This window comes from Oncorhynchus gorbuscha, linkage group LG04, assembly GCF_021184085.1.
Source record: "Oncorhynchus gorbuscha isolate QuinsamMale2020 ecotype Even-year linkage group LG04, OgorEven_v1.0, whole genome shotgun sequence".
Taxonomy (NCBI): domain Eukaryota; kingdom Metazoa; phylum Chordata; class Actinopteri; order Salmoniformes; family Salmonidae; genus Oncorhynchus; species Oncorhynchus gorbuscha.
Window position 1 is genome coordinate 50,686,678 of NC_060176.1, and position 112,144 is coordinate 50,798,821.

General features: G+C 42.3%; 4 protein-coding genes across 8 annotated transcripts in view; 3 read left to right on the top strand and 1 right to left on the bottom strand.

Moving 5' to 3' along the window:
- Nucleotides 1–2,001, top strand: part of LOC124034223 (endoplasmic reticulum-Golgi intermediate compartment protein 2-like) — a 17,381-nt gene extending 15,380 nt beyond the window's left edge. For all 4 annotated transcript variants that reach the window (XM_046347112.1, XM_046347113.1, XM_046347110.1 and 1 more), the window contains exon 14: nt 1,440–2,001. In XM_046347112.1, the coding sequence (XP_046203068.1) occupies nt 1,440–1,517 (78 nt within the window). In that variant the 3' untranslated portion in view covers nt 1,518–2,001. The remainder of the gene's footprint in view (nt 1–1,439) is intronic.
- Nucleotides 2,002–13,028: 11,027 nt separating this feature from the next.
- Nucleotides 13,029–17,551, top strand: LOC124033265. The gene is made up of 6 exons (XM_046345248.1): nt 13,029–13,291; nt 14,659–14,801; nt 15,012–15,076; nt 15,594–15,704; nt 16,163–16,264; nt 16,982–17,551. Exons 1-6 carry the CDS (start codon nt 13,181–13,183, stop codon nt 17,269–17,271), a joined length of 822 nt encoding a protein of 273 aa, XP_046201204.1. The 5' UTR covers nt 13,029–13,180; the 3' UTR covers nt 17,272–17,551.
- A 6,915-nt stretch (nt 17,552–24,466) lies between these two features.
- On the bottom strand, nt 24,467–105,146 carry iqgap2 (IQ motif containing GTPase activating protein 2). 2 transcript variants are annotated; one of them, XM_046347115.1, is made up of 38 exons: nt 104,806–105,146; nt 95,006–95,105; nt 67,147–67,303; nt 66,493–66,570; nt 65,518–65,594; nt 60,160–60,227; nt 59,232–59,345; nt 58,798–58,976; nt 56,780–56,867; nt 56,277–56,440; nt 55,407–55,494; nt 55,105–55,268; nt 54,711–54,871; nt 49,308–49,432; nt 48,701–48,864; nt 43,004–43,094; nt 42,676–42,843; nt 41,877–42,019; nt 41,310–41,480; nt 41,078–41,161; nt 40,838–40,909; nt 40,636–40,705; nt 40,311–40,519; nt 39,968–40,108; nt 39,718–39,881; nt 39,151–39,375; nt 37,862–38,002; nt 37,193–37,277; nt 36,729–36,961; nt 35,789–35,921; nt 30,591–30,693; nt 30,284–30,425; nt 27,886–27,973; nt 27,477–27,689; nt 27,215–27,375; nt 26,812–26,955; nt 25,310–25,418; nt 24,467–25,069 (listed from the first exon to the last, which is right to left on the bottom strand). In XM_046347115.1, exons 1-38 carry the CDS (start codon nt 104,849–104,851, stop codon nt 24,956–24,958), a joined length of 4,977 nt encoding a protein of 1,658 aa, XP_046203071.1. In that variant the 5' UTR covers nt 104,852–105,146; the 3' UTR covers nt 24,467–24,955. The 2 variants fall into 2 exon arrangements, with proteins under 2 accessions (XP_046203071.1, XP_046203070.1); XM_046347114.1 differs by having other exon boundaries at nt 41,877–42,022.
- Nucleotides 44,382–46,311, top strand: LOC124034225 (proteinase-activated receptor 3-like). The gene is made up of 2 exons (XM_046347116.1): nt 44,382–44,681; nt 45,091–46,311. The coding sequence occupies exons 1-2, from the start codon at nt 44,594–44,596 to the stop codon at nt 46,158–46,160; spliced, it is 1,158 nt and encodes a 385-aa protein (XP_046203072.1). The 5' UTR covers nt 44,382–44,593; the 3' UTR covers nt 46,161–46,311.
- Nucleotides 105,147–112,144: the final 6,998 nt, after the last annotated feature.

Below are 112,144 nucleotides of genomic sequence, written 5' to 3' on the forward strand. Positions count from 1 at the left end.
TAACAACGGCAGCTCAGAACCTCCGCATCCAGTTTCTTCACCTGTGGAATCATCTGAGACCAGACACCTGCTTGCTTGTCGTACTCATTGGGGTCTTGACCGGACTGCAGTTCTACGTCGTAACCGACTTCAGTGGGCAAATGCTTACCTTTGATGGCCACTGGCACGAAAGAGAAGTCTGCTCTTCGCGGATTAATCCTGTACCTGGCAGACAGCTTGAATGGCATTGTGTGGGTGAGTGCATCATGGTGGGGTTATGGTATAGGCAGGAATAAGCTACGGACAATGAACACAATTGCATTTTATTGATGGCTATTTTAATGCACAGTGATACCGTGATAAGATCCTGAGGCCCATTGTCGTGCCATTCCTCCGCCGCCATGACCCTCAGGTTTCAGCATGATAATGCACGGCCCCATTTTGCAAGGATCGGTACACAATTCCCGGAAGCTGAAATTGTCCCAGTTCTTCCATGGCCTGCATACTCACCAGACATGTCACCCATTGAGCATGATTGGGATGCTCTGGATAGAAGTATGACGGTGTGTTACAGTTCCCATCTTCGCACAGCCATTGAAGAGATGTGGGACAACATTCCACAGGCCACAATCGACAGCCTGATCAACTCGAAGATGTCGAGTTGCATGATGCAAAGGGTGGTCTCTTTTTAACACGTTTAAATGTCTTACTCACCTCGGCTGCAGTGAAGGAGAGACCGCATGTTTTAGTTGCATGCCGTGTCAGTGGCACTGTATTGTCCTCAAAGCGGGCAAAAAAATGTATTTAGTCTGCCTGGGAGCAAGACATCCTGGTCCGTGACTGGGCTGGGTTTCTTCTTGTAGTCCGTGATTGACTGTAGACCCTGCCACATGCCTCTTGTGTCTGAGCCATTGAATTGAGATTCCACTTTGTCTCTGTACTGACGCTTAGCTTGTTTAATAGCCTTGCAGAGGGAATAGCTGCATTGTTTATATTCTGTCATGTTTCCGGTCACCTTGCCCTGATTAAAAGCAGTGGTTCGCGCTTTCATTTTCACGCGAATGCTGCCATCAATCCACGGTTTCTGGTTAGGGAATGTTATCGTTGCTATGGGAACGACATCTTCGACGCACGTTCTAATGAACTCGCACACCGAATCAGCGTATTCGTCAATATTTTTATCTGACGCAATACGAAACATGTCCCAGTCCACGTGATGGAAGCAGTCTTGGAGTGTGGAGTCAGCTTGGTCTGACCAGCGTTGGACAGACCTCAGCGTGGGAGCCTCTTGTTTTAGTTTCTGCCTGTAGGCAGGGATCAGCAAAATGGAGTCGTGGTCAGCTTTTCCGAAAAAGCTGACCACGAATGAACTGTAATTCAGTAAAATCTTTGAAATTGTTATATGTTGCATTTATAGTTTAGTTCAGTGTACTTTAATGTTTTCCCTCTCTCATTCTCAGATGGGCCTGCTGGACGACCATGTAAAAAACGAAGCCCCTGCCCCACCCCTGGAAGCTACAGAAAACCACACCCACTGACAGGACTCCCTAGGGCAGGGATCATCAACTAGATCAGGGCTCTCCAACCCTGTTCCTTGAGAGCTATCCATCTGTAGGTTTTCGCTCCAACCCCAGTTAACTGATCTGGTAATAACTCATTATTAAGAATCCGGTGCGCTAGATTAAGGTTGGGGCAAAAATCTACAGGAAGGTTTTTCTTTTTCTTGAGCGGATGGTCAGGGGGCGGGAACATAATTGTAAATTGACCTGAATAATAATCATTTTAAACCTCGCTTACGATCACATATCTCTCTATAATGCGTGGGAATACTTTGGAACTTATTTTTTTCAAAATTAAAATGACTTGAAGCTGATTTTCTGGTGTTTTTACAGTCATTTTGTCCAACAAAATATTGGGGGAGGGGGACAAATAAAATCCCTCGTGTGAATTGGATCCCAATTCATGGTTGCCAAGAAAGCCAGGCTTCCCCCACCAAAAAAAAACAATAAAAAAATTAATAAATTTTGCCTCAGTGTTTCATCATTTTCCGAAACAGCGCCCCTCTGTCTCTAAGTGTAGGCCGTCTATCTGATACTGTCTGGTCCAAACGAGTATGACATTGTAGCCGCCCGTAGCATTGAAGGCAAGGGAAGCCGGTGAGCATTTGCCAATCAGCGTTGAGCTAAACACTGAATGGTCCTGGCACACCAAAAAAAAGTGTCAAGGGAAGCCAGCTTCAATTTTGGCAATTCTCCCAATGAGAGCGTACGTCCCTGACAGAAACTTAAATTGTTGCATCTCGTTGTTGTCCTCTGATAGCTAGCTAGCTAAAATGGGCCCTTCCTTAAATTAGCCATGGATGGAGATGTGGTTTTACTTAGGAAAAACTATGGAGAATGAGTTGAGTGTGGCCTGATCTGATGAATTCTCAGCAAGAAGGGCGCACTGGCGTGCTGCCTTGTGCCTTAGGGACTACTAAGTATATTTTAAACCTCCCTCTTTGGGCTGGATGTGTCAATTTGTAGTTCATACATGCAAAATTACTGTCTTACCTCAATTAGCCACGAAATCCCTAGTTTGAAAGCAACTTTTTCGGGAAGCTGTGCTGTGCTATTTTCCCTCACATGGGCCTGCCCCTTACCAATGTAAGTTCAGCCAATGAGCTTCAGCCCCTCACCATATGAGTGACAGCTAGCAAGAGGTGCATCATGCACACACAGCAGAGAGCGAGAGCAATGACGTGATGCACATACAGTGAGGAGAACAAGTATTTGATACACTGTCGATTTTGCATTTTATCCTACTAAAAGTATGTAGAGGTCTGTAATTTATCATAGGTACACTTCAACTGTGAGAGACAGAATCTAAAACAAAAATAGTAATAAAAAATAAAGTAATTAATTTGCATTTTATTGCATGACGTAAGTATTTGATCACCTACCAACCAGTAAGAATTCCAGCTCTCACAGACCTGTTAGTTTTTCTTTAAGAATCCCTCCTGTTTGCCACTCATTACCTGTATTAACTGCACCTGTTTGAACTCGTTACCTCTATAAAAGACACCTGTCCACACACTCAATCAAACAGACTCCAACCTCTCCACAATGGCCAAGACCAGAGAGCTGTGTAAGGACATCAGGGATAAAATTGTAGACCTGCACAAGGCTGGGATGGGCTATAGGACAATAGGCAAGCAGCTTGGTGAGAAGGCAACAACTGTTGGCGCAATTATTAGAAAATGGAAGAAGTTCAAGATGACGGTCAATCACCCTTGGATTGGGGCTCCATGCAAGATCTCACCTCGTGGGGCATCAATGATCATGAGGAAGGTGAGGAATCAGCCCAGAACTACACAGCAGGACCTGGTCAATGACCTGAAGAGAGCTGGGACCACAGTCTCAAAGAACCATTAGTAACACACTACGCCGTCATGGATTAAAATCCTGCAGCGCATGCAAGGTCCCCCTGCTCAAGCCAGCGCATGTCCAGGGCCGTCTGAAGTTTGACAATGACCATCTGGATGATCCAGAGGAGGAATGGGAGAAGGTCATGTGGTCTGATGAGACAAAAATAGAGCCTTTTAGTCTAAACTCCACTTGCTGTGTTTGGAGGAAGAAGAAGGATGAGTACAACCCCGAGAACACCATCCCAACATGGACTTTCAACTCCCTCCAAAGATTTTCTATGGGGTTGAGATCTGGAGACTGGCTAGGCCACTCCAGGACCTTGAAATGCTTCTTACGCAGCCACTCCTTCATTGCCCGGGCGGTGTGTTTCAAATCAAATGTATTTATATAGCCCTTCGTACATCAGCTGATATCTCAGTGCTGTACAGAAACCCAGCCTAAAACTCTAAACAGCAAGCAATGCAGTTGTAGAAGCACTGTGGCTAGGAATAACTCCCTAGAAAGGCCAAAACCTAGGAAGAAACAGGCTATGTGGGGAGGCCAGTCCTCTTCTGGCTGTGCCTGGTGGAGATTATAACAGAACATGGCCAAGATGTTCAAATGTTCATAAATGACCAGCATGGTCGAATAATAATAAGGCAGAACAGTTGAAACTGGAGCAGCAGCACAGCCAGGTGGACTGGGGACAGCAAGGAGTCATCATGTCAGGTAGTCCTGGGGCATGGTCCTAGGGCTCAGGTCCTCCGAGAAAGGAGAGAATTAGAGAACGCACACTTAGATTCACACAGGACACCGAATAGGACAGGAGAAGTACTCCAGATATAACAAACTGACCCTAGCCCCTCGACACAAACTACTGCAGAATAAATACTGGAGGCTGAGACAGGAGGGGTCAGGAGACACTGTGGCCCCATCTGAGGACACCCCCGGACAGGGCCAAACAGGAAGGATATAACCCCACCCACTTTGCCGAAGCACAGCCCCCACCCCACTAGAGGGATATCTTCAACCGCCAACTTACCATCCTGAGACAAGGCTGAGTATAGCCCACAAAGTTCTCCGCCACGGCACAATCCAAGGGGGGGGATGAACACATCAGTGAATCAACCCACTCAGGTGACGCACCCCTTGGGTGTTTGGGATCATTGTCATGCTGAAAGACCCAGCCACGTTTAATCTTCAATGCCCTTGCTGATGGAAGGAGGTTTTCACTCAATCTCACGATACATGGCCCCATTCATTCTTTCCTTTACACAGATCAGTCATCCTGGTCCCTTTGCAGAAAAACAGCCCCAAAGCATGATGTTTCCACCCCCATGCTTCACAGTAGGTATGGTGTTCTTTGGATGCAACTCAGCATTCTTTGTCCTCCAAACACGACGAGTTGAGTTTTTACCAAAAAGTTATATTTTGGTTTCATCTGACCATATGACATTCTCCCAATCTTCTTCTGGATCATCCAAACTTCAGACGGGCCTGGACATGTACTGGCTTAAGCAGGGGGTCACGTCTGTTACTGCAGGATTTGAGTCCCTGGCGGCGTAGTGTGTTACTGATGGTAGGCTTTGTTACTTTGGTCCCAGCTCTCTGCAGGTCATTCACTAGCTCCCCCCATGTGGTTCTGGGATCATTTTGACCCCACGGGGTGAGATCTTGCGTGGAGCTCCAGATCGAGGGAGATTATCAGTGGTCTTTTATGTCTTCCATTTCCTAATAATTGCTCCCACAGTTGATTTCTTCAAACCAAGCTTGCTTACCTATTGCAGATTCAGTCTTCCCAGCCTTGTGCAGGTCTACAATTTTGTTTCTGGTGTCCTTTGACAGCTCTTTGGTCTTGACCATAGTGGAGTTTGGAGTGTGACTGTTTGAGGTTGTGGACAGGTGTCTTTTATACTGATAACAATTTCAAACAGGTGCCATTAATACAGATAATGAGTGGAGGACAGAGGAGCCTCTTAAAGAAGTTACAGGTCTGTGAGAGCCAGAAATCTTGCTTGTTTGTAGGTGACCAATTACTTGTTTTCCACCATAATTTGCAAATAAATTCATAAAAAATCCTACAATGTGATTTTCTGGATATTTTTTCTCATTTTGTCTGTCATACTTGAAGTGTAACTATGATGAAAATTACAGTCCTCTCTCATCTTTTTAAGTTGGAGAACTTGCACAATTGGTAGCTGACAAAATACTTTTTTGCCCCACTGTATGTGACCTAGTACACAATTTCCAGGGACCACTTTAAGAACTACTGGCTAAAAAGTATTGGATAATCTCTTTATGTACGTAACTACACTGATATACACTGTGGACAACTGCTTGTCAAACATCTCATTCCAAAATCATGGGTATTCATTTGGAGTTGCGCCCCCCCCCCCCCCCCCCCCTTTGCTGATATAACAGCCTCCACTCATCTGGAAAGCTTTCCACTAGATGTTAGAACATTGCTGCAAGGACTTGCTTCCATTCAACCACAAGAGCATTAGTGATGTTGGGCGATTAGGCCTGGCTCACAGTCGGCATTCCAATTAATCCCGAAGGTGTTTGATGGGGTTGAGGTCAGGACTCTGTGCAGGCCAGTTAAGTTCTTCCACACCGATCTTGACAAATCATTTCTGTAAGGACCTCACTTTGTGCACATGGCATTGTCATGCTAAAACAGGAAAGGGCCTTCCCCAAGCTGTTGCCACAAAGTTGGAAGCACAGATTCGTCTAGAATGTAATTTGTGCTGTAGTTTAAAGATTTCCCTTTACTGGAACTAAGGGGCCTAGCCCGAACCATGAAAAACAGCCCCAGACCATTATTCCTACTCCGACAAACTTTACAGTTGCCACTGTGCATTCGAGCAGGTAGAGTTTTCCTGGCATTGGACAAATCTGGGTTGGGCAGTCGGACTACTAAATGGTGAAGCGTTTCCACTGCTCCGGAGTCCAATGGCGGCGAGTTTTACACCACTCCAGCCGACACTTGGCATTGTGCATGGTGATCTTAGGCTTGTGTGTTGCTGCTCAGCCATGGAAACCCATTTCATGAAGCTCCCAACGAACAGTTATTATGCTGATGTTGCTTCCAGAGGCAGTTTGAAACTCTGTAGTGAGTGTTGCAACCTTGCTATGCGCTTTAGCACTCGGCGGTCCCATTCTGTGAGCTTGTGTGGCCTACCAATTCACAGCTAAGCCGTTGTTGCTCCTAGATGTTTCCACTTCAAAATAACTGCACTTACAGTTGACCGGGGCAGCTCTAACAGGGCAGACATTGTTGGAAAGGTTGCATCCTATGACGGTGCCACGTTGAAAGTCACTGAGCTGTTCAGTAAGACTATTCAACTGCCAATTTTTGTCTATGGAGATGTATGGCTGTGTGCTCGATTTTATACACCTGTCAGCAACAGGTATGGCTGAAAAGACGCCTCAAGTCCTCAACTGGCAGCTTCATTAAATAGTACCTGCAAAACACCAGTCTCAACAACAGTGAAGAGGCGACTCCGGGATGCTGGCCTTCCTCTGTCCATCCAGCATCTGTATTCTTTTGACCATCTTAAACTTTTCTTTTTATTGGCCAGTCTGAGATATGGCTTTTTCTTTGCAACTCTGCCAAGAAGTCCAGCATCCTGGAGTCGCCTCTTCACTGTTGACGTCGAGACTGGTTTTGCAGGTACTATTTAATGAAGCTGCCAGTTGAGGACTTGTGAGACGTCTGTTTCTCATGGTGCCATGCCAAACTATACACTCTAATGTACTTGTCTTCTTGCTCAGTTGTACATCGGGGCCTCCCACTGTTTCTATTCTGGTTAGAGACAGTAGTACACAGCGTTTTACGAGATCTTCAGTTTCTTGGCTATTTCTCACATGGAATAGCCTTCATTTCCCAGAACAAGAACAGATTGACAAGTTTCAGAAGAAAGTGCTTTGTTTCTGTCCATTTTGATCCTGTAACCGAACCCACAAATGCTGATGCTCCAGATACTCGACTAGTCTAAAGAAGGCCAGTTTTATTGCTTATTTAATCAGCACCACAGTTTTCAGCTGTGCTAGTATCATTGCGAAAGGGATTTCTAATGATCAATTAGCCTTATAAAATTATAAACTTGGATTACCTAACACAACGTGCCATTGGAACACAGGAGTGATACACATATATATATATCACATTTTCAATTACATTTACGAAGTTAAATGATCTTCTTGGCCTTCCTTTGATACAGAGTTCTGGAGGGCAGATAGCGTGTCCCCGATGATGCGTTGGGCTGACAGCACCACCCTCTGGAGAGCCGTGCAGTTGAGGGCAGTGCAGTTGCCGTACCTGACGGTAATGCAACCCAACAGAATGCACTCAATGGTGCATCTGTAGAACTTTGAGGGTCTTAGGGGCCATGCCAAATTTCTTCAGGCACCTGGGCTTGTAGAGGAGCTGTTTCACCTTCACCACAGTGTCGGTGTGATGAGACCATTTCAGGTTCTCAGTGAAGTGTATGCAGTGGAACTTTTGACCGTATCTACTGCGGCCCTGTAGATGAGGATGGGGGCATGTTCCCTCGGGCTCCTGTAGTCCACAATCAGCTCCTTTTGTTGATGTTAAGGGAGAGGTTATTTTCCTGGCACCACTCCACCAGGGCTATGACTTCCCTGTAGTCTGTTTTGTCATAGTTGGTAATCAGGCCTGCCGCTGTCGTGTCACCAGCAAACTTGATGATTGAGTTGAAGTCCTCTGTGGCCAAGCAGTCATGGGTGAACAGGGAGTACAGGAAGGGGCTGAGCGCACACACCCCTGGGCGGCTCCCGTGTTGAGGATTTGCATGGCGGATGTGTTGTTTCCTTCCCTCAGCACCTGTGTTCGTCTCGTCAGTAAATCTAGGCCCCAGTTGCACAGGGAAGAGTTCAGATCCAAGGCCTCGAGCTTAGTGATGAGCTTGGAGGGCACTAGGGTGTTAAAAGCTGAGCTATAGTCGATGAACAACATTCACACATACAGCGCATTTGGAAAGTATACAGATCCCTTGACTTTTTCCACATTGTTATGTTACAGCCTTATTCTAAAATTGATTACATTTTTATCAATCTACACAATAACCCATAATGGGTTAAACAGTTTTTTTAGAAATGTTTGCAAATGTATTACATTTAAAAAAAAACATATCCCTTTACTCAGTACTTTGTCGAAGCACCTTTTGCAGCGATTGCAGCCTCAAGTCTTCTTGGGCATGACGCTACAAGCTTGGCACACCTGTATTTGGGGAGTTTCTCCCATTCTTCTCTGCAGATCCTCTCAAGCTCCGTCAGGTCTCTCTAGAGATTTTCGATCGGGCTCTGGCTGGGCAACTCAAGGACTTGTCCCGAAGCCACTCCTGCGTTGTTTTGGCTGTGTGCTTAGGGCCGTTGTCCTGTTGGAAGTTGAACCTTCGACCCAGTGGCTATTGTTTTCCTTGAAGCGGGGAAAAAGGTCTTTAGCTTGTCTGGGAGTGAAGTGTCGTGTCCGCGACCTGGCTGCTTTTCCTTTTATAATCGTTGATTGTAAAAGTCCCTGCCAAATATGTCTCATGTTGTGGCTCCTCTTTGTCCCTGTACTGTCTTTTTGCCTCAGGTGGTCTGTTTATACTCATCCAGACCTTGCCACGGGTGCTTCCTGTTTTAATTCCTGCCTATAGTCAGGGAGGTGGTCTGTGCATATTTTAAACAACGGCTGGTGCACAAAATCTAAGAAAGTCTCTAGATTTTGCTCGCCTGAAGTAGAGTAAGTTATGATAAACTGTAGACCACACTATTTGCCAAGAGTTTTTATCCACACTTTTCGTGGCTGTTAATTTACCACCACAGACAGATGCTGGCACTAAGCCCTCGCTCAATCAGCTGTATCAGGAAACCGCTCACCTAGAGGCGTCACTCCTAGTGGCCGGGGGATTTTAATGCAGGGAAACATCAGTTTTACCTAATTTCTATCAACAAGTTGATGTGCAACCAGAGGGAAAAAAATACTAGATCACCTGTACTTCACATACAAAGCTCTCCCTTGCACTCCATTTGGTAAATCTGACCACAATTCTATCCTCCTGATTCCTGCTTACATGCACAAATTAAAGCAGGAAGCACCAGTGGCTCGGTCTGTAAAAAAAAGTTGTCAGATGAAGCAGATGCAAAACTACTGTTTTGTCAGCACAGACTGGAACATGTTCCGGGATTCTTCCGATGGCATTGAGTACATGACATCAGTCACTGGCTTTATCAATAAGTGCATCGAGGATGTCGTCCCCACAGTGACTGTATGAACATACCCCAACCAGAAACCATGGATTACAGACGACATTCACACTGAGCTAATGGGTAGAGCTGCCATTTTCAAGGTGCAGGACTCTAACCCGGAAGCTTATAAGAAATCCTGCAATGCCCGCCAACGAACCATCAAACAGGCAAAGCACCAATACAGGGCTAATCGTACTACACCGGCTCCGACGCACGTCTTATGTGGCAGAGGTTTCAAACTATTACAGACTACAAAGGGAAGCACAGCCACGAGCTGCCCAGTGACATGAGCCTACCAGACCATTAAATCGCGTCGAGGCAAGCAACACTAAGGCATGCATGAGAGCATCAGCTGTTCCGGACGACTGTTATCACACTCTCCGTAGTCAACATGAGTAAGACCTTTAAACAAGTCAACATTCACAACATATCCCTAATTGAGTCTGTAATACCAACATGTTTCAAGCAGACCACCAGTCCGTGTGCCCATGAATGACTACAGACCCGTAGCACTCTTGTCGGTAGCCATGAATTGCTTTGAAAGGCTGGTAATGGCTCACATTAACACCATTATCCCAGAAACCCTAGACCCATTCCAATTTGAATACCGCCCAAACAGATCCACAGATGATGAAATCTGTATTGCACTCCACACTGCCCTTTCCCACCTGGACGAAAGGAACACCTACGTGAGAATGCTATTCATTGACTAGAGCTCAGCGTTCAACACCATAGTACCCTCAAAGCTCATCACTAAGCTAAGGATCCTGAGACTAAACACTTCCATCTGCAACTGGATCCTGGACTTCCTGACGGGCCACCCCCCAGTAGGTAGCAACACATCCAACACTTTTCACCCATGACTGCATGGCCAAGCATGACTCCAACACCATCATTAAGTTTTCCGACGACACAACAGTGGTAGGCTTGATCACTGACAACGACGAGACAGCCTATAGGGAGGAGGTCAGAGACTTGGCCAGGTAGTGCCAGAATAACAGCCTATCGCTCAACATAATCAAGATTAAGGAGATGATTGAACTACAGGAAAAGGAGGACCGAGCACACCCCCATTCTCATTGAAGGGGCTGTAGAAGGAGCAGGTTGAGAGCTTCAAGTTCCTTGGTGTCCACATCACCAACAAAATAGAATGGTATAAACACACCAAGACAGTTGTGAAGAGGGTGCGACAAGGCCTATTCCCCCTCAGGAAAATTAAAAAATTTGGCATGGGTCCTCAGATCCTCAAAAGGTTCTACAGCTGCAACATCGAGAGCACTGGTTGTATCACTGCCTGGTACGGCAACTGCTCGGCCTCTGACCGCAAGGCACTACAGAGGGTAGTGCGTACGGCCTAGTACATCACTGGGGCTAAGCTGCCTGCCATCCAAGGACCTCTACTCCAGGCAGTGTCAGAGAAAGACCTCAGCCAACCCCAGTCATAGAATGTTCTCTCTACTACCGCATGGCAAGCTGTACCGGAGCGCCAAGTCTAGGACCAAAAGACTTCTCAACAGTTTTTACTCCCAAGCCATAAGACTCCTGAACAAGTAATCAAATGGCTACCCAGACTATTTGCATTGTCCTGCCCTCCCAAACCCTGCTGCTACTCTGTTTATCCTATTTGCATAGTCACTTTAACCATACCTACATATACATACTACCTCAATTAGTGTTAGCTATTTTTCACTTAATAACTATTTTTTACTTAATTGCACTGTTGGTTAGGGCCGGTAAGTAAGCATTTCACTGTAAGGTGTACACCTGTTCGGCGCACGTGACAAACTTTGATTTGATCATGATGGTAAGGACCCTGAAACCTGCCGTGACTGCCTCCTGTGACCAGACTCTACTGTCGTGCCGACCTCTGAGGGAGAGACCAGTAGCCGAAACAGCATTCTCTTCAGTAAGTCAAATGATTAAAGTCATTTGCTTTGTCCGTGTTTTTATAGTATCATCATCACCCGTACCAATCCCACCATCAATCTCTCCAGACACAAAAAACCCACCCTCTCTTTCTCTCAGCAAGGACTAGGAGGAGATTAGAAGCCTCATAACTGGAGACCTTTAAGAAACATGCAGTGTCTCAACTTCCTCCCACAATACCACTTTGGGGACCTGGGTATGATACAGTTCATGTACTTCTCTCACCTTTTACCATCTAATGAAACATAACTCTCTTAAAACGGAATTAGTTATTTCGTACTGGGAGAGCATTCACTCCTGTAAATATCTTCTCTGTTTCTGTTTCAGATCTGTGTCCTGATGAGTGAAGGAAATGACAGACAACAGGCTTAAGTCTAAGCCACCTGATCAACAGAATGACCCATCACTGGGACTGTTCTAACCTTCTTAACGTGTTGAATTGTGTTACAGTACATTCAATTATTTTACTGTACACTGCATTTAGTTGCTTGATACTTATTATTACTACTAAACAAACATTGTTACTGTATGTAATTTTGCTTTTAAAAAGTTATACGATTAATTCAAGTCTTAAACAGTAACTTCTATGTGTTTCATTGCAACTGTTTATGGTGAATGAGAGACACCACCAAAATATGACCCTTCAGAGGTCCATGTAGCCTACCGATCAGAAGGAACACGCTCCGCTCACCAAAAGTCAAGCTATGGTCAAGGGGCAGCATTTCTGCCACTCCCCAGTGACACAGAAATCATGTACTTCCTGCTTAACTGTTCAACTTAATGGACAGACATATCAAGGTCGATTTGTCTTATTGAAATGGGAAATACATTGAAATGGGAGGAAATAGATATCTGTTTACTTGCTACCTGTTTCAGTATTTTATTCAAAGTTTCCATGTAGCCCTCACCCTGAATTAGTTTATTGGTTCCTAGTGGTCAGCACATTTGTCTCATTTGGCATAAAAATGTGACAAAGCTAGGGCACAACAAAACATTTAAAAGAGAAGCTCTTTTGTTTTGGGACCAAGGCAGTTGGTTGCCAGGTAACTCAAGAGAAAGTGTAAGACCCCCTCATGTGCACAGAAACCAAACCAAGGGCTGCATCCCTCTTCATCCTGCAACGTTGTTTTTACTGTAGTCCCATTCCAGACCAGACACAATGTACATGCTATTGATCATTTAAGTCATTATTTAGCTTGTTGCTACATGTAACAAAAGGTCCTTCAAACAAAAGCAATTGAAGCCCTTTTCACCATAATGTGGATGTTATCATTTAGCTGGTATCCAGGCTGTCCGTTTGAATTCATTCAAGGACAATAGTCCCAAACAGAAGCTTCTATTTAGAGTGCTCTGGTCCCTAGCTAATAGATGGTGTCTCCTCAGTCAGGGAGGGGACATCCATTCAGAGTTATATAAGACAAGTCTGGAAATGAATGCTGATTTAGCCCTCCATTTACCCATTCAAGCATTGAAGCATGTTGAAAGCCTCCCCTCTTCCTCCTCCACATTGCCCCTTATGCAACAGTGCTTTTGTCTAAGCCTCCGGGAGGCATATGCCCCAGCAGTAGAGGTGTTCTGCTCTATCTGTACGATCGTCCTCAGTGTCTCTGCTCCATCTCTCTCTACCTCTCTCTATGGCTGTTCAGCTGGTTGTAGCTCTCCTGGCTCTAGCCTCTCTGAGTGCTGCATCTGCACCGGACTGTAAAGAACTGGTCAAACCCCTGGTACTGGAGGACCATACCGAGGTAAGTTGTGATCATAATACTAAATATATTTTGGACCTAATGAATACGTCTCAGATGACACTCTACTCCCTATCCGGCTAACCTACTATGGACAGTGACAGATGCTGTGCAGTATTTATTAGGATCTGCAATTTACTCTTCCTGGGGTTTCCAAAACAGGAAGCGCAAATAAAATAAATAATATATAGCACATTTACATTACAATTTAACCATTCAGCAGACGCTCCCAACCAGAGCAACCCACAGCTAGTTCATTCATATTAAGATGGTGAGACAAGTACATACCACAGTCATATCTCAATCACTTAACACATACATAATGCAAAATACAATACAAAATGCATATAAATGTCTGTCTTTTCACAGTTCCCGTCATGCTGTAAGGTGTTCTTCTATCTGTTCTTTGAGTCTGGTTTTATTGTTAGCTTGAGTTACCTGCTGTGGCAGAGTTCCATGTAGTCATGGCTCTATTTAATACTGTGTTTCCCAGCCTCTGTTCTAGACCTGGGTACTGTGAAGAGACCTCTGGTTGGATGTCTTGTGTTGTAACTATGAGTGTCCGAACTGTGTGCCAACTGCTTCAACAGACAGTTTGGTACCTTCAACACCTCGAACAAAGACCAATAGTGATGCAGTCAATCTCTCCTCAACTTTGAGCCTAATTCCTTCTTTGCTGCACCTGACCACAACTGGACAGTATTGGAGGTGTGACAAAACTAGGGTCTGGTTGACTGAGATAGAGAAAGCAGAGAAATCCGTTATCATAGACAGACCTCATCCCATTTTAGTAACCGTTAAGTCATAATTATGTTTTGACCATCAAAGCTTGCCATCTAGGTTGACACCCAGCAGTTGTCTCCTCAACTTGCTCAATAGCCACATTCAATAATAGATCCAGATGAGGATTAGGGTTGTGAGTGATTTGTCCCAAAAATTATGCTTTTAGTTTGAGATGTTTAGCACCAGCTTATTGCTAGTTACCTTAAACTTAAGTTATTTTACTGTTGCAGCCGACGTGTATACTGTTGAGTCGTCAGAGTACATAGACACATAGGCTTTATTCAAGGAAAGTCATTAGTAAACACCAAAAACAATAAATGGTCCAAGCCGGCTGCCCTGTGGTACTCCACACTCAACCGAATTTGCATTAGAAAGGCTTCCATTAAAGAAAACATTGTGTCTTCTATTGGATAGGTAACTGTACATCCATGATAAGGCAAGGGATGTTAATCCATAACACCTACACATTTTCTTTTTACTATACTACCCTTGTGTTCCTTCCAACTTCAAAATAGTCCATATTGGTATAGGATGAGGCAATTAGATGGTATGAAACTTATGTGTTTTTCCTTGTCTGTGACTGGCAGCTCTATGGCAAATGGGTGTATGTGATGGGGTCTGCAGATCATTTATTCTTCCAAAATGCTTTGGGGACTCTGAAAAGCTCCTGGATAGACCTGTCGGCTACATCGGACCATAAAGTAGTCACCCTAAGATGGGGTGACCGCATGTAAGTCTGGCTATATTGTGGATATGAATGCAGACTTTAGTGAATGTCATTCATAGTAGTTTGGAAAGGGCTTTATTAAATATCAGGAAAGTATGTGCAATGGTAGACATTTAATTTGACCTTTCTCTGAAAGCAAAGACAATGTTTCAAATTGGCACCTAAGCAATGAATCATACAACATGCTAACACGTTTTTCAAAATGTCCATCAGTGATGGCAAATGCATCGTGGGTACAACACATGCTACCATCTCCGGCACCACTTCCACAGTACACAGTAAGTGACCAGTGCTCTACTAGCCTGGTTGCCATATCTGTCTGTGCTTTAGCCAACACCCTCCCCTGGCGTTGTTATGCCAAATAGGACAACGGCAAAGGAGCAAGTTGGCTGAAGCAGAAACAATCTGGCAACCTGGCTAGTGCTCCACATCTGAGGGATGAAAACATTTAGCTGCTCAATAAGAGAGGGCCTTTATCCACTTAACTATTAATGTGTATATTGCCATGTTATGTCTTCACTGTATGTCATCGTATGCCTGTAAAGATAAATAATAAATAAAATGTATTTTTTACTTGGAAATTACATGGTAATCATAGTAATAATAATTACATTTTATTTTCTTTGGTATTCACTGAAACAAGCACCAAAAAGTAACCTGCCATTTGGTACAAGGTACTTACCAAGTGTGTTGAATTTGTTTACTGTAACAGCTGAAGCAGGACAGAAAAAAACCCGTTACCAAATGTCCTAATCATAATGGATAAGGCATGGATTTTATTTTGTGGATCCACAGTTCATTTGTCTGAACACAAAGGCCAGTACCTGGAGACCTGCCCTGACTGCCTGCTTTGGTCAGACACATCTCGTAATGGAGATGTCACTGGCAGATACCTGCTCCTGTTCAGTAAGTCCGATCAATTATCAATTGATTTGAGGAAGTCCCCATCCCCAAAATTGTCGGACCCATCTGGATGTGCTTTAACCAATTCCTAACTGCTGGTTCAGTGTCATGACAAATGTATGGCATGACAACGATGGTCAGAGGAGTTGGCTTAAGCACATACAGATCTGGGATCAGGCTAACCCCACTTATTGACATTGATAAATAGTAGCAGTTTAGGCATGCTATACTCCAGACAAAGCATTGTGAAAGCCTGGAGTTGACCCTACATCGATAAGGTGTTAAAATGCTATCTTTATGTCAAAGGGATCAGTCATTATTTCAGAACCAGCGAGATATATTCAATGCTTTGAAAGACTTAATGGGAGATGAGCCTTTTGTTGTCTGTTACCAGCCCTTAAAGATTACACCAGCAGTACTGTAGGTCAGCTCACCAGCCTCTCTCGCTCTCCCTCTCTCAGCAAGGACAGGGAAAATGGATCACACATACCTGGACACCTATAAGAAACAGGCAGAGTGTCTGAACTTCCCAGAGAAACACCAGACCTACGATGGAAAAACAGGTCAGGGGTTCTCTTTGCTCCTCATCTTTTCATTATCTTTTATAGATGGTAAAAAAAATCTACAAAATGTGAAACTTTAAATGTATATTGTGCAGACAGAGAAAGCAATGCCATTCCATTGTCAGGATTGACAGCATGGCCAATGTATTCAACCTTCTCTGACCCATGGTGTTGAATGTTTATCCTTTTAAGCTTGGAAAAGAGATCCTTAAATCTAGACTTCAGTCCAATAAAGCTACGGCAGATATGTGATTTGATGTCAGTTGATCTGTGGCCAATGATCTGGAGCCTTCTTGGAAGGGCACTTCTAATGTAACTTTATGGCACCACTCAAGGGGCTTGAATTTTAGAGCTCTCCCTGTAGATGTCGCGGCGACGTAGCGTCCCCATGAGTGACAGAACACTGCGCAAATAGATTACATTACCAAACCTTGCGCTCCGTATATTCCCCTGGATGCCCCACCACCACTGAAAGCACTGAGCTAGGTTGAAACACCTGCATTTTGGAGCTGACTTACTTAACAAGTTTGTATGAGGCTTTATTAACTGAATGATATCTTTAAAAAAAAACATTATTTGCAAACTGATGTGTGACACGTATTCATGCCCAAATAACATGCAAAACAATTAGACCATTTTTTGCTAAACAGGTGGGGCGCCACCTGCCCTGAATGACGGGTCGCCACTGAATAACCTCACACTTTCTCTGTATTTCAGAGCTGTGCCCTGATGACAAGGAGGAGAAGAAGGTGGTGGAGGAGAAGGTGGTGGTGGAGGAGGAGGAGATTATGGAGGAGATTATGGAGGAGAAGGCTACAGAGGAGGAGAAGGCTACAGCGGAGGAGAAGGCTACAGAGGAGGAGAAGGCTACAGCGGAGGAGGAGAAGGCTACAGAGGAGGAGAAGGCTACAGAGGAGGAGAAGGCTACAGAGGAGGAGAAGGCTACAGAGGAGGAGAAGGCTACAGAGGAGGAGAAGGCTACAGAGGAGAAGAAGACAACAAAGTGAATAAGAGAACCAGATCCTCACCGTGTTGCCCAACAAAACCTCCCTTTAGTGGAACTTTGATCCCATAACCACTAACCAAATACCACTTGTACTTCCATGCATTTTAAACCATGTCTTACATACTCATGACACGTTCTAGGTGCTGTATTGTTAAAAAATGCTAAAGTTTTTACCTTGAACTGTGTCTTTTTACTGTTTATTTGATAACAGTTCAAGGTATCTTAAATAACAAAATATGACTGTTCAAACAAAGACATTTAAATAAACACATTCAACCTTGTAACTTTTTTCCTTTGAAGTTATGAGATCTGAATATAATGTAACACTGGGTGTACAATGTAAAACTTCCTGTACATATCTAGGTTACTTGGGCTATATTGAGAAGTGAGTTAAAGGAAAATTACACTCAAAAATGTGTTTCATTAGTCCACTGTTGATACTGTCCCAAAATGTTTTGCATGTCAGCAATCAAGTTTTCAAAATGCGCATCATACTGTGACTCTTTCTGTATTTTGAAAGTTCTATATCCTGAAAACTTGATTGTTTGAGTGCTTCCGAGTGGCACAGCGTTCTAAGGCACTGTATCTCAGTGCAAGAGGCATCACTACAGTCCCTGGTTCGCTTCCAGGCTGAATCACATCTGGCCGTGAGTCCCATAGGGCAGCGCACAGTGTCGTCCGGGTTTGGCCATCTTTGTAAATAATAATTTGTTCTTAACTGACTTGCCTAATTAAATGTAAAAAATTGCTGACATGCAAAACATTTTAGGACTGAATCAACAGTGGACTAATTAAACAAACACTAAAAGTTTGACTGGTATTATCCTTTTAAAAAATCAGACAACCGCCAACTACTTCTATACCGAACTTGAAATGTGTAGAGATTTACTGTGCATGTTAATACTGTGGTTTTGAAACACAGCATGACAATATGGACCATTTCTTCAAATGTGGAGTACATAGTAATAGACATTGTCATATACACCGAGTGTACAAAACATGCCCTTTCCATAAGATAGACTGACCAGGTGAAAGCTATGAACCCTTATTGAGGTCACCTGTTAAATCCACTTCAATCAGTATAGATGAAGGGGATTTTTCAGCCTAAATTCAGAGGGTGAATGGGCAAGACAAGACATTGAAGTATCTTTGAACGGGGTATGGTAGTAGGTGACAGACACACCGGTTTGAGTGTGTTAAGAACTGCAACACTGCTGGATTTTTCAAGCTCAACAGTTTCCTGTGTGTATCAAGAATGGTCCACCACCCAAAGGACATCCAACCAACGGCAAGCCAGTGTTGAAAAACAGGTAATTGATGAGAGGACAAAGGAGGCTGACACAAATTGTGATCCATAAAATAATGCACAACTCATCGTACCTTGATACGAATGGGGTACGGCAGCCGACGACCTTCTTTCAGCAAAATACTGCATTTGCAGTGGGCTAAGGATCAAAAACACTGGATTGCCAGGTCTGATGAATCCCGGTTCCTGCTGTTTTACGCTGATGGGAGGACTAGGGTATAGTGAAAACCACTTCGTACATGCATACATCATACCGTGTGTCAACATTGCAGGCTGGTGGTGATGGTGTGTTTTCATGGAACACATTGGTCCCCTTGATAAAAGTGGAGCAACGTTTGAATGCCACAGGATATCTGAACACATTGGTCCCCTTGATAAAAGTGGAGCAACGTTTGAATGCCACAGGATATCTGAACACATTGGTCCCCTTGATAAAAGTGGAGCAACGTTTGAAGCCACAGGATATCTGAACACATTGGTCCCCTTGATAAAAGTGGAGCAACATTTGAAAGCCACAGTATATCTGAACACATTGGTCCCCTTGATAAAAGTGGAGCAACATTTGAAAGCCACAGGATATCTGAACACATTGGTCCCCTTGATAAAAGTGGAGCAACATTTGAAAGCCACAGGATATCTGAACACATTGGTCCCCTTGATAAAAGTGGAGCAACATTTGAAAGCCACAGTATATCTGAACACATTGGTCCCCTTGATAAAAGTGGAGCAACATTTGAAAGCCACAGGATATCTGAACACATTGGTCCCCTTGATAAAAGTGGAGCAACATTTGAAAGCCACAGGATATCTGAACACATTGGTCCCCTTGATAAAAGTGGAGCAACATTTGAAAGCCACAGGATATCTGAACACATTGGTCCCCTTGATAAAAGTGGAGCAACATTTGAAAGCCACAGGATATCTGAACACATTGGTCCCCTTGATAAAAGTGGAGCAACATTTGAATGCCACAGGATATCTGAACACATTGCCAAATCAGGTGCATCCCTTCATGGCAGCAGTGTATCCATCTGTGAATAGTTTTATTTTCACTGCAGAATAATGCCACAAGGCTGTGATTGTCTAGGAATGGTTCCACAAACATGACTGTGAATCCAGCTGATCTCAATCCAATTGAGCATCTGTGGGATGAGATGGAACAAGCTCTTCGGATTAGAGATCCACTACCAGCCAACTTGACACAGCTGTGGGAAGCATTGGAGTCAACATGGGCCAGCATCCCTGTGGAACACTTTTGACACCTTGTAGAGTCCATGCCCGACAAATTGAGTCTGTTCTGAGGACAAAGGAATTGCAACTCAATATTAGGAATGTGTTCTTAATGTTTTGTAGAATCAGTCCATGTAGAGTGCATACTAACAACATTACTCAATATACAGTTGCAGCAACAAAGCATCTGCAGCAACAAAGCATTTGTAGAATTGTACTTATCAGTAGACTAGCATTTAAGAACAGGTCATCATTTCATCGAGTTTGTGAAGGAAAAAAAAACATGGAAAAAGTGATAAGCAAGTTAGGTCCCCAAAACAGATTTTTACAAAGTCAAATGAATGTGTTAGAGGTTTCATAATGCTTGTATCTAACCTAAAGTAGATCATTTAAGATTGTTTATACATCAGTTGGGCTCTCTATAAGCTACAACATGAGGTCTTAAACCTAGCAAAAGTGCTTCCTTGCAGTTGTGTTGGGTAACAGTCAAAATGTTTGCCAAGGGGTAAGTTGAGCCAATGGCCACTATACAAAGGATGATCACATTTAGTCTGTTTTATGTCTGACGTGCATAGCATTTTTGCACTGTATGCATATGAACTCAATTTTGTTCATTTTTTAATGATACTGAGAAGACATGTCCCGTCCCGTGTATACAAACGTAAAACAAGCAGGGGTCTAGCCCCCCCCCCTGAGATTATTCAAAGAGCAGCCAAGGAAGTGAGAGAAGGAAGACGTCAAATCACCTTCACTTGCCTACGAATTGGCAGATCGAAACGACAACTGGTCAAGAAATGGAGGGTAAGTGATATTGAACAGAATCTATATTTGAATGTAGGCATACAATACACCACACCCCAATTCTATTAATTTAACCAACCAGCACCATCACCTACTGCCACAGGACACCATTACCCACTTAGCCCAAGGCAGCGCAGCTTACCCTGCCAAACCCAGATCCGTCTGGTGGGGTGCCAGATGGTGAAGCGTGATTCATCACTCCAGAGAACGCATTTCCACTAGCAGCAAGCTTTACGCAACTCTAGCCAACGCTTGGCATTGCGCATGGTAATCTTAGGCTTGTGCGGCTGCTCAGCCATGGACACTCACTTCAAGAAACAGTTATTGTGTTGACATTGCTTCGAGGCAATTTGGAACTCGGTCATGAGTGTTTCAACCATGGACAGACAATTTTTATGCGCTTCAGCACTCGGCTGTCCATTCTGTGCGCTTGTGTGGCCCGCCACTTCGCATTGACCGGGGCAGCTCTGGCAGGGCAGACATTTTATTGACCGACTTGTTGGAAAAGTGCCATCGTATGACCGTGCCACGTTGAAAGTCACTGACCTCTTCAGTAAGGCCATTCTACTGCTAGTGTTCGTCTATGGCGATTGCAAGGCTGTGTGCTTGATTTTAAACTTCTGTCAGCAACAGGTGTGGCTGAAATAGCTAAATCCACTATCACTCTTGGCCATGTAGTGTATTTTTTTACATGAATTCTGATTATTTCTAGGGACACACAACAGCCTGAGATATATGTAGATCTCTTTGTTAGAAAGAATACTATGCATTTATTGACATTGTGATGCTGAAGGTAAAACAAATTACTCAACTTACCCTTCTCTCCCTAAATTTGCTCCGTGTGCTGTCCTACCAGGTTCAAGGTATATTAATATACTGCGCACAAAAAAAGTTTGTCATAATCAGTTGTGGAAAAATGGCCCAATACTTGAGGAAAAGTAAAGATACCTTAATAGAAAATGACTCAAACGTCACCCAGTAAAATACTTAATATATACAATTATATATTAGACTTAAGTATTAAAAGTAAATGTAATTGCAAAAATATACTGTAATATAAAAAGTAAAAGTATAAATAATTTCAAATTTCTTATATTAAGCAAACTGACAGCACAATTGTATTATTTTAGTGTATGGATATCCAGGGGCATATTCCAACGTTTTCTTTAGGAATGTAGTGAATTAAAAGTTGCCAAAAATATAAATAGTACAGTACAGATGACCAAAAATGACTTAAGTGGTACTTAAATACACTTCAAGTACTTTACACAACTGGTCATAACTCATTGACGGCCGCTGTCTATGCGTCCTCTGCGGGAAAACCCGTGGATATTGCTCTGCAAGTAGCAGTTTGAGTCCGAGGGTTAGTTCATATGTTGACAATATACAAACACATTTCCTCAAAATTCTGTACATGGATGCGACAAATGAAATCAGCTTTTTTGTATCATAATTTCAATGTTAAACTGCTAAAATAAACACAGAAGCAAAACAACTAAAGACATATTACTTACCATTGTGTGGCACATAGGCTGAAGTTTGGAGAGCAAAAAAAGTCGCGAATAACCAATAAACCATGGTTGTAAATCACTGTTCCCCTGAAATTAACTATACAGGCAAGCGCGAGGGAAACTGCAGACAGCCATCTGTCAGCGCTTAGAGCCAATTAAAATACATGTTGGATTTGAAAAGACTGACTCCATCAACAGAGGGTTCGTAAAAAGCCTCGTCTACTATCAAGTGATTAATATATAGGATTTATTAGATAATTTCTATTCAGTGACGTAAACTACTATCTTGGACAAGGTGTCTCGAACATGCTGTGTTGCACAGCTGGGGTGACACTAAGGACAGGTAAAAAACAAATCAGGCTTTATTATTTATTTGATGACCACACAATTCTTTTAAAATCATTTTCTTATAGCACTGTGATTGTTATAAAAACTGTGATTGTTATAAAAACTAACAAGAAAAATCTGTTATTTTGATTTAACCTCATTAAAACATTTGAAATTATTTTAATTTATACTTGACAGTATAATCTTTTTAAAAAGCAGTGAAACTAGGAAGAATAACTTCATTAATAGTCTTTAAAAGATACACAGCTTCCCAATTTACTGTATGTAGATTAAAAAGGCACTGGTTAACTACTGTACTTCATTCCATGCTGGCTATAGCTGGATAGGAATGATGCGGTCCAATCTCCCATTCTGACCATTAGGCAATAGTGCATTGTACACATCTAATTCCAAACACTTTTTCTTTTGACAATAACAATGTGTTTACTTACAATGCATTTGGAATGTATTCAGACCCCTGGACTTTTTCCACATTTTGTTATGTTACAGCCTTATTCTAAAATGGATAAAATGTATTGTTTTCCTCGTCAATCTACACACAATACCCAATAATGACAAAGTGAAAACAGGTTTGAAGAAAACAGAAATACCTTATTTACATAAGTATCCAGACCCTTTGCTATGAGACTCGAAATTGAGCTCAGGTGCATCCTGTTTCAATTGATCATTCTTGAGATGTTTCTACAACTTGGAGTCCACCTGTGGTAAATTCAATTGATTGGACATGCTTTGGAAAGGCACACACCTGTCTATATAAAGGTCCCACAGTTGACAGTGCATGTCAGAGCAAAAACCAAGCAATGAGGTCGACGAAATTGTCTGTGGAGCACCGAGGGGATTGGGTCGAGGCACAGATCTGGGGAAGGGTACCAAAAACGGTCTGCAGCATTGATGGTCCCGAAGAACAGTGGCCTCCATCATTCTTAAATGGAAGAGGTTTTGCAACCACCAAGACTCTTCCTAGAGCTGGCCACCCAGCCAAACTGAGTAATAGGTGGAGAAAGGCCTTTGTCAGGGAGGTGACCAAGAATAATAATAATAATAATATATGCCATTTAGCAGACGCTTTTATCCAAAGCGACTTACAGTCATGTGTGCATACATTCTACGTATGGGTGGTCCCGGGGATCGAACCCACTACCCTGGCGTTACAAGCGCCATGCTCTACCAACTGAGCTACAGAAGGACCACCCATACAGAAGAACTCGATGGTCACTCTGACAGAGCTCTAGAGTGCATCTGTGGAGATGAGAGAACATTCCAGAAAGACAACCATCTCTGCAGCACTCCACCAATCAGGGCTTTATAGTAGAGTGGCCAGACGGAAGCCACTCCTCAGTAAAATGTACGACAGCCCGCTTAGAGTTATGAAAAGGCACTTAGACTCTCTGACCATGAGAAACAAGATTCTCTGGTCTGATGACATCACGATTGAGCTCTATGCCTGAATGCCAAGTGTCACATCTCGAGGAAACCTGGCAACCATCCCTATGGTCAAGCATGGTGGTGGCAGCATCATGTGGTGGGGGTGGTTTTCAGCAGCAGGGACAGAGAGACTATTCAGGATCGAGGGAAAGATTAACAGAGCAAAGTACAGAGAGATCATTGATGAAAGCCTGCTCCAGCACTTTCAGGACCTCCGACTGGGGTCAAGGGTCAAGCACACAGCCAAGACATCGCAGGAGTGGCTTCGGGACAAGTCTCTTAAAGTTCTTGAGTGGCCCAGCCAGAGCCCGGACTTGAACCCAATCGAAAATCTTTGGAGAGACCTGAAAATAGCTGTGCAGTGACGCTCCCCATCCAACCTGAGAGCTTGAGAGGATTTGCAGAGAAGAATGGCAGAAACTCCCTAAATACATGTGCGCCAAGCTTGTAGCATTATACCCAAGATCGAGGCTGTAATCGCTGCCAAAGGTGCTTCAACAAAGTACTGAGTAAAGGGTTCAAATACTTTAGTAAATGTATTATTTCAGTTTTTTCTTTTTAATAAATTGGCAAAAATGTCTAAAAACCTGTTTTTGCTTTGTCATTATGTGGTATTTAATACATTTTACAATAAGGCTGTAAAGTAACAAAATGTGGAAAAAGTCAAAGGGTCTGAATACTTTCCGAATGCACTGTATATAACTTCTACATATAAAATGTAAATGCCATTATAATATACTTTTGAAAAATATATTCAATGTACAATTAATTACCCAGTGGAAAACTGAACATGAAAAAAAATACAATAATTAAGCAACAGATATAACATGACAATAAAAGCAACAAACCCATTTCAATGTGAGCTTCATTTTGGTATAAAGTGATTAATAAAATGTGTGTGTGTGTGTGGCTCACCAGCCTGTGGGTGGCCAGTCAGACGAACATAACACGTTAACCACCATTCAAACATCCTACCTCAATTCATGCTTTGTCATAAGGCACACAATCCTTTCATACCTATGCCCACTCAATCTTTTCCCCTCCATCTTTGGTTCAATAATCCCTCATTTTCCATAGAACTTCTTGTTGAGGAGGAAGATGAGCAGGTTGACGTTGACTTTGGCTTTGTCAAACATCTTCATCACCGCCACTCCCTCGTACTGCAGCTGGAGCAGATCCTAGATAGGGACAGTGACAGACAGTGACAACAGTCAACTATGGTTCTACGATCATAAAATAAAATATATATTTTAAACAACTATGGAACTACGGCTGGAGGAGGTCCTACACGGAACAGAGTCAACAGACAGAAACATGTCCTAGTCAACAGACAGGGACACGGAACTATCAGTCTGTCAGCATGACAGAGAGGAGCCGTGACAACCATGAGTCGTCTTCATTTGGAATAAAAGCATCACCTGGAAATGGAGTTGGACCTTTTCCATCTCAACTCCCATGAACTTGGCCTTCACCTCAAAGTCCCCAACTTCCTCACTGGGAGAGATGTCAAACATTACATTTTTGAACCTGAGAGAAAAGACAAATACATGCAATTGAATTAATCAAATGAAAAGACAGGATACAGACACAGATAAGACAATAGCAGGACTAGAGTTGGTTAAGGTCACAATGTCAGACAGACTTGTTTTGGCATAACATTTAATGTCAATTGTGAGAAATAGTATGATCAGAATTATAAGCTTAGATATCCAATTTTCTCAAAAAGTTTGTGTAGTGTAGTGTGTTTAACTGGGCCATAGTGTAGTGTGTTTAACTGGCGATGCCTTCTAGATACTAGCTCTCAGTTTCCACTTTGACATGACCTGGAACTCCCACAGAGCAGTGAGGAGCCGACTGGCTCTCCTCAGCGCCACTCTAGCTAGAATAGCCTGACCAAAACATGAAGGACAGGAGCGAGTGTTCGGAGAGCGAGAGGGAGAGTGAGAGAAAGGGAAGGAGCGAAAGTGGGGGAGAGCAAAAAAAACAGAGACCGAGAGAAACAAGAGCGAAAGAGCGAGACAGAACACGGTGGGCTTCTGTATGGACAATGTCCCTTAATGAGGTAGTTCCTCCCACCCCATCTAACACAGAGCTAATACAGCTCACTCCTCCCATCAAAGTCATGCCCTTGTCCCCGTCCAAATACTTTACCAACGCATCCTTCCGTTCTCCCTTTATTTCATGTTATCACTGATCTGATTGGTGAAAGCTATGACAGACTCATGCATTTATGAAAGTGTTGGAGAATGTTCCCTTGACTACCACAATACCCAAGACCCAGTATGGTACAAACTCACTTCAGGATTCAATACCATGTTCACATTTGGTGTCCATAGGCGGGTTGTCTGACAACGTCACGAAAATGCTGCGCATGCATCACAGGGGTAGAAGGCCATCTGCTGTTATGATTCTGAACAGTCAGATCGCTAGCAACAATGACAAGAAGCTGCCATGTGGGGAATCATAGGTCGCTTGTTCTTGATACCATGCCTTGTATTGAGGTGTTTTGACTGATGTCATGTCTATGATAATATGGCAACAATTTGCTAACTAGCTAGCTAACAACTGTAACAATGTATTCAAGAGACAAATGCATGTTTTCAATAAACATTTGCAGACGAAATATAGTTTACATGTTGTCAATCATATGATTCTAAGCCAACCTCCGTTTCACCCCGAAGATGAGCACGCATCAGTTTTGTTAAACAACACACCCACCTATACTCCAAGTCAACCACACACTACCTCTGAATCACAAAACCCTGGCTATTCGTTGTAAAAAGTTTGTCCGTTGCATAACATTTTGCTGTGGTTTGAAATTGTGTGTACAAATGAATACTACTCCGGTTTCGGGAAGCTGATGTCACTGCACAATGCTAAGCTAGCTAGAACCAGCTGTCCTCAGTCTTGCTCCACTCACTGGTTGGTCTGCAGCCCCTCTATCTCCAGGATCACTCCCTTCTCGTGCAGTCGGGCAGCCGTATACTTCAGAGACTGATGCTTCCACTTCTTACTGCCCTTCTCCTCCACCTTCCTTTCTAGCTTGATGGACCGCCGCGTGTTCCTGTGGACACACAGACACGCGCCAGATAAGACACACGCATGGAAGTCACACAAACACATACTTAACACATCAAGTTTTGAATGGGACCAAGAGCAATGACAATGTATTTCAACACTAGCCCATATGGCCCAATTCCAAACCAATCCATCCTCTCCATCTCTAGATCTTTGTTGCAAGGCCCTGTACAGTGTTTGTGAAGGTCAGGTGAACTTCGACTTATGGTTAGTGGCGAGGGATGGGTTTTGTAGGGAACACTCACTTCCTGTTGAGGTTGTCGAGGCACGTCTTGATGTAAGTGTCGTAGTAGTTGGTCTGGTCCTGATAGAAGGCTGTCTTGGAGTTGAGCGCGCTCAGTGCCTGCTGGAGCTTCACCAGCTCCGCCCTCCTCCTCTGTCTGTAGCGTCTCTGGTAACGAATGTCCTGTCAATCACACGCAGAAGGGACATGATTGGTCATCTACAACACAAACGCTGAAGGCCATCAGTGTGCTTGTGTCTCTGTGTGTTTGTGCGCATGTGTACCTTGGCAATGTCGTTGATGAGGTCCTGGTACTTGTTGCTAGCGGTGACCAGGCCAGCCTGCTCCAGGGTTCGGAGGTTGCGGAGGATCTTCCTCTTCTTCTGCTCCAGAGGCAGCTGTCTGTCCTCCAGCACCGCCTGGCTGCTCTTCAGCCCCTCTGGGGTCTGGGCGTCCTGCACCGCACGCAGCGCCACCACCTTAGAATGCTCACATTCCTACAGGACAGCACAGGTAGGAAGAGGCAGACACACAAAAACAGAAAAACAGACTAGCATGTCTAGTCAGTCCACTCTTTCCCACTCCGGCATGACATAAAGGGAAAAGCATACAAATAAAACCACTGATAGAGAAGTAGGCTATTTGAAGTGTGTGGTTGGCTGGGCTGTGTAGGTTTCATCATTATGACATCACCTGGAGGGCAGAGGCCGGGGTCTCAAGGGTCTCTGGGAGAGTGTCTCCTGGCTGGATCCTGATCACATCTACTATCAGCTTCTTAGTCCTGAGAGAGAGAGAGGTAGATGGAGACGGATTAAAAAGGATTATGTCATTTCAACTAAACAGTGTAGCTCCCCTCAAACATTTAAGTCTTGTTGATTTGGTAGTGTGTTGAGCTCTGGCCTCTGCTTTGCACTGGGCTCAGGGGGAGAGCAAACATCTTGCTATGTTAACACACACACAATGGACATGTCACTGTCCCGTTGGAGTTTCCATGACCCTGCAGTAGGGCATGATGCCACTCAAACACATTTCCTTTTTTCTGACCCAGTGCATGGTGGACCAACACTTACCAGGACCACAGTGACACTCTGTATGCCTCCCAAACGGCAGCCTATTCCCTTGATAGGGCCCTGGTCAAAAGTAGAGCACTATAAAGAGTAGGGGTGCCATTTGGGACACAGAGCCTGAGAAAGCAGAGCTGGAGGGTTGACATCCTGAACATCTCAACTACTGTAGGTCAGATGAACAGAGTTGTCTAGAGATACCATTTATAGTATCATAGGTCGCACCAGGTCCTTCTGTAGCTCAGTTGGTAGAGCATGGCGCTTGTAACGCCAGGGTAGTGGGTTCGATTCCCGGGACCACCCATACGTAGAATGTATGCACACATGACTGTAAGTCGCTTTGGATAAAAGCGTCTGCTAAATGGCATATATTATTATTATTATAGGAGGTTTTCCTGACCACATGATTAGTCGTGATTATTGGTGCTCATGTCGCAGGAAACATGATGTAAACATTCACATCAGCAGAACAGAGGCCGTCTTTTAAACACAGCTTTCTCAAGGAAGAGCAAGAAATGGGCTAAAAATGTCAGGACAGGAAGTGGTAGTGGAGCAGGAAAGAGCACGTAGAGCGGTCACTGAGCAATACCCACTGTGGTTATTTATGTATGTACCTACTGGAACGTCATAACACAGCATTGAAACAGTGTTTCTTCTGGCTTCTTCCAAGTTAGCTTGGTCAGTACAAAACAGCTCACTGTGTAGTCTCCAGGGTTGGGTAGGTTACTTTCCAAATGTAATCCATTAGTTACTAGTTACCTGTCCAAAATTGTAATCAGTAACGTAACTTTTGGATTACCCAAATTTAGTAACGTAATCTGATTACATTCAGTTACCTTTAGATGACTATCCCCTTAAGAGGCATTAGAAGAAGACAAAATTGTATGTTACCAATTGAATGACATCAATGTCAATCAATGTTAAAGTTTACATAGCTGGCCATATATGGATGTTAAATGTAACTTTATGGGTTGGTTATGTAGGCTTCTTCTAACCCATCGCTTTCTACTACATATAATACATATAATATGATTAAATTACATCTTTACATTAATATATCTAACTTATAAGTCCAAAAATGGATCTTGCAACTACAGATTGCCCCTTTAAGTCTATCAAAAGCGTGTGAGTTGAGAGCACGTGTCCATTAGGCCTATGGATTTTTTTTTTTAAATGAGTTTGAATTAGATTGAGCAATAAAAGCCCCACTTTTATTCTACAGGCTGGGATCCGCACTATGCAGCGGTTGCAAAATCGCAATTTTCACTGGCTGACCACTGGTTTCAAAAACAATGGTTGATAGGCAGCTTAAACTTCTTGAATTCAACCATTATTGGGTTCAAATACACATTTAGATTTGTGAACAGCCATCCACAACAACCACAATCCGTAAGGCACAAATAGCTAAATGAGAGAGCAGCGTTGTGATTCACATACATGCGCTATGTAGATAGCAATAATAAGTTATATCCATATCTCCGCAGACTACACCACTGCTTTCATACTTGAATAAATGCTTGGAGTTAAGTTGGATCATCTTTGGATGCGGACAGCAGTCGTACCATTGGAAAACATAGCTTGGACTGTAGCCTACAAAAGCCTATTCCTGCTCTTTTCCCACAATCCATCAAACACATTTGGTGTGTCATCATAGTGGTCTCTGACTTGTGGTCAGACTCACTCAGGTAGAACAAACTTGCAATGCTGATTTGAATGTCATTGAGAAAACAGTGTGATATATTTTTATGCGCAAACATCCTTTCTGAATTGATAAGTAATCCTCAAATGAATAATCTAGTATTTCAAGTATCTGTAATCTGATTACAATATTGTAGCTGGTAACAATGGATTAGTTACCCTTTTTGTGTAATCCCTTACATGTAACGGATTACATGTAATCCGTTACTCCCCAACCCTGGCAGTCTCTGTGTGTGGATGGAGATTCTAGTAGGTCACCATAATGGAGAGTCAATAAGAGATCTACTATATAGGGAATAGGGTGCCATTGGGGACTCATCCAGGCTTACTTCATCATCAGGCCCTTCGTGTCCTTGTCATCTCCCTCCAGAAGCTCAAACTTGCTGGTGAGTGTGAGGGAGATCTCCGTTTTAGCCAGCTGACTCAGGGTGCTCTCCTTGTTGGGATGGTTAGGATCCACGGCTCCTTCACCTGGAGAAAAGACAAACATGCTTAGCTCTCCCTGCAGGCAGCTTCCTGACTCATTCTGAGACTGTGTACATGCTTATCACAAATTAGGATTCTGTCCTGTAAATGGATCTTCTAATGTCTGGGAGGAAGTGTGGCGTGTAAGAGGCATGGTGGTGTGTGTGGTACCCAGCAGTGCCTCCACATCAGGCGCGCCCCCCAGGTCCTCCAGCAGCTCATGCAGCAGGTCGTTGTGGTCGGGGGAGATGGCCTCCAGGTGCTCCAACACCAGCTAGGACACACACACGGTTAAATCACAGTAGCTAGGACACACACACACACACGGTTAACCACAGTAGCTAGGACACACACGGTTAATCACAGTAGCTAGGACACACACGGTTAATCACAGTAGCTAGGACACACACACACACGGTTAATCACAGTAGCTAGGAATCACAGTAGTTAGGACACAGTTAACCACAGTAGTTAGGACACGGACACACACACAGTTAACCACAGTAGTTAGGACACGGACACACACACAGTTAATCACAGTAGCTAGGACACACACACGGTTAATCACAGTAGCTAGGACACACACACGGTTAATCACAGTAGCTAGGACACACACACGGTTAATCACATTAGCTAGGACACACACACGGTTAATCACATTAGCTAGGACACACACACGGTTAATCACATTAGCTAGGACACACACACACGGTTAATCACAGTAGTTAGGACACACACACACGGTTAATCACAGTAGTTAGGACACACACACACGGTTAATCACAGTAGCTAGGACACACACACACACACACACACGGTTAACCACAGTAGCTAGGACACACACGGTTAATCACAGTAGCTAGGACACACACACACACACGGTTAACCACAGTAGCTAGGACACACACGGTTAATCACAGTAGCTAGGACACACACACACACGGTTAATCACAGTAGCTAGGACACACACACACACGGTTAATCACAGTAGCTAGGAATCACAGTAGTTAGGACACAGTTAACCACAGTAGTTAGGACACGGACACACACACAGTTAATCACAGTAGCTAGGACACACACACGGTTAATCACAGTAGCTAGGACACACACACGGTTAATCACAGTAGCTAGGACACACACACGGTTAATCACATTAGCTAGGACACACACACGGTTAATCACATTAGCTAGGACACACACACGGTTAATCACATTAGCTAGGACACACACACACGGTTAATCACAGTAGTTAGGACACACACACACGGTTAATCACAGTAGTTAGGACACACACACAGTTAATCACAGTAGTTAGGACACGGACACACACACAGTTAACCACAGTAGTTAGGACACGGACACACACACAGTTAATCACAGTAGCGAGGACACACACACGGTTAATCACAGTAGCTAGGACACACACACGGTTAATCACATTAGCTAGGACACACACACGGTTAATCACATTAGCTAGGACACACACACGGTTAATCACATTAGCTAGGACACACACACGGTTAATCACATTAGCTAGGACACACACACACGGTTAATCACAGTAGTTAGGACACACACACAGTTAATCACAGTAGTTAGGACACAGTTAATCACAGTAGTTAGGACACAGTTAATCACAGTAGTTAGGACACAGTTAATCACAGTAGTTAGGACACAGTTAAACACACGGTTAATCACAGTAGTTAGGACACACACACAGTTAATCACAGTAGTTAGGACACGGACACACACACAGTTAACCACAGTAGTTAGGACACGGACACACACACAGTTAATCACAGTAGCTAGGACACACACACGGTTAATCACAGTAGCTAGGACACACACACGGTTAATCACATTAGCTAGGACACACACACGGTTAATCACATTAGCTAGGACACACACACGGTTAATCACATTAGCTAGGACACACACACGGTTAATCACATTAGCTAGGACACACACACACGGTTAATCACAGTAGTTAGGACACACACACAGTTAATCACAGTAGTTAGGACACAGTTAATCACAGTAGTTAGGACACAGTTAATCACAGTAGTTAGGACACAGTTAATCACAGTAGTTAGGACACACACACAGTTAATCACAGTAGTTAGGACACAGTTAATCACAGTAGTTAGGACACAGTTAATCACAGTAGTTAGGACACAGTTAATCACAGTAGTTAGGACACAGTTAATCACAGTAGTTAGGACAGTTAATCACAGTAGTTAGGACAGTTAATCACAGTAGTTAGGACAGTTAATCACAGTAGTTAGGACACGGACACACACACAGTTAATCACAGTAGCTAGGACACACACACGGTTAATCACATTAGCTAGGACACACACACACGGTTAATCACAGTAGCTAGGACACACACACAGTTAATCACAGTAGTTAGGACACAGTTAATCACAGTAGTTAGGACACACACAGAGTTAATCACAGTAGTTAGGACACACACAGTTAATCACAGTAGTTAGGACACACACAGTTAATCACAGTAGTTAGGACACAGTTAATCACAGTAGTTAGGACACAGTTAATCACAGTAGTTAGGACACAGTTAATCACAGTAGCTAGGACACACACACACGGTTAATCACAGTAGCTAGGACACACACACGGTTAATCACATTAGCTAGGACACACACACGGTTAATCACATTAGCTAGGACACACACACGGTTAATCACATTAGCTAGGACACACACACACGGTTAATCACAGTAGTTAGGACACACACACACGGTTAATCACAGTAGTTAGGACACACACACAGTTAATCACAGTAGTTAGGACACAGTTAATCACAGTAGTTAGGACAGTTAATCACAGTAGTTAGGACAGTTAATCACAGTAGTTAGGACAGTTAATCACAGTAGTTAGGACACGGACACACACACAGTTAATCACAGTAGCTAGGACACACACACGGTTAATCACAGTAGTTAGGACACAGTTAATCACAGTAGTTAGGACACAGTTAATCACAGTAGTTAGGACACAGTTAATCACAGTAGTTAGGACACAGTTAATCACAGTAGCTAGGACACACACACACGGTTAATCACAGTAGCTAGGACACACACACAGTTAATCACAGTAGTTAGGACACACACAGTTAATCACAGTAGTTAGGACACACACAGTTAATCACAGTAGTTAGGACACACACAGTTAATCACAGTAGTTAGGACACACACAGTTAATCACAGTAGTTAGGACACAGTTAATCACAGTAGTTAGGACACAGTTAATCACAGTATTTAGGACACAGTTAATCACAGTAGTTAGGACACAGTTAATCACAGTAGCTAGGACACACACACACGGTTAATCACAGTAGCTAGGACACACTCTCGGTTAATCACAGTAGCTAGGACACACTCTCGGTTAATCACAGTAGCTAGGACACACACTCTCGGTTAATCACAGTAGCTAGGACACACACTCTCGGTTAATCACACTAGCTAGGACACACTCTCGGTTAATCACACTAGCTAGGACACACACACACGGTTAACACTAGCTAGGACACACACACGGTTAACACTAGCGAGAACACACACATGGTTAACACTAGCTAGGACACACACACACGGTTAACACTAGCTAGGACACACACACACGGTTAACACTAGCTAGGACACACACACACGGTTAACACTAGCTAGGACACACACACACGGTTAACACTAGCTAGGACACACACACACGGTTAACACTAGCTAGGACACACACACGATTAACACTAGCTAGGGCACACACACACACACGGTTAACACTAGCTAGGGCACACACGGTTAACACTAGCTAGGACACACACGGTTAACACTAGCTAGAACACACACGGTTAACACTAGCTAGGACACACACGGTTAACACTAGCTAGGACACACACACATGGTTAACACTAGCTAGGACACACACACACACGATTAACACTAGCTAGGGCACACACACACACACGGTTAACACTAACAAGGACACACACGGTTAACACTAGCTAGAACACACACTGTTAACACTAGCAAGGACACACACGGTTAACACTAGCTAGAACACACACTGTTAACACTAGCAAGGACACACACGGTTAACACTAGCTAGGACACACACGGTTAACACTAGCTAGGACACACACGGTTAACACTAGCTAGGACACACACGGTTAACACTAGCTAGGACACACACGGTTAACACTAGCTAGGACACACACGGTTAACACTAGCTAGGACACACACGGTTAACACTAGCTAGGACACACACGGTTAACACTAGCTAGGACACACACAGTTAACACTAGCGAGCACACACACAGTTAACACTAGCGAGCACACACACACGGTTAACACTAGCGAGCACACACACACGGTTAACACTAGCAAGGACACACACGGTTAACACTAGCAAGGACACACACGGTTAACACTAGCAAGGACACACACGGTTAACACTAGCAAGGACACACACGGTTAACACTAGCAAGGACACACACGGTTAACACTAGCAAGGACACACACGGTTAACACTAGCAAGGACACACACGGTTAACACTAGCAAGGACACACACGGTTAACACTAGCAAGGACACACACGGTTAACACTAGCAAGGACACACACGGTTAACACTAGCAAGGACACACACGGTTAACACTAGCAAGGACACACACGGTTAACACTAGCAAGGACACACACGGTTAACACTAGCAAGGACACACACGGTTAACACTAGCAAGGACACACACGGTTAACACTAGCAAGGACACACACGGTTAACACTAGCAAGGACACACACGGTTAACACTAGCAAGGACACACACGGTTAACACTAGCAAGGACACACACGGTTAACACTAGCTAGGACACACACGGTTAACACTAGCTAGGACACACACGGTTAACACTAGCTAGGACACACACGGTTAACACTAGCTAGACACTAGACACACTTTTCTCCAACCCTAGGCCTCTCCAGCTCAAGATGTATGCAAGCTCTGTGTGAGAGTTCATGAGGTCAGCCCTGTTCTTCTAGAGTCCGTCAAATCAATCTCAGCCCTTCATCCGTCTCTCATCTGAGAAGTCTAGAACCTGTGATGTCCTGCGTTATATACAAGAGGTCTGTCACCATTACCACTCCCTTACCCAGGGGATGGAGATAAGAGAAGGGGGGCAGTAGGTTCCATAGAGGGGCAGTAGAGTCCTAGGTCAAGTCCCAAACGGAACCTTATTCCCTAAATAGTGCACTACCTTTGACCAGGGCCCATAGAGCTCAGGTCAAAGCCCTGGTCAAAGTTAGTGCACTATATAGGAAACGGGGTGCCATTTGGGATGCACCCATAGCCTGGGCTTACCGAGTGTGTGTTGATGATCTCATCTATAGAGATGTAGATGACAGGCTTGCTCAGAGTCACCATGTCAGAGTACTCATCCACGTTAAACTTCTCCTCTGGCTCAGGGACATCACACGCAGCCTGGAAAAACACCCTGCCAGACAGGATCAAAGCATTCGGGTTGATTACTACCACACCAGGAAGATGACATTTTTTTTTATTGATTTAACGAGGTAAGTAAGTTAAGAACAAATTCTTATTTTCAATGACTGCCTACACCGGCCAAACCCGGACGACGCTGGGCCAATTGTGCGCCGCCCTATGGGACTCCCAATCACGGCTGGTTGTGATACAGCCTGGATTCGAACCAGGGTGTCTGTAGTGATGGCTGTAGTGCCTTAGACCACTGTGCCACTCGGGAGACCCACATAACTGGACACATTTGTAATAGTAATATTATCAGTTTACAAGGAACCATATATTTCTGATATCCACCCCAAAATAAACAAAACAACAAATAACATTGAAATCAGCTTAAACAGCTTAAAGACAAAACATATCCTGTTGAATCAGGGTGACAGTTGTGGTTTTCAGTGACTCTAGTTCAAATTGATTTCCAAAAAAGACAAGTCAACTGTTTGGAGGGAGGGGCAGAGAACTCTGGGAACACAACTGTATCCCTTTCTCTTGCTGTGTGTGTGTGTCTAGTGTTTGAGTGAAGACACACTACTCCACTTTCCTTGCCGGAATTCTGCACTTTCACACAGACACTTCCTCTTTCTCCCGGCTCATCTTTGGCTCACGTCAACTTAACCCTGTTCTGACTTGACCTCTACAGCCCGCTCTGTCTTAAATGATTCCCTTCTGCTTCATGAGATGGAACATTTCTCTGAGCAGTTTTATACAGAGTGAAAGTGAACTTTATCCAATAGTCTTGGGAGTTGTAGTTCTTTACTCTCACCTGAACTTCTGGTAGGTCTGGGAGATGTAGTTATTCATGGAGATCATGTGGGCATTGTCTGCCTCGAACAGCTTGTTGGCGGCGGCATGCTGCAGCATCTTGGCCACGGAGCCCAGGTTACGACGCTGGTCAGAGTGGAGCTGACCTCCGGCTGACATGTCGATGATGTCAAAGCCGTCTGGAGCCACTATGGCTGGGTTCATGTAGCGGTAGTACAGCAGGTTCCCTACAATCTGACAGCCGACACACACACACACACCCTCTGTTAAACGTAGCTGCATAGCTTCCCAAAGGGCTGTTATATCTAAGGACCTGTATTAATCAGTGCGAGCTGGATGACTACCGTGTCAGTGAACACTAGAGGAACCATAACAATACCCATAACAATATCAGCAACATACATGGAAGGTATACGAACGGCAAAGGAACGATCTAATATCACATGTAATACTCCGGTCTTATACCTTCAACAACTCATCCTCTGTAGCGTCAGGGAACTTTTCATGAAGGGAATGCTTTAGGACCTTTGCAATGTATCTCATGCCATAGCTACATGCAAAACAAAACATGGAGATCGTGTGAAATTGACAGGCATTACATAGATACACAACACAGTGATTTGATGCACAAATGATAGGAAGCAATAACATATAAATGCAGGGGGCTGTGAACATTTCAGAATGAGGGGTGTATTTTGGGCAGTTGTATAAAATAATACCATGGTTGCCCCTGCAGAGTATGGAGTCAACAGTTGTCTAAACCAGTAACATGGATGGTTTCTAACCCTCTATAAGCACTGTTTTGTTTACCCTTCCATAAACACACCACAGGGTTGCCTCCCAAATGGGACTCTCTTCCCTTTCTAGTGCACAGGGGGTCATTTGGGGCGCAGCCTGGCAGTTTGGGTTTCTGCCCTGACAGGATGTTGTCCTGTCCTGTTCCCATACAGCTTCACCTTTCAAAATGCATCCTTCCATCCTCCCTTGGAGTGATCGCTGATCTATCGCTATTGGAGTTCTGCTACAAGGCTTTGACAGAACCACTCATGTCAGATCAGTGATTGCATCAAGAAATAAAAAAGGAAAGAAAGACGGCTGCATTTTTAAAGAATTCCAAAAGGGCCTGAGACATACGGAATGTTATCCAGTGATGACACAATGGAGTTGAGCACTTTGTCTGTGGCCGTCCGCAGTGCCTGACTGGAGGACTCCAGCTTGGCGCGCACCTCCTTGTGCGACATGGCCTGGTCCGGGGTCACCTCGTAGGGCAGTTTACTAAGAGAGGGGGGACAACAGTTAGGTCAATGTGTATATGTGCAGGTCAGACCTGGTTCAAATACATGTGCATTTGATTGTATTTGATATACTTATTTTCTGTGTATTTGAGTATTGTCTAATAATGGGTCCCGACTGTTGGAAAGTATTTTCAAATACTTATTTCAAATGCCTAGGTTAAATGAGAGTGTATTTGAGTCGGTGTATTTTCAAATAAATCATATCTAAATACTTACTTCCAAAGGTCTTTGAACATGATTGAAATACCCTAAATAGTATTTGAACCCAGGCCTAACAATAAATGCATTTTGTGGGTTCAATGCTGTAACAACACAGAATAAAACAATTGATGGTAATGACTGCCCATTACTATCACTTATAAGGCATCATTTATTGACATTGCTTTACCAAATAAAAATATTTGGGTTGTGTATATTACATATGTTTTTAGTATGATGATGAATTTACTATTATATTTATAAAACCACAAGGATGGTAGTGACTGCTCATTACTGCATAGCACTTATTAATAAACCATCCTTTAAACATATTACTTTAATAAAATATTGATAAACAAAATATTTGATGACTTATTCTATTCTTAGTCATAATCTCATGTCTGCTCAGGCAGTAGCAACCTGCCAGCCATCTATCCCTGTGCTCCCAAAAGAGTCATCCTCCAGGCTAGTAGGCTAGCCTAGCTGGCTAGCTGCCTGTGGTCTGACGAAATCACTATTTCAGTAGTTCTTCTAAGTAGATAAGGCATACTTTTAAAACTGCCAAACAACAACTATCAATCAATTAGCTGTATTGTCGGGTAGAGAGACATCTAAGCAACCGCTCTCTATCCCTCTCTTATAATTAGAACAGGTCTGCCAGCCCCCACAGGCTTGCCAGGCAAGAACCAATGAGAACAGGCAGCTTTCGGTGCAATGGATTCTGGTCATTGTAGTTAATTGCAACATTGTCTGCACTTAACTATGATGAGTTAACGTCTCACAGAGTAATCTCTACAGAGAAACGGCACGTTGAGTGCACAGAAAAACTAAAAGGAATTCAAATAATTGAACCATCAGTCAACTAGTTATTTCAAAAACGAAAATAAACTGAAAGGTTGGTTAATCGCTTAGCACTAGTGTGTGTCCCACCTGGCCTCTCCAGTATTGGTCTCCAGCTGGTTGACCCAGGCCTTGTACACATCCACAGGGTTGGTGTTGATGCCCAGGCCCTTGTCCTCGATGATCTCCTTGACAACAGGTGCCAGCAGCTGCCTCAGCATGTTGTGACCACGGGCTCCACGGTTGAAGCTCACCACCATCTTGATGACCGTGGGGTTCCCGGTCACGATGTCCTGGATCTGGTCCACTTTGGACCTGAGGAGGGGTGGGGAAGAGAGATCATTTTTATCATACAACTTTATTATTCCTTTATATTCAATCAGGAAATATCAGACAACAATATAAGAACAAATGATATATAATACTGTATATGACTGGAGAGGGTCCTTGAGTTATGAACAAGGGAGACAGTGGATTCCCTAGTAGCCTGGTTGACTGACTGTTGCAATAAACAGTGCTACTGTACATCGTTGCCTTATCTGACCAATGAGCTAGCAAACATGAGCTGAGAGAAACAAAGGCACCCAGGTGAAACCATCTATATTTACTGTATAAGGTGTGTGTACGATTTGGGGACAGGTGGACAGTTCCACTCACTTGATCTCCTCCTCCAGAGCGGTCTTAAAGAGTTTGAGCAGCAGGTACTCCTCTCTCTGGTTGGAAGCGTAGTTATACAGCGTGAAGATCACTGTGTCCATGAACTTAGTGGACTTGTTCTGTGGCATCTGGAAGATCAGCTTGGCAAGGTATGAAGGGTTGGTCTGTGGAGCAGGAGAGGACATAGGGGTAAAAGAGTTTGCATGTATGTGTGTGTGTGCATGTTTAAGCGTGTGTGTTTTGAACTCACCTGTAGCAGGTAGAAGAGGTGCTGGTAGGCCTCTAGTTTCTTCCGTTTGCCTTTGCTGAGGCCCTTGATGCCCTGCCTGTCCCCTGCAGCCAGCTCCTCTTTACTCTTCTTCTTCAGCTTCTTACTGTGGGACACCACATCCTGGGAAGACAGACAGTAAAAACAGATGCAGCAGCATGGAAAAGGCCCTTCTCACCTATCCAGTTGTGTTTGATCAGTGATAGCTTTAAGGAAGACAGGGATGCATTATCAAAGTATCTGAGCAGCAGGCGTATGACTATTGTAGACAATAAAGTGTTGTCTCCAGAAGCAGTTGTTATCAGCAGCATAAGACAAATGTCACCTGTAGGGTGATCCTGTTCTTGACCAGTAAGCCGATCTTAATGTCCATCAGGTTCAGGTCTTTCTCCATCTGCTGATTGGAGCGGATTTTCGTGACCACTTCCTCCCTAAGCCGTGTCACTTCCTGTTCCTCCAGCAGGTCCAGGCTGCTTTGTTCCAGCAGGTGGACAAACTTACGCACCACCGAAAGAGGAGGGTCCTGGGCCCCGGCTACAGGGTAGAGAAAGAGAGAGAGAGAGACACACACACTTCAGGTAGTTCCATCTCTCTTCGAAATCGTAACTTCTTTGAAACCGTGTGACGTATTAAATGTTGTCTAAACTCACTGAGTGTTCTGTAGTCGTCTCTGGCTCTGTTAGCCTTGAGGAAAGCTTGGATCTTCACTATTTCTTTCTCCTGAACATACAAACAAGACAGAAGGGAATCAATCTCCCGTAAATGTCACTGAGGAATAATAGGAGTCATATTGTATGACTCCATCTCAATGACATAAACCCTCATTTTTTATGTAGGTGTTGTGTTACTCACATGGTCTATGAAATACTGCAGTCTTTGAGTGTATTTACGTTTAGCTCTCCACATCTTAACAAATGACTGAAGCTGGACCGAGAGGAAAACAACAACGTTAACAACTCGTAGCTGTGTGTTTCTGTTGAGGTTAAACTGTGTGACTTCTCTCCTGATTATTGACACTCTTTATTTCTCACTGTTTCAAACTAATGTTCTCGCTTTCAAATAAGGCTCACAGTCCCAAGTCTAACTTGTTACCTTGACGACAGTCCCCACGTTGCTTTGCAACACGTTGAGTCTGTCTTTGTATACCCTCCTCTGTTTGTAGCCCTTCCAGGAGGCCTAGACACAGACAACAAGACATTAAAATCATCCGTGTGTGAGTAAACTACAAAAGCAGTACGTGAATTTTAACTGTAAATATTCAATTCTAGTTTAACTTTAAAACATCAAATAATTAAACTGTAGAACAAATGACACAGTATAGTACCTGTAGTCGGACCACGTGTGGCTGTTGTTGTAGTAGGTAGTCCAGTCTCTGGGCATGAGCTCTTCTCACCAGGTAACCTCTGATCCTGGCCTGTAGCTGGGTTACCAGGGTCTCGTTGGCCAACCATAACTGTTCCCTGTTATACTCCGCTGTCACACCTCCAACCACACTCTGACCAGAGGACACATACAACACTAGATTAGTTCATGTGTAATGCATTATAAATGACTCAGAACATGTGTGTGGTCTCTGGTGGTGTTCTTTGTGCTATGTATGGAGAAGGTTATTCTGTTAACTGATATTTTGTGGTCTGTGTCACGCAACAAGAATAATACATCATGTCTTAGGGGGCGGCAGGTAGCCTAGTGGTTAGAGCATTGGGCCATTAACTGAAAGGTTGCAATGTTGCAAGATCGAATCCCCGAGCTGACAAGGTAAAAATCTGTTGTTCTGTCATTGAAAATAATAATTTGTTCTTAACGGACTTGCCTAGTTAAATAATGGTGAAATGTAGAAAGAATAATACATCATTTCTTATGTAGAATCCAACATAAATATGATAGGGACCTGTATTTCCTCTCTGCGGAGCTGTGTGCTGTTGTGTGTGAAGTCCTCTGGCTCCTCCCAGGTCCCCTCTCTGTTCTCCAGGTTGTAGTAGTAGTCATAACTGTCCTTGATACGGTGTTTCACCCACAAACACTCACTGCTGCCTGCTAGAGGAAACAACACCTGGACATCACACACACTCACTGCTGCCTGCTAGAGGAAACAACACCTGGACATCACACACACTCACTGCTGCCTGCTAGAGGAAACAACACCTGGACATCACACACACTCACTGCTGCCTGCTAGAGGAAACAACACCTGGACATCACACACACTCTCACTGCTGCCTGCTAGAGGAAACAACACCTGGACATAACACACTCTCACTGCTGCATGCTAGAGGAAACAACACCTGGACATCACACACACTCTCACTGCTGCCTTCTACAGAGGAAACAACACCTGGATATCACACACACTCTCACTGCTGCCTGCTAGAGGAAACAACACCTGGACATCACACACACTCACTGCTGCATGCTAGAGGAAACAACACCTGGACATCACACACACTCACTGCTGCCTGCTAGAGGAAACAGCTGAACATCACTCACTAACCTCCAATTGCATGATTTACACAATAGTTGACTGTAATATGTGGCTGTCGTACCTAGCTAACTTAAGGCAAATGCACTAAGTTGCGCTGCATAAGAGCTAAAGAGATAAATGACTGAAATATAAATGACACGCTAGAAGTTGGGAAGGTAATGTACTGAGAACAAACATCCATAAATAAGCTGATTGTATGCCAGGTTACCAGTGGTAGTGTTGAGGTCCTGGCGCTGGGCCAGCTGTGTCTGGTAGGTGTCTGCACACTCAGACAGAACCCCTCTCAACCCTGCCAGGGGAGACTGGAGGGCACGTAGGGTGGTCTGGGAGTCCCCCTCCGCCACCTCCCTGTTGATGTCTGCCACAGCTCCTGCCACTGCCACAGACAAAACGCACACAGGATCAGTTATGACATTTAACATTTTGGTCATGTTGCTCTTATCCAGTGGTTGGAGAATTGTGATGTGAAAAACTACTAAGAAATTATTTGTTCATGGTTTTGAGTGAATGGTTGGGAGTGAGCATGGTGTGCCTACATGCGAGAGCCTCCTCTTCATCTTGGTTGGCTGTGTGTATCCCTTCTTGAATCTGGTCGAGCCACAGCACAGCAGACTCATCCCCTGAGCTCTAGAGTCACAGACACACAGAGTCAACCTCTGCTTTTCAGAGTGGTAGACCACACAAACATTGACAATCCACACAATGCAATGCATAATTCTAGCTTGAGATGTGCACGCACATATCATTTCAACTTTCTGGTAAAATCAAATGTTTGAGATACAACCACAGATCTCAAGTTAGGCTTGAGCCCTAACTGAATGTTCTTCTAAGCACTAACCAAGACAGCACATGTAAAATCAAAAACAACAAAAATGTGGGAGTGGGAGTGTGTGTGATGTCCCCCCCCGCCCCCCCCCCTCCAAATACTTTGCATTTTGTGGTATTTTCTATTGGTTTATTAAGCCAGACATGCTCAAACTGGCAGAGATAATGTTTTTGTAAATATTTTAAGTATTTGAAGCCCAGGTATGAAGCACATTAACAGCTAAAGACAGCGCCAGCATGAATATTAAGTTGTACCATTTCCTCTGTGCCCAGAGGTAAGACCCGACGGAAAATGTCAAAACACATTGTTAGTTAATGGACAAAACAGCCTCAGCTCAGTCCACACCATTGGTCATGGGTCCATGGCTCAAACACAAATACCACTTAAAATAGCAGAGAAACCACACTGAATGTTTATTCAGCCTTCCTGACCAACATTTTCCTTCTCAGACTAATTGTGGAGACCTTTGGGAGCAGAGAGGTTGTCTCCCCAATGACACAAAAGGCAGGAAGGAAGCCAAGAGAAAAAAGGCCCCCTTAGTATGTCAGGAAGTGGATCTGCTTTTGAACAGTGAATTCCCCACTGACCAAACAGTATATAAATATCTTTAGGACGTGCAGAAGATAAGCAAGGACTCATACAAGCACAAACATAACATACAGACTAAAGCTAAATAGGAACTTGTTACCATATTTTCTAACTTGAAAATTGTATTCCGATCACATGGAATTTAAATGTGTGTGACTCATGGGGAATACTGAAGGTCAAAGCAGGTTCATGGAAACTGTTCCAGGAAGCTTGGTTTTGAAATCATCCTACTGTATGTTTGATGTTACCCAAGCTGATAATCTTGTTACTTAGTATAACCGGAGTTAATCTTTTTACTCTAATATTAGTAATTTTACATTAGACAAGCCATATTTTCAGTCACAGAAAACTGAAAGACTTGAGAAACATGTTCACAAAAAAACAAAACTATTTGAGGAATGACAAACAGTAAACTATTAGGACCGTCTCCTCCCACTCGGATGAATCAGTAGATAGTGTCTGACGCAGAGCAGGAATTCAGTTTCAAGCCTGGACAGGAAACACACACACAGTATACACACACCCTATGCACACAGCCTCACGGTCCACTGCTCACACCAGTGTAGAATGGACTTCCAGTACAGTAGCCTGCTTGATCATGTGAACCAGCTATGTAGATGGCTAGTTAATCCTGATAATGAACAACTAGCCTATAGCAAGTCTATAGAAACACTAGTGGACTTTGAGTTATACAGGGATAATAATAACAACAATGTGGAGGAGACAGGAGAAAGACCGGACCAATACACTGGCTGGGATTCTCTTCTGTCTGACGGTAGGACTGTCTCTCCAGGACAATGGTAAGTCACATTCTTTTTCCATTTTTCCATAGGATTTTAGAGAGGACATCATTCTTAAGCCTTTCATATTACAATTGGGGACTTTGCATCCACTTGGTCAAGCTGCATTTTGGTAGGGCTTCACCAGTTCTGTTTCCCCTCCATCAACAACATGCTTGTTATGCCTAAATGTTTGCCAGTAAATCAGCTTCACAATCACTAGTGTACGGTTGTCACACATCTTGTATGAATTGTGTAACATCATGCATGTTTTAAACAGCATTTTGAGCCAATTAACTTAAAAAATATATATATTATTATAATGACATTTCCATTCAATACAGTGTGTCAAAGGGGAATAGTTGCATTCAAAATAGAAAACCTCACATCGGAATTAAAATCTATGTTCTTCACCCCCATTTCACCACAGAGGAGAAAGTCAACAAGACAAAAATAACCGCCGTAGCTGTGTTGGACCCAAGGACGTTCAATGGCAGGAGAGTTCAGACCAACTGTACGGCTGAGACTGGGCCCCCCAGCTTGGTCTACCTGTCCCCTGGGGCCCCTGGGCTGGATGTGAGGCTGGAGGACCCTGCATTAGCCTACACCACAGGGCTCCTCAGCACCCGGCTCATCCCCTCAGCCTACCTCCTGGCCATGGCAGTGGGCATCCCCTCCAACGCTTATATCCTGGCCTTCCTGAGGCTCCGGGCCAGGTCTTTCTCCACGGCTGTCCTCTACCTTAGCTTGGCCCTCTCTGACCTACTCCTCCTGCTCTCCCTGGCCCTCCGAGTCCACTACCACCTAAACGGAAACAACTGGGTGTTCGGCGAAGCTGCCTGCCGTGTCGTCACCGCCTGTTTCTATGGCAATGTCTACTGCTCTGCCCACACCATCGCTTGTGTCAGCCTCAAGCGCTACCTGGCTGTGGTGAGGCCCTTCCTGTACAGGCGGCTGCCCAAGACGGCCTGGGCGCTGGGGGCAAGCCTGGGGGTGTGGGGCCTGTTTGGGGTGGCTGTGATACCTGAGCTCCTGGTGAGACAGAGCTTCCTGCTGCCTCGTCTGGGATTCACCACCTGCCATGACATACTGCCCCTGGAGGACTCCCCCCACGCACTGCTGGTGCCCTACAGGTTGGCACTGGTCTGTTTAGGGTTACTCGTGCCCTTTGTGGTCTGTGCCTGGACCCATGTGGCGGTGGTGCAGCATTTGGGTCGCTCGGGCCTTGACTGGACACCCTTCATCAGGGTCAGTACACTGGTCTTCCTCATCTTCACTGTGTGTTTCGCTCCCAGCGGCGTCCTCCATATCGCCCATTACGTGAGACTGTCCACCAGTGGAGAGGACGGGCTGTATGTGTACTCCAGCGCTACAGTGTGTCTGTGCTGCTTCCACAGCTGTCTGGACCCCTTCCTGTGTATTCTCATGTCCAGGACAACCGCCTCCAAACTGCGCTTCGCCTCTCTCAGGAGGACACAGCAGACACCTGTTCTGGTGTAGAGACTGTGTGTATAATGTGCCCACTGTATTGAAAAATATATATATATTTCAGCTTTATTTAACCAGGTAAGCTAGTTGAGAACAAGTTCTCATTTACAACTGCGACCTGGTCAAGATAACGCAAAGCAGTGCGACACAAAACAGAGTTACACATGGAATAAACAAGCGTACAGTCAATAACACAATAGAAAGAAGAAAAAAAGGTGTGTGCAAATGGCGAGAGGTGGTAAGGCAATAAATAGGCCATAGTAGCGAAGTAATTAGAGTTTAGCAAATTAACAATGGAGTGATAGATGTGCAGATGATGATGTGCAAGTAGGAATACTGGTGTGCAAAAGAGCAGAAAAGTAAACCAAAACAATATGGAGATGAGGTAGGTAGATTGGGTGGGCTATTTACTGATGGGATACAGCTGTACAGTATCTTCCATTGTCAGAGCACAGTGGGGGAGCCCAGAGCATGAACAAGCAAACTACTGAAAATGAAGAGGCAGGAAAGCCGTCTGGAACTACACGCTGTAAACAAGTGAACAGGAAACAGCTCTGCTTGAAATCAGACCACAATATTATGCTATGCGTTCTCCCCTGTGGGATACTATCAGACCTACTAAGTTGACTGTTTAGCAAATGTTTTCATTTGTGTACAGTATCAGTAAGGATGTCCTGAAAAACCAGCCGACGGCAACAGTGACGACAAAAACAATTCTCCCAGAGACAATGTTGAGAAACCAGACTGTTTCGGCATGTCCAGCCCACTCATTATCTCAGCCAAGGAAGGACATGCTTACTTCAAAGTTATCATTATGTACTGTTTTGATTTGTTCACAAGGACAATTTGTAAATATAAAACCCTTGCAATACAAATGAGGTATTACCATGCATTCATGTATTAGTTCATTCCCATTTTAATTCTGTATATTCTATTGTCCACATTGAAAGGTGTAGACTGCACACGCCTTTCATTTTAGTCATTTAGCAAACACTCTTATCCAAAACAACTTAGAGTTAAAGTCAGTGCATTCATCTTAAAATAGCTAGGTGGGAAACTACATACTAAGACTGAGAAACTACATATCTCAGTCTTAGTAAGTACACTTTACCTCAATTTTAGTAGCAGTAGTAGAAAAGTCAGTGCTAGTAAGAGGGAAAAAAAGTCAAGTGAGAGTGTTCGTTCACGACAGGCTATTTTTAAATGTGAAGGCCAGCATCCCGGAGTCTCCTCTTCACTGTTGACGTTGAGACTGGTGATTTGCAGGTACTATTTAATGAAGCTGCCAGTTGAGGACTTGTGAGGCATCTGTTTCTCAAACTTGACACTAATGTACTTGTCCACTTGCTCAGTTGTACACCGGGGCCTCCCACTCCCCTTTCTATTCTGGTTAGAGCCAGTTTACGCTGTTCTGTGAAGGGAGTAGTACACAGCGTTGTACAAGATATTCAGTTTTTTTCTTCTTTAATTTTCTTTTATTTGACCCCTTTTTCACCCCAATTTCGTAGTATCCAATTGTTAGTAGCTACTATCTTGTCTCATCGCTACAACTCCCGTACGGGCTCGGGAGAAACGAAGGTTGAAAGTCATGCGTCCTCCGATACACAACCCAACCAAGCCGCACTGCTTCTTAACACAGCGCGCATCCAACCCGGAAGCCAGCCGCACCAATGTGTCGGAGGAAACACAGTGCATCTGGCAACCTTGGTTAGCGCCCCTGCCCGCCACAGGAGTCGCTGGTGCGCGATGAGACAAGGTTATCCCTACCAGCCAAACCCTCCCTAACCCGGACGATGCCAAACCAATTGTGCGTCGCCCCATGGACCTCCCGGTCGCGGCCGGCCGAGACAGAGCCTGGGCTCGAACCCAGAATCTCTGGTGGCACTGTGATGCAGTGCCTTAAAAACAAGGACAGTTCAAAGGGACCCCAAACTTTTGAACGTTAATACATATTATATACACACACACACTATTTATTTATTTGATTAAATGTTTAGGTGGGGGAGCTGTGGGATTATTTAAGATAGTCTGAAGAGGTAGGGTTTCAGGTGTTTTCGGTAGATGGGCAGGGACTCCTCTGTCCTAGCTTCAGGGAGAAGCTGATTCCACCATTGGGGTGGATACAGTACATGTCACAGAATAAGCAGAGGTTTAAATAAAGGTGAGTGCAGGTTCATTCCGATAAGACAGACCCTTGAACATGCTCCCATTAATCACTGAACATCTCATTCATCTCTCAGTCACTGTCCCTAGCCTTCTCAACTAAACGCCTTATTAGGTCTAGGTTACAGATCTACAGTCATTCCAAGTGGCATATATATCGCACTACTTTTGACAAGAACACTGGGCGCTAGACAAAAGTAATGCACTATATTCGAAATATGGCAACCTAGATCTGTAGCCTGGATCTGTAACCTAGATCTGATCAACAGCTGTGATCCCCAGCCTCTGGGTACTAATGCCTTCTCTGTACATGAGATGTATTAAGATGGAGGCTTCTCTGCTCGAGGGAAGATATCTATAGGATCTCATAATAGCTGACAGTCCAGTACCTTACAGATGAGTAGCTTGGTGTTCTGCAGGACGTCATGGTAGTGTTTCGCTGTTGCTGGGTTTACCCCCTGCAGTTTGGCCGTGGGCAGGAGCAGAGCAGAGAGGGTCTGTTCAGGATCCCCAGAGCTCAGCGCCTCGTTGATCTCAGCTATAGCAATAATACCTGGAGGGGAGTTGAGACAGACAGCACGTGTAATGACACAGTCAGGGGGAGTTGAACCACACCAAGCAGCAGGGAAACAGCCCTAATGATACTGATCTCAGGACTACTTCATCGATGAGCCCTTGAATAACGTACTTAATTCTAATTGGCTCCAGGGGCGCCGTGCTACTACTACTGTATGGCTAACCCTGTAAAACAACACATCTTCTGCACCTATCCGGTGTACGTGACAATAAAACATTGTATTATTATTTAGACTGTATTTATTTCACTGCTAACTTGGTTTGACGGGAGACATTGTCTACATTCCAAATGGCACCCTATTCCCTAATTAGTGCACTACTTTGGCCAGAGCGCTATGGGCCCTGCTCAAAAGTAGTTAACTAAATAGGGTGAAATTTGGGATGTAGTCAGTGTCGAGACCGTTCGAGGACTTGACTTACGCTCGTGTTCTTCATGGACCTGTAGGTTGACAGCGTCGATGGTCTTCTGAACATCGTTCCAGGTGAGGAACTCCAGGCCTTGGGACAGGCTCTCGGCTCGGAGACTGATTAGAGTGTCTGCATACCTGAGTGGGGGAAGGGGCAGGGCCAGGCTAGGTTACACATTACATTTACATTTAAGTCATTTAGCAGACGCTCTTATCCAGAGCGACATTAGGCAGACAGACGTTTCTTCTTCCAGTTGTTACCTGTGTGTGTGTGTGTGTGTGTGTGTGTGTGTGTGTGTGTGTGTGTGTGTGTGTGTGTGTGTGTGTGTGTGTGTGTGTGTAACTGGAGTTCTCTCTCTGGAGCAGGGGACTCCAACAGGTCAATCGAGAGTTACCAGTAGTTGACCAAACATTTCTGAAAGTACATGCTTTTTTCATGAGTTCCGCCGCAAACTTTCATGAACAAATCTCACAAGTACCAGACACCACAAGCTTCCAGCTACTATCAAATAGTAAAGCCATCTTGACATTATCCCACCCCTGGTTAGCCACTATTGGCTTAAAAAGCCAAGCGTAACATCTGCCAATTAATTTCAAGCAATATTGCCACTTTAGCAAACTCAGCATGTGCAACAGTACAGAAACATTACTAGACCGACACATTGCTCTCTCTCTAGATCCACAATTAAAAGGGGAATTACACTCAAAAATGTGTTCGCTTTTTTCCAGGCCTTAAATTTTTTCTTTTGATGCGATTTAAGCATTGACATAGACTCAGATCATCCAATTTCATTGGTTCTCCAATAATTATTTATATTTTGTTTGTGAAAAATAAAAAAACAATCCAAAACTCGGAAAAATTCAGCAGCAAAAACAACATTTGGGAAAATACTAAACAGATTTTATAGGGTTAAAGTTGTCTATTTCTTTCAGGAAACTAGGCCTTCTGGAACATGTGAAATTTCATGTGCCTTAATAACAAATGTGTATGCAATCTGTAAATACGAATACAATTACTCAATTACAAGCCTAGTTGGTTTAGCCACAGAAAAATGTAGCAACCTTGCTGCTAGCCATGATTGGCTGAGATAATGAGTGGGCTGGACATGCCGCGAGATGAGTTCGGATCGGTCTGCCATGTAGCAGGCTTCTGTCTATTTGAGCTGGTCAGTATGTTTAGGTAATCCTGTCTAACGTGACTTTAAATATATATATAGATTGTAGTAGAATTGCATTAGTGTTGCTCTCCACTTTCTGGAGGACCGTGGTTTGAAATCAGTGGAATTAGAGTATGATAAATAAGGAGATGGAGAAAACACCTGTCTCCGGATTACATCTTCAAACTAAGGGCAACCATGGCATGTGTGAGAGAGGAAGAAGCATTCATCCATGTAACAGTCTAGCAAGCAACATTTTCAGATATTGCACGTTTCAAATTTTGTCAGATGAGGGGAGAGGGGGAGCTGCTGGATGGTCGACCCTTCACACTTTGTTGTAAAGTACAAGACGGATACTCTCTTTTAGTATCAACTAAAGGAATGCCTTTGTTCAGACACTTTTGCCCACCCAAAACTAACATCCAAAAAGTGATAATGGAACAATATTCAACTAGGGTTGCAAAGGATCGGAAACTTTCCTGGATATTTTCCATTGGAAGTTAAGCCAAGGAATTTGGGGGATTTCACTTAAATTCATCAGAATAGTTAGCTTATAACAGTTAACATTTTTTTGTGGGATACACATAAAACAATTCTAGGTCTTGTGGCATATTTTGGTTAAACTATCCCCAAGTCAATGGAATTGCAACCCTCTACATGCACAGTACATGTACATTCTTCAATCACATGTGCAGTGCACTCCCATCACATTGCCCTCCATTACATTTTCAATTGCACGATAATGAGATGCTATTGAGCCCACACTACTACACCGTCTAAGCCAAGGGTTACATGCCTTCTGGTAAGTTTTGATTACAATACTGGGTGTGGTGAATATATTTTACATGACATACATGATCATTTTTTAACTAGTAAATAGTAGCCTACAGCAAAGTGTGTTTAAATCATTTAGTTTTTAGTTTTTTTAAGTTTTTGCTACCATGTCTCTCCTAGACATGGCAATATCACAGTCTGCCAATATGGACAGCCCCATCAAGAGGATCCTCCTGGATTATATATTTTGGGAGAGAGTGGTAAGCAGCCTGAAACCTATAGCAGTAGCCATTGCACGGATTGAGGGAGACAATGCCATCCTGTCTGATGTTCAAACTCTGCTTGCAGATCTAAGAGAAGAAATGCGTGCTGCCCTGTCCACGTCACTGTTGCTCGAAGCAGAGGAAACTGCAGTTCTGAAATACATTAAAAAGCATGAAAACTTGTGCCTGAAGCCCATACACGCCACAGCGTACATGTTGGACACCAGGTATGCTGGCAAGAGCGTCCTGCCTATTGCAGAGATCAACAAGGCCTATGGTGTCATCACTAACGTGTCTCGCCACCTTGGCCTGGATGAGGGCAAGGTTCTTGGCAGTCTGGTGAAGTACACTACCCAGCAAGGGCTTTGGGATGGAGATGCAATATGGCAGTCGTGCCAACATATCTCATCATCCACCTGGTGGAAGGGACTTTGTGGATCTGAGGCTCTTTCCTTTGTTGCCTCCATCCCGCAAATCCCACCAACATCAGCTGCCTCAGAGTGCAACTGGTCCTTGTATGGGAACACACACCAAAGCACGTAACAGGCTGACCAATACAAGGGTTGGAAAATTGGTGGCCATCCGGGAAGAAAAATTGGGCTTTTTGAGCCTGACAAGGAGCCATCCTCCTCAACAAGGTTGGAAAGTGACAGTGAAGATGAGGCCTCAGAGTATGATGTTCAAGAGGTGGGCATTGAGGAGGTCCAGAGAGAAGACATGGAAGCCTGAGAGGAAGACAACCAAAGCTCTAGTTTCTAGACTATCATTTTCCAGATATATATTGAATATTTTGGGGGGAGATACGAAGGATCATTGGGGATCACTCAATATTCCCTTTCCTTTGTTGTTCAGTGAAGTCAACTAATTAAAGTTCAATTAGTAACTAAATTGTTTTTTTTTGTGTGTTTTTTCCCCACATTTCCATTGGAAGGATTTAATCATTTGCAATTATATCTACTTATGATAAGGTAAAAGGTTTATGTTTGTCTCCATATGATATGGTAAATATATCCAATGCAAAAAACAACTTATGTATGAATTTGCATATATATTCCCATTAATTCCCACAGAGAGTTTCCACCTCTGAATAGTCCCAAAAATGTGCAACCATATATTTAACATAATGTGGGAAGTGGTCAGTGGGGAACTATGGAAAACTAATGTCACATTGTTTTTTATTTTGTGATGTTATTAAAAACTGTAAGGACCAAATACTGTAACATGGAAAGGATACCCCCTTTATCTGTCAAGTTTGTATCCAATATGTTGTGAATACAATATGAAAAGTATTGAAGCTGTGTGTTTAGGAATGTGATTTTAGTTTTCTAATGATAGTTTTTGATATGTTTTGCACATTAAATAGCCAGGCCCCGTCAGAGAGCTTGTCAGTATGACAGAACGCCCCTTTTGACCAAGAGTGCATAAAGGCATGGAAGAGGAATCAACCCTTAAACCAGGAAACGTGAGGCTGGTATCTTCATGTTGGAAATGGTTGAAACTTTGAACCTCAACACGAGGTGAAGAAATTAACACCATCCTTTGGACCAGAGAGACAAAAAGCTGCAGCTCATGTCAATCGTGGTCCGAATCCTGAATGCCAACACGATAAGGAAGAGGCGAGAAGCTCACCTTAGACAATCACTTGTACAGCTGATTAGCTGTCTTAAGTCAGATCACAAAAAGCGAATCTAAGTGAGACTATCCTACGACGCTCATCACCAATCGGAACCGTCGGCTAGCTTTCTTCCAGAGTGAACAACAGTAGAAGACAGGAAAGGGGAGACCCCTTGCAGACAATCAGTGCCATACAGCTGGAAGGCCAACAACTTCCCGAGAAGGCTTGTTCCCACCGAGAGATATGACGAACGAAGGCATTTCACACATAAAATTATTAACGATCTCTTATTCCAAACGAGCTGTGGTTTGTGTGCAAAGTTTGAGGTTTATGGGAGAATAGTTATAGAATGTGTTCCTTTTTCTCTGTCTCCCTCTTTATCCCCCTCTCCATCTGTGTAATAAGCAGTCATATTTTGTCCGTCCATTAGGGACCTTACACCCTTTACATGAGACTATGTTTATTCTGTGTTATAATTTATTTAGCTAGTAAATAAATAATGAACACAATTTGTGTAGTACTGAATAATGAGCTAGACTGGGGTTTTTGCAGATCCAAGAAGGTTACGAGTGGTCAGAATGATGATTTGATAAGAGGTAATGATTAATAAGATGACTGTTTATCGATGAAATAGATAAAGACCTGAGAGTTTAATTCGGGAGATGGTAACTCTAAACAAAGTCTTCTGTGGTGCCCCAAATACTAATGTTAATTGTACATGACTAATTTAAAATTGGGTAACAATTAAACAAAGTTAATGGATTAAATAAATAAGTCATCAGATTAATGGAAGTAAAGTCACAAAACTATCTAATCCGATTTCAGAGCACTCTCACCTGAGTGTGCCAGAGCGCATGAATTTGATGAATTTACAAATGCTCAACACCCGTTGAATACGGCCGGTGTTAGTAAACGTTGGAAAAAAAGAGTGTAAATTGTTGTTGGAAGCACAATTGCAGTCATCAATGCTCTGGATAACATAAAAACAGCCTAACTAGGTCAGGTCAGATGAATTGAGAAGAAAAAGTCTTATGACATACACACACATGAGACAGGGCCATGACTACACCAATGAAAGGAACCACTTAAGTTCATGCCGAGCAAGAGATGTATTGGCTGTCTAGATGTGCAAGGAGTTGACTCTGCCCAGTAGCGGGTATAAATATATGTACTTGTGGAAACATGTCTGTCTTTTCAGTTGTTTAACCCAGTGGGTGAATAAACTTGTTTTGAGCTTTTTCTAGTTTATCAGAACCTAATAACACCAAGGACCTGTAAAGTGTTGCAGGGGAGAAGATAAGCAAGCTAGAAAAACAATTAGTAACTTCAGATGAGTTACATTTCATTTAAGTAGCTCTCATGCAAGAAAAGGTTGGAGACCCCTGCTCTAGAGGAACAAAAGGGTAGATAGTTGTGGTGTTACCTGTGATATGTCAGATAGTTGTGGTGTTGGCTACCTGTGCAGGTTGTGGTGTTGGCTACCTGTGCAGGTTGTGGTGTTGGCTACCTGTGCAGGTTGTGGTGTTGGCTACCTGTGCAGGTTGTGGTGTTGGCTACCTGTGCAGGTTGTGGTGTTGGCTACCTGTGCAGGTTGTGGTGTTGGCTACCTGTGCAGGTTGTCCTGATCCATGTTGCTGAAGCCCAGAGGAGAGTCCGTCAGCTGTTCAGTAACAGCCTGGGGGTCCTTGGTGTCCAGGACCTCGTTGAGCACGGCCACCGCAGACAGCATCTCTACTGCCACACACAGCTCTTCATGCCCCAGTCCTACCTCCTCAATGCAATCAGACGGAAGGATCAGTGACCATATACACCTGGACAGACACACAACTTTCTGCACACTGGCGAACCAAGCTTGAGAAATCTATTACTACTTTGTTGTGCCAACTAGCACCAGCTCACAACTGTACAAGTTAATATGATAGCTTAAAATAGAAAAGTGTAATTTCAACTCAAATGTGTGTGTGTGTGTTAGTGTGTGAATGCCTGCATGCGTTCGTCAACCTTTGCCCCCTGTATCTGCAGGCTGAACAGTTCGGTCTGGTAGAGGTTGGCAGCTGTCTGGTAGACAATAGGAAGCTGGGCCTCTGGGTTCATCAGCTCCTCCACCGTCTCTGCTGCTATGCCATGACGAATGGCTGCGTTGATCGCTACAATGGCCTCCAGTTCTGAACAGGAAACCCATCATACTCATCAATCTTCTTATAATGCAGATGGCAAAAGATTTACAACCTATAAATACACAGACACATTTATTCTGATGTAATTCATATAAATTACTGGAATGATACATATAAATGACTTACTTCGTTTCTCTGCCTCAGCAAAGTCATTAGTGGAGCTGACCACCCTCTGAATCTCCTCCCTCTGCAGCATCATTGCACCTCCAGCATCCTGAGGTCCAAGGAGAAAGTGTTTGGGTGACAAGTTCAATTTAATAGAAAAACCCTGGTTCTGTAACACTAACACAACTTTAATCAACAAATAAAGTCTGGGGCTGTTGAAGGCAAAAACACATCCACACAGTGTGTTAGTATTCTCCTTTCCTTTGACAGGACACCTTATATCCCAACACCTGTAAAAACCTACTAGACATGCATCCACTACTTTGACCACTGGCCTTACCAGTGGTGTAAAGTACTTCAGTAAAAATAGTTTAAAGTACTACTAAGTCATTTTTTGGGGTATGTATTTTACTATTTATATTTTTGGCAACATTTACTTCACTACATTCCTAAAGAAAATGACGTACTTTTTACTCTATACATTGTCCCTGACATCCAAAAGTACTCATTACATTTTGACAGGAAAATGGTCCAATTCACACACTTATCAAGAGAACATCCCTGGTGTCTGATCTGGCAGATTCACTAAACATAAAAACACTCCATTTGTAAATGATGTCTGAGTGTTGGAGTGTGCCCTGGCTATCCTTAAATTAAAAAAAATCAAAATACAATTGTGCCGTCTGGTTTGCTTTAATGTAAGGAACTTGAAATATTTTATACTTTTACTTTTGATACTTGAGTAAAAGTTTTAAAAAGTATTTGGTTTTAAATATACTTAAGTAGTATTTTACTGGGTGAATTTCACTTGAGTCATTTTATATCAAGGTATCTTTACTTCTACTCAAGTATGACAATTGAGTACTTTTTTCACCACTGGGCCTTACTAACCAGAGCCTTGACTTCGCAGTAGGAGGTTAAGTGCTCCAGGTACCAGTGGGAGTTTTCCTCCTGGACCCCTAGCATTCCCAGAGCGGGCATCCTGAGCCCAGCCAGCAGAGCAGCCTCGTCCTGGGCAGAGATGGCCTGGTTCACCTGCTGCACCGCCACCTGGGCTGGAGAGACAGACAGGAGGGAGCAGGGGTTGGATGGAGACACTATCCAAACACCCCCACCCCCCCGGATACTACCTATAGACCATGTGTGGAGGCCCGAGAGTCTGCGGATTTTAACTCCTCCCTTGTACTTGATGAAGGTCATTGATTAGTTAGAAACTCCTCTCACCCAGTTGTCTAAGTCTCTAATGCAGCTCTAATTGGACAAAAATTGAGAAGAAATAAGAAAAAGCAGCAGACACACGCCCCTACAGAATTTGAGTTTCACACCCCTGCTCAAGGCCTATCCTAGAGATGTTCATTATAGAGCTGAGGTCATAAGACAGGAACTGTAGTTACTGTTAACAAGGTCAATGCAGCTCTGGATCTCCTGCTGGGTCAGCAGCTCCTCATAAACATCTCTCTCCTCTGTGGCTACAGATGAGCGCTGAGCAGGGAGACAAGAGAAAAGCATCGTCTTAGACGGACTATAAACGTGCATTTTTAAAAGGATAACACGAGATTCTGGCAACCAAGCCGTTTTCTACTTAACCAGAGTCAGATGAACTCATGGATACCATTTTTTTTGCATGCTAGCTATATCGGTAGACATCCAGTCATTGCTCAAATACTAGTTAGCATTGGCTCACAACACTACTTTCAACTTCCTTCAAACTGCAAAGATATACAAATGGTATCCATGAGTTCATCTGGCTCTGGTCAAGTAGAAAGAATATTGCACTATTCCTTCAAGCTTTTTTAAATGTTGTGCATATTGAAACTAAATCTGTCATGCTAAAATAGTTGATAATCTGGACATCATATTAACTTCAGATTTCATATCTTTGCAGAAGAAATGTGTAATTTAACACAGTGGGTTAAATGTTTACACAGAGTTAGTGAGGAGTATGGGAGGAGAGATGCCAGTTGGTGTGGGAAGACTAGTGTTGTAGTGGGAGTTCAGCTGATGATGCAGTCACTGGAATGTCATGGCAAGTGTTTCAGGTGGTTTAGAACTTTTGCTTCCATGTCATTTTGATGTTGATAAAATCCCAGTAAAGTTTGCCAAATTCCATAAGCAGGCAATTTTAGCTTGGATGTTAGCGTATAAACACCATTTTTACCCTCACAGATACTTTATATGGAACAACAAAGATATACGATTAAAAAATAAGTCTCTTTTTCGTAACTGGTTTGAGAATAAAATGATTTTGGTTGGTCAGTTACTGAATGAGGATGGATATCTACTCATATATGGGGAATTTCTTGATAAATTTAAAATTCCAATAACCCCAAAAGAATATGCAATTGTTTTTGATGCGATTCCAAGGGGGGTTGTATCATTTAAATGTATCTGTTGTTGATGTAAGTAACATAGATTTATATGAAAATATATGAAATCGGTAATATTAACCTCAAAGACAAATGTAGTAATAAACAGATTAGGAATATTGTTTGTGATACTACAATTCCATCAGCAAGATTATTTTGGTCAAATATCTATGGTGATATACAGTGGGGGAAAGCATGGAAAATTACTAACAAATATTATATCAGTAATAAAGTAAAGGAAGTTTCATTTAAAATGTTACATAGAATTTATCCTGTGAAACATGTTTTGGAAAGATTCAAGCTAAATATCGACTATAACTGATTTCTGTGGAATGAAGAAGACCATTTTGCATTTGTTTTTTGCCTGTGTTTATAGTTTAATTTTTGGGATTGACATACAGAATTTGTTACAAAAAAAAAGAGGACAGGTTGTACTATTTAATGGTTTTGATATGATTCATTTCAGAAATTCTGACATAGATAACGATATAGTATATTTAATTCCAACTGCAAATAACACTAGGTAAATTTCATATTCACAAATGCAAATGGTCTAATTCAAAACCAAACTTTTTTCACTTTATAAATTAACAGTATGGCACTACTTTAACTAAAATGAAAAACAAAAAGGCAATTAAAACTTGTATTATTAATGAATATTATTTGTTTGTTTAGGATTCCTGGCAATGTAAATAGTTTGTATGTATGCTTGTTGCATGTGACTATTCCTCTTTTGTTTGTTGATATTTGATAATAAAAACAATTTAAAAAACAAAGTGTTTCAGGTGGTAGTCACTGCAGACAAGACTCATATACTACAAATTCTCACTACCTCTCTGCCTGGTCTAAGAGGTTTCTGTTCAGAACAGGATCAAGTTGCTGATCAAAGATCAGTTTTGAAAATTCTACCAGAATCAGGGCCCATAGATCTCTGGTCAAAGGCAGTAATCTTGAAAGAGAATGTGATGCCATTTGGGATGCAAACTTTTTTTTACTGACTCTTGTGTGGAAAGGACAACAACAGGGAGGCTCTCAGAATTCCTCACCCTGCCTGAGGCCTGGTCCTCCTTGCTAGCCTTGGCCCGGCTCAGTGTAACCTGGTAGTCCTGGGCCAGCTCTTCCACAGTGTTCCTCAGCATGGCGTTGGGGTTCTTCAACGCCCCCATGGTCACGGTCGCCTCACCCTTATCCACCGCCTCGTTGATGGCAAACACAGCAGCGTGCACTGGGGACAGAGGCAAGAATAAGTACCACTCAGCAGCAAACATGTCTCTCTATAGGAGGTCAGACTTTTGTTAAAGCCCAGCACTAACACAACAGATTCAATTTATCATCAAGGCCTGGATTATCTCAATCGGATGTTTTTGTGCTGTGCTGGAACCAACCCTGCACACCCTATGGGTCTATTCAGGAGCAGGATAGAAGACCAGTGGTCTCCAGAGGAAATCCAGTGGACGGAACAGTGTACTGTACTACTTACAGGCTGCCTCGTCCACTGAGAGCTCATTGGCCAGGATGCCTCCTATCTTACTGAAGGTTGGCATCTGGATGCCGTACTTCTCCAGCTCACTCCGCATGTTACTGATCTCCTCCTCTGTAGGACAGACAGGATCACATTACAAACAGGTCAGCCAAACTGGCACAGCAGGAAACCTCTATACCCCGGAGCAAATGAGGTTGGTGACCTTAATTGGGGAGGACGGGCTCATGGTAATGACTGGAGCGGAATCAGTGGAATGGTATCAAGTACATCAAACACATGGTTTCCAGGTGTTTGATGCCATTCCGTTTGCTCTGTTCCGACCATTATGATGAGCCGTTCTGTGCCTAGAAGAGGGACTGCTCATTCACTAGCAACCTATATAACATCAAGACGCACTGGAGATTTTAAACAGAACGGTAAAGAGACGTGTTTGGTATTTCACACTTCACTCATATCAACCACGTTACAAATCATCTCCACAGTGCTTATCGAATTGAACACGCAGCTGGGAGCGAGTGATGACATTCTGTTTCGATCAAAACCAAACATGAGCGCCAATTATGTGTCATTACTGCACGCACGTGCGCCAGCCGAGGCAATTTAAATGAGTCTTCAGAAGACGCCGAGGCTCATGTTTTCCTTTAGTTTTAAAGGGAGGTAGTAATCACTAGAGTGGTTCTTCCTTCACGACAACCGTGTATGTTATGTCAGCGTTCATTCTGGAGCAGTTAGCTACATGCTCATTACACCGTCGTACAACTACACAGCAACTGTTGTTACAGGTTCAAGGACCCAGCCTCCAGTTCAAACCTGGCAGAGAAGAATGCTATGGGTTGACGTTAGAGTACAGGAGGAACTCCAGCTATGGCTCTTATGATACCTCAAACTATCATGATGTAGAAGAGCTGGTATAGCCTGGTCTTACCTGTGAAGGCCACTTTCCCCAGCAGGTCCTGGATCTGTGGTGCAATGCCCAGTTTGAACAGGTATAAGCTGTGGGGGGGGGATGGAAAGGAATGAAGCTCCAAATGTCAATTCATTAACTGATCTAGATTTAACAGTTAGGAATAAAGGGTAGCAAGCTGAAGCTAAGATGTGGCTGTTTACTCAATAACTCAGAGGCAGGGGAAACCTACATTTACAAACATCTATACATCTGCATCCATCCACACTTCAGCTGCGCTTCAATACTTTAGAAATGAATCCTTCCTCTTGCCTTGGGTTAGCAAGGAATCCACCATATTCCTTTTACCTATGAAAGCATGTCAATCCAATCAGTGATGACTTGAAGGAAATGAAGGAAGGAAGGATGCATCCCAACAGGACCTTGAAACATCCATCTGCTCCAGACCGAACTAGGAGAGCGTCAGCCAAACGGCAATGTCCCCTTCTCCCCACAGGGGGGCATTGTGTGCTCAGAGAAAGCAGCAGTAACAATCCTGACATGCAAACTGCACGGTCCTGAGTCCCATCAGCCTGAAACTAACCTAAGACGGCAGGCGTGGAGTGACACCTGAGCGGAGTCCACATTTCCGTTTTTCAGGGGAAATGGAAGTTGAAAATACTGTATCCCTGAAAACCAGAAATATCCGCTTTCTGCCAATGGCGCTAACTAAGGGTGGCCTGAAACAAACAGGTGGCTGGAAACTGAATTAAACTTTCATCTGCCAGCAGGTTCCTGATAAGTTGGCATTCATTATATTGGGCTAGTGCCTGTAACTGTGTGTATGAGGAGGCTATGATAGTGCTATGTTAGCCTCTAAAATCAGTGTGTGTGTGTGTGTGTGTGTGTGTGTGTGTGTGTGTGTGTGTGTGTGTGTGTGTGTGTGTGTGTGTGTGTGTGTGTGTGTGTGTGTGTGTGTGTGTGTGTGTGTGTGTGTGTGTGTATGTATGCGAGTGTAAACAGGGACACAGGTCTCTTCTTTAGGGCTGTAGAGTCTGTGGAGACAGAGGTAAGGCCAAATGTTTAATAGATTGTTAACCCATGGGTGGCTGGCAGACTCAGCCCTGCTGTGAGATAAACAGCTGACTGAGACTGAGGATAATGATGGATGCTTCGTTAGATCATCCTGCTGACTTGGCCAATAAGCACGTAGGAAGGACACGGAACAACATCCTCCTCCACACAAACACACACTCTCCCCCCTCTTCACACACACGCATACACAAAACGTGGCACCGTCACCACACACACGCATGCTCAACCAATCCCATCAGATCCGGAGTGAATATTTATGTTCAGTTTCCATTCTATTGTGGTGCCTTTCAATTTTTCCACTGTACTGAATTCTCAACAAAGACCCATTAGCCCAGTGTGTCTACTTCTCCTCAGAGCTAGTGTATTCCCTGGCTCCCAGTGGGGGTTAGACCAGCCTGCCAGGAAGGAAGATCACGTGTGTGTGTGTGTGTGTGTGTGTGTGTGTGTGTGTGTGTGTGTGTGTGTGTGTGTGTGTGTGTGTGTGTGTGTGTGTGCACACACAGGGAGGGAAGGAAGCTGATCCTCATGGGCCCTGACCAAACAGCAAAAAAAATGAAAGGAAACAAGCCAACTCGCTAACACGTTCACTCCAATTCTCTGCCACATTCAGATGCGAGCCACCCTTTTCTGTACACATTACAGTGTACATGACATAACTGAATACATGACAGTCAGTGTGGGCACAGAAAGCAGAGCCTCCCACTAGTAGTGACATCACACAATGACTAAGTGTCACTACAGAGCTGTTACTTCTACTAGCACCACTACTACCACACTATGACAGCAGCTCTCAGGTGAGACTGGAGACGGTCTCAAATGGCACCCATTAAATAGTGCACTATTAAAATTATTATATTTAAAAAATAAAAATAAAAAGTCCACAATTTCGTGGCATCCAATTGGTAGTTACAGTCTTGTCCCATCGCTGCAACTCCCGTCCGGACTCTTTAAACCGATAGTGCTCTGGTCTAAAGTAGTGCGCTAAATAGGAAAAAGGTTGCCATTTGGGATGCAGCCTGAGTGTAGTCTTGACTGTTTCTTTTCTGGAGATGTTAACAGGGGTGTGTCTACTACAGTATGCAGTGATATCAGTTATTCAGTGTTGAAAAGGATGAGCCAGTCAGCCGTTACAGTACATTGCTGGACCTTAGCACTCTCAAGCCTGTGTGACGAGTATGAATGCACAGTTCATAATCAGGACATGATCTTCAACACACTTTTATTTGACTAATAAAGTTATTCAACAGTTATGCCTCGAAGTATAATAATCAGAGGCCAGCTCGCATCAAATAGGTGTGAACCTGCCATAACATTATGTTATAGAACATTATACTATGTAATGTGTGTATGCTGCATATGCAGTGCATTCAGAAAGTATTCAGACCCCTTGACTTTCCACATTTTGTTACGCATAGCCTTATTCTAAAACGTATTTAATAGTTTTTTACACAAATTAATCTACACATAATACCCCATAATGACAAAGCAAAAACTGTTTATTTTTTCTTTAGCAAATGTATAACAAAGAATTACACTGAAATTACTTAAGAATTCAGACCCTTCACTCACTACTATTCAGAACCTTTACTCACTAATCACTACCTTTGGCAGTGATTACAGCCTCGAGTCTTCTTGGGTATGATGCTACAAGCTTGGCACACCTGTATTGGGAGGAGTTTCTCCCATTCTTCTCTGCCGATCCCCTCAAGCGCAGTCAGGTTGGATGAGGAGCGTCGCTACACAGCTATTTTCAGGTCTCTCCAGAGATGTTCGATCGGGTTCAAGTCCAGGCTCTGGCTGAGCCACTCAAGGACATTCAGAGATTTGTCCCAAAGCCACTCCTGCGTTGTCTTGGTTGTGTGCTTATGGTCTTGTCCTGTTGGAAGGTGAACTTTTGCCCCAGTCTGAGATCCTGAGTGCTTTGGAACAGGTTTTCATCAAGGATCTCTGTACTTTGCTCCGTTCAGCTTTCTCTCAATCCTGACTAGTCTCCCAGTTCCTAGTCCCTGCTGCTGAAAAAACATCCCCACAGCATGATGCTGCCACCACCATGCTTCACCGTAGGGATGGTACCAGGTTTCCTCCAGACGTGACGCTTGGCATTCAGGCCAAAGAGTTCAATCTTGGTTTCATCAGACCAGAGAATCTTGTGTCTCATGATTTGAGAGTCTTTAGGTGCCTTTTGGCATAGTCCAAGCAGACTGCCTTTTACTGAGGAATGGCTCCATCTGGCCACACTACCCTAAAGGCCTGATTGGTTGAGTGCTGCAGAGATGGTTGTCCCATCTCCACAGAGGAACTCCGGAGCTCTGTCAGAGTGACCATCGGGTTCTTGGTCACCTCCCTGACCAAGGCCCTTCACCCCCCTATTGCTCAGTTTGGCTGGGCAGCCAGCTCTAGAAAGAGTCGTGGTGGTTCCAAACTTCTTCCATTTAATAATGATGGAAGCCACTGTGTTCTTGGGGACATTCAAATGCTGCAGAAATGTTTTCGTACCCTTACCCAGATCTGTGCTTTGACACAATGCTGTCTCGGAACTCTACGGACAATTCCTTTGACCTCATGGCTTGGTTTTGCTCTGACAGGCACTGTCAACTGTGGGATCTTATATCGACAGGTGTGTTCCTTTCCAAATCATGTCCAATCAATTGAAAACACCACAGGTGGACTCCAATCAGGTTGTTGAAACAGCTCAAGGATGATCAATGGATGCACCTGAGCTCAATTTCGAGTATCATAGCAAAGAGTCTGTATGCTTATCTTATTTACATAAGTTTGTTATTTTTTATAAATTTGCTAACATCTATAAAAACCTGTTTTTGTTTTGTCATTATGGGGTATTGTGTGTAGCTTGATGAGGCAAAAAAGTGATTCAATCCATTTTTAAGGCTGTAATGTAACAAGATACTTTCCGAATGCACAGTAGAGAAGAAAGCCTAACGCTGGAGGATGTGAAGTTAAATCCCCTCTGAGCAGGATGAAAACCATTTCCAGTTCCTCTTATATAATACAGGTATTTCACTTGTTTTCACTGCAAGTTAGGATTGCACATGAAAATAAGATAAAGACAATCAGATAAAAAGATGGAACTACTGTAGTCCTATTTATTAAAAAACAAAAAAGCTGAGAGACATACACTTCTACTCCAGCTTCCAAAACAACATCTGGCTTTACTTCTAGAGCCTGATGATAGAATGTGTGAGAATGACATCATTGCCATCACTTGTATAATTGGACAATATTATCAAAGGAGACACTAAATGACTTGAGACAGCCTAGGCCTACAGATTGAGTAATTTCCTGTCTACAGACGGTTTCAACGTGTACAGGAAGTCACCTCATCAGTTCCGAGAGTGAGTTTGGGAAATGACTGCTTATTGCCACACCTTTGTCACTCAAATGTTGAAGATGGCACATGTTTAACCACAAACTGAAACCAAAAGGACCACAGACTATAATAGTTTCAAAGTCAACGTTCATCCAGTCTTTTTCAGTTCACTTGGTTCACACAATCTTGTTAGCTTTTTCAAATGATCCCCTTTAGACAGTGATATCATGTGATATGCTTTTAGGACTCATCAAACCTCAGAAGAGGAGCTAAAAACATACAGTGCATTTGGAAAGTATTCAGACCTCTTGACTCATCAATTTGCACACTATACCCCATAATGACAAAGCAAAAACAGGTTTTTAGTAATGTTTGCAAATAAAAACGAACTGAAATACCACATTTACATAAGTATTCAGACCCTATACTCAGTACTTTGTTGAAGCACCTTTGGCACTGATTACAGCCTCGAGTCTTCTTGGGTATGGTGGCTGGGCCACTCAAGGACATTGAGACTTGTCCCGAAGCCACTCCTGCGTCGTCTTGGCTGTGTGCTTAGGGTCGTTGTCCTATTAGAAAGCCCCTGTCTGAGGCCCTGAGCGCTCTGGAGCAGGTTTCCATCAAGGATCTCTACTTGTTTTGTAAATAATGTATTTCAGTTTTTATGTTTATACATTTGCAAACATTTCTAAAAAAACGTTTTTCACTGTCATTATTGGGTATTGTGTGTAGATTTTTGATTTCATCCATTTTAGAATAAGGCGTAACGTAACAAAATGTGTTAAGTCAAGAGGTCTGAATACTTTCCGAATGCACTGTAGACCTCCACAATATAAAGTGTAGTGAAGAAACAGAAACAAGAAATAGACTAGTGTGTGGTAGACACAAAGAGTAAGATGATGTAAGCAGTAAGCCTAAAGGGGAAGGGGGGGGTCAGTAAGTGACAAAAAACATATTGTGTTGGAATTATGTCTTACCTTAGTGCGTGTATGCAGTACACTACCTTGGGCATGTTTTTGCGATCGTACACATCTGTCGTTTCGGGATAGAATATCTGAAAGTAGAAACCAGAGGAGGCATTAGTCATGGATCTTTCATTGGTGACTTCTGATACCTTGTTTAGTGCAGCGGCCAAGGAGTCATATCAAGAACACTACATCTTTCAGGCTGTCAGTTTAATTTTCAAGCTGTGGCAGTCTGACACTATTCCTCTGTATCCTCCTGGTCACTGCCACACGCATTTAGTAGCCTTTGGGTGTATTACAGTGTGTGCTTCCTTTCTCACTATACATACAGTACATCTGGCTGCTGTGTACGTGCATGTGTTTTCTCCGAAGGGAACAGCACTGCTGGACGACAGTGAAGGGAACATTCTTGTCAATTAAAATGAATAGAGAAACATTTTCAAGCATCAATAATGACAAGAGCCCATAATAACCATATGAATAAACAATATCTCATTCATTAGTTGTATCTCTACTCCTAAGATTCTGCTTCCCCCAAAACAGAGGAACTAATCGATTGATTTGATCATCAAACAGGCATCTCCAGAGCGGTTCCAGTCTTACCATCACATGGCATGACGATAAGGTAGCATTCTCCATATCAGCTCCAGTGGGAAATCTTTTGTCACTACCCATAAAATATGCATTGGTGCTGATAACACTCTATTTGTGGTAGCAATAGTAGTACAGGCACCACAGCTACACCCTCCTAGCGTTGGTCTCAGGCCTCTCATAAGAAAGCAGTAGAACGGCGTGCTCCATTTACCTGGCCCAGTGAAAGTCTCACAGGTGTTTGTCTGCGTATGTGTATGTGTGTCCTTTGACTTAGTAAAATCTGTCATAAAACAGGCAACTCAACCTTGTGATATCACCAGTTACTACCAGGTTATGATACTGTATGCCACTGGAAGGAGGGACTTGAGCAGTGTGTGTGTGTGTTTGTTTTACCTTGGGCAGTCCTACAGATTCCATGGCCCGTAGCCACTGCACCGTGTTGTCTGTGTGTCTGAAGTGAAGTCCTGTGTGCTGGAGACAAAAACAGGCAAAGCAGAAACATTAGATCCCAGCAACTGAGTCTGTTGTATATTACAAATAGCATGTTTTTGGTAGGAACCGCACGCACCAAAAGATGGAGTGTGTGTGAGTGAGTGTGTTGTGTCAGCACAGCTGCTGGCTGTAGGGGGGGTTGCTATCTCTCTGCCCCATGGGAGATGGTTGACAGGAAGTGGAAATGTCTGCAATGGATCTGGGATTAGACACTTCCTGTCTGACTCCATGGAGGTGTGTGTGTGTGTGGGGGGGGGGGGGGGGACTAGAAAGGGGAGGAAGTGTGCGGGAGAGCAGAAGAACTAAATAGAGGGGAGGTGGTGTGGGGGAGAGGGGGGGGGACTAGATAGTGCCTACTACCACCCAGATTTGTGGTCGTGTGTGTCAGTTTTATTCAGTATCCTAGTAGTTTAGCTAAATTAATGGTCTGAAAAATAGTGTCAAGTAACTTGATAAGAGCTTCAACAGAGCTTGATAAGAAATGGCATCATGCCAACTTGATAGAATGTTGATCTGAAGTGTAAGAGTATTCCGTGGTAAGAGGACAAAGGTCACCTTGTAGCGGGCCTGGTCCCTGTCGTAGATCTTCTTCTCAGACACCATCTTGGGGGCGAAGAACTTAGCCAGTTTTCCAAGGTAGACTCCGTTCCTCAGACCCTCCTCTAGCTCTGTGGTGGGCGGCAGCTCCTCCTCTACACACGCCTCCATCCACCTGGGGATACGCACAAACACTGATCTCAGAACGGAAAACATGGAAATAAATCAAAAATATTTCCTGCTTTGCTCCTTTGGGGGGCACCCATTATGGCATAATTGACCTGAATGGGGATGCCCGTTCTACTAATTCTATGATGGCAACATCTGTTGTCATTCATTTGGAGACAATTGGAACATAAACTGAGGGATCTCACAACAAAATGGCCACATCTCTCAAGTGATTCATATGGAGCAATAGGGAAGGGACACTGATATCACAACAGAACAATACAGTTATTTTCTAGAAACACGGACCAATGTTTCCTTTCAATGATTTGTTAGGCTGGGTATAGGGTCCTGTCCTGACTGTTTATCCTAACGGTGAGGCCAGATAAACACAAGCAGAGACACTGATCCCAGAACTTCGTAGGTACATTTAACTATCAAAGCTTTGAGGAGCTTATGGATAATGTCATTTCCATTTAAAAGGAGCCATGAGCACAAACATGTGACGTTCAAGCATATCAAATTGGGTGTCAAATGAAGGCTGAGAACCTATATTTTTGGGAAATTAAAGCATAGATACATTTTTCAACCATTTTCCATCCCAAAAATTGGGCCTAAGTAATGGCTTTGATTTCTGGTCAAACGTATTGAAAAGAGGACTTAGAAAACCTCTACTAGAAAAAGTTAAAAGAAATGAGAAATTCACAAAAAAACGCAATATTATTGAAGTAAAGACCCTTGCCAACTAATAACCACACTTATTTAGTTTGAGAAATAATTTCTGTAAGTTTAAGGACCATTGCCTTGTGCCTTGTAATTCATTTACCAAAAACCCACACACAGGCCTAACAATTAGTTTGTGTTTTTACTGATATACATTTAAGTGATTATAACGCATAATTCTGTTACCAAATCGGAATTCCAGCTATTTAATTGGCTACAATGGAAAATCATAGAAGTGGCAAACCATATTTGGATCACCTGCTACTGTTCTCCCTTCCACTGGCATACTGTTGTTCAGCTCATCTCTCTCCCCATCTCTCATGTTACCTCTTAATTACACCTACCCATGAGCCCCCTCTTTATTTACTGTAACCAGCATCTGCACCCACTGAGCACCGACTGACACCGGACGTTCAAAAGTTATTGAAGGTGGGTCAGTCTGCCCTGACCTTGATTTCAACGTCCATAGACGTTTTTTGAGCCGGTCTGGAATGGCCTTGATTTTACCTGAATTTAATTTTAGTACTTAATTTGTATTTTTTTGACACATTCCTTCTCTCCCCAATTTTGTGATATCTAATTGGTAGTTACAGTCTTGTCCGTACGGGAGTTGCAGCAATGGGACTCGGGAGAAGCGAAGGTCGAGAGCAATGCGTCCTCCGAAACACGACCCTGCCAAGCCGCACTGCTTCTTAACACACTGCTCGCTTAACCCGGAAGACGGCCGCACCAATGTGTTCGGAGGAAACACTACAACTGGTGACCGAAGTCAGTGTGCATGCACCTGGCCCACCACAAGGAGTCGCTATAGCGCAATGGGACAAGGACATCCCAAGCCGGCCAAACCCTCCCTAACCCAGACGACGCTGGGCCAATTGTGTGCCGCCTCATGGGTCTCCAGGTCGTGGCCGGCTGTGACACAGCCTGGGATCAAACCCGGGTCTGTAGTGACACCTCAAGCACTGCGATGCAGTGCCTTAGACTGCTACACCCCTCGCGAGGCTCCAATTTGGCCCAAACATTTAGAGTGCAGTCCAGTACAACACTATAGAGTCAAGTACAGTATAATGCACTGTACTGTCCTGCGAAGATCAAACTTGTGAAACAGACGTCCATTATCGGTTCAGATTTGGGGCAAAGCTCATTAGAATAATAGCCAGTGTGTAGAACAACACCCATACATGCAAAGGATGATATTGCATTTTTCTAATTGTGTACCTATTCAGGATACATCACCATGAAGAGAACAACATTCATATCCATAATTATGCATTTATGTGTAGTACAAATCAGGGACCCATGATGTAATTCCATAGTTCTGTAATTGTTACTGTAGTTCAATACCCAAGGTGTCCTGTCTTAGCTGACACCCCATTCTATCTGCAGTTTTGGGAAAACATTGCAGCATAATCGGAGGATTGACATATCAGAATAAAAAGAAAGGCATGGCTTTTCTCTGCAACTTTACTATTACCATTACAAGGTGATTAAATCCTCCGACTGCTAGTGTATGTCTGAAGTTAGGGGGGGACATGATCTATTCATGGGTTACACGTTTTCGTCACAATATTGTTTTGAACATTTGTTTTGGACTGATGACTGACTGAGCATTCTACTGAATGCATTGTCAATGAGCGCTGATGAAGATTTCATCAAAAAGTGCATTACAGTGTCTTGGAAATACAATGACATTTCAAAAGATGGGAAATAATTAGTAGGACAAGCTTTTGTCATAATTTTGATGTCACCAGATTGACTTTAGATGCAGTATAATGTTAGCTGGCTAGCTAAGATTGAGGGGAGACCACCAAATTTTTGATAGCTAATGTTAGCATTGCTAGCTATTTGACAACATTGCCATTTGTCTAAAGTTGGAATTTGACAACATGATAATGATGGCAAAGTTGTTTCTTACTAAATATTTGCCTACTTCACCAATGTCATCGTATTTCCAGGACACTAGTGTAATTTAGACTAAACAGTCATTAGCCTCTTTTGTGCACCTCAATGGCGCAGCCGGCAGAGGGCGGCTTGAGAATGTTCATAACAATGGCATGACGTGACAATGGTGCAACCTATGAATTTCCCGCTCGTTCTTTGGCTTCAGTTAACTTCTCTCGATATGAAAGCTGTCGTCATGGATACAAGCAGATATAAACAAACGGAACCTTGGTCTGTCCCTTACCTGAGATCTAAGAGCATGTGAGCCATCACCTGACTGGCTCAATGGCCGCCTACACTAGTGCCACGAGAGTCAATATTGGCTTTTGCCTGTACCTACAGTCCATGGTCCATGAACAATGTCGTCAAGTTTGTCAAAAAGCACCCTGGAAGCACGTGGATGAGATCAAGACTCTTGGAAGAATGTTCTATGGACAGATGATTCAAATGTCTAACTTTTTGGACAACTTGAGTTCCATAATGCCTGGCGAAAACCAAACACTGCATTCCACAGTAAGAACCTCATACCAACATTTAAGCATGGTGGTAGTGTGACGGTTTGGGGACGTGTGACGGTTTGCTGCCTCTGGACCTGGATGACTTGCCTTAATAGAAGGAACCATTAATTATGCTCTGTATCAGAATTATACAGCAGAATGTCGGGCCATCTGTCTGTAAGCTGAAGCTGAACAGCAGCAATGATTCAAAAATGGACAATAAGTCTACATGAACCATTTCTAAAAAGCAACAAATTTTATGTTTTGGGATGGCCTAGTCAAAAGTACAGACCTAATCCCAATTGAGATATTGTAGTAGGACTTGAAAACAAGCAGTTCATGCTTGAAAACACAAATGTCGATGAGTTACAGCAGTTCTGAATGGGAGTGTGGGCCAAAATTCCTCCACAGGGACATGAGACTGATCAACAATCAAGTGTTTGATTGGAGCTCTTGCAGGTACAGGTGGCACAACCAGTTATTGAGTGTAAGGGGGCAATTACTTTTTCAAAGGGCATTGGGTGTTAATTTATTTCATAAACAAAGTTATGCATGTAATTGTTTTGTTATTTGTTCACTCGGGTTCCCTTGAACTAGTATTAGGTGTTGGTCAAAGATCTGATAACATTCAATATAAAAAGAAAATGCAAAAGTAGAGAAAATTACAAAGGGGGCAAATACTTTTTGACAGCACTGTATACAAGCAGCTACTGACATAACACACTGTATACAAGCAGCTACTGACACAACACACTGTATACAAGCAGCTACTGACATAACACACTGTATACAGCAGCTACTGACATAACACACTGTATACCAGCAGCTACTGACATAACACATTACACGTCAGTGTGTCTATAAATGGACTGACATGCTTGGTGATGTTAAACCGTCTCGGTCTGTGTCATTAATTGACTGGTACTGACCCAGTGAGAAGAGGCCATTGATCTAGCTCCCACACTCACTGTCCAGCATACAAAGGCTTTTTGGAACCAACACCTTAGGTCACACATTAGACTGGGGAGTTTTTCAGGATGAAAATAAATGGAAGCAAAATCCTTGAGGAAAACCTACTTTAGTCTGCTTTACACCAGACATTGGGAGGGGAATTCACATTTCAGCAGGACAATAACCTACAACAAACCCAAATATTCACTGGAGCTGCTTACCAAGAAGTGAGTGAATGTTCCTGAGTGGCAAAGTTACAGTTAACTTACATCTGCTTTTATTTTTTTATTTCACCTTTATTTAACCAGGTAGGCTAGTTGAGAACAAGTTCTCATTTGCAACTGCGACCTGGCCAAGATAAAGCATAGCAGTGTGAGCAGACAACACAGAGTTACACATGGAGTAAACAATTAACAAGTCAATAACACAGTAGAAAAAAGGGGGAGTCTATATACAATGTGTGCAAAAGGCATGAGGAGGTAGGTGAATAATTACAATTTTGCAGATTAACACTGGAGTGATAAATGATCAGATGGTCATGTACAGGTAGAGATATTGGTGTGCAAAAGAGCAGAAGTGTAAATAAATAAAAACAGTATGGGGATGAGGTAGGTGAAAATGGGTGGGCTATTTACCAATAGACTATGTACAGCTGCAGCGATCGGTTAGCTGATGTTTGAAGTTGGTGAGGGCATGGCGCTTGTAACGCCAGTGGTAGTGGGTTCGTTTCCCGGGATCACCCATACGTAGAATGTATGCACACATGACTGTAAGTCGCTTTGGATAAAAGCGTCTGCTAAATGGCATATATAGATAAAAGTCTCCAGCTTCAGCGATTTTTGCAGTTCGTTCCAGTCACAGGCAGCAGAATACTGGAACGAATGGCGGCCAAATGAGGTGTTGGCTTTAGGGATGATCAGTGAGATACACCTGCTGGAGCGCGTGCTACGGATGGGTGTTGCCATCGTGACCAGTGAACTGAGATAAGGCGGAGCTTTACCTAGCATGGCCTTGTAGATGACCTGGAGCCAGTGGGTCTGGCGACGAATATGTAGCGAGGGCCAGCCGACTAGAGCATACAAGTCGCAGTGGTGGGTGGTATAAGGTGCTTTAGTGACGAAACGGATGGCACTGTGATAAACTGCATCCAGTTTGCTGAGTAGAGTGTTGGAAGCAATTTTGTAGATGACATCGCCGAAGTCGAGGATCGGTAGGATAGTCAGTTTTACTAGGGTAAGCTTGGCAGCGTGAGTGAAGGAGGCTTTGTTGCGGAATAGAAAGCCGACTCTTGATTTGATTGGAGATGTTTGATATGAGTCTGGAAGGAGAGTTTGCAGTCTAGCCAGACACCTAGGTACTTATAGATGTCCACATATTCAAGGTCGGAACCATCCAGGGTGGTGATGCTAGTCGGGCATGCGGGTGCAGGCAGCGATCGGTTGAAAAGCATGCATTTGGTTTTACTAGCGTTTAATAGCAGTTGGAGGCCATGGAAGGAGTGTTGTATGGCATTGAAGCTCGTGCTTAAAATTCTAGGGCAAGACTTGAAATTTGCTGTCTAGCCATTTTTTTTAAACCTTTACTCCTGGGAATTGGCCTACATGGACAGGGCTAAATTGAAATGTTTTTTACAGAAATATGAAAATAATTTGCATAATCATGGTAGCAATTGAAAAGGAACAATTTTAGACCAAAAGGTGAGTACACAACAGAATCCAAAAACATTACTGTTGATTTTATTTGAATTTTACATTTACTCTACTGTTCACCACATTTGCTGATAACGAAATCTGAAAGTACTCTGGATACATTCAGTAAAATAATATTCCTGGAAAATGGGGGGTAAGATGCAACATAAAACATAACAATTACAAGGGTTTAAATGAGAGGACCAACTGGTATCTCCAATTGCCCACACACCTCTGTCACGCCTTGGTCATTGTATCTTGTGTTTTTGTTATATGTTTGGGTAGGCCAGGGTGTGACATGGGTTTATGTGTTGTATTTCGTATTGGGGTTTGTATTAATTGAGAGTGTGTATTATTAGGGGTGTGTCTAGTTAGGCTTGGCTGCCTGAGGCGATTCCTAATTGGAGTCAGCTGATTCTCGTTGTCTCGGATTGGGAACCGTATTTAGGCAGCCTGAGTGTGCGTTGTATTTCGTGGGTGATTGTACCTGTCTTAGTGTTAGGCTGTATTAGTTTCACTCGTTTGTTGTTTTTGTATTTTCAGTTATTTCATGTACCGCATATATCTTCATTAAAAGTCATGAGTAACCTACACGCTGCATTTCGGTCTGACTCTCTACAAACAACAGACGAACAACATTACAACCTCTCCAAAGTGTGCACAGTTCCTAAGCAATTTCAATGTACTTATGACTCTTAGAGTCTTTAACTTCTTAAGGCTAGGGGGCACTATTTTCATGTACGGATGAAAAGTGAGCCCAAAGTAAATTGCCTGCTACTCAGGCCCAGAAGCTAGGATATGCATAAAATTAATACATTTGGATAGAAAACTCTAGTTTCTGAAACTGTTAAAATTATGTCTGTGAATATAACAGAACTTACTTGGCAGGCGAAACCCAGAGGACAAACCATCCAGGAATGTTTTTTTTTTTTTGAGGTCACTCTTTTCAAATGGGTTTTCTATGGGGATCTAGATTTCTAAGGCACTTGCATGCAGTTCCTATCGCTTCCACTAGATGTCAACAGTCTTTAGAAATTGGTTGATGTTTTCCCTTTGAGAAATTAAGAAGTAGGGCTGTTCAGAACGAGGGTCGATAGCCAAAATAGCCAAAGTTGGAAAAGGAAAGTTGTTTGAAATGTTTGGATCAGGTTTACAGATAACTTATTAGATACTTTGTAGTCATGTTCCGCAAGTTGGAACCGGTGTATTTTCAGAATCAAACGCGCCAAATAAATTTACATTTTGGGGATATAACGACAGAATTAATCGAACAAAAATGACCATTTGTGATGTTTAATGGACATTTTGGGAGTGCCATTCATGGTAAACCATGAATTATATAGTTATTTCTGACTTTTGTGTCGCGCCTGGCGGGTTGAATTATGATTTTCATATGTTGTTTGATGGGGTGCTGTCCTCAGATAATAGCATGGTTTGCTTTTGCCGTAAAGCCTTTTTGAAATCTGACACTGTGGCTGGATTAACAAGAAATTCATCTTTAAACCGATGTATAACACTTTTATGATTTATTATTATGAGTATTTCTGTTTTTGAATTTGGCACGCTGCTATTTCACTGGGTGTTGTCAAATCAATCCTGTTAACGGGATTGGCGCGCGAAGGGATCACTAAGAAGTTAACTTTTTAATAATTTAACAATTAACTCATAAGCAATCTTGGGGTACCATGGGAAAAGTTATTTAACAAGCTACTATCTCCTGACTTAAACTCAAAAGATAAATATCTCTTACATCAATAACAGTAAAGTATTAATTATCGCATTCTGAATGTCGTTGACTTCAACTCTGCACAAACCCTAGTCTAAATGATGATTCAGAGATAAATAAATCATCAAGCCAATTTGTGTAACTAATCACACAGAATTACATAAACACACACAATATGTTGAAATGATTACTAACATAATCCAATGAAAAGTCCCTAGTGGACTAACCCCATATGACAGCTGGTTACACAATGAAAGGGGTGGGGAAAGAAAGAGCGGGAGGAGAGAAAGGAATTCAACTATCATACATGCAGTTCAATAATACTTTCATCGTGAATATGGATATTTAGCACCCTAACACCTACTCATTCAGATTTAGAAATGCAACATATTTACGCTTATATGTCTTTGTCGTCTCTGTTGAAACCCCTCGATCCATCTGTGACGAATAGTCCGACAGAAAGTCTCTGGTTATGTAAGTCTCAGGTTGTCCAATAGAGGTCACAATGTCCTTACTAGTTGGCTTTGTTCTGGAAGTGTTCGTTAGACTGGATTCATTAGACATTCCATTGGTCGTTTGATAGGGAAATGTTCCTCATTTCTCGTCTTCGGTCGAGTTTCCTAGACTACGTTACATGCAGAGCTGTAGGCGGTGCATGTCTTAGTCTAGTAGTCTTATTCTCTGTTGAGTTTCAGAAGGTCTTACCATTTCGTAACATTCAGCTCACGCTGTCAGTCACGCTGCACATATACTGGTCTAGTAGTTTTAAACCATTTTACACACTAGTAGCAACCCGGCAATGTACTGGTCTAATATGTTAATTTTTTAGGGATCCTTTATAAGCACTCTGGCAAAAGCGTTCCATCCTTTTGGCATAATGTCTATGCTCACGTTGGCGTGGTTACTGACTGGGTAAAACTTAATATGAAAAACATTTCTCATTTAGAAAGCTAAAATCACATTTTATCTTCTCACAAATAGTTTATTTAATCATATAAGTTACAACATTTAGATATAACTCTGACAAACATTGTGAAAGCTCTTAAAAGTTACAATGTTTCCATTATAGCGTCTTTAATGATATCACAAAATAATAAATTATCTGACATGCTTGTTCTTTAAGTCCCTCTCGACATTTCCCACATTTTTTGTTAGAAATATTGCTTCATTATCCACTTTGATGTTGTGGTTTTGGCGGGAAGAATATCTTTGTAACAAACGGGTTCTGTCCCGTCAATACTGCCTGGCATGGGAGAGAATGTTCCTGTAAGGTATTTACGACTGTCATAAAACTGTCCAACTCCCCCAGGAGACGAGGGTCTTGAAACCTTTGATTAGCCGGTACCTTTGATCTCCATCCAGGAGGGCAAGTCCTGACACCTGCCATCACACAATTACGGTTGTTTACACAATCCAAAAACTATCCATTATAAAACCGCAATCTGGGTCTGGTGGGCATGATTTGAAAGCTTGTTATATTGCCAACATGATTAACTAATATATAAAACACAATCTTACAGTGTTAGTCTTTCAAAAGTCAATTTCAGAGAAACAGATCGTAATTTTTGTTTGCATTGAAAGAGTCATGAGTGCATTCAGGTGCATGTCCTGCAGCAAATTTTCTTCACAATAAACAAACACTCAGTAGGCTCATTCTATTCAGAACAACCCAGGGTATATCAACATGTAATTTTGTAACAGTACATCAAATCATGGATCATAAACGTTGACACTTTATATGAATTTTATGCTAGTATGACATCAATGCTGCATTTATCATAATCCTCAACACCTCATCTTTCAAAATACATAGTCATCTTACATGTTCAGCATTTCCCTCACTCAGACAACAAAAAAGTTAACTAATTACCGGGAGGGATGAAGACAAATGAATCTCTATTGTAATTTTTTCTTTTTTTTATCTGAACATTCTGGAGCTCTATTTTGACAGCACAATATAACAAGAAAAAACGAAGTCAACCAAAAACTAATGCAGCCATATACAGTGATTGTCATATCAAAATATGCTGAATCATGCACTACTGCTTGGACGTTATTCATAATAAAGTTGTTACGTCTCATTAAAACAGGCCTAAAGACAGTACCCTTTAGAAAGGCTTTCTGTTTATAGCTGTGCTCCTTTGTGTACTTCTATCGTCAGCTGCCCTGTCTCGTTGTGGCCATTTTTTTACCCCCTTTTTCTCCCAAATTTCACGGTATTCAATTGTTAGTAGTTACTGTCTTGTCTCATCGCTGCAACTCCCGTATGGGGTCGGGAGAGGCGAAGGTCGAGAGCCATGCGTCCTCCGTAACACAACCCAACCCAGCTGCACTGCTTCTTGACACAACGCACATCCAATCCGGAAGCCAGCCGCACCAATGTGTCGGAGGAAACACCGTACACCTAGCGACCTGGTCAGCGTGCACTGCGCCCGGCCCGCCACAGGAGTCACTAGTGCGCGATGAGACAAAGATATCCCTTCCGGCCAACCCTCCCTAACCCGGACAACGCTAGGCCAATTGTGCGCCGCCCCATGGGTTGTGTCCATTTTTTGTCTTATTTGGTTTTTAATTTTATGCTATTTGAGATTATTCTGCATAATGAAAAGTGCTTTACATATATAATAATGTATCTTTATGCTTATTATTATTTATTCTCAGTAGTTTATTACACTTCTTAATAAAGCATTATGAATTACTTTAACTTTTTAAGATGCCTCAAATGTACTGTTTGTTTGTTCTATTACAACACGTTTTCTTTTACTAAAAAACAGGTGCCTTGACTGTGAAAATGGCTCAGGAAATATGACTAACCTGTCTATGCCATTGCACAGCCACAGACTTCTACAAGCTAGCGCCACTGCTGAAGTTACCGCCTTCTTAAAGATTGTGTTCCATTAAATAATATAACCAGCTGATATTACGTTTCAATAAATTGTTCTCAAATTTCACTTGCTTTTTATTGACTGAAAAAAAAAATATATATAATATATATAAAGAAATATAATAAAGAAATAAGTGGGGCAATTTAGCAATCATGATTTGTTATCTGTTTGGTTATGATAAATTAGGCATTGTTGCACATTGTTGGCATAGGCCTTTAGATCCAATTTGTAAGAAATGAGAACATATATCTTTTGAGTACTCCAACAGTCAAAAAATGTCAAATGCCCATCCCTAATCCAGCCCACCCTTCTCCATCCTGCCCACTCCATCCATCCAGCCCACTCCATCAGGTCTACCCCCTCCATCCTGCCCACTCCATCCATCCAGCCCACTCCATCAGGTCTACCCCCCTCCATCCTGCCCACTCCATCAGGCCTACCCCACCTCCATCCTGCTCAAGCCATCAGGCCTGCCTCCTCCATCCAACCTTTCATGATAACATCCCTCCTTAGTCTCCTTTAATTAAAAGGTGTGCGCGCACATAGGCTAAACCACCAAAGCAAAGACAACACTCTACCGCAACACGCGTCAGCACAACGAACACAAGCAACACACCATCCCCTCTCCTGTCAGCACTAACTCATCTGAGCGTGTGGTTCTTAATAGACAACCACAACAAACAGCGGGGGAGACATGATGTTATTGTGGCGAGTCAGCCCATTCCGTGCAATGGTACCCAATCATGTTGATTGATTTATGCACTTAACTTCATTGTGCATTGTACAGTATCATTGCAGAATGAAAGGTTCATTGTATCTGACTATCATTGTAAATTCCTTTGTTTGTCCTACAATCTTGCTAAAGGGGAATAGCTAAAGTGATAATATGCTGTAATTCTTCACCAAAAACCCGCTGGCGAATGCCAAGATAGATTTATGGGGACGTATTATTACAGCAAATTGTATATCAAAGGAAACGTGAGAGGATGGTGACGGACACAGAAAAAGCAACTCTTCATAAATAGAATGCAAAAACGATCAGCAAAACAGACTACTTGTAGATGACAAGAACAGGTCTGCCTGTGCTAAAATAACAGGAACATGAACACCTTTGGCACATTTAGTCTTTGAGGGTGCAGTAACCAACACCAGTTAAGTCCAGTACCATTCAGTGAAACCAGAGCCTGTATTCTTAAAGTGTCTCAGAGTGGCAGTGCTGATCGAAGAACAGATTAGCCTTTAAGACCATAATGGATAATATTACATGGACAGAAAGAACCTAATCCTAGATCAGCACTGCTATTCTGAGACACTTTGTGAATATGGGCTCAGATATAAGTTGGACTGGAGAATGACTGGTGCCTCATGCATCCCATGAAGCAAGTCATTTTTAAAATCAGTAACAAGGAGGTACAACGTTACTGATAAACTAACAGGATAACTTACACTTCACATACAGCAATTTGTAGCCCGTTTCTACCACATTTGTTGTGGAATGAGTAACACACACACACACAGAGTGTCCGGTCTGTGCATTGGGAGTAATGCGCTGTGTCAGATCGGCACACTTCTGCACTAACATGACCAAATGAAAATCAAGCATCTTGGAACGGTGCCATGGCCACTTTCCACTCACTGCAGTACTGTGACTACCGAACTGGCCCAGGGGACTAAAGGAAAAACACAACCAGGCTGGCCCTTGCAAAAATAACCACAATAACAAGTCAATAATAGAGGAGGTGTGACTGGAGGCACAGAGGGCTTTGTGTGGGTGGCTGATAGAGATAGCAGCACATCATACTATGTCCGTCTGATGACGGTGAACACTTCATGAGAGTTGGTTGCGTAGCAGGTTGGAAATAGGGCCGGCTTACTGTACTGTGCACTGGCTAGAGCTGATGTAGTGGAGGAGAGGGGAATTTGAAGAGGGTATAGATACAACGCTGGGAAGGTTAGTGACACACATGGGCGTTGTAGTTCCCTGATGTAAAGGACAGGAAGAGTATTAATGCATAATGAATAAGAAGAGCGAGATGGGAAAAAGAGACAAAGGTAACAGTAAACATGTCGTCTCCTACGAATGATGCCAATTGGCCAATCAGTGCAATTTTGTAAATGACGGATCTCTATAGCAAGGCGCATCATTCACCTAAATTTCATCCAAGTCGGGCCAGTGGTGTCTGATATACTGCGTGTGACCAATGTACAGTTGAAGTCGGAAGTTCACATACCACTTAACTACATTTAAACTCAGTTTTTCACAATTCCTGACATTTAATCCTAGTAAACATTCCTGTCTTAGGTCAGTTTGGATCACCACTTTATTTTAAGAATGTGAAATGTCAGACTAATAGTAGAGAGAATGATTTATTTCATCTTTTATTTCTTTAATCACATTCCCAGTGGGTCAGAAGTTAACATACACTCAAATAATATTTGGTAAAATTGCCTTTAAAATTGTTTAACTTGGGTCAAACATTTCAGGTAGCCTTCCACAAGCTTCCCACAATAAGGGTGAATTTTGGCCCATTCCACCTGACAGAGCTGGTGTAACGGAGTCAGGTTTGTAGGCCTCCTTGCTCGCACAAGCTTTTTCAGTTCTGCCCACAAATGTTCTATGGGATTGAGGTCAGGGCCACAACTTTGGAAGTATACTTGGAGTCATTGCCCATTTGGAAGACCCATTTGTGACCATGCTTTAACTTACTGACTGATGTCTTGAGATGTTGTTGCTTTAATATAGCCACAATTTTCCTACCTCATGATGCCATCTATTTGTGAAGTCCATCAGTCCCTCCTGCAGAAAAGCACCCCCACAACATGACGCTGCCACCACCGTGCTTCACGGTTGGGATGGTGTTCTTCAGCTTGCAAGCCTCCCCGTTTTCCTCCAAACAGAACAATGGTCATTATGGCCAAACAATTATCTTTTTGTGTCATCAGACCAGAGGACATTTCTTCAAAAAGTATGATCTTTATCCCCATGTGCAGGTGCCAACTGTAGTCTGGCTTTTTTTATGGCGGTTTTGGAGCAGTGCCTTCTTCCTTGCCGAGTGGCCTTTCAGGTTATGTTGATATAAGACTTGTTTTACTGTGGCTATAGATACTTTTGTACCAGTTTCCTCCAGCATCTTCACAAGGTCCTTCGATGTTGTTCTGGGATTGATTTGCACCCAAGGATGAACCAGACTTGTGGAGGTCTACAATTTTTTTCCTGAGGTCTTGGCTGATTTCTTTTGATTTTCCCATGATGTTAACTTTTTAAGGCTAGGGGGCAGTATTGAGAAGTTTGGATGACTGAGGTGCCCAAAGTATACTTCCTGTTACTCAGGCCCAGAAGCTAGGATATGCATGGTAGTATTGGATAGAAAACAAAAAGTTTCTAAAACTGTTAAAATAATGTCTGTGATTATAACAGAACTGATTTGGCAGGTGAAACCCAGAGGACAATCCATCCAGGAAATGTCTTTTTTGAGGTCATTGGACTTTTCAATGGGAAAGTCTAATAATTAGGACCCAGATTGCAGTTCCTATGGCTTCCACTAGATGTCAAGTCTTTAGAAATGGTTTCATGCTTGTTTTTTGAAAACTGAATTAGTATTCGTATTCTTTCGAAGTGTCCCTCAGAAGGATTCTAATTTTTTGGCGCGCGTGAATGAGAGCGTGCTCCTTGTTCTTTTTCTCTGGTTATTGAACACAGTATATTCAGTCTTAACTTTTTAAAATGATTTACATATTAGGGTACCTGAGGTTGGATAAGAAACGTTGTTTGAGTTGTTTGGACAAAGTTTACAGGTAAATCTTTTGATTCCTTTGTAGGCATGTTGGAACAGGTGGATTTCTGAATCAAACGCGCCAAATAAACTGACATTTTGGGCTATAAATTAGGACTTTATCGAACAAAACAACCATTCATTGTGTAACTGGGACCCTTTGGATTGCAAAAAGATGAAGATCTTGAAAGGCAAGTCATTTATTTTATCACTATTTTTGAGTTGTGTGACACCTGTGTAGATTATGAATTCATGTTAATGCAGGAAGTGGGTGACGTGCTGTCCTCAGATGATCAAATGCTATGCTTTCGCCGTAAACCCTACTATAAATCGGACAAAGCGGTTCCATTAACAAGATTCTAAGCTAAAGAATGGTGTATAATACTTGTATTTTTATGAATGTTTAATATTACTACTTTTGTATTTCACACTCTGCAAATTCACCAGATGTTGTCAAGGTGGGACGCTAGCGTCCCAATGATCCGAAAGAAGTTAAGCAAAGAGGCACAGAGTTTGAAGGTAGGCTTTGAAATACATCCACAGGTACACCTCCAATTGACTCAAATGATGTCAATTAGTCTATCAGAAGCTTCTAAAGCCATTACATCATTTTCTGGAATTTTCCAAGCTGTTTAAAGGCACAGTCATCTTTGTGTATGTAAACTTCTGACCCACTGGAATTGTGATACAGTGAATTATAAGTTAAATAATCTTTCTGTAAACAATTGTTGGAAAAATTACTTGTGTCATGCACAAAGTAGATTTCCTAACCGACTTGTCTAAACTGTAGTTTATTAACAAGAAATTTGTGGAGCGGTTGAAAAACAAGTTAATGACTCCAACCTAAGTGTTTGTAAACTTCTGACTTCAACTGTACGTACAGTTGATTACTCCCCCTTAGGCCAATCAGTGTAATAACATTTCATTAAAACTGACCTCTGTAGCAAGACACATCATCCACATAAGTTGACAAAATTGGGTCAGAGGTGTCTGAATATCAAGTGGGTTAGCTAGACTCATATCCCTGAGCATGTGTGCCAAATTTTAGCACTCTGCAACAGATTCAAAGACAAAACATGTGCCCGTTATAGCACCAGCTTGTGGTCGATATGAATGTTCTTGCATATGTTGAGTCTTGACAGTGTTTGCAACAAATTGTTACCATACGAATATACTGTAATTGACTGATTTATATGCATTTATGTGCCAGACCAAGCCCATGTGAATGTTTATTGGTCAATATCAACCATGTTGTTTTATGTATTAGTCTGTAAAATATTGCGTTCAGAGACCTTTGTCCACAGATGCAACAAATTAAGTTTTATGCAGATTGGTCATTCGGTGCCAGAAGAGTAACATTTTAAGTGTTATTCACAAAATTCTAAATGGCAGAAAACCGATCATAGCAGACCTTATGGATCCCTGAAGCGAATTTGACCCTTGTGAGGAGACGGACCCGTATACCGAAGAGGGACCCGTATACTGAATTTGAAGACTTTAGGTCAAATGGGGTGAGGGGCATGACCTTTCAAAGTTTGCATTTTCAATCTTGTTATAGCACCACCATCTGGCTAATCAGCATACTTTTCTAAATGCTGGATCTCTATGATAAGACGCAACATTCATTAAAATCAGGCCAGTGTTGTCTGAGATATCGCGTGTGACTAACGGGTGAAGAGACAGATCCAGACAGTACCCTCCCCGATTTAATTGTGGGGGAACAACAGAGCAAGAAAAAGAAACAGGGTAAGTTGAAGTCAAAGAGGCTCAGGCATTCAGGCTCAGTCAGTAACAAAGCCCTCCAGCCTCTGAAACTGCACTTCCTGGAGTGAAACAATGTGGATGTTTGTATACAGCTGCTTGGAGCACAGGTCCAACAACAGTGTTTACAACTCCCCAGCCACTCTTTCCTGTCATTGTTACTGTCAGACCTGTGGCCAGGCTAAACAACATATTGCCTACTGCTCTCTGGGACAAAAGGAGACACCCCACACCAGTCCACGTTAGCCTAAACTAAACTGTTTAGCCAAGCGCTACTACAGTAATTGTATGTGTACAATATGTACCATCCGCCGTAAGCCTCCCCTCCCATGTTATGTTATGTGTGATACTAGTGGCACGGAGGGTATTTTTGCATGTTTGAATAGACAGCTCTTAATGCTACTTTAGCCAAGTTAGTCAAAATATAATTTAGGCTTAAATAAATGATCAAAGATCAGACAAAATGGAAGACAAACACTTTTTCCCCCAAAGTTCTATAGTTGATAGGCCCATTTCTTGCCCAACTTATAAAAGCATAACTAAAAGTTCATTGATGAAGTGAAGGGTAAAAAAAATAATGACTCCATATAAAAAAAACACATCATGTGCAAGCTGACAGATTGTTTACTCAGCACTACAGGTACAAAGTCCCCCTTTACCACAGGGGGTGTGTGTGGTTTTGTGTGAGAGAGAGAGTGGGTGTGTCGCCCGGCTGACAGCCTAGGAGTCTGTAAAAGAATGTCCAGGCTTATGCCTAGCCTATATCAGCAGCTATGTGCCGTACAAGGCTGGTACTAGTGCAGTGTTATCACTGCACTATAGTTTTGGTTAAACAGACTGAGGTAGGCATACATTCTGTAAATGAATGTCTAACGTCTGGTCTTTGTTAGTAAGCCCTTTTGCTAGGCTGTTACGGTAAACTATGGTTGTAACGTGTGAGGCACAGGGCAGGTGTGAGGCACAATACCACTGTATTATCTTAGTTATCATACCTGTAACCCACATTAACCTCATTTGCCAGAGAAGACAAAAGCAGCATTGTTTAGTTGTTATAGTCAAGACGTTCTCCTGGGTGTGGTAGATGGGCCGATTAGACTGGGGCTGCATGCCTACCCTGTGCCTGTGACTCCTGACCCCAGAATTGAGGCAGAGCAGAGCATGGTTAGACAGGCCCTAATCCCGCTGCCCGCTTTAGTCACTAATAGCCTGATTAGCAGGCAGAACCCGAATCCTAGATGACAGGCTTCCAAGGGTAGAGGCTTTTCCAGTGATGAAGGAGAGAGATGGGAAATCAGCCGCGCTTCCAAGAGAAACACCACAGGAAGTAAGGTGTGTGTGGGAGTAACGGGTTGGGGAGTAACGGATTACCCCCCAAAAAACTAACTGCAATCCAGTACCAACAAAAAATATTGTAATCAGATCAGCAAAAAAACTATTGACACCTTGGTTCTCTCAATAATTCAAATCAGTATTGAAAAAAAGCTGCACAGATTTTTATTTATTTAACCTTTATTAAAAAGTTAGGTTCCACCTAATCAAGTCTGACCACAAGACAGAGACCACTAACACACCAAATGTGTTTGATAGATTGTGGGAAGAGCAGGAATAGGCTTTGGTAGTTTACAGTCCAAGCTATGTCTTCCAATGGTGTTAATGCTGTCGGCATCCAAAGAATATCAAACTTGAATAAACGCTTGGCGGAAGGTACGACAGCAGTTGTGTAGCCTACTAAAGCTGATACAGATATCATACATTTTTTATATCTACATAGTGCATTGATGTGAATCATACTGCTGTTCTCTCATTTAGCTATTTGTGCCTTACAAATTGAGGTCATTGTGGATGGCTATTAGCAAATGTACAATGCATTCGGAAAGTATTCAGACCCCTTGACTTTTTCCACATTTTGTTATGTTAAGGCCTTATTCTAAAACTTAAAAAACAACAAGAATTTAATCAATCTACACACAATACCCCATAATGACAAAGCAAAAACAAGTTACACATTTTTGCAAATGTAGAAAAAAACTGAAATATATAATTTCCTAAGTATTCATACCCTTTACTCAGTACTTTGTTGAAGCACCTTTGGCAACGATTACAGCCGAGTCTTTTGGGTATGACGCTACAAGCTTGGCAACACCTGCATTTGGTGAGTTTCTCCCATTCTTCTCTGTAGATCCTCTCAAGCTCTGTTCATCTTTCCAGACTCATCTCCCAGTCCCTGCCGCTGAAAAAACATCTCCACAGCATAATGATGCCACCACACTTTACAGTAGGAACGGTGATTGGTTTCCTCCAGAAGTGACGCTTGGAATTCAGGCCAAAGAGTTCAACCTTGGTTTGATTAAACCAAAGAAACTTGTGTATCATGGTCTGAGTCCTTTAGGTGCCTTTTGGCAAACTCCAAGCAGGCTGTCATTTGCCTTTTACTGAAGAGTGGCTTCCATCTGGCTACTCTACCATAAAGGCCTTTTTGGTGGCCTGCTGTAGAGATGGTTGTCCTTCTGGAAGGTTCTCCCATCTCCACAGAAAAACTCTGGAGCTCTGTCAGAGTGACCATCGGGTTCTTGGTCACCTCCCTGGCCAAAGCCCTTCTCCCCCGATTACCAGATGGACAGGTCTATGTAGAGTCTTGGTGGTTCCAGACTTTTTCCATTTAAGAATGATGGAGGCCACAGTGTTCTTGGGGACCTTCAAATGCTGCAGAAATGTTTTGGTACTCTTCCCCAGATCTGTGCCTCGACACAATCCTGTCTCGGCTTGGTTTTAACTCTGACCTTATATAGACTAGAGGTCGACCGATTATGATTTTTCAACGCCGATACCGATACAGATTATTGGAGGACCAAAAAAAGCCAATACCAATTAAATTGGTTTTATTTCATTTATTTGTAAATGACAATTACAACAATACTGAATGAACACTTATTTTAACTTAATATAATACATCAATAAAATAAACGCAGCCTCAAATATATAATGAAACATGTGCCATGTAAAAAAGCTAACGTTTAAATTCCTTGCTCAAAACATGAGAACATATGAAAGCTGGTGGTTCCTTTTAACATGAGTCTTCAATATTTCCAGGTAAGAAGTTTTAGGTTGTAGTAATTATAGAACTATTTCTCTCTATACCATTTGTATTTTATATATCTTTGACTATTGGATGTTCTTATAGGCACTTTAGTATTGCCAGTGTAACAGTATAGCTTCCGTCCCTCTCCTCGCTCCTACCTGGGCTCGAACCTGGAACACATCGACAACAGCCACCCTCGAAGCATCGATTACCCATTGCTCCACAAAAGCCGCAGCCCTTGCAGAGCAAGGGGAACAACTACTTCAAGGTCTCAGAGCAAGTGACGTCCCCGATTGAAACGCTATTAACGCGCACCCCGCTAACTAGCTAGCCATTTCACAACGGTTACACCAGCCTAATCTCGGAAGTCGATAGGCTTGAAGTCATAAACAGCTCACTTGCTTGAAGCACAGCGAAGAGCTGCTGGCAAACGCACGAAAGTGCTGTTTGAATGAATGCTTACGAGCCTGCTGCTGCCTACTACCGCTCAGACGGCTCTATCAAATCATAGACTTAATTATAACATAATAACACACAGATCATTAATATGGTCAAATCCGGAAACTCTCATTTCGAAAACAAAATGTTTATTCTTTCAGTGAAATACGGAACCTTTCTGTATTTTTTCTAATGGGTGGCATCCATAAATCTAAATACTCCTGTTAAAATGCACAACCTTCATTGTTATGCCAGAATTTTACGAAATTATGACAAATTAGTTCGCAACGAGCCAGGCGGCTCAAACTGTTGCATATACCCTGACTCTGCGTGCAATAAACCCAAGAGAAGTGACACAATTTCAAGTGTTTAATATTGCCAGCTAACCTGGATTTCTATTAACTAAATATGCAGGTTTAAAAAAAAAAAAATACTTCTGTGTATTCATTTTAAGAAAGCATTGATGTTTATGGTTAGGTACATTCGTGCAATGATTGTGCTTTTTTCGCAAATGCGCTTTTGTTAAATCATCCCCCGCTTTGCAAAATTGGCTGTCTTTGTTAGAAACAAATGGTCTTCACACAGTTCGCAACGAGCCAGGCGGCCCAAACTTCTGCATGTACCCTGACTCTGCTGCACAGAACACAAGAGAAGTGACACAATTTCCCTAGTTAAAAGAAATTCATGTTAGCAGGCAATATTAACTAAATATGCAGGTTTAAAAATATATACTTGTGTATTCATTTTAAGAAAGGCTTGATGTTGAGGTTGATTGGCTTTTATAAGATAAGTTTAATGCTAGCTAGCAACCTACCGTGGCTCCTTGCTGCACTCGCATAACAGGTAATCAGCCTGCCACGCAGTCTCCTTGTGGAGTGTAATGTAATCGGCCATGATCGGTGTCCAAAAATGCCTATTACTGATTGTTATGAAAACGTGAAAATCGGCCCTAATTAAATTGGCCATTCCAATTAAATAGGTCGACCTCTAATATAGACAGGTGTGTGCCTTTCCCAATCAATTTAATTTACAACAGGTGGACTACAATCAGGGTGTAAAAACAGCTCAAGGATGATCAATGGAAACAGGATGTTCTGGAACTCAATTTTGAGTATCACAGCAAAGGGTCTGAATATTTATGTAAATAAGGTATTTGTTTTTGATAAAATGTCTAAAAACCTGTTTTCGCTTTGTCCTTATGGATATTGTCTGTAGATTTGTAAGGAAAATGTAGTTAATTTTAGAAAAAGGCTGTAACATAAAATGTGGAAGGGGTCTGAATACTTTCCGAATGCACTGTATGTGTATTTTAGCCCAATAGCTTTGTACCTAACATATGGTTGTTTTTTTAGGACCATGTATGTATGTATATATGTATGAATGTATGTATGTATGTATGTATGCATGTATGCATATGTATTATTATTATTATTTTTTAAATTAGGAATTTGGCCTTTACTACTACAGCCCATAGAAACGCATTGAGTAACATTCAGAAATGGCAACAACAAAAAAAACGCTTTTGTAGTGTCTGTCCTATATCTAGACGATAAGAAAATGCAGGACATTTTTGGGACACATATTTAACCCCTTATTTTTGTTGGCACAAAACTACCTCCATACATCCATGTGGTTGTATGGGATACTTTCAGACATCCCGTGACACTTGGGGATTACAGAGAAAATGAAGAACACCATCGTGTTCACGAGAGACTCCCCTTTCCATAGAATAGGAAAGGATTTTTTTTATTATGTTCCTTAGATTAAAGCACGGGTGCGTCAATAGACTTATAATTAGTGGCACGAAAAAGTATGTGAAACCTTTGGAATTACCTGGATTCCTGCATAAATTGGTCATCAAATTTGATCTGATCTTCATCTAAGCTTAAACTAATAACATAAATTATTGTATTTTTCTTGTCTATATTGAATACATCATTTAAACATTCAGAGTGTAGGTTGGAAAAAGTATGTGAACCACTAGGCTAATGACTTCTCCAAAAGCGAATTGGAGTCACCTAACCTGGAGTCCAATCAATGAGACGAAATTGGAGATGTTGGTTAGCGCTGCCTTGCCTTATAAAAAAAACACGGACAAAATTTGAGTTTGCTATTCACAAGAAGCATTGCCTGATGTGAAGCATGCCTTGAAGAAAAGAGACCTCAGAAGAACTAATAAAGAATTATTGACTTGCGTAAAACTGGAAACGGTTACAAAAAGATGACTGCAAGAGCACAGCACTACTGGCAAAATATTCTGTGGACAGATGAAACTACAGTTGAAAAAAATGCACAGTACAACATCAAAACCTAATCCCAACTGTAAAGTATGGTGGAGGGAGCATCATGGTCTGGGGCTGCTTTGCTGCCTCAGAGCCTGGACAGCTTGCTATTGTTGACAGAAAAATTAATTCCCAAGTCTATCAAGACATTTTGCAGGAGAATGTAAGGTTATCTGTCCGCCAATTGAAGCTCAACAGAAGTTGGGTGATGCAACAGTACAACGACCCAAAACACAGAAGTAAATCCACAGAATGGCTTCAACAGAAGAAAATACACCTTCTGGAGTCCTGAGCTCAACCTGATTGAGATGCTGTGGCATGACCTCAATAGAGCAGTTCACACCAGACATCCAAATATTGCTGAACTGAAACATGAAGATCAGATCCAATTTAATGACCAATTTATGCAGGAATCCAGGTAATTCCAAAGGTTTCACATACTTTCTTGCCACTGTAAACAGCTGCAAATGATCAAGATATCATGGTGTCACCAACAAAAACAGACCTATACAAAATGTAGCATATGGCATTCATTTTTCACACGCAAATAGCACTTATGGGTAGTGCGCGAAGCATGCCATTTCATGGGAGCATTTTCAACTCGAAGCAATGAGCCCAATCATTCATGTATCACAACACAATCATAAACATAGTAGACTATAGGATAATAAATCCCTAGTTTATGCCCAGGTAAAACAATTTAGCTAATCTATATTTCCAAGTCATATTCTTGAAGATCAAGGAGTATTAAATTAATTGGAATGACTTAGGCTTGGAGTATTTGGTATTTGGAAATAGCCATGGGATGGTTTTTCCAATACAGTCAATAGTAAAAACTATTTCATTGAAGTTCTTAGAAATTCAATATTTGTAGATACTTTTTTAAGTAAATACATGCAATCAACTTGTGAAATATGTTAGAAGATAAAGAAGAGTGTTTATTTCACCGGTCACATAATTTTTTATTATGAAGCTTACCATTAGTAGCCAGTCATGTGGTGTCTGTTTACAAGCAGACAACGGGAGACCGGAGGTTTGTGAGTCACTCACTGTTGTGCAGCACGTGCCAAGTGATCTAGTTACAGTTATGGAATTCACAACTAAATATCTAGTTAAATATCTACTAGTTTTGTGCATCCAGCCAACTGTGAGTAGCATTTTGGAGTTACTTGTATAATGTTAAGAACTGGGATGTCTGTCCTGAAAATACAGTGCATTTGGAAAGTATTCAGACCACTTGACTCCTACACATTTTGTTGCGCTACAGCCTTATTATAAAATTGACTAAAAACACAATACCCCATAATGACAAAGCACATTTTTATTGCAAATACATTTTTTTTAACGGAAATATTACATTTACATAAGTATTTGACCCTTTACTCAGTACTTTGTTGAAGCACCTTTGGCAGCGATTACAGCCTCAAGTCTTCTTGGTTATGACGCTACAAGCGTGGCACATCTGTATTTGGGGAGTTTCTCCCATTCTTCTCTGCAGATCCTCTCAAGCTCTGTCTGGTTGGATGGGGAGTGTCACTGCACAGCTATTTTCAAGTCTCTCCAGAAATGTTAGATCAGGTTTAAGTCCGGTCTCTGGCTGGGCCACTCAGGGACACTCAGACCCAAATCCACTCACGCGTTGCCCTGACTGTGTGCTTAGGGTTGTTGTCTTGTTGGAAGGTGAACCTTCACCCCAGTCTGAGGTCCTGAAAGCTCTGGAGCATGTTTTCATCAAGGATCTCTGTACTATGTGCTGTTCATCTTTGCCTCAATCCTGACTAGTCTCCCAGTCCCTGCCGTTGAAAAACTTCCCCACAGCATAATGCTGCCACCACCATGCTTCCCGTAGGGATGGTGCCAGGTTTCCTCCGGACGTGACGCTTGGCATTCAGATCAAAGAGTTCAATCTTGGTTTCATCAGACCAGAGAATCTTGTGTCTCATGTCCTGAGAGTCTTTAGGTGCCTTTTGGCAAACTCAATCATTTAAGAATGGAGGCCACTGTGTTCTTGGGGACCTTCAATGCTGCAGACATTTGTTGTACCCTTCCCCAGATCTGTGCCTTGACACAATCCTGTCTCGGAGCTCTACGGACAATTCCGTCAACCTCATGGCTTGGTCTTTGCTCTGATATGCACTGTCAACTGTGGGACCTTATATAGGCAGGTGTGTGTCTTTCCAAATCATGTCCAATCAATTGAATTTACCACAGGTGTACTCCAATCACGTTGTAGAAACATCAAGGATGAGCATTTGAAATAGGATGCACCAGAACCTCAATTTCACCTCTCATAGCAAAAGGGTCTGAATATTTGTTTTCGCTTTGTCATTATAGGGTAGTGTGTGTAGATTGCTGAGGATTTGTATTTCTTTAATCCAGTTTAGAATAAGTCTAAATTAACAAAAAGTGGAAAAAGTCAAGTGGTCTCAAAACTTTCCGAAGGCACTGTAGTTTATGTCAGAGACTGTATAAAATGTTTGCAATACGCTCGTTGACATTTAGTTAGCATTCTCTATGGGAGTTTACATGTACTTGTTAGCATGGCTAACCTTCGATTTACAAAGGCTCAGTTGGATTTGAAAATAGCTCCCCTTGTGTTCAGTTCCGGTATTACCGAATATTCCAGTATGGCACAAGGTCAGTATAAAAAAGTATGACAATAAGGATATCGCCCAAGACTAGAATGACTTTAGTTTAATTTTTTTTTTTTTAAATAGCCTAATCGTATTATCTTTAGTAGAAAGCAATGGATTAGAAGAAGCATAACCAACCCAAAGTCAAATGTAACATCCAATTATTGCCAGCTATGTCAACTTTTAATATTGATTAATCTTGCAATAGATGTCGTTCAATTGGTAATATTAATTTGTGTCTTCTTCAAATACCTTTTTTAAAGGCAAGTTACACCACTTTTCAACCTCATTTTCATTTATCTCCAGCACAATACCAGTGTCAACATAGGTGAAATGGGGGCATTTCTAAGTTTTGCATTAATTAAAAAGTTCTAGCCGATGACATCATCAAAAGTGAAAATAGGGATTTTCAAACAATGAGATTCTCGATGATGTGGGGAGCAAGAAAATACCCTTCCTCTGGCTAGAAACTTATTGCAGGTTTTGAAAACTACTGTTACTTTTAATCCTACCCTGTGATGTCACAGAGAAGCATTCTTTAGGACCTTTCTCTTATCTTTTTTTTAAACTACAGATCATAGAAACTTATATTTTTCACATATGTAGACACTGGTATTGTGTTGGAGATAATGAATATGAGGTTGGAAAAGCTGCGATTCCCCTTTAAGGGGAAAGTAATCTAAAAGTTATGTTAATGATTAAAATTTTGGAAAGGTAACCAGTAACTGTAACTGATTACATTTAGAAAGTAGCCTACCCAACCCTGCCTGCTACTGTCTAGGTGCATGGTGAGAGGGCTGTCTCTTCCAGGTTAACAGGACAGAGTAGTTTGTCAACAGACTCCATATTACACTTTGACAGAGACACAGATCAATGACACCAATAAATTCACAAAATGATGCCATTTAGCAGACTATCAGATGTCAGGATCTTTTAATTTCCCGAGAACCCACTACCCTGGCGTTTGCTCTACCAACTGAGCTACAGGAAAAATAATCTTAATTTGAGAAAGTTTGCTACAGCAGAAAAATAATCCTACAGCAAAAGGAAATGTGAATTATTATATGGGTTATGAATGGACAATTTTGTAGGGGCTGATACTTTTTTTCATGAGGACAAGCCTTTTTAAACCTTAAATACACAAGTTTTACATTGCAGGAAAGTTCTCTAGCAACAGGCTGTTCAAATTAAGATACTACATATGCACCAATTCTCTGTTCTCTATCAAATCCAAGTCCACATTCTGCAGTCAAACTTGAATCCAAAATCCCACCAGGGGGCCAATGCAGTCATACCAGTGCACAGCAAACTCTGACCTCGACACATACACGTTAGAAGTGTTTAAACCACCCACTGGTTGGTGATATAACCATGGTACAGATATAGCAGCTTGGATTTTGGTATGATTATTCTGGGTTGCTTGCAGAGGTGTGGTGGGGAAGTCCTAAAAAAAAGCATGCCAGAACACGAGAGGGGACGCTTCCTGTTAGGTGCCTTCACACAGGAAGTGGTTCAGTATCAGATACGCTCAAAGCTCTCAGGAAATGTCAATGTTGTTTTTTCATCAACCAATATTTTATTACTATATGTCATCAACCAACTGGATTAAGAATCCTACACACTAATCTTTTTTCTAATATACACTACCTTTCAAAGGTTTGGGGTCACTTAGCAATGTCCTTGTTTTTGAAAGAATACCACATTTTTCATCCATTAAAATATGGAATATCTACATAGGCCCATTATCAGCAACCATCACTCCTGTGTTCCAATGGCACGGTGTATTAGCTAATCCAAGTTTATCATTTTAAAAGGCTAATTGATAATTAGAAAAATCTTTTGCTATTATGTTAACACAGCTGTAAACTGTTGTTCTGATTAAAGCAGCAATAAAACTGGCCGTCTTTAGACTAGTTGAGTATCTGGAGCATAAGCATTTGTGGGTTCAATTACAGGCTCAAAATGTCAAGAAACACTTTCTTCTGAGAAATGAAGGCTATTCCTTGTGAGAAATTGCCAAGAAACTGAAGATCTCATAAAATGCTGTGTACTACTCCCTTCACAGAACAGCAAACTGGCCCTAACCAGAATAGAAAGAGTGGGAGGCCCCAGTGCACAACTGAGCAAGAGGACAAATACATTACAGTGTCAAGTTTGAGAAACAGACCGCTCACAAGTCCTCAACTGGCAGCTTCATTAAATAGTACCCGCAAAACACCAGTCTCAATGTCAACAGTGAAGAGGCAACTCCGGGATGCTGGCCTTCTAGGCAGTTGCAAAGAAAAAGCCACATCTCAGACTGGCCAATAAATAGAAAAGATTAAGATGGGCAAAAGAACACAGACACTGGACAGAGGAAAATTGGAAAAATGTGTTATGGACAGACAAATCTAAGTTTGAGGTGTTCTGGTCACAAAGAAGAACATTCGTGAGACAATAGAATAAATGAAAAGATGCTGGAGGAGTGCTTAACGCCATCTGTCAAGCATGGTGGAGGCAATGTGATGGTCTGGGGGTGTTTTGGTGGTAGTAAAGTGGGAGATTTGTAAAGGGTAAAAGGGATCTTGAAGAAGGAAGGCTAATACTCCATTTTGCAACACCATGCCATACCCTGTGGACGGCGCTTAATTGGGAGTCAATTTCCTCCTACAACAGGACAATAACCCAAAGCACAGCTCCAAATTATGCAAGAACTATTTAGGGAAGAAGCAGTCAGCTGGTATTCTGTCTATAATGGAGTGGCCAGCAGTCACTGGATCTCAACCCTATTGAGAAGTGCCCATCATGGAAGCATGGGGTGAAATCTCTTTAAATTACCTCAAGAAATTGACAGCTATAATATGCCAAAGGTCTGCAAGGCTGTAATTGCTGCAAATGGAGGATTATTTGACGAAAGCAAAAGTTTGAAGGACACAATTATTATTTCAACTAAAAATCATTATTTATAACCTTGTCAACATCTTGACTATATTTCCTACACACTACAGTAGTGGCCCCATGTTGTCATTGTGGGCTCTAAAGTGTGAATGAGATTACAATAGCTGTCCTCTTAAGCATCTCAAGCACGAACGTCAATTCTCCCTTTAGTCCAATGGGAACCAAGCTCTCTTAGATGTCAGTTAGTTTACCTGAATCCCCAGCAGAATCAGTAGTTATCAGCAGGAGCGCTACTCTGTCTTTTGAGTCATGTACTCAACTGCTTATCACACACTCCAATGAGCTGCATTAGAGTCTGCTGTCATCTGAAGAGAGCAGACATGCACACCAAAAAGCCACTCAATATATCACAATCTACTGCCCCTTCTCATGGCATGCCTCTCCTCCTCCTCTCTTACCGTTTGGCCTCCTCCAGGTGACAGAGGTACTCGTAGGCGATGTTCTGTCGTCTCCTCTCGTCCATCTCCTCTGCCGAGATCCTCTCATCATCCTGAATGGCTGCAGACAGAAACAAAACATGAACTAACTATTTACAGTTACAGCATGATGCACACGGGCCAGTGGGGAGAGGGAGAGGATTATCTGGCGTTTTACCTCAAATGTTGGGTTTGACAAACAAAAAATCCGACAACATATGATCCTTTCTTTAAAAAATAATAATAATCAAAAACCTGCCTAGTAGTATGATACTTGGGACAGTATTACCTCGCTTTATAACACAGTAATATTCCAAAGAGAGGTCTGCATTACTTGACCTTCTCCTCCTATTACTACAACCTCAGTATTCAGACAGAGCTGACATTAAATCACATGGTCTACTGGGTCTCTGAGAGCTGCATGTGAACAGAGGAGTTAGTAGGCAGCCTGAGAGCCACTTAAAACAGGCAGTCGGAGGAAGTCAGAGGAGCAAGTGATTCAGCTGAGTTGACATTTACCTGCCCACTAATGAGATCCCCTCCCCCTGATGCGCCTGAACTCTGCTTAATCCAATCAAATCCCTTTATTTCTGGCTGATTGGAACACACTGATTGGAACATTGCCTCTAGTTTTATCTCATCTTGATTATTGCCCAGTCATATGTTCAGGTGCTGCAAATAGGACCTAGAAAAACTGCAGCGGGCCCAGAACAGAGCGATACGTCTTGCTCTTCACTGAAATCAGAAGACTAATATCTCTCTTGACTAAAAGCATTACTTCTTTCTCTAAGAAACATTATTGAAAATTCTCAATTGTTTGCAGTCAACTTACACACAGCTCTGACACACACACACTTGGTCCTGTGTAGCTCAGTGGTTGTAACGCACACAGCTCTGCTCTGACACACACACACTTATCCCACTAGGCATGTAATCAGGGGTCTTTTCAAAGTCTGCTAAATGGCATATATTATTATTATTATTATATTATATTATTATATTATTATATATTACTTATCCCACTAGGCATGTAATCTGGGGTCTTTTCAAAGTCCTCAAATCCTAGTGCTGACCGATTAGTGCTTTTTGAGGTCGGTTAGGTTTCGATTATTAAAAAAGAATCACAATTTTCACAATAAAAATACACTATGCATTATGTGGGTTGAATGCTATAACACAGAATAAAAAAATAATGAAAGTCCAATGATGGTAATGACTGGTTTTCACATATAAACCAACAGTTATTCAGAGTACTTTAATAAAATAGTTCACTTGTGTATTACATTTGTTTTATTTGACTATAATTTTCACTCCAAGTCAACTCATCTCTATAGAGCTGCTGCCTATGCTGTCTGACAAATATCACAATTTTAGTAGTTATTCAAAGTAAATAAGGCCTACCATTATGACTGCTGAATACCAATACCTGGCGAAGCAACTGCTCTCTATGTATCCCCTCTTGATCACGCATTCGTATCTCTTATGTAGCAGGCGTAAAGGAAACAGACCGGACCAGTGGCCACGCAATGGATAATGGTCATTGTACTTTACACATTTTCTGCAACATTGGCCTGTTGGAAACTGCAACTCCCTACTACATCGCACAGTTTGGGCATGATCCAATTGATCTCTCGAGAAACTGCAGTGCAGCATTGAGCTCACAGAAAAAAAAAACAGAACAAAATGCAAATCAAATAATTTAACCTTACTTGGTCAATTAGTTGTTTAAAAAAATGAAAAATAACCAACATTTTAGTTATGCAGAATAAATTCCAGAAAATATACAGTATTATATAGAGCCATGATTGCACAGAACTCCCATCTCCCTTCCAAATGAACAGCAAACCTGGTTTAAAAATAACAAAGCAACACCTCACAGCAAAACGCCAAGATATGTACCGATATGTATGCAGTTATGTTCTTGAGCTGTTCTTGTCTATTAATGTTCTGTGTCAAATCAAATCGTATTGGTCACATCCACATGGTTGGCAGATGTCATTGCGAGTGTAGCGAAATGCTTTTGAGCTTCTAGTTCCCAAAAGTGCATCAAAATCTAACATGGAATATAACAATTTCAACAACAACTACCTAATACCTACAGCAACTGGCTATGAAGTTGTGGACCCCAGGATGAGTAGCTCCTGCTTTCACAACAGCTAATGGGGATCCTAATAAAATACCAAATACCATTCAGCTCCTGAGATTGGGCCTCCTAACAGGGAGGATTGGACTGGTTGGCCCAAGTGGCAGTTACTGAGGCTGTACAGTACATGGAGAGTGTGAGGTGAGTATATACACACACATGTATTCTACATCTGATGAGTGCATGTCTATGCTGCAACTCAGTCTGTAGAATGCGTGTGGTGGGTGGACCATTATTAAAGGGCTTAACTGGTTAAATCTGCAGACTGATTAGACCACAAAGTTACTGGGGCGACTGACTGAAAGTACCCTCAAGACTAGAGGTCGGCCGATTTATCGGAATGGCCGATTAATTGGGGCCGATTTCAAGTTTTCACAACAATCGGTATTTTTGGACACTGATTGTGGCCGATTTATTATTATTAATTTATTTTTTAGCTTTATTTAACTAGGCAAGTCAGTTAAGAACATATTCTTATTTTCAATGACAACCTAGGAACAGTGGGTTAACTGCCTTATTCAGGGGCAGAACGACAGAATTCTACCTTGTCAGCTCGGGGATTCCATCTTGCAACCTTCCGGTTACTAGTCCAACGCTCTCACCACCTGCCTTACATAGCACTCCACAAGGAGCCTGCGTGGCAGGCTGACTACCTGTTACGCGAGTGCAGCAAGAAGCCAAGGTAAGTTGCTAGCTAGCATTATACATATCTTATAAAAAACAATCAACCTTACCATAATCACAAGTTAACTACACATGGTTGATGATATTACTAGTTTATCTAGCTTGTCCTGCGTTGCATATAATCAATGCAGTGCATGTTAAATTTATCATCGAATCACAGCCTACTTCTCCAAACAGGTGATGATTTAACAAGCGCATTCGCAAAAAAAGCACTGTCGTTACACCAATATGTACCTAACCATAAACATCAACGCCTTAAAATAAATACACAAGTATATATTTTTAAACCTGCATATTTAGTTAATATTGCCTGCTAACATTAGTTTATTTTAACTGGGGAAAATTGTGTCACTTCTCTTGCATTCTGTGCAAGCAGAGTCAGGGTACATGCAGCAGTTTGGGCTGCCTGGCTCGTTGCGAACTATGTGAAGACCATTTCTTCCTAACAAAGGCTGTAATTAATTTGCCAGAATTGTACATAATTATGACATAACATTGAAGGTTGCGCAATTTAACAGCAATATTTAGACTTAGGGATGCCACCCTAATTAAGTCTATGATTTCATCTATGATGATTTGATAGAGCAGTCTGACTGAGCGGTGGTAGGCAGCAGCAGGCTCGAAAGCATTTATTCAAACAGCACTTTCGTGCATTTGCCAGCAGCTCGTCGCTGTGCTTCAAGCAGTGAGCTGTTTATGACTTCAAGCCTATCAACTCCTGAGATTAGGCTAATGTAACCGATGTGAAATGGCTAGCTAGTTGGCGGGGTGTGCGCTAATAGCGTTTCAATCGGTGACGTCACTCTCTCTGAGACCTTGAAGTAGTTGTCCCCCTTGCTCTGCAAGGGCTGCGGCATTTGTGGAGCAATGGATAACGATGCTTCGAGGGTGGCTGTTGTCGATGTGTTCCAGGTTCGAGCCCAGGTAGGGGCGAGGAGAGGGACGGAAGCTATACTGTTACACTGGCAATACTAAAGTGCCTATAAGAACATCCAATAGTCAAAGGTATATAAAATACAAATGGTATAGAGAGAAATAGTTATATAATTACTACAACCTAAAACTTCTTACCTGGAAATATTGAAGACTCATGTTAAAAGGAACCACCAGCTTTCATATGTTCTCATGTTCTGAGCAAGGAATTTAAAATGTTAGCTTTTTTACATGGCACATATTGCACTTTTACTTTCTTCTCCAACAGTTTGTTTTTCATTATTTAAACCAAATTGAACAGGTTTCATTATTTATTTGAGGCTAAATTGATTTTATTTATGTATTATATTAAGTTAAAATAAAAGTGTTCAGTTAGTATTGTTGTAATTGACATTATTACAAATAAATAAATACATTTAAAAAATTAAAAAATAACCGGCCGACTGATCGGTATCGGCTTTTTTTGGGTCCTCCAATAAAATCGGTATCGGCGTTGAAAAATCATAAATCGGTCGACCTCTACTCTGGCAGGCTCAGAGACAAGACAATTCAGCTGACTGAGTAGCCTAGGCTACATCTCTGCAAAGCCCATTCATTCAGAATAACGGAGTATACTGCTGACACTGCACACACACACACACGCAAACACACACACCTTGGTGAGCATTGCAAATTAGGCCTAGAACTCTTGTTAACAAATCCCAGCAGAAATCAGGCCTAATTGGTGCCCCTTTATTGGGCCATTCCAGTGACATCTAGCCCTGTAGCTCTTGTAATCTACTCACACTGGGGCAGGTGACAAAGACAAGCTCACCCAAAAACTACAACACACACCTCATCATAGTCTTACTGAGGGGCAAATTGTGACACAAGGGTCTGCTTGAAACATTACTTAATTGGACAAGCCATTGCACTTCTAGTTTAGGGGTGAATTAATAAAGGGTCTGTTCACCCCGAAATGATGATGCCAAAAACCAAAATATGTGGGGTGGGGTGGGGCGGATGGACAGACACATGAGAGGGTTGTGACACAGGACAGTACAGGGCAATGAACCCGGACATAAACTCAATTGAACATCTCTCATTTCAGAGACCTGAAAATAGCTGTGCAGCAGAGCTTTAGAGGATATGTAGAGAAGAATGGGAGAAACTCTCCAAATACAGGTGTGCCAAGCTTGTAGCGTCATACCCCAAAACTTGAGGCTGTAATTGCTGCCAAAGGTGCAAAGAGTCTGAATACTTAGGTAAACATTATATTATTATTATATTTTTTAACTGTTTTTGCTTTGTCATTATCGGGTATTGTGTGTAGATTGACGAGGGGGGGGGAACGATTGGCCTGAGTACCAGGCCATTAGGACCTGATGGTCATTAGCAAGTTAAGTACTAGATGCATGTCCAGAGTGCATAAGAGGAGATTACAGTGACTCAATGGTCACGTGGAATTTTACTGCAGTCATTACTTGGTGTGGCGGTAATTCGGTCACCGCAACAGCCCTAGCTGAAACTCCAATTTTCGCATTTCAGTACAATCTCCCTCAGTATTTTATGTCCACGTTTTCCAAAAACTAAAATGTCACCTCCAAATTAAGATTCAATGATGTCTGCAGAGTGAATGGGGTGTCAACTATGATATGACATATTGATTTTGAAAAATAATCTATTTTGGTTATTGAACTACAGCAAATGAAGTGGGATAACATCCGGTAACAGAATTGTGGTGATATAATTTCATCACGGTCCCTGATCTGTATTACAAATAAATACATAAGAGAGAAATGAGAAAATATGTTAAAGATGTGTGTTTTCGGTAACGGAATTTCAAGGCACAAGGCAATGTTTACAGAAGGCCCAGGGTAAGATCTATGACCATAGGATCCATCAGCCTGAAGGCCACTGGGCCAGCTGTGTTATTGGAGGGGACCAGAGTGTTGGTAAACTCTCACCCCTGAGGCATTGGATCCCCAGGACATCCGTTACACACACTACATGGAAGGCCAGCCTGCCTGTTGACTGTGCTGGGCCATATTTTATCTGTCGGAACACCAGTAGTAATGGAGGGAAGGGAGAATAAATACACACACACACACATCGGGATATTATTTCTGACGATATATCATATTGCTTTGACAATAATCGCAATATTATTTTGTCCTAGTTGGCTGTACCTGCACCAAAATAGTATTTCTCCTTCATAGCTTGCTCTCCATCTTCTTTTTAAATAGGGAGACAATTTGTTTTCAGCACTTTTATTATTTTTCTCATGGCTCCCCCTTGTCCCTCTGCAGCAGACATATGGTGAGCAATGTGAGGAACATCATTATTGCAATAAAATCACAGTATCTAATAGTCATACATATATAATTTTAAGTCGTGGGAATCGGCATACATAGTGTGTCGGCACCAAAGTATCGTGATATCATATTGTGAGGTCCCTGGCAATTCCCGATGACTCATTCCTTGTTAATGTAATGTTTTTCTATCCTGAGGGAGTGACAAATCAAGACACACGAGGTGTAAGGGCCCATGCCATAGTATTACAAATACAGAGAAAGGGCTCCAGGTGTAGCCAAGAGAGACAGTACCACCTTGCTCTGGGGTGTGGAAGTCCAGTCATAGAGGGCAACAGTCATGCTAGTGTTAATTTCTCTCCGCTCTTTAATTGATCAATTATGGTTTATTGATTGGCTAGAAACCCCATACACCTGCTTACCAAGGTCTTAAATCAGTCTCTGATTAAAAGGCCTTGACTCAAAAAACAGCTTACGTGTTGCCTTCCAAGACCAGAGGTGTGCATTACTAATCAGATAGGCTACATAATCAATTGTTCTGAAATAGGTTTGGTAGTCTAGACCGCACACTACATCTCACTACAAAACTCCATTCCACCAGGGTGCAGCAGCAACCATGTCCGAGTGCTTTACTGCAAAGCCTTGATAAGGACAGGTGATGCCAATTAATGGGATCATCAAAGGAAAATGGCATCCCTTGAGAGGGCGAGAACAAGATGTCAGGTGAAGTGCAGTATTATGATAAGGAGATGTATACTTAGAATACGGAGGAGGAATGGAGGCATAGGATGTCAAAGAGTGAGGGAGGAAGAGGGTGAGCTTGAATTGGTTAAAAATTGTGGGGAAAAGGCAGATGGTTTGTTAAAGAAGAATGGTAGAAAGTATAAGCAGTCTGAGCTGTATGCCAAATCGAAGACAGGAGGAGACATGGAAGTGATTGAGGTGTGGTGAAGTCCTCAGAGCCTGAAGCTTGCACTGAGGGTCAGGATAAAGTCTGACGGTAGGAGTGACATTTTTGGGAAAAGCGGCAAACCCATTTGTGGTTTCGGTGTGGGTGAAAACAGAGTTGGGTGCTGTGGAATCGGTGAAGGTATCCAGAAGTGGTCTGGTAATAATCTATTGATTTATTTTGTTTCTGCTGATCAGAGGGAGCAGGTGCTCCATGTTAAAAAACAAATGGGGATAAGAGAAGAATTGTTGTGCTCTCAAAAGAAAAGGTGCCAATGAAAGGAGTGATTACTGGGGTAGCGGTAAATGTGAAAGTTGACCAACTGAAGGGGAAGATTCCCGGTGTTTGTGATGCTAGTCGTTTGGAGCGACGCAGACAGGGTGGCGTGAGTGGTGAAACAGAAGTCATTTTCTGTTCTTTAGAGTTTTGATGTTGAGTCTGTCCGATAAAGTGATGTTATAAATAAGTTATCCTTTATGAGCTTTTGTGCCGAATACATTACATTGTTACATGCGTCAAGCTTATGTGGCAGTACTGTGTAGGAGGGAGGTTCCTAGGTGTGAGAAGTCTGCAGAAGGGCATGAGACAAAGGAATGTGTAGAATTGGGGAAAGTCATGAGTAATTGTAGGGGTGCCCATGGGGCTGGGGATCAGAAATGTCTGGTGCGAGAGAGGCAGGTTGAGGTTTCCAGAAGTTGTCATATGCTGAGACAGTGTAGAAAGTAGAGAAAAATGGGTCAAGGGGGAGGGATCCCGAGAGGAGTAGATCTGTACAGAGGGATATGCCAACAAGCGATATATGCTTCAGTAAGATTTGATTTGTTTATTAACTGTACTGCAGGGATGAAACGGAAGTCACAGAAAATTGAGGTTGTGGTGGCAGCTGCAGGGGTATTAGGGTGTACGAGTGTGTGGTTAGATGGTAGGGTATTTGTTGTTTAATTTATATACATTTCTTATTTGCAAGCAAAGTATAGGGGAATTATCCCTCAGCCTAGTAGGTATATCAAGATTTATTGGATGCCAACCGCTGTTAAACCTCATCGAAGATGATGATGATGATGATGATGATATGGGGATCGCCAGTCAATGTCCCAGCTTGCAAACCATGAGGCTGTTGGTTTGTTTGGTGGCCATGAGTCCTTTCGTTTTGATTCTTTAGTTTAGGCATGCCTGTTAATAGTTTTCCTTTTTGTATATTTGTTTCCATCACCATCTGAACATAATAATCCGCTTGGGTTCGCTGACCCAAAGGAATCAATACAGAACCTAGACCCAAGACCCGATCTGGGACTCGAGCGGATCCGGATCCAGAATTCTAAATAAATGTCACAGGTCTGATATGATTGTCACGGGTGTGTGTAATCTTGTCCAGAAGGACCCATACAGACCCGAATGAGACTGCTGCAGTAGAGAAAGAAAAATTGCATAATTGACCCTGCTGTTCTTTGTTTTTCACAAGAGTGGCATGTGTAGCTTGATGTTGGCCAAACATAAGTCACCAAAGCGGCAGTAGGCAACAGTCATAGAGCCTCCGCGTGGGGCTCCCTCCTCCTAGTGTCACTCACATTAGCTTGCTGTGTGCAAGGCCCCTGCTAGAGCGTCACCGCTATACCTCGTGCGTTATCATCTCTGGTTAATAAAGTAACTTAAATTGACTTTGCTGCTGCTTCTCTCACTCGGATCGGGTTTGACCAGGTCTATACAAAACAAGTGTAGTTCTAGTGTCCGTTCCAAACGGGTCTCAATATTTTAAAAATGTATTTATGAATATCTGAGTCAGATGGGAAAGCCCCAGGTCCATTTCGGGACAGGTCCTAGAGGCCTCTATGGAGTAAGGACCACCTCTGCCCTTCCAATAATAAACTCATGTTGTGTTAATGACACATCCACTGCAAACAATACCTTCAACCTTTCCTGTTTGGACCCTTGGAGTCAGAGTTAATGTTAAAACAGAAAACAACCATGTCAGGCCAACAAACAGTTTGAGGCATTTCCACTATAGCTGACAATGCAGCTACGCTATTCACTGGTTTGTCTCAGAGAAAAGACTATTGACCTGATTGAATCTCACACCATTGCACTTTGCCATTGCTCTCAGATCTGAGTGAGCATAGGTTGAAATGTTGTCAATAACACACAGGTCTAAAGTGACAAACAGGTAAACATGTTATTGTCGTTTGAAACCTTAGGAGATGTATTGACTGTTAAATTGCTGTAATACCCACGCAGAAGTCAGGTGTGGATTTCTTAACAGTAATAGAAAAAGTTAATATTTAACCACTGCGAAAATGCCTTCTGTCTGAGGACCTGGACTGTCGACTACATTAATTGTGTACTAGGACTAGTCATATTACTGTAAGGTTATATGTCACAACTGTAAGGCCTTAATGGCAAAGTTTAGTTGTTTGCGACGGGCAATGTGTCTGTCTGAGGGACATGGGTATGAGGTGCAGGACACAAATTGTCTGACAATAGCCAGATTGCATTCATTCAATAAAAAAAAAGACACACTCAAAGTTCGATATCATCACAATGTGATAGGCTTCTGAAATCTTACACAAATGCGTAAGAGTCCAAGTTGAATTCTATTTATTAAACCGTATTTCATTCATTTCATACGGTGAACTGCTCGTCATCGAACTTGTTGCGGTGCATAAGCGCGTGTGGTTCGCCCTGCCAAAACAGCCTTTACAAAACCACTCGTTTCATTTAAAAACCATGTAGGCTACAACAACAAATGTCTATTGAATTTATTTTCAAATGGGTCACTTTTACTTACTTCCATAACGTGGCTTGTGTGAATTAGCTTTTTCTTCATAGTACATCCTGCCTCGGTTCCTTCGGTTATAAACTTAGTGAATGTAGCCCAGTCAAACCAACGCTAGCTAGCAGCAAACCATAAACCGCACCTCGAGTTATAAGTTCAATATGAAACCAAAAAAAAGCTCATTTGTAGTGGTGCCACTATCAATAGCAACGGCTAAACACTTTTCTAAAGTTCCTTTCCGTCGAAATGCACCGCATGCCTCCTATCACTCGCTCAGCAGAACTCACATCGCGTTCACCCTTGATGGAATCATGTTCGAAAGAGCTTGTCATTCAATTTCCCTCTGGTCCAGTGCAAGTGTTCACAGTGGGTGCGCTCTGAACTGACCAGACCGCATTAATGCTTTAGCCGTCTCTAGCCCCACCTGGTGGTCAATTTATCATGACATGATGTCCCGCTCTTGCTAGAATATTGGCGACAAAATAGCACCGGTGAAAAAAGTACATAATTGTCATACTTGATAATACCTTCATAGAAAATTACCCCAGTAAAGGTGAGTCACCCATTAAAATTATACTTGTGTAAAAGTCAACAAGTATTTGGTTTTAAATATACTTACATATCAAAGGTAAAAGTAGATATATAAATCATTTCACATTCCTTATATTAAGCGAATCAGACAGCACGATGTTTTAAATACATTTTTTTAATGGATAGCCAGGGGCACACTCCAACACTCAGATAATTTACAAACAAAGCATTTGTGTTTAGTGATTCCGCCAGATCAGATGCAGTAGGGACGACCAGGGATTTTCTCTTTAAGTGCGTGAATTAGACAATTGTCCTGTCCTGCTAAACCTTCCAAATGTAACAAGTACGTTTGGGTGTCAGGGAAATGTATGGCATAGAAATTGCATGATTTTCTTTAGGAATGTAGTGGAGTAAAAGTAACAGTTGTCCAAAATATAAATTACAAAGTACAGATACCCCAAAAAACGACGTAAGTAGTACCTTAAAGTATTTTTACTTAAGTACTTTACACCACTGCAAAATAGCCTCGAGATGGCAAATGAATAGGTGAATAGGCGAAGATGTGGTGGCTATCTTGTCTATGGAATCATTAGAATAAAAGGGTCGTTTTTTAAAAGTTGATGTAGTTGGTATATCAAGAAATGCATGGATAGTTTGGGATGACATGACACTTGGCTTGCAGACATCAGCATAGTTGTGGACTCCAGTCACATGACTTGGACTGTTTGACTCCAGTTACACATTTTATGACTTGAGATTCGACTTGATAGAAAATAAAATAACTTGACCTGGACTTGGAGCCTCAAGACTTGGGATTCGACTTTGATTTAAGACTGATACCTTGAATTTATGTGGCCAGGTTTTGTAATGCTTTGTCACTCATTTTGTGTCAGAGTCTATGTGGACGACTCTACACGAAGCCAGAGACAGCAGCCGCAGCACTGCATCTGCAAAAGATCCTGCAACAGATTGGCTAGTGAACCGCACACTCGGCACTCTGGTTGAACTAGAAAACTGTCAATCAATACAGGTCGGGGGTGAGCTAGGGAACATATATAGGATCTGGTAAAGCGCAAACATCAGATTATAGGAAGAAAGGATTGCCATAATAAATAAATATGCCGTTTCAAAAATTATTTTCTGATCAAGAATATTAACTCAGCAATGGGGAAACAATTACTAGCATAGGCCTACTGGTATTTTGGTATGTAACGATTTCTTTAAATGTATAATTTACTCATGAAGCTTGCATTTGGAATTGGTTTAAAATGAATTATTACTGTGGCGAAGACGCACCATAGTCGAGACTCTTCACTTGCGCTCTCCAAATTCCCACCAGTGGAGAGTGCTGTTTTTCTCTTGTTGAAACGCTTGCTCTTGCTTTCACACGTTTAAATGCATAGGCCCTATGTGATATTCCATCGGATACTAAAATAATTGCTAGCGTTTGATTATTCCATCCCTGTACCGTTTACCAATGTTACAATGGATGTGGATTTGATTTATTAGGATCTCAATAGATTTACTGGGGTATCGGCACAACGAAACATATTAGACAAAAGAATACAGTTTAAGTACACACAATCACGTTCATGTTTTTAAATGTATCTATCAGTTACACGTGCAGTGCACATGGAAATTGCCTTTTACATTGTAGAACCAGTTTATTGGTTGTAATTGCGTATTGGCTACTTGTATGATCCTGGGGTCCAATTGCTTACATTATGTAGGCCTACCAGTTTGAGCTTCTGTTACAGATTCGATTTGGTTTCTTAAGGGGAAGCTATACAGTCTTGCCCTCTACCCGAGGCTATTTTGGGCTATTACCGGGGTGTAAATTAGGTAAACCTACTTGTATATTTTGTATGATATGGTGCTTTCACCATTGGATCACCAGGACCTGTAAATCCTGTACATCTACACATTCAACATGTCAACCTGCCTTGCCTTCTGCTGATTTCATGCCTTTACCACCTCTACAAGGTCCCTATTTAACAAATACATCCTCAAAATGTGTTGTAGACAAAATCATGAAATGGGCTATCTGGTAGGCTCAATAAAAATCAAAAGATTTGTAGTTGAAAAAGTCATTGCATGTATAAAAAAAAAATGTTTTACTTGACTTGAGACTTGACTTGAAATCTTGTGACTCAACTTGACTTGCTCTTAGAACCCACGACTTGGACTTGACTTGAGTCAAGACCTATTCTACTTTGGACTTGACTTGGATCTTGTTACTTGAGACTTGCTTGTGACTCGATTCATAGTGACTTGGTCCCAACTCTGGACATCAGAGAGGTTCACTTTACACACCAAGCTTGAAGTCAGCCAGGTGGAAGAGGTTCTGAGTCCCTTATGGCTCCCTATCCCCTTGAGTGCACTACTTTGGACCAGGACCAATAAAGCTCTGGTCAAAAGTAGCGCTCTATAAGGGCTACGACTGGGCAATATATTGTATCTTAAGGTATACCAGTATCGACTCACATACATTTTGAACAATATGTTGATACAGTGCTAAACAAATGAAAAGTTATACAAATTGTGCTACTTCACTGTCAGTTTTGTCTTAGTTTGGTTGAGTATAAAACAATTAGAATGGTTGCCGTACCTTACATTTGTTTTGAGAACATATTGTGATATGATATTTTGGCCACAGGCCTGGTCCTAATAAGGGCCCATAGGGCTCTGGTCAAAGGTAATGCATCATAAGGGCCCATAGAGTTCTGGTCAAAGGTAATGCATCCTAACGGCCTATAGGGCTCTGGTCAAAGGTAATACACTACTGTATAAAGGGGGTAGAGGGTCCTTCTGATAACATAATTCCATATAGCTCACTTCGTGCTAGTCTGACCACCCCTGAAGCCTACTGCTGCCAGCCATGCTTTTCAGTTCCTGGTAGAATGGGTTTATGGACAGGGATGATAAATTAATGCTGGCTACACACTATCATGCCAACCTAAACCCTACTTGTTCAGATATTTAATTTTCCATTCCAGCATTGTCCCAGCAACGGTGGATTACATAAATGCCCTATTTCACACATGTACAAGTGTGTATTAATATGCATGTGTGAATTGAAAATGCCATTATCAATGGTGACCCACAAGCAATAAGGGTTACGTGCTTTGCTCAAAGGCACCTAGGCAGAGTTTACACCTTGCTCGGGGATTCGCCTAGCGACATTTCAGTTACAGGCCCAACGCCCTTAGCGTTAGGCCACCTGCAGCCGTGACATGTAACTAGGCCAGAGCAGTGCAGCTTGATATGCCTGCCTGTAATCATTTATCGCCTGCCTGTAATCATTTATCGTGTTGCCCAAGTTCTTTCTTGTCTCTGCTGTGCTGATGTTGCAGGGTGTGTGTGAGAGAAGTCTAGAACTCCACATTCCACGTAAAATTTCACTTGACATTTCATCTGTTTGTTTTGTTGGAATGTGTTTTTATTTTTCTTAAAAGGCCAAAGCCAGGGGTAGATGTCCATGTCTTTACTTGGCATGCGTAATGCCCACTAGCTACGAGAATAAGGCAGTGAATACGGAAATGTGGATTGTGTGGATTAGCATTTTGATGTCTTCAATGCTGCTGTTTCTGTTGTTGTTTTAAAACGAATACCACAAGCCCTCACTTTAGTTTAGCCGCGTCATCTTTTCCAACTTCATAGGACTGGAATTATAGTAGTCTATACTAATTGAAAATCTGCATTTTTAATTCCTGACAACAATTGATAATATTTTCTGACTTGCAAACATTGAAGGCAAGATAACTCATATATTTTCTAGAGGTCTGATTATGAGAGTGCAGGGCTAAATAAAAGCTATTATTAGTGTAATATGATTTTGGGCCCAATGCTCTGCAGTCTGCATGCACTCTATCTGATATAATAGTATCTTCAAAATGACCTGCTGCAGACCTATATAAGCTGCAATGCACTCAAGATGTATATCCTCTGGAGTTGAATGAACACATGATTGAATTTGCTAGAGAACATAAATCTTTATTTCATATACTTGATGCTCATAAGCAGCACTATTTGCAATTCCTGCCATTCTCCTTTAATTAAAACAATATTCACAGGGCATCATTTGGCAAATGTTTCTCTACTCAGCTTCACAGTCATCCCACAATTGGCATGCCCTTCACAATAATGTACACCCCTTTGTTCATCTGAACCCACACATTTGTTCACCTGAACCCACACCTTTGTTCATCTGAGCCCACACCTTTGTTCATCTGAGCCCACACCATTGTTCACTTAAAAAAATGTCCCCAAAAAACTGACGAGTGATACATTCACTTTTTTTCTTCCAAAAATCTACATTTTCTCTTCTTCTGGCAGAAGAATACAATAAGACCAAAGTTGAGCACAAAAAAAGAGAAGTTTCATACACACATGCAAGTTTGTACACACAGTAGTAGAGGACATGTGGCTTTAAGCCAAGGAAACACAGACGTAGAACATGGATAGATGGATTTATCGCTTGAACACAGCTGGAGAGGCATCAGTCAATCAAAAAGCATACAGATTTAACTCAAAGTCCACCAACTACAGCATAGATATGTACAATACTTACACACACACACATTTGTTTTACTATCCTTGTGGGAACCAAACTATTTATTCCCTTTCAAAATCCTATTTTCCCTAACCCTTAACCTAACTCTAACTTTAACCCTAAAACTAAGCCTAACCCTAACTCTTATCCCTAACCTAACCTCTAAGCCAAACATAGGAATTTTCCTTGTGGGGACTGGCGAAATGTCCATACCTGTCCAGATTTCCCTTGTTTTTACTATCCTTGTGAGGACTTCTGGTCCCCACAATGATAGTGAAGCCAAACCACACACCCACACAAAAAAAGAGATACTTATTTATCCTTTGTAAGATACCACAGGCAATGCTGTCACAATTTAGGCTAAGACGCTAGGTTTAACACATCCAGTACCACCATACAGCTGCAACCCTTGTTCATAAATAACTGGTATCTTATAGTATGCACTACACTGCTGAGATGGTAACAGTAGTCAGTCAGTAGCTTTGGTTTGACACAAGCCCAATCAGAATGTTGTTACTACTACTATAAATACTCAAGTTCCATTGATTATGTCATCACTTATAAAATCATGAAATCATCAACAAGTCAGCGGTTGATCATTTGTAGTGCATACCAAGAAGCAAACAATCAGCAAACAGACTTGACCATATCCGAGATGATGTAAAGCTAAAATAAGGAGGGGGCAAGCAGACCGCAGTTTTGATACAGTGGACTACGAACACTACAATATACTCACAGCTACAACACACACGGGAACAGGAGAGCTACACAGGCAGTAAGCCATAGATAATACTACGGAGCCATGTAGAGATGTAGACCTGTGACTGAGGTCTGGTAATCATACTGCTTACAGTAACGACAGCTACCTGCAGGATGCCTTATCAACGTCAGACGCATTTGTCAACTTTGGGTGAGAATTTAGAGACTGCAACATTATGCAGTGTACAGCACTAATGAAATGCCATTATACAGTGAAAAGATTTATACATGTGCTACGTACTGAATTATGTGTACAACATTTTGAAAAATACTGTTTTGTTACTGATTCCAAAATGTCTTCCAAATTGTCACAGGTGGGTTTTTTTTAATAACAAGCACTGGAATAGTTTACTCATTGTTGTAAAACTGTTTAAATATTGCTTAAAATATCCACGCAAATGCATTCCCACTGGGCACACACTGGTTGAATCAACGTTGTTTTCACGTTGTTTCACTTCAATTACATCTTGTGAGGGGGGGGGGGGTCACTCTTATGCAAGCAGTTACTAACTTACTTACTGCTTACTTATTGCTTTAAATAACATTTGATATTTTCCAATCCAGTTTAAAAATATTGTCTTCCAACTTCATCTGAGGGGAGGGCATCTTTTTTTAAACAGATATGGAGGTTGAACCTTTTACACGTCACAATGTGATGATGTACAGTACTTGAAAATGTTGACCGTAGTGAGAAGGGACATCACACACACAGAGTTCACTTCCTGTTTACCTCCTGTACCCTTCAGTCTCCTGTTCAGTTGTCTATGAGGAGAACGCTCCGGTGAAGAAGAGGCACATTTAAAAAAAAGGCCATTCAGTATCTTGAAAAGGAAGCAGCCTGACATGTCATTACAAAGTCAGTGCCGAAGAGAAACGCCAAATCAAAGGCTGAACATAAATACATCCCAATCAGGAAGCCTGCATACAATACAACACATAGGAGAAGTGGAGAACAAGAGTAGATACAAAAAAATTGGATTCTTACATTTTCCCCCAAAATTCTTTAGAACAGCTGTAGATACATACCCGCAAAAGAAAACATAAATATTAACATATTGATACATTTAGTATGTACACTTCAAATAACAACAAATCAAGTTATTCATTATGGCCTAGAGAGCTGGTGCAAAGGGCTTTGACATTGAGTGTTTATATATGACTGTGGTAGAGTGGGGCAGAACACTGTAATAAAAACACATCTTTATGCATCTGTCAGTGTAAACTAATAAATAAATAGCCACAACTGACAACAAACACATTATTATAGTTTCAGATGTTATCTGGGAGAAGCTTAGCTTAGTTAAGACCTGTCCATCACCATGACTCTTCATGGTTGACAGTTCAGGGTATGTGCGTATATCTAGCAGACATTACAAGTGAAACATTATGTAAGAACACGTCAAGCCTGACAAAGATCCATCTACACTCGGTGGCCCAGAAATACCCTTGTTCTCTCCCTTGGCCTGTCTGTCTAGGCCAGCTGTGTTGCAGCTGTGTGGTCTCCAGTCT

Excerpts from the sequence above, each read along its gene's own strand:
- LOC124033265 (XM_046345248.1), top strand. The coding sequence starts at position 13,181 with ATGGCTGTTCAGCTGGTTGTAGCTCTCCTGGCTCTAGCCTCTCTGAGT. Across the intron at positions 14,802-15,011 it reads CTAAGATGGGGTGACCGCAT|TGATGGCAAATGCATCGTGG; the intron begins GTAAGTCTGGCT and ends AATGTCCATCAG. Across the intron at positions 16,265-16,981 it reads GACCTACGATGGAAAAACAG|AGCTGTGCCCTGATGACAAG; the intron begins GTCAGGGGTTCT and ends TCTGTATTTCAG.
- iqgap2 (XM_046347114.1), bottom strand. The coding sequence starts at position 104,851 with ATGTACTATGAAGAAAAAGCTAATTCACACAAGCCACGTTATGGAA. Across the intron at positions 66,571-67,146 it reads GGGACCAGGCCCGCTACAAG|CACACAGGACTTCACTTCAG; the intron begins GTGACCTTTGTC and ends TTTTGTCTCCAG. Across the intron at positions 41,162-41,309 it reads CACACGTGGTCCGACTACAG|GCCTCCTGGAAGGGCTACAA; the intron begins GTACTATACTGT and ends GTCTGTGTCTAG.
- LOC124034225 (XM_046347116.1), top strand. The coding sequence starts at position 44,594 with ATGTGGAGGAGACAGGAGAAAGACCGGACCAATACACTGGCTGGGATT. Across the intron at positions 44,682-45,090 it reads ACTGTCTCTCCAGGACAATG|AGGAGAAAGTCAACAAGACA; the intron begins GTAAGTCACATT and ends ATTTCACCACAG.